This window comes from Bos taurus, chromosome 16 (genome assembly GCF_002263795.3).
Source record: "Bos taurus isolate L1 Dominette 01449 registration number 42190680 breed Hereford chromosome 16, ARS-UCD2.0, whole genome shotgun sequence".
In the NCBI taxonomy this organism is placed as follows: Eukaryota; Metazoa; Chordata; class Mammalia; order Artiodactyla; family Bovidae; genus Bos; species Bos taurus.
In genome coordinates this window covers 51,346,064-51,483,845 of record NC_037343.1, presented here as the reverse complement: position 1 = coordinate 51,483,845, position 137,782 = coordinate 51,346,064, and the positions used below count along the sequence as shown (strand labels likewise).

General features: G+C 55.4%; 6 protein-coding genes and 1 long non-coding RNA gene across 31 annotated transcripts; 3 read left to right on the top strand and 4 right to left on the bottom strand.

Moving 5' to 3' along the window:
• Nucleotides 1-3,268: 3,268 nt before the first annotated feature.
• HES4 (hes family bHLH transcription factor 4) lies at nt 3,269-9,689 on the bottom strand. The gene is made up of 5 exons (XM_015475198.3): nt 9,494-9,689; nt 9,288-9,383; nt 9,114-9,201; nt 6,816-9,031; nt 3,269-6,269 (listed from the first exon to the last, which is right to left on the bottom strand). Exons 1-4 carry the CDS (start codon nt 9,599-9,601, stop codon nt 8,655-8,657), a joined length of 669 nt encoding a protein of 222 aa, XP_015330684.1. The 5' UTR covers nt 9,602-9,689; the 3' UTR covers nt 3,269-6,269; nt 6,816-8,654.
• A 9,060-nt stretch (nt 9,690-18,749) lies between these two features.
• ISG15 (ISG15 ubiquitin like modifier) lies at nt 18,750-19,777 on the top strand. The gene is made up of 2 exons (NM_174366.1): nt 18,750-18,811; nt 19,249-19,777. The coding sequence occupies exons 1-2, from the start codon at nt 18,809-18,811 to the stop codon at nt 19,708-19,710; spliced, it is 465 nt and encodes a 154-aa protein (NP_776791.1). The 5' UTR covers nt 18,750-18,808; the 3' UTR covers nt 19,711-19,777.
• Nucleotides 19,778-21,964: 2,187 nt separating this feature from the next.
• On the top strand, nt 21,965-61,216 carry AGRN (agrin). Of its 4 annotated transcripts, XM_005217205.5 has the most exons (39): nt 21,965-22,241; nt 24,389-24,650; nt 42,885-42,932; nt 46,435-46,650; nt 46,976-47,200; nt 47,289-47,513; nt 47,699-47,905; nt 48,966-49,184; nt 49,259-49,453; nt 49,545-49,745; nt 49,828-49,976; nt 50,063-50,168; nt 50,876-50,992; nt 51,079-51,243; nt 51,399-51,542; nt 51,649-51,773; nt 51,849-51,954; nt 52,044-52,376; nt 52,456-52,593; nt 53,050-53,177; nt 53,314-53,428; nt 53,508-53,627; nt 53,816-54,163; nt 54,281-54,473; nt 54,582-54,797; nt 55,273-55,502; nt 55,591-55,725; nt 55,823-55,919; nt 56,022-56,186; nt 56,302-56,413; nt 56,616-56,627; nt 56,859-56,975; nt 57,141-57,333; nt 57,413-57,500; nt 57,665-57,688; nt 58,343-58,375; nt 58,661-58,885; nt 59,350-59,453; nt 59,806-61,216. In XM_005217205.5, exons 1-39 carry the CDS (start codon nt 22,035-22,037, stop codon nt 59,961-59,963), a joined length of 6,201 nt encoding a protein of 2,066 aa, XP_005217262.1. In that variant the 5' UTR covers nt 21,965-22,034; the 3' UTR covers nt 59,964-61,216. The 4 variants fall into 4 exon arrangements, with proteins under 4 accessions (XP_005217262.1, XP_002694239.1, XP_005217263.1 ...); XM_005217206.5 differs by lacking the exons at nt 21,965-22,241; nt 24,389-24,650 and adding an exon at nt 35,323-42,308; XM_002694193.6 differs by lacking the exons at nt 56,616-56,627; nt 57,665-57,688; nt 58,343-58,375.
• Nucleotides 30,554-41,853, bottom strand: LOC104974468 (uncharacterized). 3 transcript variants are annotated; one of them, XR_009490873.1, is made up of 4 exons: nt 41,540-41,853; nt 38,775-38,871; nt 38,018-38,097; nt 30,554-37,654 (listed from the first exon to the last, which is right to left on the bottom strand). It is a non-coding gene; the product is annotated as an uncharacterized lncRNA (long non-coding RNA). The 3 variants fall into 3 exon arrangements; XR_009490874.1 differs by having other exon boundaries at nt 38,775-38,868; XR_009490872.1 differs by lacking the exon at nt 41,540-41,853 and having other exon boundaries at nt 30,554-32,426; nt 34,957-37,654; nt 38,775-38,851.
• Nucleotides 61,217-61,295: 79 nt separating the features above from the next.
• Nucleotides 61,296-75,218, top strand: LOC526769 (tyrosine-protein phosphatase non-receptor type 11). Of its 11 annotated transcripts, XM_015475232.3 has the most exons (14): nt 61,296-62,896; nt 68,715-68,837; nt 69,849-70,046; nt 70,732-70,918; nt 70,993-71,112; nt 71,284-71,397; nt 71,539-71,635; nt 71,848-71,927; nt 72,257-72,412; nt 72,622-72,753; nt 73,455-73,609; nt 73,716-73,783; nt 73,914-74,232; nt 74,404-75,218. In XM_015475232.3, exons 1-14 carry the CDS (start codon nt 62,883-62,885, stop codon nt 74,456-74,458), a joined length of 1,818 nt encoding a protein of 605 aa, XP_015330718.2. In that variant the 5' UTR covers nt 61,296-62,882; the 3' UTR covers nt 74,459-75,218. The 11 variants fall into 11 exon arrangements, with proteins under 11 accessions (XP_015330718.2, XP_024832583.1, XP_059731759.1 ...); XM_024976815.2 differs by having other exon boundaries at nt 71,284-71,635; nt 72,233-72,412; XM_059875776.1 differs by having other exon boundaries at nt 71,284-71,635; nt 72,233-72,412; nt 73,716-74,025; nt 74,135-74,232.
• An 812-nt stretch (nt 75,219-76,030) lies between these two features.
• Nucleotides 76,031-82,883, bottom strand: RNF223 (ring finger protein 223). Of its 2 annotated transcripts, none has more exons than XM_015475197.3 (2): nt 78,670-82,883; nt 76,031-77,270 (listed from the first exon to the last, which is right to left on the bottom strand). In XM_015475197.3, the coding sequence occupies exon 2, from the start codon at nt 77,259-77,261 to the stop codon at nt 76,512-76,514; it is 750 nt and encodes a 249-aa protein (XP_015330683.1). In that variant the 5' UTR covers nt 77,262-77,270; nt 78,670-82,883; the 3' UTR covers nt 76,031-76,511. The 2 variants fall into 2 exon arrangements, with proteins under 2 accessions (XP_015330683.1, XP_059731766.1); XM_059875783.1 differs by lacking the exon at nt 78,670-82,883 and adding an exon at nt 78,227-78,663.
• An 89-nt stretch (nt 82,884-82,972) lies between these two features.
• On the bottom strand, nt 82,973-108,518 carry C16H1orf159 (chromosome 16 C1orf159 homolog). Of its 9 annotated transcripts, NM_001031755.1 has the most exon segments (10): nt 82,973-84,160; nt 85,251-85,281; nt 85,395-85,420; nt 86,066-86,200; nt 87,626-87,691; nt 87,999-88,085; nt 90,202-90,277; nt 91,432-91,565; nt 91,774-91,862; nt 91,955-92,052. In NM_001031755.1, coding segments are annotated over 8 exon segments (630 nt in total). In that variant the 5' UTR covers nt 91,543-91,565; nt 91,774-91,862; nt 91,955-92,052; the 3' UTR covers nt 82,973-84,062.
• Between the last annotated feature and the right edge of the window lie 29,264 nt (nt 108,519-137,782).

The window sequence follows — 137,782 nt, the reverse complement described above, 5'->3', positions numbered from 1 at the left end:
CTGAACTCTCAATTCTTTTTGTTTTTCTGGCTACTTTATTTTTTTTTAATTGAAGGATATTTGCTTTACAAAATTTTGTGGTTTTCTGTCATACGTCAAGAATCAACCATAGGTACACCCATGTCCCCTCCCTCCCAAACCTCCTTCCGTCCCCTCCCCATTCCACCCTTCTTAGATCGTCACAGAGTGAACTCTCAATTTTATTCCATCAAATCAATATGTTCAACCTCGTGCTAATACCGAATTGTCTTGGTTATTGTAGCTGTGTAGTAACCTTCGGAATAAGCAAGTTTGAGTCCTACAACTTTGTTCTTTTTCAAGATTGTTTTGGATATTCTGGGTCCCTTGGATTTCCATATAAATTTTAGGAGCACCTTGTCAATTTCTATGTTAACTGAAACTTTGAAGAGATTGTATTGAATCTAGCTCAATTTGGGAAATACTGTCATCTTAACAATGTTAAATATTCCAATCCATGAATGTGGAATGTCTTTTTGTTTATTTAGGTTTTTTAAAATTTTTTCTAAATGAGTTTAGAATTTCTAAATAATTAATTTCTGTCAACAATGTTGTATAGTTTTCAAAATATGTTTTATTCTTTTATTAAATTTATTCATAAGATTTCTATTCTTTCTGATGGTATTATAAATTGAATAGATTTCTTATTTCATTTTCAGATTGTTAACAGTGCATGGAAATAGAATTGATTTTAAAATATTGATCTTGTACCCAGGAAACTTGCTTAACTCATTTATTAATTTTAATGGTTTTTCTTAGTGCATTCCATGGAATTTTCTACCTATAAGATCATATCATTTGAAAATAAAGAGTTCTACTTCTGTTCTTCAATATAGATGCATTTTATTTCATTTTCTTGCCTAACTGGCCTGGCTAGAACTTCCCACACCTTTTGGAATTTTTTGTCTGTTTCATTTTTGTTTTGGCAGTTCTCTAACTTTACAGGACAAGCAGCAGTTAGTGCTTATCCACATTAACTGTCTGTAGATTTTTTAAAGTGGTGGCATGTACATAGGTAACCAACATATAGAGCTTGTTTGGTGAATCTTCATCTTCACTACACTTACATCTTGGAATAGAACTGGTGAGAGCAGAAATCAGTTTTATTGCTGGGTTTCAGCTATTTGATTATGATGTTTTTAAATGTAGTTTTCTTCAAACTTCTTGTGCTTGGATCTGTGGGCTTATCGTTCATGTCAAGATTGTAAAGCTTCGAGTCATTATTTCTTCAAATGTTTCTCACCTTCCCCTACCCCAGAAGCCAATGACACGTATGTCAAGCCCTTGATGTTGACCACAGCTCACTAATGCTCTTTTCTCCACTCCTAGTTTAAAACTCTGTTTTATGTTCAATAGTTTTTATTATTATATTTGCAGTTTACTAATAGTTTCCTCTTCTGCATTTAATCTCTAATTTGCATTACTCCCACCCAGTGTGTTCCTTACGTCAGACATCATAATTTTCTTTTATCTCTTTGGCTATGCTGAGTCAGTTGCAGCATGCTGGATCTTCAGCTACAGCATGTGAACTCTTAGTTACAGCATTTGGGATCCAGTTCCCTGACCAGGGATCAAACCCAGAACCCCTGCATTGGGAGCGCGGAGTCTTAGCCACTGGACCACCGAGGAAGTCCCCCATCATAATTTTCTAAACGTTCATTTGGGGTTTTTTATATCTTCAATGTCTCCAACACATTCAGTCTTTCCTCCAGCTTCTCAAACATGTGACATGCAGCTCTAACTACTGTTTCAGTGTCCTTGTTTATCATCTGTGACATTTCTAGGGTGCTTTCAATTGATTGAACTGTCTCCTTATCATAAGTCAGATTTTCCTGATTCCCTGTGTGCCCAGTAATTTTTTATTACTGAACGCCAGGCATTAATTTCAATGTGTTGGGTTCTAGATATTAATTTTTTTTCTGCTATGAACAATCTTGAGCTGTTCTGTGTGCAGCGTTACTTGGAAACAGCTTGAGCCTTTCAGATCTTGTTTGTAAACTCCGTTGGGCAGGCCTGGAACAGTGCTTCACCTGTGCTGAGCGTTCCTCACTGCTGGACAAGACCCTGTTGGTCACTCTGCCACCCGCCCTGCAGTTGCAGGGTTTCTGTTCTGGCTGGTGAAGACTGGAACTCTGTGAACTCAGGGGTTGCTGTCTAACCCTCTGGGGGTCCTTTCCCTGGCCTGGAAGAGTTTCCTCACAAGGGTATTCTAATCAGGTCTGAGGGTCCCCTGCAGCTCTCTGGAGTTCTGTCCTGTTATCTCTCTTCTTTCTGACCCCTGTGCTATGAACTCCAGCTGCATCTGTCCCTCAGGACTATCAGCTCCATCTCCTCGACTCAGGGAGTCTGCCTGGCTTCGGGCCCTGCACCAGGGCCTGAAAATTGTTTCCAAGTCGTCAGCTGGGGCTGTGTAGGGCCCACTCCACTTCTTTTCCATTTCCCAAGGACCAGTCTTTCATTTTCAGTCTATGTTTTGGGAACTTCATGGTTGTTCAGTGGTTAGGACTGAGTGCTTTCACTGCTGTGGGCCCGGGCGATGCACAGTGGGCACCGGCATCACACAAGAACCAGAGCTCCTCAAACAGGCACCTGCTCCGCAGAGAAGATCAATTTGTTTTCTTCAGATGTCAGCAATGAAACTTCTTAAAGAAGAGTTCTTCTCCAGCTCTGCAGGGGGTCACGGTGAGCGACCTGCTGCTCCCGTGTGAATCTTACCTGGACAACGCATCCTTGGTGCCCGCTATGTAAAATATGTCATTTTGATATAAGATGCTTTGTCTCAAAAATGTCTATGAGGGGAGTTCCCTGGTTGCCTAGTGGTTAGTATGCTGGGTTTTTCACTGCCGTGGCCCAGGTTCAAGTCCTAATCAGGGAATTAATATTCCATGAGCTGTGCAGTGTGGCCAAAAAAAAGGGTAAGACTATCTTTGATGTCATTGGAAAAGACCCAATGCTGGGAAAGATTGAGGGCAAGAGAAAGGGGCAACAGAGGATGAGATGGTTGGATGGCATCATCGACTCAACGGGCATGAGTTTGGAGCAAACTCTGGGAAATGGTAAAGGACGGGGAAGCCTGGCGTGCTATAGGCCATGGGGTTGCAAACACTCAGACACGACTGAGCAACCGAACAACAACAAGGGTGAAACAGTCCTCAGAACTCGCTGAGAATCTGCTTCTCAGGTTATAATCCTCAGTTTGGCTCAAATAAAATTCCCTTTTTTTTTTTTTGTTTTTGATAGTTAAATGAAATTTCATTGGCACATTACAGGCTTTATTTCATTCACTCCACACAATACTCCCCAGCTCCAGGCTGGGGCGGCTCCAACTTTCCCTAGGACCCTGGGGTTCAGGCTGGAACTCCTCCCGACCCAGGAAGACATCGATCGCTGGGTTTGCACAGGAGTCAAATCTGTGTGGCAGGGAAGGACCTGGGCACAAGACGCACCAACCCAAATACCCAGAACTCCTGTTCCTGTCCTGGGAGGGGCAGTCAGCAGCCACCTCCAGCCTCCTGTCTGTGTAGTAACATCAAGCCCAGGGGTCCTGGTCAGCAGGGCTGCCCTAAGAGCACAAATCAATAATAGGAACCCAGAGGCAAATGCCAGCATGGGTGTGCGTTCCATGAGGACCTCTTTCCAGGGAAAGCCTGCCTTCCGGTCGTGTCCTGAGCATGAGCTCTCCCTTCTCGTCCCTTTTGAAAAGGAAAGGCACTAACCATGACCGAATTTCCTTCCAGAGGCCCCACTTCCTAAAGCCACCACCTTGGGGGGTAGTATTCAACATATGAATTAGCAGGGCAAGGGACAGTTTGCAGACAAATATTCAGTCCATAGGACCTGGGCTCTGCTCTGGAAAAGTCTAACCAAAAAGTTTGGGCTCCAAGTGGGCAGACTGGTCAGCTCAGTCCTGGGATGTTACCCTCACCTCTTAATTCAACAAAAGAAACTTCAGGGGACACAGAGAGAAGAAAATCCCATGTATACACAGCCAGATGATGCCCTGTCCCACCTGGGGTTTGGTCCAGAACCAGCCTCCTGATCCAGGTAGAGGAAGAAGCTCGGCCAGGTCTTCCCTAATACTTTACTGATCCTGGGCTGGCAGGGAAAGTCCAAGCCTAGGGCCCCAGAGGCCTGCGCTTTGAAAGGCCATGTGAAGGGAGGGTCAGGAGCTGAAGGGCCCTGGCTGGAGCCCAGCCCCTGGATATCGTGTATGGCCCAGGTCATGGTCAGCTCATATGTCAGGGGATGGAAATGGCGGCCAGGAGAGGACCATGGAGCCTCCCCACACCTGGAGCTGCTGAGCCCTATCCCACGTGCTAGACAGAGTAAGGGGTGCTGGGGGATCCTAGCGAAGGGAAGTCCTCCTCTTCACCAGCCTCTGGCCCACTTGTGGGTAAAGACGGGAAGGCAGGAATTGGCCCCCACGTCCCCACACAGACATGCAGACTTTTTGTTTGAAGCAGGAGCCCAGGAGGTGAGCCCAAAGTCACCAGGTGGGTGTCAGGGTCAGGCAGGACACCAAGAAGAGACCTCTGAAGCAGCATCAGCCAGTTGCCTCTTGGTCACCATGGACACCAGGCTGCAAAGAAGGTTGATGTGCCCACTGGGGACAGGTCAGTGTGGCCCTGGGGGCAGGTTGCAGGGTTTGTGCTGGGAATGGCAGGGCTGATGGGAACAGGCCTCTCTGGGCAGGGCAGTCAGCTCTGTGGTTCCCAGCACGGAGCATTGCCCATGCCTGTTTTTGTTTGAAATCTGGGGCCCCAGAACCCCCAACACCATGTTCTGATACAGTGTGCCCCCTCAGTTACTGAAACAGAAATGGCCCTAAGCCCTGCCCACAAGCCACAGGGATGGGGCCTGGGCTGTGGCTGGTCAGCCCAGGATGGGAATGGAAGGGGACAGGGGGCTGGCCTGTCCCTGCACCCGCAGCTGGCACTCACAGGGGAACTGCTTCCCAATGGACATGAGTCCAGTCTGCTCTGCTCATCACCACCACTGCAAGGGCTGTTTCTGGGCCTTGCTCCACCCATCCTCTTCCACAACCCCATCATCAAGTGGGCACGTGATGCTGGAGGCCCTGGGTGACCATGGGCACATTAGTTGTATATTGCTATTGTTACTTACAATAACTTTAATTTTACATAAAACATTGTTAATTATAGCTGTACAACAAATTAACCTACAATTTATCCGTTTAAAACAACAAACACATTATCTCACACAATTTCTGAGGGATAGGAGTCCTGGAACTGCTCAGCTGGGTGGTCCCGGCTCTCAGTCTCTTCGGATTGCTACTGAGATGTCGGCAGCAGCTGGGGTCCCAGCTGAAGGCTGGAGACCAGCTTATAAACCCCACACTCTGTTGGCCGCTCCATAGCAAAGGACAGCTGGCCTCCTCCAAGTGGAGGATGTTAGAGACAGAGAGAGACAGGCCAGGATGCCCCTGCGACCTCATCTTCTACAGGACCTTACTGCTGATGCAGGTCAACCTCAGTACATTCAGAGGTAGAGTACCAGGTCGGGGCTCTTGGGGGGGCTGCCTCCTGGGAGGCTGTCAACCCCAGGGCCTGTTTCCTTGCCCAGTGGTGCCTCCCAGGATAGGTATGGCCCCTAGAGCTTCAAGGGGCAGAGAGCAGCCAGACACGGCTCCAGAACCCTCTGGGCTCAGCTTCTTTCTTGGGGGAAAGGGGAGCAGGTCCTGGAGCCTAGAGGAGGCTGTTGGGGCCTGGAGATAATCAGGTGATCACAGGAGCTCTGGTTGGGAAGCTAAGGGCTCACCTTTCAAAAGTCAAGGCTCCCAGGAGCCCCAGGTCCTACCCCATTTCAAACTCCCAAGTACCTGGAGTTTTCTGGGCCTGGCGAGGCCGACTGCTGTCACCGTTAGGACCAACTCTTTCTCCAGATTTCAAACACCTATGATTTGCTGTCATTGTTAGTCCCCAAGCCCTGACCTCACAGGCAAGAAAGAGGGACCCAGAGTCACAGGGTTCCACAGGGCGAGACACCCACAGAGGCAGGCAGAGCACCTGACTACACACAGGAATTCAGCAAACACTCATTGACCCTTGGTCCCCACCAGGAACTGGGCGGATGGAGGCCACAGAGGAACGCAGCTCCACCTGCCAGTGCGGGGTAGGGGGAGGGGGAAGGGGCCACACCCTCCCCCAGAAGGAGGAAGTTCTGGTTCTTTCCCCACCCACTCCGCACATTTGTCCAGAGAGGGTGCTTCTTCTATTATCCACCGAGAAAGTCTGCAAGACAAAAGCCAAAACACAAATACTTGGGGGGGGGGGGATTGCGGTGCAGAGGAATTCCCCAGAGCCCCTCTGAGGCAGGGGAGGGACAGGCAATGGGTGGAAGAGTGGGGAGGGTGGGAGGAAGAAGAGTCCACCCCAGCTCTCCACAGACCAGGCAGGGGTCCAGGCTGAGTGTGGAAAGGGCCATGGCTCCACCCCCAGCAGACGCCAGGATACTGCCCTCAGCTGCCCAGGGGCAGCCTGGGGAGGGGCCCAGCCTCAGCTGTGCTTCCTCAGACTCCCCTAATCTAATCAAGGGTGACACTCCTTTCACCCAAGCTAATTAATGAGGCCTGTATGGCCTGAGCGTCTTTCTGTTCCAAGCAGGTACTGGGGATAGGAGTGAGTGACACAGACAGGGCCCTGGCTTCCAGAGCCCTTGGAGCCTGGGGTGGCTATCTCAGGTGGGAAAGTGGGGAGAGAACCTCGGGGGGCAGGGAGGGGGCTGAGTAGGGAAGGGCCAAAGGGGGCAGGGAAGGGACAGAGACACGAGGAACTTGCCTGTCTGAGGAACAGTGTGGTTCCCTCAGAGCCGGAGAGGTCCCTGGAGGGCTGACAGGGGCCTCAGCACAAACACCTCTTTGGCGACAGCGTCTTGAGGACAGATGACCAGGAACAGGAAGTAAGGAAGTAAAGGGAAGCACAGCCCAGGAACAGGGGGATCTGGTTTGACACTGTGATTGCCCCCTCCCTGAGGAGTGATGACCCGAGCTCCATGTGACCTTCCTGGGCAGCCCTCCTCCCTCTGGCCACCAGGTGGGGAGATCCCTCTTATTCTTTCAGGCCACGTGGAACCCAGCTCTGAGGAGGCCTTGTCCACCCCTCTACCCACCCAACCACCTGGCTTCATATCCCAAAGTCCCTTGCCTTCCCCTCCTGCACTGAGCCTCCACCCCAAACAGCTCCCCTTTCCCAAAAAAGCTGAACTTCTGGCTCCTGAAATGGACCCTCTGCAACTCTTCTGCTGGGAGGGCTCCCAGGCTGGTCAGCAGTAATGCCCCCACAGTCCTGCTGGTGACCCAGCTCTCTGAGCCTCCCCAGGGCCTGGACCAGTGAGTGTGTGCAGGTCCCAGGGTGTGGCTCCCGGCCCACATGGCTGCCACTGCCCCAAACCACTGGCCCAGACCCTGGACACCCAGGGAGATGGGCCAGGCAGCCAGAGAGCAGGAGGGGACTGGCTTGGTGGGACTTGGAGGGCCCTGCTTGGTGTGCACGGCTGAGTCCTGGAGGGCAGATGAACCTTGGTCAGGAACTGTTGGGGTCATTGGAGGAGGAGATAAGCCTCTAGCAGTGACTAACCCTCCTCCTCCCTGATGCTCCCTGGCCAGGCAGGTAGCTGGCAACCATCTGATGAAATTGGCTGTGGGTGGGAAACCCATCTTGCCTTGACCTCAGAGGGCTCAGGATGAGACACTGCAGTGTCAGCCACATGACTCAACCACCTCCTCACTGCCCCTGGAGCACAGCGTCCAGCAGCAGCCTGAGGAGACCTAGGACCACAGGACAGTGGCTCCCCGGCCAATGCCCCACGCTGGCTAGGATCACTGTATTGTGGGGTCAGCATAAAGCCAGTGTTCAAGACAGGAGCATAGGCCTGCCAATGAACCCCCAATTCCTTCCTACTGTCGGGGGACTCCCTCTCAGGGGAGGACTGGGCTCTGGCGGGAGGTGAGCCCCAGTACAAAGTGCCCTTTGTCAGGCCGGTTGGGGGCCCTGCCTCTAGGACTCAGATGCCCTCTTCTGCTGGCCCCCATCTGCTGGGCAGAGACTGGCTTGGGGCAGGCTTGACCCACAGGTGCCAAGAGTAGTTCTGTGCTCCCCCGGGAGAAGGCAGGCGGTGCACCAGGCCAGAACCCAAGCTTCAGCCCACCTCAGCCCCAGAGACAACAGCGTGCACACGTCTCTGCCTTCCAGGGGCCTCAGGAGGGGTTGCGGGGAGAGAACTGTGCCCCAGGAGGATGCACGACCTCTTCTCAGCACTGGGAGACGCTCTGGGAAAGTGGTAACTGTTCCAGTCCTGCCTGAGCCCCCCAGGGACATCTCACACACACCCTCCTCCCTCGAGGCGGTCGGCTTCAGCGCAGAGGGACACAGCCAAACTCAAGGCCGGGCGAACCCCTGCGCGGCGCACCGGCCGGCCCAGGTGGGAGCTGAATAAATCCCCACGGCCCGGCCCGGCCCGGCCCGCCCCGCCCGTTCATGAGAAGACATCAACCGACCCCGGCGCTGGGCCTCGGCCAAACTGGACCCTTCACGAAGACGACAAAACAAAATTCCCTACCCGATCTCTGGAAATAACCATTTTCTGGCACAGTCTCAGTCGGTTGTAGGGCCGCGGTCTCACCGCAGCCACGGCCTCCAGGGCGCGCCCTGGCCCTGAGCCCCGGCCCCGGGGGCGGCGAGGGCCAGCCCGGGCAGGAAGATGGGTGCCAAGGCCGCCCCGGGGCGCGGCAAGGGGCAAGGGCCGTCAAAGGCTGGCGGCGGCGGGCGGCCTGCGTAGATCTCGGGCTCCTGGGCTTCAGTGGCTGGGGCCAGTGGAAGCGGGCGGCGCGCGGGCCCCAGCCGGGCCAGGCAGGCTGCCAGATGGCAGAGCAGACGAGACCGCACGTCCGCAGGGACGCCCTCGCAGCCAGCCAGGAAGCGATTCACTTCGGCCAGACACTCATGGAAGCCGGCGCGATACTTGCCCAGGATAGCGGGGTCCGAGCGGAGGGCAGCTGCGGGGGTGGCAGGGACAGGCGGTCGGCGCCCGCGGCCTCAGCCCCGGCCCCTGAGCCCTCGCCGCCGCCCTCGCCTCACCTGTCACCTGCACGCGCCGCAGGCTCTGCAGGTGCCTCACGGTCAGCTCCAGGATGTCCGCCTTCTCCAGCTTCGAGCGGCGGGAGCTCTGCGGGCGGGGCCGGTGAGGGCGGCGGGCCGCCCAGGAAGGCCGGGATTCCAGACTCCCCAGTCTTGTCCCTACCCCCAACTCACCTCTTTCCTGAGGGCGTCCAGGAGGAGGCTCTGCAGCTGAGCCAGACTCTCGTTGATGCGCGCTCGGCGCCGCTTCTCCATGACCGGCTTGGAGGACTGTGGAGCCGGCAGCCACTGAGTCCTGCAGGCATCATCTCCCCTCTCCCCTTCGCGCCCCCCCCCCCCCCGCCCCGCTCCTGCCAACCCACGCCCGGCCAGGTCCCCACCTTCCGGTGCTCGGCCACGCTCCGGGGCTGGTCTGGGGTCCGGCTGGCGCCGGCCGCCGCTCCCGCCCGCGGCGAGGCCCTCGGCTTCCCCGGGATGTCCGCAGGCATGGTGCGCCCCTTCGCCACCCCCAGCCGAGGGCAGGCTGGGCGCGCGGTTTCCCAGGCACTTCTCCCGCGGGTCCCAGGCTCAGCTACCAAGCGCGTGTCTGCAGCAGCCCGGCTATTTAAGGCAGCGCGGCTGCGGGGCGTGGGAATCCCTCTCCGCGTTCTTTCCCACACTCGAGCCAGCCAATGAGCCGCCGGCGCCGGGCAGCCCGCCCCCGGCCGCTGCCCCCGCCGGCTGTCAGTCACGAGTCAGCTCCCGGCCCACAGACCCCGCTGGCAACAAAGGCTAGCCGGGGCACCCCGCCCGCGCCTGCCTCGGACCACGCCGGCCAGGCGGGAAAATCGCCGCGCCCCGGTCCCCAGTTCCGAGCGATGCGCCGGGAGGGGGCCTCTCCGGGAGGGCGGAGGCGCGAGGCTCACCTTCAGGCCGAGCGGAGACCGCGAGAAGTCTGAAAGGAAAATTCGCGAGGGGCCCTTATGCGCTCACGAAGAACCGGCGAGCCTCCGCCTTCCGCGGATCCCGCGGGGGCCTTGGACCTCCGCGCAGCCTGCGCATCTGACCCTCGCCGCCAGCAGCACCTGCACGATGCCGGGGACACAGTGAACATGGAACACCAGCCGCTGGACAGGAGAGAAGCTGACTGGCCAAGGTCGTGAGGGAAGCAGGGTGGCATCACAGGGCCAAAGAAAGTAATGCCGCAGAGCAGATAGTGACGTCATCACAGGCAGGATGTTGTCATGGTATGGAATGTAAGGATGTTACTGGTCAGGCTGGTGATGTCTCCAAGCAATCATAGGTGATATCTCAGGGTTAAGGTAGATGATGACACAAGCCAGATGTAATGATGTATGGTCACTGGTGATGTCACTCTCTTCTGGATTACCCAAAAGTGATGAGCCAAGCAGCAGCCAAGAAAGTAGAACTCACAAAAAATGAAGGATAATTGTTACATTTCTGTTTGTTATTTCAAAGAAGCACGTGGAGGAAAGAGGGCTAAGCTTATTTTCGTGTTTGATGTTGTTTTCACTTTGAATTCCCTTGTGGGGCACAATCATGTTTTGAGTTTTGGGGATGCCAGCCCATGGTGGCCTGGGCAGTCTTGTCTGCATCCCACAAACCTCTCTGGAGGCTCACTGTAGGCCTGACTGTTCTTGGGGCTGGGGAGGCCTCTCCTGAACTCTGAACTGATGTGGGAGGAAAAGGCAAATGAGCAAAATAAATAATGACATGGTTTCCAGAGACAGAAAGAAATGTGTAGGTTTTGGGGGGAGCCGAAAGCCTTCTTTCCACTGAGTGGTCTGGATGGTATTTTTGCAGTGAGCTCTGCTGGAGAAGGCAATGGCAACCCACTCCAGTACACTCGCCTGGAAAATCCCATGGATGGAGGAACCTGGTAGGCTGCAGTCCATGGGGTCATTGAGAGTTGGACAAGACTGAGCGACTTCACTTTCACTTTTCACTTTCATCCATTGGAGAAGGAAATGGCAACCCACTCCAGTGTTCTTGCCTGGAGAATCCTAGGGACGGGGGAACCTAGCAGGCGGCCATTTATGGAGTCGCACAGAGTCGGACATGACTGAATCGACTTAGCAGCAGCTAGTTGCAAGTCCAGAGGAGGAAGTGGCATTCCCAGAATGGAAAGGAACCACAGGGCCAAGGGAGGAGGGGCCGGGACAGGTGGGAACCAGGCTCTAGTGGCTTCAGGTCCCCAGAGGGGTCTAAGAGAGTCATGCTTGGCTTTTCTGAGCAGCAGAGTGGCCCAACTGGCAGCTCGGAAGGGCCACCTCCCACACTACATTCTACCTGGTGGGTGGCGATGCTGGCTGGCCCCCACCTCAATACCCTTTCCCAGGGGTCCAGTCTGGGGCCCAGTGCAGACGCCTGTGATGCAGGTTTGATCACTGGGTGGGGGAAGACACCCTGCCCCCTCCCCGGAGGAGGAAATGGCAACCCACTCCAGTATTCTTGCCTGGGAAATCTTATGGACAGCCTGGAGGGCTACAGCCAAAAGGGTCACAAAGAGTCAGACACAACTGAGCAACTGAAGGAAGGACCCTCCTGTACCTGTTTCCTCACCTGTAAAATGGGCTACCTTTTCATTTAGCCCTGGACTATAGTCCATGGGGTCGCAAAGAGTCGAACATGACTGAGCAACTAACACTTTCACACTTTGACTGAGAAGATAAATGAGATCTGATTTTGAAAGCACCCAGCACATGCAAGCGGGACAGAGTCACCTGGATTCACCTCTGCCACAAGCCCCACTGTATCCTCTACCCTCTGAGACACCCTCTCCCTACCTGGGGTCTTCAGAAGCCTGTTTCTTGGCCCTTCCAGCCCCAACAAGGAGCCTTCTCTCACCCAGAGCAGAGTGAGTCCCAGGGGTGTCATCTACATCCCTGTGTCCTTCCCACTGGGCTGCACCCCCACTCTCTCTCTGGGCCCTCCTACCTCTGGCTGTCCCCTCCCTGCCTTTTACATCTGGATTTGATCTCTGGTAGGACCTGGGACTCCTGGGGACCGTAGGGGCTCCCTTGCTCTGAGTAGAGAGGGAGAGTCCTAGGCTGCAGGGGGGAAACTGTGCTGAGAAATACTGACGTGGAACACTGCATTTTCCAAAGATGGCTACAATACATCCACCCCAAATACTCTACCTGTGTGTCCTTGGTGAGATTTTGTGATGACATTAACCAGCAAAGACAGGGGCAGTGGTGATCTATGAATTCTGAGGCTTGACTTGAAAAACGTGCACCTTGCTGTCCTGGGAAACTCACTCCTGGAAACCACTGACCCCTCTGTGAGGAAACCCGAACTGGTCTCATGGAAAGGCCTCATGGAGAGGCCTTGTATAAGTGTTGAGCTAGGAACCTAGAAATCTCAGCTTCCAGACAGGTGATCCCAACCTGCCGCTTCAGAGCCCCCACTCACACTTTCCCAGCCAGCTCTGTGTGCTCTGTTCCACTCTTGATTCACATGACTGGTGTTACTGTGACACTTTGGGGTCATTCGTTACGAAACAATAGTAACTGGAACAGCTAAGATGGCCCAAGCCCTGGACCCACCCCCCTCCCCAGCCCCACCCCCCAAACCTTGTTCCTTCCTTTCTCTGGCATTCACAGAGTCACAGGAGCTTCCCGCACTGGCTGTCCATCTGACGAGGTGACTTTTGCAGCTATCCAAGGCCAACTATCTGTCCTCCTAGATCCAGGCTTGAGTTGGCCAAGTCCCAGTAGGCTGATGGTCCCAGGGGCATCTCTAGGGACCACTGTTGGCCACTGGGCAGGAAAAGTAGTGGGGGAGTCTGTGTGGGAAGATAAGTGTATTTTCCAGTCCAGACACTGGGCTGCAGCCTTGGTGGGGGGTGGGGGGATGGTCTTTCTCACGTCTGGCTCCCATGACAGCATTCCACAACATTCAGACAGTGTCCCTCCGGGGCCTGCCAGGTGCTGTCTGTGCACAGGCCCCTCCCAACCTCTGACAGGGGGGTGGCACCTGCACTTGCACCCTGCCCCTCAGCATTCCACAGGCACATGGGTCCCTGAATATCAGAGACACCATAGACCATGACCAGCAACCCCATCCTCCTGTTCCCTCCTCTTCTGCCAAGGGACAACAGGCTGTGGACTCAGGCAGCCAGGACCAGAGTTGCCATGTGACCAGGCTAGAGTCATTGCAGGGTCTCTCCTGGAGCATGGGAGTTGGGTCCTGAGATGATAAAGTGGCAGAGGCTAGGGCTGGAGGAACCCAGGATTCAGTATAGAGAAGAAGGAAGCAGATGACCAGGACCCTAATCTTAACCCTGAGGGGGCATCTTTCATTTTTACAGGCCAGCGGACCAAGACACCTTCCTTCGGCTCTTGGTGCTGGGCAGTTGGAGCATCCCCCCAACACCTGATGCATGACAGCACCTCCCCCGAGGTCTGGGCATTGTCAACATCTTTCTCCATTATTGAATGTTGACACCTCTCCACGCTGGGGAAGCCATGTCTCCCCAATTCTGTGTGGTAACAGAGCTTCCCACCCTGTCTGCCTGTGATGCCACCTCCCTGTGGGCTTCCATGGGTGCTTCTCTCTCCAGTCTCCTTGGACCACTACTCTCTGGAGAGGTATGCTTTGCTCTCCTGCTGGTCACATCCAGACTAGTTTCTTCTTCACCAAAAAAAGTCCCAGCTTTGAACCTCATCTTATTAACAGATCTCATCTTGTGAAGTCCACTGCAACCCTGCGGGGGGGGGGCCTCCCCATACCTTCTGAAGGTTCACTCCTGATTCCCTGTCACTTTCTCCAGCGGCTCCTGTCACAGTCCTTGTTGACTTCCAAATTCACACGGTTGATCTTCTGGACTTCCTGGCCTCCATGGGGCATCCTAGTGTAGAGTTGGCAACTAAGCTTCCAATCCTAAGTGCTGGGTGTAGACTGTAGCCGTAATATTCCCATCCACCCTGGAGGACACGCCCACCAGGAAGCCCCGCCCACAGGGCACAGGTCAGCATCTGCAGTACAATATCCTGCTGCTTTCCCAGTGTAACCTGGGGTCCTGCCTCCTCCCTCCACACTCTCAGCCTCTTGTCTCAGGTTCTGCCTCCCGCTTCTCCTTGTGCCTTTCAGTCCTGTGGAACTTGGGGAACAAGTCTTCACTCTAATCTTTCTATCCACACAACTGGAGCACTCTCTGCCCAGTGGTGGAGCCTGACTGAGGCACCAGCCTCCTCTGAATCTGACTATTCTCAGTTCTCAGACCAGATTCTGCCATCGTCCTCGACCCTCAGAGTTCACTCCCAGTGCTGCTCTGGCAGGTCCTACAGTGGCTCTATCTCCCTGATGTATACAAACACCTACTTCTGACCTATTGCTTTTCCACCACTGGCTGCAAGCCGCCACCAGCTTCGGCCTGGAATTTTGTAGTTCTTTGCCATGGCAAGGCAGCCAGTCTTGGAGCCGAGTGCTCAATGGGGGCAGGTGGACAGGAGAGGAGATTAGAGGGTCAGCAGAGTGGTCAGAAGAACAAGCCTAAGCTCCTATCTTCTCTCGGAAGCTTATGGGAAGCCATGGGAGAGAAGGTTGTGTGTAGATCACTCTGGCCCTTGGCTCCACCACAGATTATGGGGTCAGGATAGAAGCACAGCCACTCGGCTGTATCCATAGCAGCCTCAGTGGACGAGGGCGCATAGATATAAGTGAGGTCATGGATATTCTTGGGAGTTTTTTGTTGTTGCTACTGCTGTTAGATGGCTGAAGGGCTTAAAAATAAAAGCAAGTGTATTAAACGATATAGATACTGTTTTAAAAGTTTTAGGAAGTTTAAGTTAGTTTGTAAATGAAACCAAATATTAACCAAAGACCCCTTTATAAGTAGCCATTGTAACTTCATAAATAGGATATTCAGGTTTTTGTCTAGAACATATGTATTTTGTGATCATGTTGTTAGGTGCATACAAATTAAAAATAATTTCATTTTATCAGTGAGCTCAACCTTTTATTGTTATGCAACCTTCTGTATCTAGTAATGCTTTGACTATAAGGTTTCTTTGTTAATCTGTTAGTGAAACTGTTAATACGGTCACATCTGCTTCCCTTTAGTTAACATTACGCAGTAGGTTTCTTTTCTCCTTTTACTTTCAGTTTCCTGTACCTTTATATTTCATATTATTTATGTCTTCTGTAAGCTGTGTAAAATCAGATTATTTTTAATCAGGCTGACAATCCTGGTCATTTAGTCCCCCTGGATTTCAGACCTCTGCTCTTTAGAACTGTGAGGGAATACATTTCTGTTGTTTTAAGCCACCCAGTTTGTGGTGGCTTAAAAGCCTCCAAGACACAGAGACATGCTTCCAGGGCTATCGTTTTGCCTGCCGAAAGCCTTTGCATCTAGTTCCTCTTGTCCAAAGCAGGTGATATTCAATAAAGTAATAAAAGAAAATAAAGGTTCTATTACTATATATACCATATTTTTGTTATCTTTTTAAAATTTTTTATTACTTAAAATTTTTTTGAATTGTTGTTTCATTCCCTTATCTTTGTGCCATATTTAATAATGGTCACCTAGGGACTTTCCTGGTGGTCCAGTGGTTAAGACTTAGTGCTTCCAATGCAAGGGGCATGGGTTTGACCCCTAATCAGGGAACTAAGATCCTGCTGGCTGCATGCCATGCCCGAAAAAAACAAAACAAAACAAAACAAAAAACAGAATCAAAATAATGGTTTTTTGAAGAAGACAGGGATTTTCACATTCTGTAATATTTGTTTTGTTTGTGGCTTTCTTTTTATAATACTAATATTATTTATGCAAGGAATGAGTCAAGTTAGAAATTTAGAATAATATAAACAATATTTAAACTGTTTTATGCATGTTAACAACTTTGGTGCCTTATGATTATTTGGGGGGAATTGATGGAATGATTAATTCATATGAAAACAATTTGGTTTTCCCCATTCCTTTTATTTATTTAAAATTTGTTTATTTAGTTTAAAATTTATTTTTAAAATATTTAATTATTTTTAGGTATTTATTTTTATTTTATTTATTTATTTTGGCTCCATCTTGTGGGATCTTAGTTTCCCAACCAGGGATGGAACCTGTGCTCCTGAAGTGAAAGTATGAAGTCCTAACCACTGGACTGCCAGGGAATTCCCTAAGTATTTATTTTTATTTTTAGCTAACATATGCCTGAGATGTGCTGTTTGTAATAGTAAAAATGTGGGAACAACCAATATTTATTTAAAAATATGAGACTGGTTAACTAAATTACACTTTATTCTATAATGGACTTTGTTGCTATGGGCAACAAATGCACATATGCAGCCATTAAAACAACTTGCATAAAAATATGAGGGCTTACAAATAGCTGAGAAAAGAAGAGAAGCTAAAGGCAAAGGAGAAAAGGAAAGATATACCCATCTGAATGCAGAGTTCCAGCGACTATCAAGGAGAGATAAGAAAGCCTTCCTCAGTGATCAATGCAAAGAAAACAATAGAATAAGAAAGACTAGAGATCTCTTCAAGAAAATTAGAGATATCAAGGGAATATGTCATGCAAAGATGGGCACAATAAAGGGCAGAAATGGTATGGATCTAACAGAAGCAGCAAAAGAGGTGGCAAGAATACAGAGAAGAACTATATAAAAAAGATCTTCATGACCCAGATAACCACGATGATGGTGTGATCACTCACTTAGAGCCAGAGATCCTGGAATGCAAAGTCAAGTGGGCCTTAGGAAGCATCACTATGAACAAAGCTAGTGTAGGCGATGGAATTCCAGTTCAGCTATTTCAAATCCTAAGACATGATGCTGTGAAAGTGCTGCACTCAATATGCCAGCAAATTTGGAAAACTCAGTAGTGGCCACAAAACTGGAAAAGGTCAGTTTTCATTCCAATCCCAAAGAAAGGCAATGCCAAAGAACGCTCAAACTACCACACATTTGCACTCATTTTCTCACACACTAGCAAAGGAATGGTCAAAATTCTCCAAGCCAGGCATCAACAGTACAGGAATCAAGAACTTCCAGATGTTCCAGGAGTTGGTGATGGACAGGGAGGCCTGGCGTGGTGCAGTCTTTGAGTCATGGGGTCTCAAAGAGTCCAACACGACTGAGCGACTGAACTGAACTGTGAATGAAGCAGGGTACAAAATGTTGAGAGTAGCAGGAGGATTTTTTTTTTCAATTTTCTTTTTTATTGAGGTGAAGCTCATGTAACATAAACTTAACCATTTTATAGTATATAATCCAGTGGCATTTAGTATATTTAGTCCAACCATCACCTCTATCTAGTTATGAAACATTTTTATTATTCCCAAAGGAGGCCTTAGCTCCATGAAGTGTCTCTCCTCATGCCTCCTCCCCGCAGCTCTTGGCAATTACTAAGGTATTTTCAGTCTCTATGGACTTGCCTCTTGTGGACATTTCATATCAGTCGAATCACATGCTTTGTGTCCTGTGTCTGTTATTTGTCACTGAGCTCCATTCACACCGCAGCCTGTGTCAGTGCTCCATCCTTGGTTATGGCTGAGGAGCATTCTACTATAAGGAGGCACCACACTTTGTGCCTCCAGCTGCTGATGGGTTTGGTTCCACCCCCCATTTCAACCATTCTATGACTAGAGCTGCTGTTAACATTTGGGTGTGAGCATTTGTTTGAACACCTGTTGTCAGTTCTGTGGGCATACCCTAGTTGTGGAATTGCTGGGTCATATGAAAATTCTATTTAACCTTTTGAGGAATGACTAGACTGTTTTCCGCAGTGGCTACATCATTTCACAATCCCATCAGCAATGTATGAAGATTCCATTTTTTTGACATCTTCACCAACACTTATTATTCACTTTTTAATTATTATTATATTCATGCTAGGGGGTGTGACACAGTACATCTGGTTTTGATTTGCATTTCCCTGGTTCCCATCATTTCCAAAGATGTTGAACATCTTTTCATGTGGCTCTTGGCCATTTATGTATTTTCTATTTTAAAATGTCTATTTAAGTCATTTGCCCAACTTTTAATTGAGTTGCTTATCTTTTAGTTGTTAAGTTGTAAAAGTTCCTTATATGTTGCAGATACTAGACTCTTATCTGACACATGGATTGCAAATATTTTCCCCCATTTTGTGTAGTATTTTCACTTTCTCAAGAGTGTCCATGAGTTCATTTTTATAGAAAAGATACATTCTTTTTCATTAAAACAATCTGAACATATATTGTCATAAACACAAAGTGATTATCTCTGAATAGATTGTCAATGTTTTGTTATTTTGGAATTAACCCTGGCAATATTTTTCAAGGTTAGTAATTTCACAAATTGGTAAATGGAAAGTGAAAGTTTCTAATTCTTAGCTCATGTTATTATGATGTGTGTGCATCTTGGAAAGGACCCAAGGTGTGGAACATGCAGGGATTTCTGAACACTCAATCCTAGAGGTGGGAGTGCTATCACAGTCCCAGACCCAGCTGGTCAGGTGGAAAGCCCCCCTGCCCAGCCCACCTCAGTTCCTCGGGTCATCATCATCGGCATTGTTTTGTTTCTGTTTCTCACTCTGGGGCTGTCCTGGGAAAAGGAAACCGAAACTGAAGCTGAATTAGCCTATGTAACTCTGACGTGGTTTGCTCAGGCTATTAAAGGGCTGAGCTGCCAGGGCTGAAGAGAGCCGAGAGCAGAGAGGCAGCCGCAGCCAACCAGTGTCTGCAGAGAGCCTGGCACCAGAACCCACGGCCATGGTGAGTGGTGAGGCGGGTTTGACAGGTGGGGCTCTGTATTCCCCTGCCTGGTGGCATCTCCCAGGGGAAGAATGCCTACTATGCACAGGCAGGTAGAGCTACTCAAAGCATCCGGTTCCCTAAGTGTGAGGGGAGGGACAGGGCTCTTTCTAAAATCAGGGTCTGGGTCCTGAAAGGTGGCTTCTGCCCAGCCGCCAACTCTGAGATCCCTTGGGATCAGCACAGGGCAGGGGGGTATTTTATTGGAGAGTTGACATGAAGATTGTGGGTAGTAGCTCTTCTGCTCCCTTGCACTCTCCAGTGCCTGGGGTCCCCATCTCCGTGGGTGGGAAGGGTGGAGAGGAGGGAGCTGCATCCCCGGGGTCTGACACTCGTCCCACTGCCAGTGCTACACGTGCAGTAGTCCCAGGACTTCTGAATCTGTGTGATGCCCACAGGGCGGGGACCTGACGGTGAAGATGCTAGGGGGCCAGGAGATCCTGGTGCCTCTGAGGGACTCCATGACGGTATCCGAGCTGAAGCAGTTCATCGCCCAGAAGATCAATGTGCCTGCTTTCCAGCAGCGCCTGGCCCACCTTGACAGCAGGGAGGTGCTGCAGGAAGGGGTGCCCCTTGTCCTCCAGGGCCTGAGAGCTGGCAGCACCGTCCTGCTGGTGGTGCAGAACTGCATCTCCATCCTGGTGAGGAACGACAAGGGTCGCAGCAGCCCCTATGAGGTCCAGCTGAAGCAGACTGTGGCTGAGCTCAAGCAGCAGGTGTGCCAAAAGGAGCGTGTACAAGCAGACCAGTTCTGGCTGTCTTTTGAAGGGAGGCCCATGGATGATGAGCACCCGCTGGAGGAATACGGCCTCATGAAGGGGTGCACCGTGTTCATGAATCTACGTCTTCGGGGTGGGTAGGGAAGGGCCAGGAGGGCCTTAGGGAGGGCTCCCCATGCAGCGCAGTGAATAAAGTTGTAGCAAAGCCAAATGTGAAGTGTTCATTCCACCCTGGCCAGCACCCCATGTCATCAGCCCTCCATTCGGCACCCTTCTGGTGAGATTGGGGGAAGGGTGGAGGAGGGAGTGGGTGAGGGGACTCAGGGTCACTGAGTGGTCACCAGGCTAGGGTGGCCAAGTTAAGGGACAAACCCTGTGGGATCAAAATGGTGACCCTCTGGAGAAACTGAAGATGTGTCCCCACCTCTTTGGGAAATTAACTTCTAGAGAAATAAAAAGAGGCAGGTCTGTTGAAGCCCATCCCTGTCTTCCGGTTGAGCCTCAGTCAGCCCTGCACAACTGGTCTCCACCTTCACAGCTGGGTCAGCAGATAGCAGAGGGAGGGAAAAGGCCTGGCTGGGTCCCAAAGGCCACACAGTGAGTGTCCCTGGAAGCGGTGAGGGGCTGAGTCCCTAGGGCCTGCCTTGGCCAGTGGTAAGGGAGGTTCCCCCACACCAGCTGGAGGCTGAGGGCCTCCAGGACCCATCAGAATACACTGTCCAGCCTTCATTGGTCTGGAGGGAATTGGGGACTGGGCCTTGGGCACACACATCACCATTAGGGTGAGCTGCTCCTTCAGAGTTCACATCATGGAAGGGCCATAGCCAGCAGGTGAGGGGGCACCCAGGATGGGGGTTCCTGTTGTTCACATGGATGGGAGGGGAACAAACTACACCTGCTTCCACACTAGATGCTTCTTTCTGTGCCAGTTTCCCAAGTGAGTCAGCCTTGGACAGAATGCGGTGGGCAGGGAGGGGGACACAGAACCTATACCTCTTGGGCCAAAGTCCATGACTCTGGGGACACTCAGATCTCAGCTTTCGGACTCTTCAGGGGCATTTGGCTGGAGACCCAGACCCCTTCTTTCTGATCTGTGGGAGTTTGCATCTGAGCTGGGGGACCCCCAGGTCTGGCTTGCCTGTGACACTTATGTAGACACGCAGGTGTGTGTGTGTGTGTGTGTGTGTGTGTGTGTGTGTGTGTGTAGGGGGACTCCTGGCTCTAGCCTCATTTCCTGGGCCCCCACCCTCACCTCTTTGTCATACTGTAACTTAACAAGTGTGAGCACGCCCTCTCGGTGACACCCTCCTTTCTTGAATCCCCTCAGCAGGGTCTGGGCGAGGTAGGGTCCTTCTCCAAGATGCCTCTGGGCTGCTCACCCTTCATGGCCTCTGGCTCAGAGATCTGTGGTTGGCTTGGATGAGGGGGTGTGCAGCAGACTCAGCCCTGGAGGAACAGAAGGGATCTCCTCTCCTCCCATTCCCACCATCTTCAGCTAAGTCGGGCTCTAATTTGCACACTCTGGATCTCAGTTTACCCCCTGGACCCAGCGGGAATGGTTGGAGAAGTAGCGGGAATGGTTGGAGAAGAGCCTTGGGGGAGCTGGGAAGGGGGCGTGGCTGGCCGTCCATCGCTGCTGCTATTCCCACCTCAGTCAACAGGGGGAGCCCGCAGCCCTGCAGAGGGCCGGGAGCCGACCCGGGATCGCGAGGTGGGCGGGGCTGCGCTTCGCTGCGACCAATCGCCGCAGCTCCCAGCCCGCATTGGTCCCCGGTGGCCGGTGGTCCCGGGCGGCCGAGCTTCCGTCCCCAGTTCCTGTGAGGGGCTAGGATCCCCCGTCAGGTTCCTCTCGCCGGGGGAGGGGCGCAGCCCTTTAGGGCGCGAGGGGCCGCAGGGCCTCGGATCTGGCAGCCCCTTCTTGCGGCCAGGGAGCCCCCGCCGCCCCAGCCCTGGCGCAGCCTGGAGCCCCTTGGAAGTCCCGTCACGTCGTCTCCAGATTATGCATTAACCCGATTTCAGCCGCATTTCCTGGCGGGGGGGCGGGGGGGTGGAACGTCCGCGCGAACGGGGGAGGGGCGTCCGTGGGAGTGCGCCACAGCAGGGAGAGCACCCTCGAGCCCGCCCCAACCCCGCCCCTCGGCCTGGCCAGGCCCACCACCCACCTTGGCCAAACCTAGACCGGCCCCCTCCCTCCCCCAGCCAGGCCTCCGCCCGGCGCCGCTTTCCCGGCGCTTTGTTCGCGGCTGCCGCGGGTCGCAGGACGCCGGGAGGGCCGGGGGCGGGCGGGCCGGGGGGGTGGGGGGTGGGGGCTGGAAGGGGGTGGTGCTGCCCCAAGGCCCGCCCCCGCACCGCCCGCGCTCCCGCCACCTCCCCCGAGCTGCGTCCCGTCCTGTCCAGTCCAGTCCCCGGCGCGGCCCGGTCCGTGCGCTTGCTCCGGCCGCCTTCCGCCGTCCTCTGCCCGCGCCATGGCCAGCTTTCGGCCGTTCAGCCGGGCCCTGCTGCAGCCTTTGCTGCTGCTCCTGGTGGTGGCCGTGCGCGCCCTGCCCAGCGCCGACGGGACGTGCCCCGAACGCGCGCTGGAGCGGCGCGAGGAGGAGGCGAACGTGGTGCTCACCGGCACCGTGGAGGAGATCCTCAACGTGGACCCGGTGCAGCACACATACTCGTGCAAGGTGGGCCCCCTGGGGACCCCCGGGACCCTGAGCCCCTTCAGACCCTTCTAGAAGCCCTGGTTGGGGGCCCTTCCCCCGCGATCCCGGACCCCTAGCCCGGAGGTCTTCCCGTCGCGATGCCGGCCGCGCGCTGAGACCCCCGTCCCGGGACGTGGGAACGAGCCCCAGACGTTCCGCAGCACCAGCTCCGGCTCCTGCTCCCTTAGCGACCGCCGACCCCCGGTGGGAGGGGTGGGGGGCGGGTGCGGGTCTGAGAAAACTCGCGAGCGCCGGAGGGAAAGTTCCTGCGGTGCCGCTGCAGTCCCGCTCGCGGTGCCCGGGCCCTGGAGACCCGATAGTGTCTGCTCCTTCACCCCAAACCCACTCCCTTACTGGAAACAAGTGCGCCCCGCCCCCCGGAGAATGTTCGGCTACCGCGCCCCCTCCCCACCGGCCAAAGGAAAGGGGACGAGGGGAGGTGACGCTTTCTGCTTGGGATGGAGGTGGTGATTTGGCCTGTGGTCAGTGCTGTCGCCCTCTCCGCAGAGGTGAGAATGGGTGGTCCGGAGAGAGAGGAGGGGTGCACACCTAATCTCCCAACCGCGGGGGTCCTGGTGGGGCTTGCTGCAGTGATGGGTGTGGGGCCAGAGCAGAGAAGTGGGCGGGGCCGTTGCTGAGCCTCAAGTGCGGGGGGTGCAGGGCAGGTGCCCCATCCGCTCCTGGGAGAGCTGTATCTCCCCTGGCCTTAGGGAGAGGGGCCTTGCCTGGCCTCTCCTTCAGTTGAATCTGGGAGCTCCCGGGGTAGGTCTGGTGGTTTTTTTCCCACAATCTGTTCCTAGGGAGGACTGAAGGGACCCAGGCCCCTGCCCCTCTCTGGCCCCTAAAACCACCTCCCTGACCAGAAATCGGATCATTCCTCTTCCTTGGAGATGGGGAGGGGTGGCAGCTCCTTTCAGACTGGCCTGTGCTGACTACAGCTGGGATCCCCCGCCAGGCCCCCTCCCCTCCACCACAGCCAGGGCACTTTGCCAAGTCCCTGCAGGATTTTCCCGACTTCCTCCCCGCTGCTCCTGGGTGTGGCTGGGGTGGGGGGAGGCGATGAAAGCCGCCCAGCTCTCCCCTGCTGGTTATTGGCCTTCCAGAGCCTACTCTGTATCTAGGCATGGGGGGCGGGGGAAGAGCTGGCAGCCCCACCATCCCTGGGCCACTGGAGGGTGGAGGGAGTCCCTGTAGATTTTGCAGACCCAAGGCTCCCAGCAGGGGTGGCCAGGTGGACGGGCCACTGTTGTCTTTCACTCCTCTTTCCAGAAGTCCCGGCCCCCATAGATCCTGAAGAAAGGGGTGTTTTTTCTCAGGGACAGCATTCCCGGGCAGTCCCCATGGGCCTATTCCTTTAGGGCAGCTCATTCTGCCTGCAGTGCCTGTGGCCCTCCTGCCCCCACTGCCAGTAGTCTGTGGGCACCCCAGGGCTTGGTTTGTCTGAGCAGGTGCCCTCAGGGCCCCAAGAGCAGAGTGTGGAGGGTGGGGCTGCCCTGTGCTGCCCAAACTTGATTTTGTGGTTCACAGGCTGCCTTGGCAGCACTCACTGTAGGAGCCTTGCAGGAGGAGGGGTCTTTCACCTCCTGGCTGGACCGTGTCTTAGCCCACCCACAGGGCTGCATGGAGCCAAGCTGGACAGGAGCCTTGAGCTCAGAGCCCGTCACCTTGAAACTTCATCATCCATGTTAGTTGCTCCTGACTCTTTCCAGAGGTGGGCCCAAGTACTGGGTGGGTTGACAGGGAGAGTAAGGTGTGGAAGGCTGTGAGGTGTGACATTTAGAACTGGGGTGGCTGGGGTCATCTAAACCTGAGGGTTAGGGAGCTGCTTCTTGAGGGAAGGGGTGTGTTCTCAGGCCAGGTATCCTGGAGTATAACAAGGGCAGTGGCGTCTGTCATGTGTGTGTGCTTCCCTGCAGCTTCCTCCTGGGGGGTTGGGGCACTGACTCCACATATCTGCCCAGGGTTTGGGTATACTCCGGACATCTGGCCTGAGCAAATGAGGTGGGAAAAGAAGGAAAAGTCCAGGCACCAGTCTGGTGTCTGCCTCTGGCCTCTGTGGCCATCTCCCCCGCTCCACCCAGTTAGAAGAGAACCGCCGACAATTGAACACCCCCTCATGTCCACCCTAGGTTCGGGTCTGGCGGTACCTGAAGGGCAAAGATGTGGTGGCCCAGGAAAGCCTGCTGGACGGAGGCAACAAAGTGGTGATTGGCGGCTTCGGAGACCCCCTCATCTGTGACAACCAGGTGTCCACTGGAGACACCAGGATCTTCTTTGTGAACCCTGCCCCGCCATACCTGTGGCCCGCCCACAAGAATGAGCTGATGCTAAACTCCAGCCTCATGCGCATCACCCTGCGGAACCTGGAGGAGGTCGAGCACTGTGTGGAAGGTGTGTGTGGGGCCGAGCAGAGCAGGTGCCTTGGGGGCAGAAGGGAGCTTGTCCTAGGCTAGGGCACATGGCATCTTGTGGTCCGACCTCCTTTTCTGGGTCCTGGCTCCCTGGTTTCCTGGCCACCTCAGCTCCAGACTCTTAACATAAGCAGCACTCCCCACCCTGGCCCTAGTGTTGCCACTATCTGTCATCTTGGAGTCTCAGACCTGCAAAGGGATAGGCCTCCCATTCTTCCCTCCGCCTCCCCAGCTCTGCACGCCCCTTCCTGGAGTTCCCTGTTCTAGGAAAGAGGCTGGAACCAGGTGAACGAACACCAGTTGTTTGTGTTCTGCAGAAGCCCGAACACATGTCTAGACGGGGCCCAGATGTTGAGCCTTTGGGGTGGGGCTTAAAGATTGTGCTGGAGGGGAGGCTACCCTGTTATGTGTTCCCAGAGGCCTGCCATTTCTGGGAAGGGACAGTTATGTGGAGTGAGCTGCTTCTAGGAGTTTGAGGGGTTGTGGGATCCCCTGACAGAGGTGGAGCATCTTTCCTTGTCTGCTGTCCCCATGTGTCTATTCTGAATGGCTCAAGAGCAACCCTCCCTCACATGATGGCTCACCCATCCCCTTCACCCCAGGAGAATCCCAGTTGGGGGCTGAGATCCTTGGCTGAGGAATGTAGCAGGGAGAAGTAGGAACTGCCTGTCGCCCTCACATCCTGTCTGTCCCCTCATGGCTGCCTGGGGAGGGATGTATGGGAGGAGGTGGAGAGATCGCTTCCTCCCAGGGCAGCAGGAAGGGTCCCTGACTTCCTGTCCTGGGAAGGCGACCCTGTCCCTGTGACTTGCTCTGTTGGCCGGTAGGGAAGTTCCATCTTCTACCCAACTTAACTCCTGTGGTGCTGGCTTGCTTTTGTGGGATCCTGGATGGTGGACTCATCTGGCCTGGGGCAGACTGTGTGTGTGTGTGGCGAGGTGTGGAACCTGAAGTGGAGAGCCCTGTAGCATCCTGCTCGGCCTGCAGTCATTTGCTCCTGGGATTGCATCTATGGTCCTGATGCAACATCGCACAGAGATGCCAGCAGGGCTGTGTCCCTGGTCCCTTCCCAGCACTAGCATAGCTGAGGGGTCCCAGCATAGCCCTCCCACCAGGTGAGGACTGGAGACCCTGACTGTGCTTTGGAAGCTTTACTCTAGGGGAAATATGGGAGAGTGGCATGGAGAGGAGGCAGGTTGTAGGGTGTGATCCCCAGTTTTGGAGGATGAGTTGGAGACTAATGAGAGGTGGGAAGAGGGGTCAGGCTGCAGAAAATCTGTTTCTGCAAGATCAAGAAGACAAGTCATTAACTCCATAGCTGGAAGGGTCTAGTTCGAGGGTCTGTGGGGTCAGAGGGCATGTGGCAGGGGGGCCACCCTAGGCAGAAGAGGGTCTGCCATCTTGCCAGGTCCTATTCTACCCAGGCCAGGCCCTGGCTCTGGATATGTCAGCCTGGGCACAGGACCCCTGGAAAGGAGGGTCTGCAGAGAGAGCCCCCAGTGAGACTTCATCTGCTGTCTGCTGGCTACCCCGGATAGGGACCAGTCTAGGCCCCCAGCTCCAGCTGGGCCAGTGTGGGCATGGTGGTGGAGGGGAGGCCCCCAGGGAGGGAGGGACCCAGAATGAGAAGCTTGGGGTCCACTGTAAGGCTCTGGGGAGCCCTGGAAGTTTTGAGCCAGTGACACGGATCCCTTCTTTGGAAGGAAAGCAGTGCCATAAGGGGCAGGGGGCCAGGGAGAGGGTAGATTAGATGGGGTGCCTCCCTCTAAGGATCCCCAAAGCCTGAAGGACAAGGCTCCCAGGAGTTGGTGCCAGGCTTGAGGAAGACACAGCCCTCTTCCCACCTCCCACAGCAGGGAGCAGGCAGGAGAAGGGCCTGCCTCCCATTCTGTAAGCGATACCTCCCATTCTGTAAGAGATAAAGACCTCTGACCCCACCCCAGGCTCTCCAGGGAGCCAAGCCTCACCTTAGCATGGGGGGTAGGGTTAGGGATGGGCCGAGCTTGAGCTACAATGACCTCTCATCTGACCCTGACCCTTTTCTCTTCCTTGGGGCCCCATAGCTGCCCCCGTCCCTCAGGGCCCCGAGTGAAGGCTGTGAAGCTACTGATTGTGGAGGTCACCCCAAGACCTGTGTCTCTATCACAAATGTCCCCTGCCCCTAAAAGGCCCACAGGAGCCAAGGTCAGGGGACACATCCTGGAGGCCCACCCCCCTAGATGCCCCCACCTCATCCCCACCTGGACCCTGCTTCCTGCAGGGGTACCTGTTGCTGGGAGGCATACCTGGTCCCCAGCTCCACTGGGCTCGCCTTCCTCAGTTTCTCCCTTAGGGCCTGCAGGGTCTTCCTGGCTCTGGGCCCCTTCCCCAACCTCCAGTCCCCAGGAAGCTCCTCCCCAATCCTCTGCCTGGGGAGCCACATTCCGAGCATAACTGAGACAGGTATGTGTCCCTCCCTCTGCACCACTTGTGGGTGAAGGAGACTGCGGGTTTGCTCCAGGAAGGAAGGAGACCCTCACGCCCTGCTTTGTCAGGGAAGTGGCCTGGCCTCTTCCAGTGCCAGCTGCCCACGCATCATGAGCTGCCCAGGCTGGCAGCTGAGCGGGCATCTCCTCCAGCCTTTGGCCACTATACCCTGGTCTGGACTTGTACACTTGTACACTCCCACCACCCTCCTCTCCCCCACCTAATAAAGACTGGTCCTTGGGCCCCCCTGAATTCCCTAGGAGGGATGCAGGCTTGGGGTCCTTCCCCAGGCCTTTCCCTCCCGAACTCCGAGCCAAGAGCAGAGAAAGGAAGTGTTGTCTGCCCTCTCCGGGCCTGGCACAGGAACAGGGTCGGAGAGTCTGGCATTAGTCCAGCCCAGCCCTGCCCAGTCCTGAAGCCGGGGGTCCTGGTGGCCACAGCCTAGACTGGCCTGCCTGATTCCAGTGAGCACCCTCCCTTCCTCCCTGCCACGCTAGCCTTTGGGCCTTCACGCCAGTCTTGGGCCTTTGGGGAAGGTAGTCCTAGGCTATATCTCAGGCTAGAGAGATGCTGGGTCCCGGGCCGCCGGCCTTGGCCTTGGTGCAGGCCCTGTGGCCTGGGAGCCGGATGTGGACACAGACACCCCCAGACAGGGACTGGCTCCGCAGAGCAAAGCGGGGCAGGTAGGAGCCCAGGGCAGGTTCCAGGGCTGGCTTCCTCAGGGCTAGAGCTGGCTCCCTCTGCTGTCTGGCATTTAGCTTCTGTACCCCCAAGTCCTGAGCCCGCCCTACTCCCCCACATTCCTCCCTGCCGAGGGGGGAGGTGGCTTCTTCCTGTCCCTGTTTCCCTCTTCCAGACGTAAGTTCTCACCCCACCCCCTCCAGACCCGCCCCAGTGCCGTCCTCAGCCCCTCCCCCAGGCAGGTCCTTGGAGCTGGGGCAGGCCCAGGCTGGAGGCTGCGCGCCTGGGCTTTCTCCTTCCTTCCAGCCACTGGGGGCGGGGCATCTGCTCAGGTGGAGCGTGGCCTGCTCCTGCACTGTCCTCTCTCACCTAGGGTCCCCGGTAGGAAGTCTCCGAGAGCATGGGCTTGTGGGACCACAGCGGGCTGGCTGATACCCTCACTGGGGCGGCCCCAGGAGCTTGGGGCGTGGTGGGGGGTGGGGAGGGGGTTGCTGCTGAAATCAAAGGGCATTGGATCCATCACTTCAAGGCAGTGCGCTCCTTTCCCGCAGGCCTGAGCTGGTGGAAACAGCTCCTGACTTTTTCCAGACCCCACCCCATCACCCTGCTCCCCACCCAGAGAAGAGCCCCCGCCTCCATACTCCCCAGCAGATTGGAAATGGAAAAAAAAAAAAGTTGTTTTGAAACTGTCCTCTCCCCTGCTGTCTGTACCTGCCTTCCGCAGGGCTCTGGACAGAGTAGATTCCAGTGGGGCCTGCCTGTGGAAGGAAGGCAGAGCCATGGAGGTGCTCGCAGCCTCTCTGGGGTGCTGGGAAGAACTGGATCGCCTGGTCAGGGCTAGCTGGTCTGGATCTGGGGCTCTAGCCCCCTGCCCCACCAATCCTTTCAGACTGAGGTAGGGAGAGTGCAGAGGGTGGGATGGGGCTGCCCCAGGTAAGGTTAGCAGGGGCGTGAGCCCAGACTTCAGGGTTGTAGATCTAGCCAACTGTTGCTTGCCCTGCACAGCCTCCTCCAGCCTGTTTTGCTTCCTTCTTAAAGGGTTAATCCCCCAATCCCCTGAGAATCAAAGCCTGCCCCCACCCCATCACCACAGTGGGGTGGAAGACAGCTGCTGAAATTGACCTCTCTCCTGCCCCTGCCCCCCAAGTCCTTTGCCTTCACCAGAAGGCCCAGGCCAGCTGCCCTCCCTCCCAGCCCAGAGGCCTGAACTGCTCTGCTGGCCCCAGCAACCCCCTCAGCATTGGGATAGGGGAACTGTGGCTCCCCACACAGGCCCCTGAGGCCCAGCCCAGCAAGCTGGGGGCTGCAGGCACAATCCCTGAAGTAGCCCCAATAGCACTTAACACTCCAGAGTCCCAGGAAGCGCCCACCTCTCACAAAGAGAAAAAGGGATCTCAGAAATGAGAGTTAGTGACAGCTACCCTGATGAGATTGACCCAGCTCATCAGAGAGTACTGTGTCCCCATAGGCTACAGGGGGCTCAGGAGGGATCTGGGCCCTATTCTAGGCTGTGGCTGGGAACCGGGGAGGGGTGACCTGGCCTCTGGTGGAGCTTCCAATGGGGAGGGAAGCTCCCCTCAAAGGGGCCTCTCCCTCCAGAGCAGATCCTGAGAACTTCCTCTGAGGAAGGCCCCCTGCTAGGGGCTGCTTACAGCTGGACCTGGGAAGGGGAAGATGGTCCCTCCCACCTCCCCTCCCACTGAGGCATGGGAGGGGCAAGCTCTCTTTCCTCACAGGCAGCCGGCTGTTTCCAGCTGTGTGGCCTGCACATGTGTGTGTGTGTACATTTGTATGCACGTGTGCCTGCAACCTCAGGTGTACCAACCACCACACAACAGTTCTGGTTGAAACTCCAGCTGGTGGCCTGTGGTTCCTGCCACCCTTGTATCGCAGGACTCAGCCTGGGGAGGGGACCCTGCAGATGCTCTGCCAATGGGATGGTAGCCGGCAACCTTGGCTTGTGTCCCAGAGTTCTGGGAACAGGGCTGTGGGCCCTCTGTGGGTGCCGTCTCCTGCCTGCTGCCCCAGTGTCCAGCTGTGCTCCCCTCCCACCACCCCATCCCCGGCAGAGAGCTGGGCCCCTGCTCCTGTGGGCTCTGCCGCTGGGTTTCTCAATGCCAGAGATGGAAGGGCTGCATTGAACAGGAAGAGTCCCTGGGATCACTTGGGTTCCCTGTCCCCTCACGCCTGCTGGACCCTGTGTCTGGCTAAGTTAGGGAGCAGGGCAGGTCAGGAGAGGTGGGTCTGCCTTTGATGTGAGGTGGGCCTGAAGCTCCCTACCTCTCCTCTTAGCAACTTCCTCTGCACTGCCCCCTCTGCATACCAGGCCCAGAAGCAGGCAACCTGTTGTGGCTCCCTGAGGCACCTGTCCCTCTGGCAACAGGTACATGATTTCTATGTACATTGGGGAGAAATAAAGGCACAACATCTGGGCCAGATTATGGCCTGTCCTGACCCACAAGTGGGGAAAGGATGTATGTCCACCCCTGTTCCTAGAGGGGGGGAAGTGAAGCTTGCTAGAGTCCACTCGTGAATCCAGCCATCAGTTCCTTCCTCACCCACCCGTCCACGCAGGACCTAGCAGCAGGCCCTCACAGGACCACTAGAAGGGCTGCTGCAGCTACCCACGCGGCTCTCTCCTGTCTGGTCGGTCTTTCTGTCCCTTTGTTCCCAGCTTCTCTTGGTTCCAATGTTGTAGCCATGCGTTCTGGGAAACACACTCACTCAGAAGCACAATGCAAATAACGGAGTGCAGTTTATTACACCGGCGGGCCCAAGGCAGAGTCTCCTCTTAGCCAAGGACCCCGACCAGTTTTTCTGAAAACCTTATATACCCTAAGTGTACGTGCCCAAACCCACCTCCCCAAATTCCCTGAAACTAGTCTGAACAGAGGAAAAGAAAGATACAGTCAAAGTTAACCTGTGATTCATATGCCTTAAGCCTAGGTAGTTAACAGTGGACCATTATTAATAGGCCTGTGATCATACCCCAATAAGCATAATAGAATTTATGATTCTATGCGGTTACACAGATAATTAGGGTATTCTTTAGGTAACAGAGAGTCTAGGAACGAGCCCTGGGGCTCTTCCATCCGGAGGGGTCTGGTTTTCCAGTTGGTGTGTCGTTTCCATAGATACTGGGCATATAGCTCAAAGTCCACAGTCCGGCCCAAGATGGAGTCCTGCTTTCAAGATGGAGCCTGGTCTGTCTGTTTCCTCCTTCATCCCTCCTCTTCATGCTCTTAACTCATAGTATGAGCATCATTCATAGGGATTTATTGCACCCTGACTCTCCGACCTCCAATTTGGGAGAACGACATCAACCTTTGGGTTACAGAGTTCATAATACATTGTAAAATAAAGGGTCCACAAAGCAGAACTATGAAGGCAACTATAACAATGGTAAATATAGTTTTCCACCAATCACCCTTCACCCAACATAGGACCGAAGTCCAAAAAGGAAGATGTATCAGACATAACTTTTACCTGACCTTTCATGTCATCTAGGGTAGCTGATCTATAGCCAGATAAATCAGGAATATACACACAACATTCAACTTTAATTATAGCACAGGTCCCTCTTTGTACTGAAACTGTGGTCAATCTCAAGATGATAGCAGCAAGTCCTTGTAGCAGCAGTTGATTGTAGAGCTTCATCTCTGTTTCTTCTTTAAGATGATCTTGGTTTCATGGGGATCAGAGGGGTCCCTCTGCACAGTCCACTCGGCGTCCTCCGGGTCTGCATGGTATGCTCTCTTCAGCCTCATGTGGAGGATCCAGGGAGTGACACCTGCAACTTTAACTGCAGTAGGGCTGGTTAGAACAACAGCATATGGACCCTTCCAATGTGGGGCCAAGGAGTCGTGTTTCCAGTCCTTGACCACACCCGATCCCTGGGCACAAATTCGTGAATCTGTTCCCCAAGGGGGAACGGCACCTTTTCTTGTACAAACTTAGTTACCTGATTTATTACCTTACCCAGTTGTTCCATCTGCTGTGAAATCTCATCTCCCCTTACCTGAGGCAAATTTGTTGACACCTGTTTTATTATGGGAGGGGGCCTCCCATACACAATTTTGTACAGAGACGATTCATGGGACTGTGGGGTCATCCTGAGTCTGAGCAGACCCGTCAGAAACAAGTCCACCCAGGAACCGTCAGTCTCCAAGATCCACTTGGAGAGTGTCTCTAAGTGTCCGGCTGGTTCCTTCCACCATCCCAGAACTCTGGGGCCTATATGCTGTATGTAATTTCCACTTGATGTTTAAAGTTTTGCTTACTTGGTTATACTAAAACAGCTACAAAAGCCGGGCCATTGTCCGATCCAATGCTGGTAGGAAATCCAAATCTGGGAACTATCTCCCTAAGCAGGCACCGGGCTACTTTTGATGCTCTTTCAGTGAGGGTAGGAAAAGCTTCTACCCATCCTGAGAACGTACATACTGTGACCAGCAGGTAATGGTAGTGTCCGTGAGGTTTCATTTCAGGGAAGTCCACTTCCAGGTGTTCAAAGGGCAGCGTGCCTTTTACCTGAATCCCTGCAGGTTTCTGTCTGTGCCAACAGGCAGCATTGGCCTGTAAGCAGGCAGTGCAGTTCTGAGATTTTGTCCTGCATGGGGAAGAGAGGAGGGGAACAAAGAAATAGTTTCAAATTATCTCTTCCAGTTTATCATGGCATAGATGGGTCGCTTGGTGTGTTTGGCTTACCAGAGTGGGTGCCAGCTCCTCCGGTACCCATAATTTGCCACTTGGCAATTCCCACTATCCCTTTTCAGTCTTGATGGCCCCTTCTGCTTTGGCTAGTTGGTTTTGAGCTTCAGTGTATTTTGGAGAGTCTAGTGTTAGCTCAGGTAGCTCCGCCAATATGAAAGCTTTAACAGGGGCTTCACTTGTCACCCCCAAGCCCTTGGCTGCTTGTTTAGCGGTCTTATCTGCCAGTCTGTTCCCTGAGCCCGGGGAGTATCCTCTTTTTGACGTTCTCAGCAGTGTATGACTGCAATCCTTTCTGGTTCCCAGGCAGCATCTAATAGGGTCTTAATTTCTTCCTTATTTTTTATCTTTTTCACTAGCTGTCAAAGGCCTCTCTCCTTATACAGAGCCCTGTAGTGTGGCAAAAGCATACCTGGAGTCTGTGTCAAGGTTTGTCTTCTTACCTTTTGACAGCTGGAGGGCCTGGATTAGAGCATATAGTTCAGCCTGTTGAATGGAGCAGTGTGGTGGCAGAGAGGGAGCCTCAACAATGGTTTCTTCTGTGACCACTGCATATCCTGACAGTCATTGTCCTTGTTTCACCAGGCTGGTGCTATTGGTGTACACGACCGAATCTGGGTCCGGGATTGGCTGGTCTCTCAAGTCAGGTCTGCTGGCATATTTCCTTGCGATCATGTGAGGGCCCACCTTCTCCCACAGGAAGGAGAGTGGCCAGATTCAGGGCCTGACAAGGCTCAGTAGTAACATGGGGGTTCTCACATAACAGTCCCTGGTACTGAGTAATCTGGGATGTTGACAGCCATTTATGGAGGTCCCCTTGCAGGAGAGTGTTGACCTCATGTGGGACTTTTACAAACAAATCTTGGCCCAAAGTCAGCTTGGTTGCATCCTGGACCAGTAAGGCAACTGCCTGTAAGCATCCCAGCCACCCAGTAGCAACACTGTCCAGCTGATTAGAGGTAAGTCACAGGTCTGTCCCATGTCCCCATAGTCTGGGACAACACTCCTATAGCCACCTTGTCCTTTTCAGTCATGTAAAGAGTAAATGGCTTAGCAAGGTCTGGCAGGCCCAAGGCGGGTGCTGATGTAACTGTACTGGGTTTGAGTTTTATTACCACTGGGACTTGTTTTGCAAGCCTGGGGGGGTTGTCTTCTGCCCAGACCTCAGGGAATTGTTGAGTTAACTCTCTCTCTTGACCATTGAGCCTGTCCGGTTTCCCTTCTGGGAGATCGTGCAATCTCCCTTCATCTTGAGGGGTTACTGAGAGGAAGAGTAAATAGGTGGTTAAGCCCACTCGAACAGTGGGTCTTTCTTGGGGAGACAGTGACTTGTTCCCCCAATTTAGACAGCAAGTCTCTTCCTAACAAAGGTACTGGGCATTCAGGGATGTATAAAAACTCATGAGTCACTTGGTGTCCCCCCATCTGACATTTTCAGGGTAGGCTAGAGACACAAGGCTGCATTTATCACCATCTGAGACCCAGCAGCCTCTGGCTGGGTCTATTGGCGTATAAAGTCTATAGGCCTCGCATAGTCTTTCGCAGAACTCAGGGTGATTCGCTTTCCCTTTGAATCACTTCAGAGGGTTTTGTGATACTTATAGCTTTTCGGGCCCCCCTCTTGAGACCTTGTAAAATAGCCACCCGATAACTCTCCAGGTGGCCCCTCCCTTCCTCTGTGTTACAGTCCCAGTTGGGCCTCTCATCCGGGGTGGCTAGTTCTGCCCACCGCTGCGGGTTTGCGGTACCCTCAGGTGCCATTTCGGAGAAGGCAATGGCACCCCACTCCAGTACTCTTGCCTGGAAAATCCCATGGACGGAGGAGCCTGGTGGGCTACAGTCCATGGGGTCGCTAAGAGTCGGACACGACTGAGCGACTTCACTTTCACTTTTCACTTTCATGCATTGGAGAAGGAAATGGCAACCCACTCCAGTGTTCTTGCCTGCAGAATCCCAGGGACGGGGGAGCCTGGTGGGCTGCCGTCTCTGGGGTCGCACAGAGTTGGACACGACTGAAGCGACTTAGCAGCAGTAGCAGCAGCAGCAGGTGCTATTTTTCTTAACCATTTTCTGGCCTCAGTTAGGATCCTGTGTCTTTCCTCAGTGCTGAAAAGGGAGACTAGTAGTTGGATTATGTCATCCTATGTAGGGCGGTGGGTTCGAAAAATAGTCTCTAATAGCCTAATCACGGCTTGTGCTCCCCGGAGTATGGTGGAGTGTGTCTCTGCCAGTTTAATATATTCGTAGAGGAAAATGGCTAGTAATAATAGGCTACAGGGGCTGATGGTAGTGCCCCATGTGTCCTGAACTGGAGGCTGTTGTAGCTTTCTAAGGGGCATCTGTAGTGGGGTTCTTTCCCCCTGTTCCTTGGTGGAGTGCAGCCTCTGTCTAATTGCTGTGTTTTGTTCCCCCTTCCCATCAGTACTCACCGGGAGAGGTGGATACAATCTAGGAGGTCCAGCTGAGGTGGAATTCTGGGGACATTGACCAGAGGTCTCCATTGCTGGGATTGGAGCCTGCCGAAACGGCAGCTCTACGAACTCCGGGAGAGCTGGTGGAAGAGCAGTGGCTGCTGCAGGAACTTCACCTGGCCCTGGATGGGGCAGTAAGGTGGCCTCCGGTCCTGGTGGAGCACTGGGAGGCAGGCGTGTCATTATCCAGTATGGGGGAGGGGTCAGGTCATTTCCGTCCAAATCCTGTAAAATTTCCTTTTTTATCATCAGTCAATTTTTGTGCCATTAATATTTTCCCCTTTCCCTTCTGGATACAGAACCTTGTCCAAGTAGGAGGGTCTTGAGCTAACCCTAGCCATGAGTCAATATATGGATATTGATCCAGGTGTCCGGGCTCTCCTGTGATTACTGTATAGACGGCTTCCACTATTTTTAAGTTCATGGTGTTCTCTGGTGGCCATCCTACTCCCATAGGGGGCCATTCGACCTCACAGAGTATGTGGAGGCGGTTAGGCTTCATCTTCACCCCGTTCAGTTCAGTTCAGTTGCTCAGTCGTGTCCAACTCTTTGCGACCCCATGAATTGCAGCATGCCAGGCCTCCCTGTCCATCACCAACTCCTGGAGTTCACTCAAACTCACCTCCATCAAGTTGGTGATGCCATCCAGCCATCTCATCCTCTGTCATCCCCTTCTCCTCCTGCCCCCAGTCCCTCCCAGCATCAGAGTCTTTTCCAGTGAGTGAACTCTTTGCATGAGGTGGCCAGTCTCCTCCAAATCCCTTCTTTAAATTTTTAATCATGCACTCCAATACAGTTGCCTTAGATTCACTTCCCCTCATCTTGCTTACCTTCTCGGACCTTCTACTTTTCCTTTCGTTCTGTCTACGAAGTTCTCAGTACCCTATGTACTTCTGATATTTCCACTCAATGACACTTAAATTGCCATTCTGCCACCTTCCTAATAGGGGTGAGAAAAGCCTTACCTGCCAGATCCCAGAGGGAGAAGGGGGATTGGCATGTCTTCACCTGCCGGTCAGCACAACCAAACCAGACCACCACGTGATCCAAGATTGTTTCTCCCTTAACTTTTAAAGTCCATTCTGCCTCGGTGGGCTTGATCAGGTGCGGATGAAAATACAGATGGGTTAAATATCCCATGTCCCAGGCCATCTCTGGAAAAGCCAATTCGTACTCACTTATGTATCCCCCTCCTATCCTGAGAATTCCGAGGGGGTCAAGAATTTCATAGCAGATGGGACATCTCCTTGGGGAGGGCAGAATACGAGCACACAGAAACCAAGTTTCTTCTCCTAAAAATCCCCTGGCAATTGCTTGGTAATAATTTTCCCCAAGATGGCATGGACACCACCTCCTAAATGACCTTCACAAGTTTCCTTCCTAAGCCCTAACACACTCATCAACCTGTGTACCAAGCAATCGTTGCCACCTGCCTATTCCAGGCTCCTGTGGGTCTGTGCCCCTTCTAGTCCCTCCCAGGGCGGTGATCAGGCCCCCTCTTCCACCTTGCTGGGTGGGTTCCTCCTCACCTGAGCACTCAGTTCCCCTGCTGCCATCCACTACCTGCTAACATGAAAGGTCCGGGCATTGAGAAGCAGAATCCTTCCAGAAGGGCGAGGTGCCTTCCCCCCTCTAGAAGATTTGAGCCACAAGGCCTCAGAGTAGTCCCAAATGGGACTTGTCTCCTCAAAGTGAGGAGTTTCCCGGCCAACGCACCAAATGTTGTAGCCACACGTTCTGGGAAACAAACTCACTCAGAAGGACAATGCAGATAGTGGAGTGCAGTTTATTACACCAGCGGGCCCAAGGCAGAGTCTCCTCTTAGCCAAGGACCCCGACCAGTTTTTCTGAAAACCTTATATACCCTGGGTCGGGAAGATCCCCTGGAGAAGGAAATGGCAACCCACTCCAGTACTCTTGCCTGGAGAATTCCATGGAGGGAGGATCCTGGTAGGCTACAGTCCATAGGGTCGCAAAGAGTCAGACACAACTGAGCGACTTCACTATATACCCTAAGTGTATGTGCCCAAACCCACCTCCTCAAATTCCCTGAAACTAGTCTGAACAAAGGAAAAGAAAGATACAATCAAAGTTAACCCTTGATTCATATGCCTTAAGCCTAGGTAGTTAACAGTGGACAATTATCAATAGCCCTGTGGCATACCCCAATAAGCATAATAGAATTTATGATTTTATTTGGTTACACAGATAATTAGGGTATTTTAGGTAACAGAGAGTCTAGGAACGAGCCCTGGGACTCTTCCATCCGGGGGGTCTGGTTTTCCAGTTGGTGTGTCGTTTCCATAGATACTGGGCATATAGCTCAGAGTCCACAGTCCAGCCCAAGATGGAGTCCTGCTTTCAAGATGGAGCCTGGTCTGTCTGTTTCCTCCTTCACCAATAGGTGTCTGTCTGCCACTCCTCTTCATCTTGACATCCAGCTGGTCAATACCTCCAAGAAGCACCGCCCCCCAACTCAGACCTTTGTGCTGGACTGTGCATCTCTCTTGGCCTGGCCATGGCCCTCAGCAGGAATACAGGGTCTCCTGACTCACCGGCACTGACCACACCTGGTTGCCACCCTGGCTCCTCCAGCTTTCTGTTTCCTCCTAGACATGGGCAGGACCTGGCCGAAAGAGATGGATTTGGGGCTGTCCTAGAGGGGAGGGACAGAAGGTATGGATCAGCTAGCTCCACCCCATCCCCTACCTCAGGGGTCCCCAACCCTGAGGCCATGGACCGCTACTGGTCAGTGGCCTGTTAGGATTCAGACCACACAGCAAGAGGTGAGGGGTCGGAGTGCTGGTGAACAAGCGAAATTTCATCTGTGTTTACAGCTGCTCCCCATTTTGGCATTACCAGCTGAGCTTTGCCTCCTGTGAGATCAGTGGCGGCATAATGAACGTAATGCGTCTGAATCATCCCCAAGCCTCTCCCCACCCAACTCCAAATTCGTGGAAAAACTGTCTTCCACAAAACTGGTCTCTGGTACCAAAAAGGTTGGGGACAGCTGCCCTACCTTTGATTTCCCTGGTGGCTCAGACGTATCTGCCTACAATGTGGCAGTCCTGGGTTCGATCCCTGGGTCGGGAAGATCCCCTGGAGAAGGAAATGGCAACCCATTCCAGTACCCTTGCCTGGAGAATCCCATGGATGGAGGAGCCTGGTGGGCTCTACCTTTTCTCCAGGTGTCTACTACCCCCTCCTCTGTTCGGCTGGCGCCCCCTGGTGGCTGAAGCCTGTCTTGGCAGGCGTCCCGGCCCTGGGTTCCCCAGGCCTGCGGGTCTGGCCTTGGCCCTTGTTTCCCTGAGACCTCACCAGGCTGGCTTCTCCTGGTCTCGTGCAGTCTCCTGAGCTTGTTTTTACTGGGCCTCTGTAGTTGGCTCTGCCTGGATGTGCAAATCCCTCGACCCCATCCTTCGGGTCTCTGTACAGTCATCCCCCACGTAGATGCTGCGATCTAGGGCAATCTCTGCTACAGGGTAACCTTCCAGGGGCAAAGAGCTCACCCGACTCGGCACCTGCCTCCTGCACTGAGCCCACCCCCGGAGGAGTTTGGCCGGGGCCGGGCAGGATGAATGCTGAGTAATGAAGGAGGAGGGGTGCCGGGGTCAGCGGCCGCTGCCCTGCGACCCAGCCCCAATTCTTCCACAAGCTCTCACTTAATGCCACCTCCCGACAGCGCGGGCTAACCAGCAGTGTGGGCCCTGCCCGGGGCTCGTGGGTGGGCATACAGCCCGCGGACTCAAGTGGGCCCCTCCCGGCCTTAGCCTCACCTGAGGGGGCGATCGGGGCCGGGCTGCACGCCGCCTCCTTCCCAGCGGTTGGCCCCAGTCCAACAGCGACGTCCCGCTGTGAAACGCCCATTGTCTGCTGAGGCCGAGGGGGAGGGGATGGCCCTGAGACCCGACTCTAGGAGGCTGGGGGAGGGGGCCGCCCTGCCCCATCCTCTTCCCCTCCCCCGCCAGGGCGGCCAGACACCTGTGGCTGGAGGCCGCCTGGCACTCGACTGTTGGATACACTTTACACACTAGCGGGGTACCCTCGAGGGCCCAGGAGTGGAGACTGGCGGAGGTCCCCACAGCAAAGGTGTGTGCGCATGCGTAGAGTGTGTCTGCTGCCGGGAGGGCGGTGCCACCCCACTCCCACCCCATCCTTTTGGAGCGCGCCGGCCCCTCCCCTACAGAGCGAAAGGGATCAGAGGGAGGCCAGTAGGTGGGACTTCATATTCTCTGTGGACTTCGTTCCCGGTCTTCCTCGCAGGGCAAGGGAAGCGTCTGGAGGGGCCCAACCACACGCGTGTATGTGGGGGTACACCCGATGTGTGCTGTGTGGATGAGGGGCAAATTTTGCATTGCATGAAGGTGTGCAGTGTGTATGCACACAGGTGTGTGTGTGACTGCACAGTGCCTGTGCAGACTTGAGTGAGTGGTTGTACGTATGTCCGCATATGGGAGACCTGGAACATGGAGTGTGTGTGTACACGTGAGCAGTAGCATGTTGCTGTGTTTAAGCCTGGAGAGGGTCTGATTCTTGGCTTGGTTTATCCTCTCTTCCCGGGACCTAGCCTGCGTGGGCCGGTCAAGGCTGAATGACTTTGAGTCTGGAGATCCCAAAATAGCCGGAGTAGCCTGAGCCCCCCTCCCCCTCGACTGGATCTGAGGCCTCAATGGCCCTTTGTCTCTCTGAAGGCATCCAACCCCTGTAGGGGCTCAGACTGGAGCTGAAAGGGACCAGGCTGCATGTGGTTGCCTTTACCCCAGGCCAAGCCCGACAGGGCACCCAGCACCACCACCATGGGAGCATCTAAGGCCAGCCCATTTGCGGGCAGATTCCAGGATCTCTGCCTGGGGGAGGCTTCCCCGCTCCCGCCCCCCCATCCCAGGCCTTACCCCTCCCACATTCTGGTTCCCTCCCATGGCCCACCCATGATGCTCCACAGCTGCAGTGGCAGCAGCAAATAGGGCTCCTGTACAGGCATGTGTTCAGTGGGCAAGTCCATGGTTTAACTCGTAGCACTGACTGTGGACCCCTCCCCAAATCAAGGGATCAGATTGCAGTCCTAGGGGGGCTGCAGTGAAAAGTAAACGGGAAATGTGTCACTGCCTGAACTCACCACACCATGTTCTGGGCTCTGGGCCAAGCCCTGCCTGGAGGAGATAAAAAGTCAGACCCTGCCCTGGGTGCTCCCAGTCTGGGGCACCGCCAGTATCAGTGTGGTGTGGGCAGTGCCAGGGTGAGGTGAGAGGGTGGGAGGCCCCTCTGAGGAGAGAGTGAGGACAGCCAAGAGCAGGGTCTCCAAGTAGCCTGACTGATTGCTGCTCTGGGTGCATTGTCGCTCTTTGTGTATTGGCTTTTCCTGCAAGTTTCAGTAGAACCCTAGGTTCCAGGGCTTCTCTGCCGTGGGTGATGGGGGACCCGGACAGGGTGGGCTGACCCCGCTGGGGTTTGGCAGCAGTGTGCCGGGCCGTGGGACGGAAAGGAGTCCAAGGAGATGGACCTGACAGAACTGAGAGCTAGCTGGCAGGTGGTTGTCCCAGCCGAGGATGGTTGGGGGGTGTGAAGACCCCACCTGACGAGGAGGGAGTGAGCGGGGTGTGTGTGGGAGAACTCCAGGGACGTGATCGTGAGGCGACTGGACACGTGGTGGGGAGGACGCGAGTGCCAGGTGGGCTGCGCGCCCTGGCCCGCTGTGACGTCACGGTCCCGACTTTCCTGGACTGCCTCTGGGGGGCGCTCCGGGCCTGGGACCGGGCTTGGAGCCCCGGCTATTTGCATAACGCTTATTTACATGGGACTCATTTGCATGATCCTCTTTCCTTGCGGACTCAAGTTGGGAGTGCGGGGATAATTTGAGGTGCTGATGTCAGTTCCTAGGGTGGGGTGGCCCACCCTCTGAATTGAACCCAGCCCAATTCCCACCTGTGTATATGTACTTGGAGATGCTACCCCCACAGTACCAGGGTGGGGCCAGCAGAAGCAGAGACATTGACACGCACCCGCGGTGACACGCAGCCTGCAGCCCAGAATCGGGTCTTTGGTGCAGGCCGAGCCCCGCTGCGGGGACTCAGACAGACACTCCGCCGCGCCGTCACTCACACGCACAAGACAGCCCAACCGGTTGGGAGCGGGAGGGAACCCGTCCCTGTCCCGCCCCACTCTCGCCCACCTACTCGCACCCTCTCTGCAACCCCCCCACCCCACCCCCACACCTGTGTCTCCAGCTCCAGCCTCCACTCCCTTTCATCTCCCACCCCGACCCCCGGCTCCCCAGCCCGACCCTGCACCCTCCATAGCCTCAGCGCCCCACCTCTGCGCCCTCCCCGGACCCTGCTCCCTTCCAGCTCCGGTCCCCACAGCCGCCCCCCAGCACTCCCAGCCCATGCGTTCCCTTTTGTGCCGCCGCCTTCCAGTCCTCATCCGCCCCATCCTTCTTGCGGCGCAAGCCGCGACTCCCCGCGGACGCTGGGGTCCCCGGAGGCGTCTTCCTTTGTCTCTGCTCCCCGCCCTCGCTCAGCGGTGCCCCTCGCCCCACACTCACCGCCTCAGCCCCGGCCTGGGCGCGGGGAGCGGGCGCGGCCCTCGGCAGCCGGCTCTTTCTTCTCTCCGGACGCGCGCTCGCTCCTCCCGCTCGCTGCCGTCGCCGCTCCCGCCTCTGCTGGGGACTGAGCAGCTGGGACCCGCCGCCCCGCGCCTAGCTGAGTCCTGGGCGAAGGGCCGATCGCCGCTAGTCCCTCTCGGACCAGCCTCTCCCAGGCTGCCGGGCCGGCAGGATCCGGGGCTGTGGGACTACCGAGGCTGGCTCTGGGAAGACTGAGCACAGCTGGAGCCCGGCCGAGAGCTGCCAGAGCCTCTGGCCCAGGCCCTGACCGGTGTGGACAGCAGGGGTGGTGCTGGCCCTTGGTTGTTCCTCCGCCTCCCTCCGAGTCCAATTTTGGGATTCTGCTCCAGGAGAATTCTGCACACCCATTATGAGCCTCAAGGGCTGTGGAGGGGGCTGGTGCTTCCCACTCCCTGGCTGTGACTGGAGCTGAGCTTTGAGAATAGAGCGGCTGTCAACTGCCCCAGGGGTCCAAGAATGGAGAGAGTGGCACGGAAGAGGCCCAAGGGCACCCCGTGAGAAGCCCCACACCTCAAGAGTGGGGGCTGAGGAGCCTGGGTCATGCCTCCACTGCTGCTGGAGCGGGACCGCCGGCAGCGGCACGGGGTCTCCGTCCTGGTGCGGTATTTCATGATCCCGTGTAACGTCTGCTTGATCCTCCTGGCCACGGCCACGCTTGGCTTCGCGGTGCTACTCTTCCTCAACAACTGTATGTGTCTGCGGGTGTGACTGCCTCTTGGACCCAAGTGACCCTGCCTCTGCTGGCTGAGGTCCCCTTCCTCAGCCCAAAGATTAGGGGACAGGCAGGGTTACGGACAGGCCATTAGCTGCATCTTCTTGGAAGACCATGGGTTGTTTTCTGAATGCCTGAGTCCCCAGAAGCCTGTCCATGGGCTAGGGGGATGGGTGGGAGGATGGTGGCCAGCTCTCATCCTGAGCTGCATTGACAACTTTCTTTGGGATCTGGGGAGTTGGGGCAGCTGGTTACACTGGGAATAGGGGCTTTGGAAGGGCTTGGGGCTCATCTAAGGAATAGGTGGCGCCTACACCTCTGCCACTGGGCCTTCCTGACAGGTGTCAGGCCAGGATGATACAGCTGGAGGGGCAGAGAAGAGCCAAGGCCTCTGTCTGTCTACTGCCGGCCTTGGCCAGTCTTCATGACTCTGAGTAGAGCCAGGGGAGGGATGTGTGCAGGCAAAGGTGACAACCACCAGGTTGGACAATGGAACAGGCTAGGGAAGGACTGGCTCAGGGGGAGCTAACTTGAGATTTGTTTTTTTTCCAGACAAACCTGGGACCCACTTCACGCCAGTGCCCCCAACACCTCCGGATGGTGAGTAGGGGTTCACCTAGTGACAGACTGAACTTGGAACTCTGTGCCTGGATGGGCAGTGGCACTCTTGTGTGGGGGAGGGGGGGTCAGGAGCCATCCTTGGAGTATGTACAGCAGATGTGTTAGGAGTATCTGGAGCAGGAGGAGCCTGGAGGAGGAAACCTGAGGAGTCCATAGTAGTGGACAACAAAAGGAACGTGGAGTCTGGAATCCCTGGGCCTGGCTGCATCTTGGCCTCAAAGTTGGGACTGGAGCCCCCAGGTTGTAAGACAAGATGTGTGCAGAGGGGTTAAGGGGCTGGGGGCTCAGGGGCTCAGGGGGAGGGTCTCAGCAGGACCAGTGACAGCTGTTTGAGGAGAGATAGGGGGTTCTGTCCCTGGACTGAGCAGGCTGGGCCTGGCCTTTTTGCCCTGCTTTGTGGGCTGGGTCCCAGCCCACTGGGTGCCTCCTGCTGTGCAGGCTGCTGTAATTAAGCTAATGTGAAAGCAGAGGAGAGGACGCTGTCAGTGCTGCAGAAGGGCAGGGGTGGATGGGGTCCTCTTGGGAGACAGGGGCGTTCCCAAGTTTGCTTTCAGTGCCTGGGAACCCTGCTGGGCAGGCAGCTGCCCAGGTCCACCGAAGTACACACACAGAGAGCCATCCATAATGGGATAATCCATGGGAAGGGGCAGGGCTGCACTGGACAGGGAGTTTGGGCCCAGGACTGTCTCCCATAATCTGTGAGCAAGAGGCCTGGAGCTGGTTGGATTTAAACACCCTCTGTCCCAGTATCCTCAGTCTCCTCTCCTCAAGCTCCAAGGCTTGCCATGTCTCACCTGCCATGTCTCTGCTTTCACACATGCACTGCCCCTCCCCACAGCCTTCTACGTGGGCCCCACACCTGCATTCTGAACTCATTCTGAACTCATCACATGTTTGGGGACAGCTACCCTCCCCCCAACCCCATGACCGTCGTCACTCCTCCTAGGCACACACACTGCACATTCTTGGCCACAGGCAGGGCTCAGGGCATCAGCTTCATCCTCCAACATACCCAAGTGTGGGGAGAGAGTTAAATATACCCGCTCTAACCAGAGGCTATAAAAAGCCACTGCCGCCTCCAGCATTGCATGTTGTGAGGGGGGCCTTGGGCAAGCAGGGAGTGAGGCTCCTGCAGGAGGCCAAGCCCCAGAGGTGACCCTTAAGGGCCACGCCACCTGCAAGTCTCTGGGCACTCCACCTGCCCTAAGAAGGGGCAATTTACATGACGAGGATGAACATTTCGGAGGACGAGGAATCTAGTGGTCATACAGAAGCACGTGTCCTTGGCCCAGGGGCTGGGACCTTGAGCAGTGTCTAGCTGAACCAGGGTGACCAGAGGGAGAGTGAGGCTTGAGCCCAAGGGCACAGACACAGAGCAGTTAAGAAGGGAGCCTGTGGTATAGTGAGGTGACCACGTCCTCAACCATGGGGTCAGGATCCTGGGGGAGACCTTGATCAGCAGGTCTAGTTGAAGCCAAATAAAGCAGCCAGCCAGCCAGAGGAAGTGCCCATGGATTTGGCCTGGGGGACCCCAGGGCCTTGGGCAAGAGAGGGCTGAAGGTAAAAGGAAGTGCTGAGGGGAGAGAGAAGGAGATGGTTGAGATGGAAAGTGAAAAGAGGGGTCAGAGTGGACACAGTATTGAGCCTGGACAGAGGAGTGGCTGATGTGTTGGCAGCTCTTACAGCTGTGGTCCTCCAGAGGTTGACCCCCACAGAGTGGCATCCTGGGCCTCTGTGAGCCTTCGCAGGTATTGGCCTATTTAGCCTCACAACAACCCAGGGCGGGTAGGTTTATTGTCTCCATTCCTGGGAGGAGATGCTGAGGTTTGGCCAGGTGATAACTTGCCTGTAGTCACATGGCCGATGAATCTTGGCTCCAGGATCCGATGAAGGATCTGGGTGGTTGCCCATATGAGGTAGGGTTAGGACAGGGGTGTTGCAGGGACTTCGGGCTGGGATATCCATGCTGACCCCACCCTTGCCTCCAGCCCCTGTTCACTCAGCCTGTGTAGGGTGGGGGCAGGGACTCCCAGACAAATACACAGGAGCCCAGGTGGGCTGTTGCTGTGGTGACAGCTCCAGCTTCCTATGTGGCTCCACCCTCCTTGGAATTGAGGGTACTTCCTCTTGCTCCACTTCCTGAGCCCCCTGGGAAGTGACGAGGGGGTGCACCCCTGCTCTCCATAATTTATTAATGATAACTGGACCCAATTAAACATTTATTAGATCCAGACAGCTGCAATCAGTAATGGGCCTACCCTGCCTGCAGGGTGTCATCCTGGGCAGGGGTCCTGAGGATTTCACCTGCCCCTGCCCTGACACTATGCTCAGGAGGGATTGTCCTGACGGCTTTGTAGCTCAGTGAGAGGATGTGCACTGGCAACACTACAAAGTCAGGAATTAAAATGTTTAAAGAGGGGATTTCCAGGTGGTCCAGTAGTTGACTCTGAGCTCCCAAAGCAGGTGGCAGGGGTTCGATCCCTGGTCAGGGAACTAAGATCCTGCATCCTGCACAGCCAAAAAAAAAAGTGATAAAATGTTTACAGAAGAGAAGGGGTCTGCAAAGCCCTGTGTAGGCTTGGGTCCCTGAGGAGGTCATGCTGAATGTGATGTGGGGCGGCAGGACCTGAGGTGGGGGCTCAGGAGGACAGGTGGGGAAGGATGAGGTGAGTGAGTACAACGGGCCCCAGGGAAAGATTGCAGCTAGGAGGCCTAGGAGGGTAGGCAGGCCAGGAGCCACAGCAGAGCATGCCCCTGGGGAATGCTGGCTGGGGGGCATGGAAGATGGGGAAGTGGGCAGAGAAGGGCTCAAGTGGGGACAGTCCTGAGGAGAGGGGAGGCCTCTAGAGAAGCAGGAGGAGGAAGGAGTGAGAAGAGTTAAGGAGCCCTGGAGCAGGCAGGGCACTGGGTCCTGGGCCAGGGTGGAGCATGCGACCGACCTCAGATACTCCCACCCCCTGTCCTACAGCTGAGTGACCTCAGGCCTGACCCTGAAAGGCAGGGGAGGTGGTCCCTGGGGAAGTGACAGGGGCCAGGTGTGGGGGTGGTCACTGGAGCAGTTCCCAGGGATGGGGTGGGGAGAACCAGGCTCTGAGGAGTAGGTCACAGTTGGATGAGGGGCGTCAATTCTGATGAGAAGGCGCTAATTCCCTGTGACAGAGTTGGCCTGGGGGCCGTCTGCTCTCTGTGTGGGGACTGGGTCAGGAGCAGATGTGATGCCCTTCCACAGTTGAGCAGAGAAGGCTCTGGTGGGAGAGCTCTGCGGGGCGGGGGAGGGGGAATTGATGAGAGGGGGAGGCTTGAGGCCCTGGCCACGATGGGCACACCAGGGTTCCTGTGAGCACTTGCACGAACATGGGTGGGCACGCATATGCAAGGTCTGGGCAGGTGTGCAGACATTGGTCCGTGTGCGTGATGACCGGAAGCCTGGAGGTGGCAGAGGCTCTTACCCACCCCCTTGCATCTTCCACCCCACACGCAGCGTGCCGAGGAATGCTGTGTGGCTTCGGCGCTGTCTGCGAGCCCAGCGCAGACGAGCCGGGCCGAGCCTCCTGCGTGTGCAAGAAGAGCTCCTGCCCCAGCGTGGTGGCGCCCGTGTGCGGCTCGGATGCCTCCACCTACAGCAACGAGTGCGAGCTGCAGCGGGCGCAGTGCAGCCAGCAGAGGCGCATCCGTTTGCTGCGCCGCGGGCCCTGCGGTGAGTGGGCGGGGCCCTGCGGTGGAGGGAACGTAGGGGCGGTTCCTGCGGTGAGGGGAAAGCGGGGGGCGGGGCCTGTGGGGATGGGGGCGGTTCCCGCGGTGAGGGGAATGCGGGGGGCGGGGGCGGGGCCTGTGGGGATGGGGCTAGGGCCTGCGGTGAGGGGGGTTGCAAAGGGCTGGGCAGGGGCGGGGCCTGTGTGGATGGGGGTGGGGCCTGCGGTGAAGGGTTGCGATAGGCTGGACGGGGCCTGTGATGAGCGGGTATGCAGAGGGCCGCTGGCCAATGTACGGAGGGCCGCTGGCCCACCTTGCTCTGCCCACAGGGACCCGGGACCCCTGCTCCAATGTCACCTGCAGCTTTGGCAGCACCTGTGTGCCTTCTGCGGATGGACTGACAGCCACGTGCCTGTGCCCTGCCACGTGCCTGGGGGCCCCGGAAGGCCCTGTGTGCGGCAGCGACGGCAGTGACTACCCCAGCGAGTGCCAGCTCTTACGCCACGCCTGTGCCCACCAAGAGAACATCTTCAAGAAGTTCGACGGTCCTTGCGGTGAGCGCTGCCCTGCGCGTGTAGCCCGACCTCCCTCAGTGTGTGCACACAACCGGCAGTGCCCTGACCTCCATCTTCCTGCCCCCAGACCCCTGCCAGGGCTTCCTCAGTGACCTGAGCCGTACCTGCCGTGTGAACCCACGCACGCGGCGGCCGGAGATGCTCCTGCGACCAGAGAGCTGCCCTCCCCGTGGGACACCTGTGTGTGGGGACGACGGGGTTACTTACGATAATGACTGCGTCATGGGCCGAACAGGGGCTGCTCAAGGCATCCTCCTGCAGAAAGTGCGCTCTGGCCAGTGCCAGCCTCGAGGTGGGCGGCTCCTGGGGCAGGGCCCCTTCCTGGGACTCTGCATGACCCAGGGACCTACTTGTCCCCACCTTCCCCTCAGGTCTCCTGGGTCCCCAGTCATCACCCCATGTGCCCATGGAGCCCCTACCCATCCCAGGGAGGTCTGTTGTGGTTCTCTTACTCTTCTGATCTCCCTGGTCCCCCAGACCAGTGCCCGGAGCCGTGCAGATTCAATGCCGTCTGCCTGTCCCGCCGAGGCCGCCCCCGCTGTTCCTGCGACCGCGTCGTCTGTGACGGGGCCTACAGACCTGTGTGTGCCCATGACGGGCACACGTATGACAATGACTGCTGGCGCCAGCAGGCCGAGTGTCAGCAGCAGCGTAGCATTCCCATGAAGCACCAGGGCCCGTGTGGTGAGCATGCAGGCGGGCTCCATGCCGGGAGCAGGCTGGTCCGGCGGTCCACGCTGCCTGTCATCACATGCCATTTCCATGCTGAATCATGCTCCTCCTGGGCTGGGGGCGAGAGCTGGTCACTCTGAGGAGGGCTGGCAGGGCTTTTGTCTGTCGGCGGGCTCTGGGGGTTGGGATCTGTCAGGAAGTTGGCTGCAGCACCTGGGGGGATGTTGGGTCCAAGGCTGGTGTCTGTGGGCAGTCTCCTTGGTACCTGCCTGGCAGCTCTCAGGTCTTCTGGGTCCCACGCTCTTGGGAGACACAGCCACCTTAAAGGCAGAGTCTCAGCGGAGCTTCAATGGGGCAGGAATGGGCAGAGAGCGTGTCCTACGTGCACTGGGGCTCTGCCCGCCTCTCACTCCGTCCCCGTCAGTTGGTCTGTCCATCTTTCTGGTCTCTCTTTCTGCGTCTGTATCCTCTCCTCTGCCCTCCCTTCCCTCTTGGCTCCACCTCTTGTGTCTTCCAGCCTGACCTGCTGGCAGGATGAGGTACCGCGCCTGCCGCCAGGAGCCCACAGCCCGAGGTCTGCCCCCCGCGCGGCAGGGGGGGGGTGGCTCGCTGCTGCCTGGCCTTGTGGTCCTCAGAGCAAGTGGACAGACACCTCCTCCCCCGTGTGGCCCTGGGTGTGGCTCTGGGTTGCAGACTCCTCCACCCACAGAGAGACTCCCCCCTGCACATGCATGGGTCCCAGGGGTGTGTCAAGGGTCAGAGGCCTAAGCGGGCTAGTAAACCTGGCCCTCCTATACCCCACTGAAGTCAGTCAAGAAACTCCTGTGCTAGAGGGCAGCCCCATCCCACACTCATACAGGGGCCCAGGGCCGTTTGGGTCTGTGTCCCTGTCCATGTCTCTCCTGTGTCTGTCCCTTTCTCTGCTGTGTCCTGTGCATCTGGTCCTTCTCCTGGTCCACTCTTCCTCCACCATCCCCACCCTGGGTGGGGGTCTGCTGCCTGGGGCTAGGGGCTTTGTGCATTGCCTAGGAGAGCAGGTGGAGACCTTGCTGAGTGCCCATGTCCTCCCCAGACCAGTCCCCATCCCCATGCCGTGGGGTGCAGTGTCCATTTGGGGCAATGTGTGCTGTGAAGAATGGGGAAGCCGAATGTGCGTGTCCGAAGGCGTGTTCAGGCGTCTATGACCCTGTGTGTGGCAGTGATGGCATCACATATGGCAGTGCGTGTGAACTGGAAGCCACAGCCTGTGCCCTTGGGCGGGAGATCCGAGTGGCTCGCCGAGGACCCTGTGGTCAGTGGTGGATTAGTGGGCCTGGTTGTGGGGAGGCCATCCCTGTCACCATGGTGATGGAGTCTTCTCCCCAGACCGCTGTGGGCAGTGCCGCTTTGGAGCCCTGTGTGAAGCTGAGACCGGGCGCTGTGTGTGCCCCTCCGAATGTGTGGCCTCAGCCCAGCCTGTGTGTGGCTCTGATGGGCGCACGTATGCCAGTGAATGTGAACTACACGTCCACGCCTGCACACACCAGATCAGTCTGCACGTGGCCTCGGCTGGTCCTTGCCGTGAGTGGAGCTGGGTATACCTGGTGGGTTGTGATCCCGTGCGTCCTTCACCCGGTATCCACTGACCCCCTTCTGGCTCTGCCTTCTCTAGAGACCTGTGGAGACACAGTGTGTGCCTTTGGGGCTGTGTGCTCAGCGGGGCAGTGCGTGTGTCCCCGGTGTGAGCGCCCTCCACCCGGCCCCGTGTGTGGCAGCGATGGCGTGACCTACGGCAGTTCATGCGAGCTCCGTGAGGCTGCCTGTCAGCAGCAAACACAGATCGAGGAGGCCTGGGCGGGGCCGTGTGAGCAAGGTATGCTGGTGGGCAGCTGGGGTGGGCTGGTGGGTGCCAGCCTTGGCCGGGACCCCAAGGTGACCTGGCCTCCTCCCTGTAGCTGAGTGTGGCTCCGGAGGCTCGGGCTCGGGAGAGGACGGCGAGTGTGAGCCTGAGCTGTGCCGGCAGCGAGGTGGCATCTGGGATGAGGACTCGGAGGACGGGCCATGCGTCTGCGGCTTCAGCTGCCAGGGCGTCCTGAGGAGCCCGGTGAGCATCCCCCGTAACCCGGCTCTGATTGGGCAGTGAGGCAGGGGCCATGGCTGCCCACACCTGCCCTGATGCCCTTCCTCCAGGTGTGTGGCTCGGATGGAGTCACCTACCGCACCGAATGTGAGCTGAAGAAGGCCAGGTGTGAATCACAGCCAGAGCTGTATGTCGTGGCCCAGGGAGCCTGCCGTGGTGAGTGAGCGTGTGGGTGTGTTCGGCTACAAGTGGGCACATGTGTACATGCTTAAAGGTACATGTGCCTATGGGTATGAGGGAAGTGGGAGTCTGTGTATTGTTCGAAGTTGTTGTGTGTGTGCTGTTGTGGGTGTGTGTGAACATGTGTGTTGTGTTTGAAGTGTGCAGTTTTGGTGCATATCTGCATTCATGCAACTGTGGTGTGTGGATGTGTGTGCCTGCTGCTCAGCAAGTGTTCGCTGAGCACCTACTGTGTGCGAGGGCAGCAGTGAACCAATGAAGTGCACCCATTCAGCACTTTCTCTTATGGGAGGAAACTGATGGTGACAGGCAGTCATATCTTTATGCATGCACAAGTGCTCCTGTGTGTGTCTGCATGCGGGGGATGTGCTGAGTGTGTGTCCTGCCACCTTGCGAAGGCTCACTAATCTGAGTGTGGCTCTGGTTGTACGCATGTACACAGGGCTTCACATCCAGAATCTGTGGTGTCTTGTGTACTGCTGGTCTTTTGCATGTAGATATTCTCTTTCTTGTATGTTGTATGAGGTTCTCACCTGTGACCCAAGCTGCAGTCCAGAGGCTCCAGTGGGAATTGGCATCAGGAGGGCTGAGTGGTGATGGCTGGGGAGGTTGAGGCGGAGTAATCACACCCAGGTTGGGCATCCAGTCCTGCCTGGCACCTAAGCCCCTGCCCCTCCCTGCAGGCCCCACTTTGGCCCCGTTGCCACCTGCGATTCCCCTGCACTGTGCTCAGACCCCCTACGGTTGCTGCCAGGACAACATCACTGTTGCCCAGGGTGTTGGCCTGGCTGGCTGCCCCAGTGAGTACCCGAGCTCAGCCCTGCCCCATTGCCACGCGGAGACATGCGACTGACTGCAGTGACCCTGTCTTGCCCTGGCCTTGCAGGCTCATGCCAGTGTAACCCACACGGCTCCTACGGCGGCACCTGTGACCCTGTCACAGGTCAGTGCTCCTGCCGCCCAGGTGTGGGGGGCCTCAAGTGTGACCGCTGTGAGCCTGGCTTCTGGAACTTCCGTGGTATCGTCACTGACGGCCGGAGCGGCTGTACCCGTGAGTGACAGGGCCCATGGTCAGTCCCTAGCTGAATGCTCCTGCCTGTCCACCCTGTCCCCGTGTCCCTTGTCCCATCTGGCAGGAGCTGGGTCAGGCTCCGGAGCCCATGGAGAAGCCAGCACAGACCTAAGCCTCCTCCCCCTGCCTCCCAGCCTGCAGCTGTGACCCCCGGGGTGCCGTGCGGGACGACTGTGAGCAGATGACTGGGCTATGTTCCTGTAAGCCTGGGGTGGCCGGGCCCAAGTGTGGGCAGTGTCCAGATGGCCGTGCCCTGGGCCCTGCTGGCTGTGAAACAGGTGAGGACCAGATCTGGCACTGCCCCAGGCCCCTCTGCTCGGGGGTAGATCTGTCGTAGGGATGGGGCCTCCTGAGCCAGTGGAGTCTCCTGTGTCTGTGCTCCAGACTCTTCGCCACCCAAGACCTGTGCTGAGATGCTTTGTGAGTTTGGGGCATCCTGTGTGGAGGAGGCTGGCTCTGCCCACTGCGTGTGCCCAACACCCACCTGTCCAGGGGCCGATGCTACCAAGGTGAGGGATGGGGAATGTGGAGGGTGGCAGGAGTGGGGCGGGCCCTACCCTCTGCATCTTTGCCCTGTGCCTCAGGTCTGCGGGTCAGATGGAGTCACTTATGGCAATGAGTGCCAGCTGAGGACCATCGCCTGCCGCCAGGGCTTGGAGATCTCTATCCAAAGCTTCGGCCCCTGCCAGGGTGAGGCCTTACCCACTGCCCCAGACTGACCAGGAAGGCCTGACTGTGCTCTGACCCTGGGCCCTGCCACCTGGGTTCTCTCCTCACAGAAGGCATCACTTCTGGTCCCCGTGTGACATCCGCATCTGTGGCTCCCTCAGCACTTGACCTGAACAAGGCACCATTGCCGCCCCCCAGCGCCTTGCCCCTGGCTCCCAGCAGTACCCGCCACAGCCAGCCCACTTCTCGAGCCTCATCACAACCTTGGACCATGGCCAGCATCCCCAGGACCACTGCAAGGCCAGTGCTGACCATGCCTCCCGTGGCCCCCTCCCCGGCAGCCAGCCTCGTCACCTCTGCCTTCGGCGAATCTGGCAGCGCTGATGGGAGTGGTGACGAGGAGCTGAGTGGTGACTTGGAGGCCAGTGGGGCTGGCTCAGGAGGTGAGCATGGGCTCTGGGACCTGGGGGCAGGGCCCAGGAGGACTGCACCTGCAGCTGGGCTCAGACTGTACCTCCCCAGGACTTGAGTCCCCGGAAAGAGACAGTGCTGGGACCCCTGGGCTACCCATGGAAAGGGCTTCCTGCTACAACTCGCCTATGGGCTGCTGCTCAGATGGCAAGACACCCTCCCTGGACGCAGAGGGCTCTAACTGTCCTGGTGAGTAGGGGTCCGGGGGCCAGGGTGGAGTGTGAGGCGTGGCCTAGCCATGGCTAGAGACGCCATCTCTCCTCCCAGGCCACAGGCCTGCCCAGCAGGTGGGCACCCAGGGTTTGTGGTCTTCTGATTTTATTAATAGCACACATGTGCCAGTGGTCCTGGGGATCCAGCACAAGCACATATGTGTGTGTTCTCGGCCCCTGCACACATGTGGGTGCCCAGGACCCCATGGCTAACGTGTTTTTCCTGTTGCAAGCCGGCCTGGGGCACTGCTCCAAGGAGTCTGCCTGGTAACCAAAGCCAGCCCTGCCCTGGGGTCCCCACTAACCTCATGACCATCTGACTAACCGCCACCTGCCCTGCACCCTGCGTGGCTTGCTGCTGGGGCCTATGCCCATGGCTGGTTCAGAAGCCAGGCAGGTGCCAGGCAGGACCTCACTGGCCCCTCCTCTGCAGCCACCAAGGTGTTCCAGGGTGTGCTGGAGCTTGAGGGGGTCGAGGGGCAAGAACTGTTCTACACGCCGGAGATGGCAGACCCCAAGTCTGAGCTGTTTGGGGAGACTGCCAGGAGCATTGAGAGCGCAGTAAGTGTGGGGCTGGGGTTGCAGCCCTGCCAAGCCACCAGCCTTTCTCTAGGACTGACCAAAAGAAGCACTGGGGGGTGGTCCCCAGCTCCAGCCTGGGCAGCCTCCCAGAGCCTAACTCACTCCCCACCAATAGCTGGATGACCTCTTCCGGAACTCGGACGTTAAGAAGGACTTCCGAAGTGTCCGCCTACGGGACTTGGGGCCAGGCAGCTCGGTCCGGGCCATTGTGGAAGTGCACTTTGATCCCAGTGAGCCCCCACCCTGGTCCCCCTCGGGGGGTGGAGGGGCACCCTAGGCTCCACCACACTCAGGGTTGCTCCTCCCCAGCCACAGCCTTCAGGGCGTCTGACGTGGGCCGGGCCCTGCTCCGGCAGCTCCAGGCGTCCAGGCGCAGGTCCCTGGGCGTGAGGCGGCCTCTGCAAGAACATGTGCGGTTCATGGACTTCGGTGAGTGCCTGGTCCGGCACTGCCGTGGCTTGTTCCCTCCCTGCGCCCTGACTGCCTACAGGGCCCCTGCGCCTGTGGATCGTAATGTGTTCCCTCCCCTCAGAGGGTTCCCACCTTCCTGTCCCCCCATCCCCTCACTGCCCTGGGGACCCTTCTCTTTCTGGGTCCTGATGGCATCCCCTCCCCAGACTGGTTTCCTGCATTCTTCACGGGAGCCACCCCAGCTGCAGCCACGGCCAGAGCCACCACGGTGGCCCGCCTGCCACCTTCAGCTGCAACCCCTCGGGCCCACTTTCCCAGTCACACAAGCCGGCCCGTCAGCAGGACCACACCTCCCGCGACCACGCGCCAGCCCCCCACCACTGCCCCTAGTCGTGTGCCTGGACGCCGTCCCCTGCCCCCAGGCACCCAGCAGCCCCGAAGGCCCTGTGATTCCCAGCCCTGCCTCCATGGGGGGACCTGCCAGGACCAGGGCTCGGGTGCAGACTTCACCTGCAGCTGCCCAGCAGGCACGGGGGGTGCCGTCTGTGAGAAGGGTAAGGTCTTCCATGCCAGAGAGGGACAGGGAAGCAGAGGGGGCCAGGGCGGGGTGAGGGGCGGGTTGGACTTTGTGGCCCCCATGCCCTTCACTGGCCCTTCCCTGTCTCCTGCAGCCCTGCACCCCTCCGTGCCAGCCTTTGGGGGCCACTCCTTCCTGGCCTTTCCCACCCTCCGTGCCTACCACACCCTGCGCCTGGCGCTCGAGTTCCGGGCGCTGGAGCCCCAGGGGCTGCTGCTCTACAACGGCAATGCCCGGGGCAAGGACTTCCTGGGACTGGTGCTGCTGGGAGGCCGTGTGCAGTTCAGGTGGGTGGTGGGTGGTGGGGGTCAGAGGTGGGGGTTAGGGGCGGGGGACAGGGCCAGGCAGTGGTCCTGGCTCCATTTGGCTGTCCTGAGCGCCTGCTCCTGCCCCAGGTTCGACACAGGCTCAGGGCCCGCGGTGCTGACCAGCTCCGTGCCCGTGCAGCCCGGCCGCTGGCATCACCTGGAGCTGTCTCGGCACTGGCGCCAAGGCACTCTCTCCGTGGACGGTGAGACTCCTGTTCTGGGCCAGAGCCCCAGTGGCACTGACGGTCTCAACCTGGACACTGATCTTTTCGTGGGTGGCGTCCCTGAGGATCAGGCTTCCACGTGAGCATGGAGGAGGGTGGGGTGGCCCCAACCAGAGACCCCCCCCAACCTTGGCTCTGATACCCAGCAGGCACCCCAGATGCCTTGAGGGTGGCATCCAGTAGGTCCAGGCTCCCTGTGGGATAACACAGGGGTGGAAGGATGGGCATGGACAATTGCTGTGACCCTGGGCTCAGCCCCAACCCTTGACAGCGACCCTGATTCTGTCCTGATCCTGAGGACCCAGCTGCAGTGTGACCACCAAGGAGGGGCTGGGCTGGCCTTGACCTTTAGTCCCATCACTTGACTCTCAGCCCAGCCCCCTCCTGATTCTGTCCTGTTTGTGGGACTGCCCGTCTTGTGAGCAGGCTGTGGGGTGGGGATGGGGAGCAGCCCAGACTTGCGGTCCCGACTGCATGAGGAACGCAAGTGTCACAGTTGGCCGTGAAAGAGGATGCCTCTGGTCTCTGACCCCTGCCCCTCATCTTGGTGGCAGGGTGCTAGAGCGGACCTCTGTCAGCATCGGTCTTAGGGGTTGTATCCGCTTGCTGGATGTCAACAATCAGCGGCTGGAGCTGAGCAGCTGGCCAGAGTCTGCGACTCGAAGCTCCGGAGTGGGCAAGTGCGGGGACCACCCCTGTCTGCCTAGCCCCTGCCTCGGAGGGGCCCCGTGCCAGGCCCTGGAGGCAGGCAGGTTCCACTGTCAGTGCCCACCTGGCCGCTTTGGTAAGGGCAAGACGGGGCTGGGTGCTGGGGGTCTGTGTGTCTGTGGGCAGGGCTCAGGTCTCCTGGAACCCATCCTGCCTCCATCCAGGCCCAACCTGTGCCGACGAGAAGGACCCTTGTCAGCCGAACCCCTGCCATGGAGCAGCCCCCTGCCGCGTGCTGCCCCAGGGAGAGGCCAAGTGCGAGTGCCCCCATGGCCGGGAGGGCAGCCTCTGCCAGACAGGTGGGGGCAGCGGTGCTCAGGGTGGGGAGGGTGGGAGGTGAGGGGGCTCCAGGAATCAAAGCCTAGAACCCTGTGTGACCCTCTCCTGTCCTCACAGTCTCAGAGCCGGAGGACAACCAGCCGTTCCTGGCTGATTTCAGCAGCTTCTCCTACCTGGAACTGAAAGGCCTGCACACCTTTGAGCGGGACCTGGGGTCAGTGGGCAGACGGGTGGAAGAGGGGAAGCACCCCCCAGCCCCCATCCAGCTGTGAAGTGAGGGGCATCAGGTCACCCGCCTGCCCTCCCGTGGCCCCAGGGAGAAGATGGCACTGGAGGTGGTGTTCCTGGCTCGGAGCCCCAGCGGCCTGCTCCTCTATAATGGACAGAAGACAGATGGCAAGGGCGACTTTGTGTCCCTGGCGCTGCACAATGGCCTCCTGGAGTTCCGCTACGATCTGGGCAAGGGGGCAGCGGTCATCAGGTGGGCGGGGGCGCTGCAGGGGGCTGGACTGGGCCCCACGCTCTCTGTTCCTGGGGCCCCTGGCGGGTAGACCGTCAGAGCCCACCGTCTGTTCACGACATCTGTTTTTCTCCAGGAGCAAGGAGCCAGTGGCCCTGGGTGCCTGGACCAGGGTCTCCCTGGAGCGAAATGGACGCAAAGGAGCCATGCGGGTTGGTGATGGGCCTCGCGTGCTGGGGGAGTCCCCGGTGAGTCAGTGTCTCCTGGGCCACCCCCCTGCTCCCCGCCTCCCTCCTCCTCCTGGGAGGCGTGCAGCCCCCGCCCCACGGCTGGCGCTCACTGGACTGTTTTTTCTCCCCTCTGTCCTGGGCCTCTGTGTTTCCTCTCTGCTCCCACTGCTCTCTGGCCCTTGCTCTGCAACCCCCACCCCGCTCGCTCTTCGGATGTCAGAAATCCCGCAAGGTACCGTCTCTTCTCATCCTGCTCATCCATCTTCTGCCGCCTCCGCCCCTAGAGTAGCTCCTTCCCCACTAAGCCCCCACATCGCAGCCACATCTGTGTGATTAACTGCCTCCACCATGCTGGAGGGTGCGGGGTGGGTCACCACAGGCGGGCGGGCCCTGGTCTGGGGCTAGCATCGTGTTCCTGCTGGTGGGTAGGCTTCACTGCCCCTTACCCTGCACCTCCCCACAGGTGCCACACACCGTTCTCAACCTAAAGGAGCCGCTCTTTGTTGGGGGGGCCCCTGACTTCAGCAAGCTGGCCCGAGCAGCTGCTGTGTCCTCTGGCTTTGATGGAGCCATCCAGCTGGTATGTACGGCAGGGGTGGGGCCCTGGGGAGCCCAGGGTCGGAGGGGGGCGGGTGGCAGCGAAGCCCTGGTACAGTCTCAAGGAAGGGCCCATCCCAGAGGGGGCCTCTGTCCTCTGGGCCGGAGGACACAGGCAGGACAGAAGCTGTCATGCCCCACCTCCCAGGTCTCCCTGAATGGCCGCCAACTGCTGACCCGTGAGAACGTGGTCCGGGCCGTGGACGTCTCGTCCTTTGCAGACCACCCTTGTACCCAGGCTGAGGGTCAGCCTTGCCTCCATGGGGCTTCCTGTCTCCCCCGCGAGGCCTCCTATGAGTGCCTGTGTCCTGCAGGCTTCTCAGGGCTGCACTGTGAGAAGGGTGAGTGCTGCCCATGTGGGCTAAGGCTGGACATGGGAGGGAGCCTGCCAGAGGCTGCGCTCACCTCACTGTCTCTCAGGCTTGATTGAGAAGTCAGCTGGGGACCTGGACGCACTGGCCTTTGATGGACGGACCTACATCGAGTACCTCAACGCTGTGACCGAGAGGTAGTATGTCTCCTGGAGCCGGGCACCCCTCAACCCTCCGTCCCATCTGCCCAGCTGCACCGGACCATATGCGTGACACTCCACACCTGCCCTTACTCTGAGCCCACCTCTGCCCCTCTTCCACCCTCCTTCCTTCTCACTGTCTCTGTCTCTTTGTTTCCAAGCGAACTGACCAATGAGATCCCAGCGTAAGTAGCCACACCTCCACTCTCACCAGTAGTCCATTTCCTGGTCCTCTGCTCCTCTCCCTTCCGGCAGCACATCCCAAGGGCGAGGGTAGAACTTTCCATCCCCAGTGGAGGAGGATGGGGGTTTGTGGGGTGCTGCATGGGGCTCAGTTTCCTAGCTTGGAAGTAGAGAATCACCCTTTCCGAGATGTGTGTTGGATGCCAGTCTACCCCTCCACCCCTGCAGCCAGGCCCCTCACCACAGGGCACCAGCATGGTGTGCAAGCATGTGCACACCCATATCTGTGTGCACACAATGCAAGTGTGTTACAGTGCGCATGTGAGTCCACGCGCCCCCATGTGTGCACACACGCATGTGTGTGGGGGCCCAGCCAGGGCCCTCGGTCACTATTCCATGCCCTCGTGTCGGAGCTCTTCCTCTACACCTGGCCTGGGCCATGCGCACCAGCTCTGTGTCTGCCCATGTGTGTGCACGTGTGTCACTGCCAGGCCTCTGGGGTGGGTGGGACCAATGTTTCTCCACGGATGTTTGCTCCACCGCCTTCCATTGGTGAAGAGGGGTGTGGGGAGGGCTGCTGCTGGGTCCTGCCCCACCCTGCGCTATAGCCTGTCTGCCCCCCTGCTCACCTGCCTCCCTCTCTTCCTGCTTCTAAGCCCTGAAACTCTGGATTCCGGGGCCCATCCCAGGTGAGCAGTGGCCCCTGGCCCCTGCTGTCTGCCCACTGCCTTCCCATCTCTCTGAGCATCTCTGTCGATCTCTCCCTCTGTCTGTCCACCTCACTCCTCTGATCGCTGACCTGGCCCCACCATCTGTCTCTCATCTCACTGGCCGTGTCCACCACCTGCCCACCGAGCTGCTCTGGTGGCATCACTGCCCTTATGGCCTCTGGAGTCATCCCCCTCACCTTCCTCCCTCCCCTGCCCCATCCCCACCACCCTCCCAGAGGTCCTGACCAGCTCTCTGCCCACTAGTGAGAAGGCACTCCAGAGCAACCACTTTGAGCTGAGCCTGCGCACTGAGGCCACACAGGGGCTGGTGCTGTGGAGTGGCAAGGCCACGGAGCGGGCTGACTACATCGCACTGGCCATCGTGGACGGGCGCCTGCAACTGGCTTATGACCTGGGCTCCCAGCCCGTGGTGTTGCGCTCCACCGTACCAGTGAATACCAACCGCTGGTTGCGGGTCAGGGCACACAGGTCAGCAGGGAGCCCGGGGCCACCAAGAATAGCAGCGGGTGGTGTCTGGACTTGCCCGGCCAGGGCATGCCTGGCCACTCGTGGCCAGGGTAGGAGTTTGGTGTGTGTGTCAGGGGGAGATCTCGTGGTAGGGCTGGTGGTGGCCCGACCTGAGGTCACTGCCAATGAGGAGGGAGGGAAAAGAGGGTACAGGAGAAGCACCGATGGCCAAGAAACCCCTGATTTGAAAGGGGAGTCCCTGCTCTGCCCAGATGCTGGTCTGAGTCTGGCTGCCCCTCCAGCAACACTTTTCTCACAGGAGGTCCCCCCCGTCCTTGGCTACTAGGTGCTCTCCTGGGTTGGTGCCGTTCCATCCTGGCCCCCAGGGTGACACTGGGTGACAGTCCCCAGGGTGTGGTGCTGGGACGAAAGGGATGAGGGTCAGGATCTGGAGCCCTGACGGCCTCCCTCCACCCATGCCCCAGGAAACAGAGGGAAGGTTCCCTTCAGGTGGGCAACGAGGCCCCTGTGACTGGCTCCTCCCCACTGGGTGCCACGCAGCTGGACACAGATGGAGCCCTGTGGCTGGGTGAGTGATTTTGGGGGAGGCCAGGGAAGGGGCAGGCAAGGGTCTCCGAGGGATAGGTTCCACCCCCTGGGGCTGGCAGTTAAGAGGGGCACTGTATCAGCCCCATCCAGGACAGTGGGTGGGCTGGCTGGGCTGGGGTTGGGGTGGGGTCCTCCCCTCCTGTCTCAGCCCCTGCTGTAGCCAGGAGAGGGTGGGGCCAGGAGGCTGGGGCACACCTGCTGGCCTCCTGGTCTCCCCAGGGCACTGACAGCCCTCTGGTAACTCACCTAGTCATTTAGCCTTTCTGCCTACCAGTGCCCAAACTGCCCGTCACTGAGTCACGGTCTGGGGCCTTTCCTTTCTCTTCCTGCAGGTGGCCTGGAGAAGCTGCCCACAGGCCAGGCCCTGCCCAAAGCCTATGGCACAGGCTTCGTGGGCTGCCTGCGGGACGTGGTCGTGGGCCAGCGCCCGGTGCACCTGCTGGAGGACGCCATCACCAAGCCAGAGCTTCGGCCCTGCCCTGCCCTGTGAGCCACGCTGCAGCTGCTGCCCGCCCTGTTGTAATTATTTTCTATTTTTGTAAACTTGTTGCTTTTTTGATATGATTTTCTTGCCTATGTGACGGCTGGAGGGACTGCTGGCACGGCCTCCCTCCTAACCAGGCAGGCGAGCTGCAGAGACGGACTTGGTGCCGAGGGACTCTCAGGGTCAGGAGGGTAACTCTGCCCATGGAGGACTTGGCTCACTCAGCAGCCTTGGGATGCGACCCTCTGCCTCAGGACACTGTGTCCTGGCCTCTCAGGCTGTGCCTGCACAGTGTCCACTTGTGCTGGCCCCTGTGTTCGCCAGCCTGTTGGCAGACCTTGCATATACACGTTGCCCACATTCCCTCTGGCGAGGCCTGTCCCTAGAGCAGCAAGGCGCTGTGGGGTTTGGAGGGGCCCTTCCTCTGTGTAGGCTGGGGCCTTTCTGGATTCCAGCTGAGCTGCCCCTCCTCCCTGCCTGTGCTAGGTGGGGCCAGCCTCACCAGGGCCTGCTGAGCCCGGGCCTCATGTACCAATCCTGTGAAACAATGTCATTGTTGGGGCCATGCTAGCCCCTCCCTCCAGCTATGCCCACCCATCCCAGGGCACTGGAGAGCAGAGGCCAAGTCCAGGCCTGTTCAGGGCACCCTGGCCCACGGCTGGCCCTGCCCATCTACCCAGCCACCCTGGACGTGGCTGTGACCCCTTCCCACCGCCCAAGTCCCCATGAGGAGCCCTGAGAAGGAGCAGGGCCACTTGTGACATGTGGACTGCTTGATTCTGGCCAGCATCCCCTCTCAAGGATGCATGTGCAGGCATGGCCACCAACCACAGAGTCTTTATGTATGGATTTTATTTGACACCTGGGGTGGCGGGCCTGTTGTCTTTCCTGTCCTGGCCCGAGGACAGCTGAGGACACCACATAGAAAACATTCTGTCCAGTTTGGGGGTGAGGAGTGGTTGTCCTTATCCCAAAGTGACCAGGAGTAGCCTGGGTGTCTTACCAAGGCCAAGGAGCAGGTGCAGGGGTGGCAGAGATGGCTGTGAAGCCAGAAATGCCTTAAACTGCAATGTTAGGTCTCATCTGGTCCCGTCCCCCCAGCTGCCCACACCTCTCGTGGTGGGGGTGGCAACCCCAACCCTCTCACAGCCAGGCCTGGGCTGTCAGGCTTAGAGGCTGGAGGAGTCTTATATGTCCTGTTACTAACTCCAACCTATGTCTGTGTCAATCACCGTGAAATAAAGTCTGAACACTTTCAACAGGTGCTTGTGTGTATCCACACCAATGCCACCCCCCTCAGCCCTTCCTGGCCCAACGCTCTCCCACTTGGCTGGTTTCTGTCCTGAGAGCGCCATGATGCCCAGCTCCATGGTGGCGTGCAGGCTTCAACCTCCTTTAGGTGGCTCTGGATGGAGGAAGGGTGCTGGGTTGGGGGCTGCTTTTGGCAAGGAGACCCTGCACAGTGAGTGTGCACACTGTTGTGCGTGGAGCTGGCCAGGTGGATCCATGAGGCCTGCACCCCAGGTAGCCTCCTTAGGGATGGCAAGTCCTGCCATGTGTGCATATTTGCACACATATCTGCCTACATCTGTGTGTCTGAGCACAGGGTGGGAAGAGGAGCTATGAGGACAGCAGGTTGGCTATACTAAGGGTAAAGGGGGCCTGTGGGGGAGTCAGGATGGGGTGGGGGGAACCCTGGTGGGTGGGGATGGGGTGGGCCTGTGCTGGGCTGGACATGGGGTGGAGAAGACACTGACTGAGGTGCTGAAGCACCTAGGGGGGCCGTCCTGCAGCATCTGGAGTGGCTAGGTTTGAGGAGCTGAGGCCACCTGAATGGAATCCACAAGGCCAAGGGTTACCAGGCAGAGGGGAGTCTGGGCTGAGGCCAGGCACACTGGGGAGTAGGTGGCTCTGCTTGGTGCTGAATGAGGGGAGAGGAGACCTCCATGCTGGGAGGACCAGGAATGGGTGCTCTGGGAGCTGATGCTTCCAGGAGGGGCTCTCAAGGCAACCAGTGTTGAGGGTGCCGGGCCTTCAAAGTTGTCAGGAGCATGAGGAGGAAGAGCTCAGGGTGGGGATTTGGGATCAGGGTTGCAAGCAGCAGGTCCCAAGCCATGGTGTGGTGTACCACTCCTGAGAAGGGGAGGGGCTGGGGTGCTGGGCAGGCGCTGAGGCTCCTAATGGGGATCCCAAAGTTAGGAGCTCAGGAGCTCAGGCAAGGAAGGGTGGAGCCCCCACGCGATTGGCCAGTGGGCACCGGGGACAATTGGACCTGGCAGGGGCATCTGTAGCAGGAGTAAAGGGCCCACGGAGAGAGGTGTCAGCATTGCCTAGGAAGAGTGGCAGAGGTGGGAGAAGGGAACTTAGAACGGAACTTAGCAGCGCAACATAGGACTGGGTAAGACGAAAGGGCCCAGTTATCAGGTGGGCTCCCACCTCCGCCCCTTTGGGGCCGTCTCTGGGACACAGGTCGGGTGGGGCCTGTTCCGCCCGCTTCTCTCGCTCCCAGCCCCTCCCTCCAGGGTGTGGGGAGTGCAGCCCCTCCTCCCTCAGGACAGAGGCGGAGCCAGAAAGGTTCTTGGAAGGAAAGCACCAAAACGAGCAGGACCCATAATTAATCACTTTCCGTGCAGCTCCGTCCAGGGCCGCCTGGCACCTGCGCCCTCTGAGCCCATAATATGGTGTGAACCCCTTTTCCTGAAGCTCGGAGCGACCTTAGGAACTGGTGCTATTAACCCAACCTGCCAGCAAGGCAGCGAGACCTGAGGGCTCGGCTCCTTTAAGGGAGATACTGGAGGGGCGGGACCTCTCGATGGGCGCGGCTCCTTGGACGGGGCGGGTCCCGGTGGGCGGGGCTCTGATGGGAGGATCCTCTGGGTAGGCGGGGCCCCCTCAGAGCTACCAGAGAGCTGGAGCCCCGCAGACATGACCTCGCGCAGGTGAGCCTGGCCACCCGGTGGCCTGACGCTGAACCCCACCACATGCGCTTCGGGCCAACGGGTGCGGACAGGGGGTGCGGGAGAGATGCGACCCGGGACATCTCCTGCTCCTGACCGGTGGACCCCAGGCCTGACCTTCTGACATGTCATCTCCACATGTGACATGTGACATCTCCACAGCCAGGGCCAGATTCCTGGGTCCTGGGACAGTGAGGCCTAGCCTTACTCTGGCCGGTGGAAAGGACTCTTTCAATCTGGGGCTGGGCCTGGGTGGAGGTCAGAGGTTCCCTGACCCTAGGGAATGGATGGTGCTTTTGCATGGTAGCCACTGGAGCCTAGAGTGGACAGCAGGTGTCAAGTCACTGACAGACCCTCTCTCTCTCACTCTCCTGGACTTCTTGCCTTCTTTTTGGCCACCAGAGATGTTTTCCACCTGGTGGTCTGCCCTTTCCAGTTTCAGGACTGGGAGCATCCTGGAAGCCCCTTGACCTGCAAGGTAGGCTCTTCCCTTCCCAGGCTCTCCTAAGGGCCAGGTTTAGGGGCGAGATCCCTGGAAACGGTGTGTGTGCAACCCAGGACAGGACGCAGCTCTGCCCCCATGAAGAAGAAAGGTTGGGCATGTGCAGGAAGGGGCACTTCCTGCCCTTTCTACCAGGTCCCCACTCCCTGGTTGTGCACACACTCATGTGAGCTCAGACTCTAGCTGGATGTGGATGTCAGTGGGGAGCCACACAGGTGTGAGACGCCTGTCACCACTTCCTAGCACTTGGTACATCCAGAACACCTCTCTCTGGGGCTCGGTGAGGCTGGGGGGTCACAGGAGGGGTTGCCCTAAGACCCCGAATGACTCCCTAGATCAGTGAGGGGCTGGACAAGATCTGCTCTTCGGGTCTAGGGCAGTGCCTCAGTGGTGAGGGCCCCAGAATCCCTACAGGGGGTGTGGTGGGCCTGGCAAGGTGGCCTCTGGCAGGGCCAATGGCCCTGTAAGGCTCAGGAACAGTAGCAGTGAGTTGATCTCCAAGAACCTGTCAGCGTAGAGCCCTGTGGTTCCAAGATGTAACATCCAGCTGGAGATCAGGGAGGAGGGCATTTGGGATCTGTTTGGAATGACTCTCAGGCTCCCCTGAGCCTCATTTCTTGGTTCCCCAGGCAAGTTCTGGTGCTCAGAAAAGGTCATGTCTGTGTCATGTTCATGTGACCCTGGGCCAGCCTGGGAAAGCCCCGGGTGGGGCTCTGCCTGCCCTTGCCAACCCTCCCGCCCCACCCTGTGATGACCATCTGGACTGTCACTCCTCTGACCCCTGGGTCACTGCCCACAGCCCTATCAGGCCTGGGCAGGCCCAACCAAATCCCAAGCGAAACACATCCCCCCTCCTGCTTGCTCTCACCCAGCGGCCCCTTCCCATTGCCCTGTGGTTTGTGGGTCAACGGGCATCACCATTGCCACCACTCACCCCGGGACTCCGGCTGTGGGCAGGGCTGAGCTCAGGTCTTGCCTAGCATTGAGGTTTGATGTGTTGATATTGGTGCTTGGGAGGGGGCTGGGTCCTATGGGGGTCTGCTAAGCCCCTTAGAGTTCTCCCTGTGTTCCATGTTGGAGAGGAAAGCATGTCTCTGGTTAATTCAGTTCTGCACAGACAGGACAGGCCTGCATAAACAGGGACCAGAAGGGGCTAGGGGTAGGGAGCTGGAGACAGACACTAACAGTGCTCTGTGGTCCTCAGCCCTGGAGCTCCAGCCTGGGGCCCTCCCCTCTGTTCTGTGTATCTCCCATCATCCCAACAGTGTCTTTCCTGCAGGTACCATGTATATAGCATGTCCACAAGCCATTCATGGAACTCCCAGGGTCACAGGGTGTCCCATCTATTGATGAGACACCAAGGCCACACAGAAAGCTGGACCAGACACTGGCCAGTGGGTTCAGGCTGGGCTGTTTTTGGGCTCCTGAGCATCGACCAGACTCAGTTGGACCTTAAAGGGCCCAAGCTGTTTGACTCGGTGGGGAGCCCAGTGTATCTTGCCCACCCTACCTGCCCCTCTCCCGGACCTGCCTGACCATGTGACAAGGGCAGAACTGAGTCACTGACCTGCCACAGAGCAGGGAGCTCTTTGGCACAGAAGTGACCCTAGTGTGGAGATTGGAAATGGGACTTGCAGCTTCCCACCTCCTCCCACCCCGCAGCCAGGGCTGTGGCTGCACCAACCTGCTGGACACCTGACTCCACCTCTCAACCTAGTGGGGGGTGTGAAACCTGCCTCAGCCTGGGGTTGCAGGCAGGCAGTGGTATGAGCTGCTGTGACGGCTCAGGATGCCCTCCCTCTGGGGATTTCCACCTGACAGACAGCGGGCAGCTTGTGGGGAGGACAGAGGGACAGAAAGTATGAGCAAGAGTCCCCAAAAGGGCAGTGTGTCCTTCTCCCTGCTCTGTGGCTTGGGTGCCCCTTCTACCCTTACCCCCACATTCTGGGCATCGCCCATCTCGGACTGGATTCGGAGGCTGCTGGGGCCTGGGGGTGGGCATCTGGGATAGGATGCAGTTCAGCAGAGTTGGTGGCCCCAGGATGGGGGTCAGAAACCTTCCTTTGGGTTCCAGTCCCCCACCACCTCCTCACTGCAGTGGCTCTGGCAGCAGGAAGCCTTCACCCTTCTCCTGGTGGCCTGGCCTGCTCTTCTGTGACTGGCCCTAGAACTCATCCTGCAGCAGCTCTTAGCCCAGGAAACCTTCCCTAGCAGCCTCACCTGCTGGACTACTCAACAAAAACTACCCCTCTAGAGCCAGCATGGGAGGGAGCTTGAGACCCCAGGCCCAAAACATGCCCAGGAAGTGACTGGCTGGCAGGATACCTCCCTCCCCCTGGAAGAGCTGAATGGGAGTGCTGGGTGGCCCTGGGCAGGTCACCTGGGCTTCTGGGCCTCTCAGAACCTCTCAGAACATGGACCCTGGGGAGCCATGGAGGTCAGAATGGACCCTGCCCTCCCCGTAGTTCACATCTGATGGTGAAGACATGGCGGGGGGTGGGGGACAGGTAAACTCAGAAGCCTGTACACACCTGTCTGCTTGCTGTTCCAGCTGTCACGCATGGAAGGAGGGGCAGAGATGCAGCTGCAGTGCTGCAGGGTGGGGGCTGGGCTGTGTCTCTCAGAAAATGAACAGAGAGGAAGTGTGAGCCATGGCCTGCAGGACCAGCCGGAGGTGGCCAGATGAGGGGTGAGGTTGGAGAACAGAGAGATGAACAACGGGATGGGAGGGTGCTTTCCAGTGGGGGCAGGGTCCTTGAGGTGTGCAAGCATCCTGAAAGCCACACCGGGCCACTGAGAAGGCTTACGCGGCTCTGATGTATGTTTTCTGAGAACCTGTTTGTCTGCCGTGGCTCAGCTGGGGGTCACGGATGAGGCCTGAAATCAACACTGCAGTCCAGGCAAGAGCCAGTGGGCACTGGTCCCAGGGGAGTGGGAGAAGTGGTTGGGTCTGGTCTGGGGCGTTTGGAAGTCAGGACAGGAGGGTGCAGCGTTGGGAGAGTGCTGGGGAGTTGAGGGCAGGGACCTGGGCAATGTCAGGCAGTGACTCTCTTCACTAAGTGAGGACTGTGTGGGACAGGGCCTCAGGGGCCTTGTCAGGACTTTTAAATCTTGGAAATGTCAAGACAGAGATGCTGTTACCTTTTCAGACAGAGATGCTGGAAAGGGTTGTGTCTGTGAGCTTGAAGCTCAGATCCCAGGTAGGGCTATATCCCTGGTGTGTGGATGTGGCAACACATGGAGGGCAGAGTGGGGAGGTTCCGACACCATAGGGTCAGAAGGAGGGGACCCAGGCCAGGTGAGGTGGGGAACCAGGTCAGAGTGTGGGGAACTCCCAAGTGGAGGTTGTGCTTCTGGAGGAGACCTGACCACCAGCCCCAGAAGGCTGGAGGAGACCCTGAGAGCCCAGGGAAATTGTCCTGTGGGGACTCAGCAGTGTGGACCAGTGCAGGACCATCCTTTCTGTGATGGTGGAGATGATTCTTTCCCACATGCGGTCGACAGCCTCCACTGGCCATACATGGCTTTCAGCAGTGAATTGTGGCCACTGTGACCCAGGAACTGGGATTATGATTGTGCTCAATTTTGACCCATTCACCTGCACGCCCCACACCTGCCCTGGGCTGAGCATCAGACTGTGAGGTATAGACTGAGCACAGATGGCTTGTTGGAGGAGTAAGGAAGCAGCTGAAGGCAGGGGCAAACGGAGCACAGGATGGGGCAGAGGGAGGGGCAGGAGGGCCTGGAAGAGGCGTGAACTGACTCCCATTACAGAAAGATCTCAGTGGAGCAGGATGGTGCGGGGCCATCTGCAAGGACAGGACAGGATAGGGTCTGTCCAGGGCATGTCAGCCCCTGCCTCACTTGTGGCCAGGTTATGACAGCGAACAGCTGGGTGGGGCCTGGAGGTGGCAGGTGGCAGAATTGGAGTCAGGGGCCCTGGTGTCCCACTGGAGGCAGGACAGGGGCAGGACCACCCTGGACACCGTGTATCATCTGTACAGTGAACCAGGGACACACACCTCTGAACCAGACGGCGCAAGACCCTCCTGCAGTGACCTTTGTGCCTCTATGGGAGACTCACTGTTGCCGGTGGAAGTCCAGACACTGTGTTACAGGGTCCCGCTGGGGGGTCAAGCCAGGTCCCTGCCCTGAGATGCTTTGGGGCCACCACACGAGTAGATTTAATCCCTGGCCCAGAAATTCTTGCCCTAACTGGACAAAAGAAGCCACCCAGGTAAAGAAAACAGCAGTTATGATCTCAGCAGTGGGCACCTGTGGAGCCCTGATGATGGCCCCCTGATCTGTCCCCCCATCTCATGGGGATAACTGTGAAGGGTGGTCCCAGGGCAGCAGCAGGGGAGGGCAGAGTTGAGCCCCTCTCAGCCTGGACCCCCAGCAGAATAAATGATGACTCTCTGGCCTTCCTGACCTGCTCCTGCCAGCCACCTGCTCCTCACCCACCACCCACCACCCACCTATCTTAGGTTCATTAATCATTCACTTCTGAATTCATGTCTGTTTGTTAATCCCCAGGCTCTGTTTTATACCCTGGTGTACACCCTGCACAGAATGTTTTCACCCCTTGTGGACCGTAAATCCTCCCGTAGGAGATAGATAAGCCAATAAATATGTATGTCAGGACGGTTTTCAGTGCTATGAAGAACAATGAAGCAGAACACGCATCCAAGAGTGAGGGGAGAGGGTCTCAGTCACGCAATGTGGGCCAGGAGTAGAGAAAGCTGGTACAGGGAGCCCTGCGGTGCATGGCCTTGTGTGGTGAGGGGCGGAGGCTGGTGGGCAGCAGCAGGTGGAGGGTGGACCTGGGCCTGTGGGCTGTGCTCTTCTCCCAGGGGCGTTGCTCAAATGACTGACCAGACCTGCCAGGGTGCCTTGGGAGAGAGTGGAGAAGGTGGGAGGGGCGGGGGCCCCGCGGTCCGCTGCCGGGCTTTGAGGGGAGGAAGGGAGCTCTGGGTGGCCATGGGGGATCCCGAGTGCCTTTGGTCAAGCTGGGACGCCCGGTGGGCAGTGAGTTGGGGAGAGACGGCAGAGGGCTGAGGTTCCTGCTGGTGTTCTGGGAGGGGATGTCTGCCCTGCCCACCTGCCACTGTGGGAAAGGTTCTGCCCATCTATGTCCCTGGTCGCTCCCAGCCTCACCTCCTTCCCCACAGACCCTAGACTCTGTGGTCACAGCCCAAGGATGGGGGTGGGCACAGGGCACCCCAGAGGGCATCGTGGGTGTGGTCAGGATGGCCCAGTATCTCCCAGCTAATCAGCAGCTCTCCCTCTTCATTTCAGGTGGTTTCACCCCAACATCAGTGGAGTTGAGGCTGAGCAGCTACTCATGTCCAGTGGCCAGCACGGAAGCTTCCTGGCAAGACCCAGCAAGAGCTGCCCCGGGGGCTTCACACTGTCTGTCAGGTGGGTGGGTGGTGCAGGGTGGACAGGCCTGAGGCCCCGGGGGACCTCAAGGGGTGAGAATAACCTCAGCTGAGGGCATAGCAGGGGGTCAGGCTCCCTAGTGCTCCCAGAGGGCTGGTGGACAGCATTCTGAGCAGCAGGGACCTCTGCTGGGGGCTAGACATGCAAGATCTGGGGGGTCTGGTGTTCTGGCCAGGTGGCCCCTGGGCAGGAGGGGCCACTTAGACCTTCAGGGATGGCTCAGTGTGGTGGGCCCTGGTCAGCGAGATGCCCTCATCCCTCTGAGGGTCCTCACTGGCCGTAATTGTACCCCCATCTGCTGGGGATGTCACTCACTGGAGATCTGCCCAGAGCCCTACAAGAGCCAATGTGTAGGGAGGATGGGCAGGAGGGGCCATGACCAGCAGAGTGGACAGCCAGACCCATGTCCACCCTGTGTGAGGCAGGTCAGTCTAGAGTCTGGGGAGGGGGGGGTCTTCCAAAAGCACTCCAAGTTTTTCTGGGTTTTCTGCTAAACCTGAGGCAGCAGGTGGGACAAGTCCTCAGGGTGGATTTCCCTCCCCTGAGAGACAGGCATTCTGTTCTTACCTGGGGCTTCCCCAGCCACACTGGGCACCTGGGAGAAGCAGTCCAGCCCCCTGTCCTTCAGAGCCCCTGGAGAGGTGGGCTGGGGTGAGGCAGAGTCTGTCCTGAGAGGCTGCCCCAGCCTCGGCCACCAGGCCAAGGGAGAGTTAAGCCTGTAGTCGCCAAACCTAGTACTGGCTTCCCTGGGGGCAATGGGGGCAGGGTGCCCACCACCCAGGATGAGGCCTGGACACTAACTGGGCAGGAACCTGCAGAAGGGAGGGACCTGACCTTGACTGTGGCTGTTCTGGGCAGAGGGATGGCAGAGGCCAAGAAATCAGGGCAAGAACTCCCCTGGGGCTATTTGGGAAGCTGAGTGCTCATGGGAAGGAGGGTGGTTGGTGAGAACAGTGGCCCTGATGGCAGCTGGTGCACTGGCCCTTTCAGGCGCCATAATGAGGTGACTCACATCAAGATCCAGAACACAGGTGACTACTACGATCTGTATGGAGGGGAGAAGTTCGCGACGCTGGCTGAGCTGGTACAGCACTACACAGGCCAGCATGGGGGGCTGCTCCGAGAGCGTGGCGGGGCCCCCGTGGAGCTCCGGCACCCGCTGGGCTGCCAGGACCCCACGTCGGAACGGTGAGCGGCTGTGTCTACATCTGGCCGACATCTGTGTCCGCACTTGTGTGTGTGCGAGAGTCCGAGGGGCAGGGGTCGATGGACACGGCCTCTGGATTTCTTCTGCCCCCAGGACTCAAGGTCAGGCTTGGGCACCACTGTGGCAGAGTTGAGGGAGTATAAAGCACTCCCTCCTCAGGGGTTTTGGCCTCAGTTCTCCAGGTCTCAGGCACCAGCTACAGAGGGGTGCCTGTGGAAGAGCTGCAGCCGGCCTCCTGTCTGCCTGCCTGCCTGGTGACCTGGGGAGAGTAGGTCTCCCAGCCTCGGTTTCCCTGGCTGCACTGCGGAGGCCTGAGCCAGCTGTGCCGGCTGAGGAAGCCCGGTGGGGCTGGCCTGGCCCACTCCTTGCTGAGGACTAGGCTGCCACCTGGTGGCCACCCTGGGGCCCTGCAGGGCCTGAGGGTCCCGCCTCATGTTGCTTTCTGGGTTGGAGGAGGTTTGGAGGAGGCTTGCAGAAGGGTCCGAGAGGTGGGCAGGGCTGACCCAGGTTGGCTTGGGTGTGGGTGCTGCCCGGGGCCCACGAGGTCTAGGTGGGTGTGTGTCTCTCTTGGTGTCTGTGCCTCAGAGACTTCAGCTACTTGTGGGTCTGTGCCCCTCACCTGGCCAGTCCAGGGCCTCCTTTCTCACGTGTGCTGCCCTGGGCCAGGTGGTATCATGGGCATCTGTCTGGTAAGGAGGCTGAGAAGTTGCTGATGGAGAAAGGGCGTCCAGGCAGCTTCCTGGTTCGGGAGAGTCAGAGCAAACCTGGGGACTTTGTGCTGTCAGTGCTCACACAGCAGCTGGACAGGGTGGACCGCCAGCCGCGTGTCACCCACATCATGATCCACTTCCAGGTAAGAGGCGGGGTGGGGTTTGGGGTGTGGCTTGGGGAGGGGGTAGCCACCAGGCCCTCACTGCCACCCCACAGCCAGATGGGAAGTACGACGTGGGAGGTGGTGAGCAGTTCGACACCCTTGGAGATCTGGTGGAGCGCTACAGGAAGAACCCCATGGTGGAGAGGTCAGGGGTTGTGGTGCATCTTCGGCAGGTATGTCCCCAGGCACCTGAACCTTGGGGTCTGAGTGAGCTTCTCCCTCTGGAGGACAAGGGACTCTGGCATAGCCCCTGGGGCAGGGTGGCTGAAGGCAAGGGTGGGGGCCAGGGCGCTCTGGGGTCCACTGGGCCTTGCTAAGCTTGGACTCGAGCCTCTACCTGCCAGCCCCTCAAGGCCACGAGAATCAGCGCTGCAAGCATTGAGAGCCGTGTGCAGGAGCTCAGCGAGGCCACGGATGCCAGCGAGAAGGCCAAGCAGGGCTTCTGGGAGGAGTTCGAGGTGTCGGCCTGCTGCCCACTGCCCCCCTTCAGACTCCCGTCCTCTGGGCTGTGGCAAGGGCCAGCAGAGGGGTGTGGGTCAGGGCGTGTATGGCGGGTGTTGAGGGCTCTGGGGCCACAGGCTAAAGCCCCACTCCTCCAGATGCTGCAGCAGCAGGAATGCCGGCTCCTGTACCCCCGGAAGGAAGGCCAGCGGCCGGAGAACAAGCCCAAGAATCGATACAAGAACATCCTTCCCTGTGAGGCTGGGGCTGGGGTCACATGGGGACCAGGTCCTCACCCACCAAGTGCAGGGCCTATCTGGCAGAGGGGTCCTGGGGGTGGAGGCAGGGGTCATTCCCCACCACTGGTGCGATGCCCTCTCTTGCCCCTTCGTCCTCTGCCTCTGCTCACCACAGGTCAGCGGGGATCCCTCTTCCCTGGAGACCTGAGCTACATCTTCCCTTCTCAGTTGATACCACTCGTGTCATCCTTCATGATGTGGATGACAGAGTGCCTGGAGCCGACTACATCAATGCCAACTACATCAGGGTGGGTACTTGGCCTGCTGCACCTGTGGCCTACATGAATCAAACCCTGGTCACTCCATTCCCCATAATAATGAGCCTGGAGCTCCTGGAATGGTCTGTGGACTTTGGAAAGACAACAGATACTCAGGAAGGGTGCAGTAGTCTGCACTGGGTCCTCAGAGGGGCCAATCCAGAAACTGCTGGATTAAATATTGGTCCTAAGCCCCTTCCACCCTCCATGGTCTGTGTGTGAGCCACTTTGGCTACTTTGCATATCATTTGCATCAACTTGAATTGGTCCTCTGGCACTTTAATTCCTGGAAACAGCAGGCAGCTGACCCCACCTTTCAGAGTGACCCAGAGGAGAAGCCAGGCCATGGACTGGGCAAGGTGTACATCGCCACCCAGGGCTGTCTGCCGACTACAGTGGCTGCTTTCTGGGCCATGGTGCACCAGGAGAACACACATGTCATCGTCATGACCACCAGGGAGGTGGAGCGAGGCCGGGTAGGAGCTCCAGCTCATGTTCCTCCCCTCCTCCTGCCATGTGCCCCACTGGATCTGTGTTGGAGCTGGCCCAGCTTTGCTTCTTCAGTCTTAGAGATGCTGGGGCACGGCGAGGGCCCTAGAGAGACCCTATGTGTGCCCCGCAGGGAGGAGGGGCATGGGTGCTGGTGGTCTTCCAGCATGGCTAATGCCATGCCCCCACCCCCCAGAACAAGTGTTTCCGATACTGGCCAGAGCTGCACGGCAGCCAAGAGTACGGCCACCTTCACGTGTGCAACATGGCTGAGCACTGGGCCCAGGGCTATTGTGTGCGGGAGCTGCAGGTGTGGAGGCCAGACCAGGTGAGCCTGAAGAGCCTCGGGAGCCTCAGGGCTAGGGTGATGTGCTCAGGAAGTCTCCAGGTCTGTGCTGGGCTGGCCCAGCCTCCACCCAAAGCCACTAGCTTTGGTGGCTTCCACATGGCTCAACCCACTGGGCAAAGTCCTGGCCTGGGCCATGCTGGGCAGTGATCCCAGTCAGGCAAGTTCTCAACCCAGCTGTCTGGCTCCAGGGTGGCCTCACACCCATATAGGCCTCTTCTTCCAGTTCCTCCCTGGGCATCTCAGTACCTTCGGCCTTCTTTGTATGCCATTGGTGCCTGTTTCTCTCCCAGGCACATTTCCCTCCTGGCCAGTTCCCCTCCCAGGCACATTTCCCTCCTGGCCAGTTTCCTTTGATAACCACCGGGGCTCCTGCAAGCCTCTGTGTTTAGCCCTTCTTAAATAGAATTCACTTCCTGGAAGCTGCTCCTCCCCAGGACCGTCTTTCTTCCTTTCCCCGGGCAGCGCAGGTCCTCCAAACCCTGAATCCCATCTTTTCCTCCCACTCCCTCCAGCTCTGTCTGGGCCCTGCTGGTCACTCCTTCTGGCAAACCCCGCTGGGCCTCGCCCTGTCTCTCCCCAGTTCAGTCCCTGTGCCCCTCCCAACCAAGGGTCACAGCAGCCCGAGGTGCTTGGGACAGCCCAGACCTCCCAGCTGGCACTCACCAGCCCACCCTGCCTAGGAGGAGTCGCCACACACAGTGAAACACTACCAGTACTTCAGTTGGCCGGACCACGGCGTCCCGGCCGAGCCCACCGGCGTCCTTAGCTTCCTGGAAGAGGTGAACCGGACCCACAGCAGCATGCCGGGGGCCGGACCCATGGTAGTCCATTGCAGGTGCGACAGGGGATGGGGCGGGGCCAGCGGTACAGGTGCGACAGGGAAAGGGGCCACGGCTCTGTCCTGTCAACTAGCCACAGGCCTCCTTGGTCCGTCCCAACAGCGCTGGCATCGGACGCACTGGCACCATCATTGTGATTGACATCCTGGTGGACGTCATTCGCAGGCAGGGTGAGCCGCCCCAGGCAGGCCCCGCCCCACGTAGCCCCACCCCCTGCGCTTGCCGGTACCGCTCGTTGCATCTAGCCATCCCACCTTCTCCCTGCCGGCCCCTCTCCGCCCTGAGCACGCTCCTCCCCAGGGTTAGACTGCGACATCGACGTCCCCAAGACGATCCAACTGGTGCGGCGGCAGCGCTCGGGGATGGTGCAGACCGAGGCGCAGTACAAGTTCGTGTACCTAGCGCTGCAGCGGTACATCCAGGGCGAACAGCTGCGCCTCCGCAAGCCTGTGGGGGCGGGGCCGGGCCGGGGCGGAGCCTGCGCTGGCGTCACCATGGTGACCAGGGGCCCCTCCCCTCAGCGCGAGCGGCAGGAGGAGCGCGGCTCGCTGAACCTGGGCGTCTCGCCCGTCGACCCCGGCTGTAGCCCCGGACCCGCACCGTCCCGGGCGCCGGCGGCGTGAGTGGAGCATCAGGGACTGTGGAGGGCAGAGTCCCGGCCGGGGGCGGCGGCGGGGCAGGGGAGGGGAACAGGAAGGCCTCGGGGGCGTGGCCCGGGCTCGGGGGCGTGACCGGGGCGAGGGGGCGGGATCGCAGGTGGGCCCCAGTCGAACTCTGTCTCTGCCTGCAGGACCCGGGAGGCCCCCCGCCACGAATATGAGAACCTGCAGGGCCTAGAGCCGTGAGAGCCCCTCGTGCACGTGCCCCGAGTGGGGCTGGAGCCGTGCAAGAAGGCGGGAGCCCAGCAAGCCCGGCCTCCGCGTTCCTCCAAAGGACTGTTTAGGATTGTGCAGACAGGCGCCCAGCCCTGAGCGCCGCGGAGTCGGGGTGGGGATGGGGGTGGGGTCCCTGGTCTGCCCCTCAGACCCTCCCTAACCAGGTCTGCACGCCCAGAAATGGTGAGGGGCGGGCAGATCCCGTGGCCCTGGCACTCCTGGAGGAGGGGAGGCAGAGCTGCAGGGCTGCTGTTTGACTCAGTTTGGGAGGCCGCCAGTGACCAACTGCACGTTGCGGTGAAGACATGTGTGCTACATGTCTGAGGGTCACTCTAAATGTGGGACACGAGACCAGCTAGTGAGTGCCAGTTTGTTCACCAGCATTTGTGACCCTCTCCCTGCTTTCTGAGTGCCCCCGCCCCTTCAGAGTTACTTCTCAGCCCTGCCTACAGCCGTGGTCTAGGCTGTGGCCTGGCAGTGGCTCAGTCCTGCCACGTCCAGACCTAACCCAGACTGTCACATTGCAGTCATGCGTAGATAAATGCTTGTTAAATGAGGGAATATGTGACATGCTCATCTGACCACAGTGAGGAGGGCGAGACTCCATGAGAGCATGACTTGTTTGTGACGATGCGATATCACTGGCTTGTGGTCCACACTGGCACCCTCCCATTATGGATGGCCCTGTGACTTTCTGGTCTCCTCAGTAAAATGCCTTCTCAGTTCTGCATCTTTGCTGGGGCTTGGAGAAAGGGTACCTGTGGGTCCCCATGACTGGGCCCAATTCCCCAGGGTCTTTCTGAGCCACAGGCACAGCTGGTTGGAGCAGGAAGTCCTGGGTTTTGGGGTGAGGAATGAGGAGGCTGAGACCTATGCAAGCCAGAACCGGCTTGGCTTCTCTTCGTCATGCCAGCCTGGCGGTGCAGGATTCCTGGACTGATAGCAGTATTGGGTGGGGGAAGGGTGGGGTGGCAGGACTCCCGCCCATCCCCCAGGATGCTCGCTTCACCAGCCAGGTCTGGCCCTCCTCTGCTGGAGGAACCCGAGGCCTGTAGATCGTCAGGATACGCTGGTTGTCGCCACCTCCGCTTCTGTGCACCCTTGAGCCTCGGTTCCCAGGGGTCGTGAGGTCCTGTAGCCCTCCACTCAGGGCTCTGGGCAGGGCTGTGGGATCATGACTTCTGGGGGTTGTAGCCTGTTGTGAGCACAGTGGGGGTGGGAAGGAGGACTCTGGACCAGACCAAGGCCCCATCCCGGCACCCCCTGCCCCAGGTGCTCCCGGCCCTCACTGTCTCCCTCAGGCAGCCTCCCAGCCCCAGGAGGCAGCCAAGCCCAGAACTGCTCCAGCCCATCCACAGCCCAGGCAGGACCGGAGTTGGACCCCCTAGAACTTGGGCCACACACGCTAGGGGCTGCTGGGAGTCCAATCCAGGAGGTGTCCTTTGGATTCAGAGCCTTTGTGGAAGGGGCAGACTGGGCTTTTCTGGAAAAAGTGGCTTAATGGTACAGGAAAGAACACAGAGGGTGAGGACCCCTTATCAATTGTGGGTACAAAATAGTTTATTTAAAAATGTACAATTCAGGAGGGCAGGATGGGCACTGGGGAGCTGGGCTCCCTGCCACTGCCCTCTGTCCCCATGGCCACCCAAGGGAAGGGGCCAGCCCTGCCTGGGGAAGCGAGGAGCCATGGTGAAATGTGAAAATAAGATGAGGGTGGCAAGCCCCCTCCCTTTTCAGCAAGGGGTAGGTCCTACAGGTGATTCACAGTGTGGACAGGGAGGGGCCTTGCCAAGCTGTCTCTTCTGGGCCTCAGTTTCCCCATCTGCAAGATGGGGGTTAGGGAGGTGGTCTCTGGAGCCCATAGCAATCTGATTCTTGGATGCTCCAGGGACCATTTTGTCCACCCCATAGGACCCAGCCCCAGAGAGCGGGGGGTTGTGTGTGCTGAATGGGGTGGGGTTCCTCAGAGATGTGGGGGCTCCTCTGGGATCCTGGAGGGGTGGGGTGGGTGGAAGTGGTGACACTAATTGTACGCCAGGGACCCGAGCGAGGAGGTGGTGGCGGCGGTGGAGGGTGGCCGGGGGAGGCAGCGCAGGCTCCCAGTCTTGAGTGCGCACTGCACGGGCCAGAGGACCACACAGAAGAGCACCAGCAGCAGGGCTGTGATGAGCGCCACGCGCCTCCAGTCCCTGCAGCGCGCCCAGCAGCGGGCCAGGGGCCCCCGACGGTGGGCGGGGTCTGGGGTGGGCACAGGCACAGCAGGCTCAGGGGGCTTGCTTGGGCCTATGTCCACACACATGAAGCCGGGCTCCACCGGGCCAGGCACAGAGGGCGATGGGTAATAGCACAGCTTGGTACCCTCTAACCACACAGGCTCCTCCTGCTGCAGGTGAGCTGGCATCCGGGCCTGTAGCTGGCGGCTGGTGCGCAGTGCAGGGGCTCCAGCAGCGGGTACAGCTGTGGGTTGCCGGCAGAATGGGCAGGGCACAGCCTCGCTACCTGGCTGGCCTGTGGGCTGGGCGGCCGCCAGCCGTGCCAGGCACTCCAGGCAGAAGACATGGGTGCAGGAGAGCTCCTTGGGTGTCTTGAAGATGTTGTCATAGCCCGAGAAGCAGATGGAGCACTCCAGAGGGGAGGCCACTTTCTCTGAGCCTGGGGTGCCCGGAGACCTGGGGCTGCTGGCTGAGCTGGGGGACCTGGGCACTGTGGCTGTGGGGCTGCTCCTGCTGGTAAGCGGCATGGTCGTGTGCCACACCTGTGGGCCTGACGACATGGTTCTGGGCTGTGGGACAATGGAGACCACTGTGAGTGACCTTGACTGCTCCTTTCCTGCAAGGTCAGTCAGTCACTCTCTCCCCATCCCTCTTCATTGCATCATCTCAGAGATGCCTGTGGGCACCTCTCTGAAGTCCCCCCACCTGCTCCCCAGCTCCTCACGTGCTTTATCAGGGGTCAGTACCCTGGGGTGCCCCAGCCTGGCTGGGCCCTGTGGGCCACTGCTCAGTGAACCCCTCCCACCAGCCCTGGCCTACCTGACCGTGCCATTGGGCAGAAATAAAAGTGATGATGACAACAGCCCACGACAGTTACTATTTACATCAGGGCTCTGCCAGGCTGGACCCTGGTCATCTGATACCAAGAGCCACGGTGCAGAAGAGGCATCTCAGAGGGGCCCCTGGCTGTCACAGGAAGAGTGTGGCTCTGGGCCAGGTGAGGTTGGTTTAAACACAGATTCCAGTGTGGGTGGCTTATTTGGTGGGCGCACAATAACTGGCAGGCAGTTGTGTGAGGTGGGCGCCAGGCCTGGCTGGACAGGCTGCGGGAGACCAGGGGGCCTAAGCAAGGGTGGTGGCCATGGCCTGAGGAGGGGCTTTGTCTCCCCACCGTGGCCTCAACCTGTAGGGCCAGCTCGTCTGGTTGGTGACAAGAGCCTGATGCTGGCCCTCAGGGCCTGGAAATGCTCGTCACCCTTTGGCCAGTGGAGCGGGGAGGGTGGATGAGCCAGGCATCCTCTTTGGGCTGGCCCGCCACCCAGGAGGGTCACACCAGCCACAGCCGCCATCCAGGAGGCAGTGGGATGTTCCACTCCTCACCTACTACCCTCTCCATGGGAGGCCCAACCTGTCTCCCTGATGAGGCTCAGGTAACCTGCCTGCTGCTCCTTCTTGGGCCTAGGTCTCTACCCCAGGCAGCCACATGGGTCCTGCTTGGAGGAGGGCAGGTAAGGGGGTGACTCACCCATCACCTTTATGATGGACAGAGGAGGCCGGGGCCTTGGGAAGGCCTGACCACATGACCCCATAGAGCCCATGAGCCCCCCAGAGGTGACCTGAGCCTGACTGGCTGGTCAGTACAGGAGGGCTGGTGGAATGACTTTGCAGTGACGTGCCACAAAGGCTCAGGTATTGCTGCCACCTGACAGTGACCACTGTGAGTCACGGTGGTATCACTGTGATGTCACGAGTGCTCTGGCATCGAGGTGTGAGATGTCAATGTATTTTGGTGACAGCAGCTGCCACAGGCCAGGTACAGCTTCAGCAGGGTCTGGGGTACTGCAGCCGTCCTCCCCCAGCTGTTCCCCACATGACTGGTTCCTTGGCACTGGGCCCCACCCTTCTGAGGAGGTGCTCCACCCTGAACCTGTACTGGTGAGACGGGAGTGCCAGCTGAGCCGGACTTACCTGGTAGCCAGGGTTAGAGGGGCCCGGGCATGACCCTCTTGGCTGATTCGGCCAGGCTGAGGCCCCAAGCTCACTTGTCCTGGAAGCGCTGGCTTCGTCTCCTCTGGTCCAGGCTGGCTTGTGTTCCCCGACTAGTGTTCCTCTCCAGAGCTGTCGTCCACAGCTGTGCCGGGCAGGTGGGGTGTGGGATGTGTGCGCTCCTTCAGGTGTGGAGCGCTGTCCGAGACAGGTGTGAGTTCTATGGGCGTGGGCTCCTGGCAGGTGTATTTATATGCTCGCTTGGGATCACGCTGGCCAGGGCGTGGCCCAGGGCCTCCAGGATTGGCTGGCCTCCCATCCTCTCCCTGGCAGGCTGGGCAGTAGAGGGCGGGGAGTCAGAAGTGAGAGGTCAGAACCTGGGGTGGGGCTGGGGGTCAGTAGGCCTCTGCAGTCTGGGCAGGTCTCAGCGGGTGACTGGGTGCCTGGTAAAACCTCTCCCTACTCTGCAGCTCCTGAGATGCTGGAGCAGCCACTCCAGAAACAGACCTACCTGCTCACTGGCCTTGTTCAAGGTGGGGGCACCTGAGCTCCTTGGGTGGGCCCCCAGAGGGTCCTTGCAAGGAGGCCCCCCACTCAGTCAGTTCACTGACACCCTCCCCCAACAGCCCCTGTTCCTGCCCCTCCCCGCCAATACCCACCTCATCCATGTGGCTGCCACTCAAAAGCACAGCGGGCCCCAAATGGGCTTCTGCTGTGCTCATCCCTTCCCACCTGCAGCCTTTGGGGGCTGGGAGAAAACTCCTTGCTCTGGGTCCGGGGAGTGGGGTGAGAGGTCAGGCTGGGAGTGCCCGCAGGGTGAGTGAGGGGTGAGTCAGGGGTGAAGGTGTGTCAGGCAGCAAGCTGGCCACAGGACTTGTTTCAGGGGAGCATCTTCTGGGGGGACCTTAGTTTCGTAGGTAGGGAAGGGACTCAAGGAAGTGCCCACCCAGGCAGGGGATCCGGAAGTCTCCCTGGGAAACAGGGAACGGTTTCAGCAGGTTAATACCGAGTCCCAGCACACCACAGGGCCAGCCTGCGCCCAGGCCTGTCTGGGGCCAGGATGGAGAGAGTGAGGGCTGTGCCGGAGGGGCCTTAATAGCCAGTGGCATGGGCTGTGACCACCCACAGTCAGCCTGCCTGATCCTCCTGGCCACAGGGTCACAGGAGGCTCTCTTCTCCACCCTGTGGCTTCGCTGCCCACCCCCCACCCCAGCTTCACATACCACACTTCAGTGTGCACCTGATCTGACCTTGGGGGCCAGGACCTGATATGGAACCCCAATCATGAGCCTTTTGGGAGTGAGTGTTGGGCTTGGTGAGGCTGGGAGAGGGGTCCACCCTGGTGGGGAACGACCCTGACCCTTCAGCGGATGGTTCAGGACCCCCAGAGGCTGCTCAGCCCCAAGAGCACTAGGAGAAGCACTGACAGCCTTGGAGCAGGCTGCCTGGGCCCAGACCCCAGGAGGAACCGGAGTGAGAGGAAAGGGGCAGCCAGGACTGCAGCCGCAGGAGGTTGAGGTGTGGGGCGACTACAGGAGAGGAAGAGAGGACCAGGGCTTCCTTGTGTGCTCCAGGAGCAGGAAGAGCTTCGGTGAGGGGCTTGGCGAGGGTTCAGGGCCAGCGGGGTTGGTGAGGGCCCAGAGGATGGGGAGTCTCTGTGAGGGCGGGGCCTGCCTGAGCAGGACGGGGCTCTGGTTCCCACGGGTATCGTGACTCAGGGTCTGATGCTCCTCCAGGAAGTGTCCTGGTCCTCTGAGCACACCTCCCCAAGGGCTTCTGGGAATATCTGAGCTCTGAGATCACCCCGAGCTCCTCAGTGGACAGTCAGTGCCCGAGGCGAGGGGACAGGAATGCCCGAGGGATGTGCCATCGGGGTGGGGCCAGGTCTCACCACACGGGACCATGGCGCTCAGGGATCCCCTGGCCCCACACACCTGCTCACTCTCATCATGACGAGGGAAGAATATCTACATCTCGTGAGCGTGAGGGCCTCATGTGAGCAGGTGAGCTGCTTACCAGCTTACTCCGGCTGGCTGTGTGTGCACCTGTGTGTGTGTGTGCACGTGTATGCACGTGTGAGGGGAGCCTGGCTGCTGGCAGGTGACCATGAAGCTGGGGCTTACTTGCCAGACTGGGCAGAGAGCAAGGCCTGCAGTGACCACCCCTGTCCAATCATGGCTCTCAGATGGTAGGGGTCCCCAAGACCTCAGGACACCTGGGAGTCCTAGGCTGGAGGCACAAGCTACTTTTGGCCAAATGAGCAGGGGACAGGCCTGCCCCACAGGGCCCACCCTGGCCATGGCTCCCCAGCCCCAGTACTTGTTCGAGGACTGGCTTCAAGACTCTGAGGTCTTGCAGGGGGCACAGAGAACAGCCAGTTTGGGGAAAGGTCTCAACATGGGTGTAAACTCTGGTGTGCCCCACAGGCCAGAGCCTGGGAGACAGAGGCTGGGCTGCAGCAGGGGCTCTAGGGGGTGCACTTGGGCTTGGCCTCCACCCCACCCTCTGCACTCTGGCTCCTGAAAAGCTCGGAGTTGCCCTCTGGCCACAAGGTGACTCCTCCGGTCCTGTCCCTCCCACACCCAGCAGTGAGCCGAGTTCCCAGTTGGCCTGGCCTTGGGGGCCAGCTCTTTCTGGGGCCCGGTGCCCAGGCCCCACCAGGGCCTCTGTTCTCATGTCCCATCCTCAGGCCCTGCTCATTCTGCTCTGTGCTCCCACCTCCCAACTCTACAGCTGGTCCTGCCTCTTGCTGACCTCTGATGGCTCTGGGTGCTTCTTTGGCACCAGGTGAACAGATGAGATGAATGAATGGACGAGCTGCAGCTATGACCCCAGGGCCATGCCCACTGCCCAGCCCCACACCAAGCTCGCCTCCTAGGACGTGGGGCTCCTTGTGGTGGTTGACATGGTGGAGCACTAGGAGGGGACAGGTGCCCCACCTGCCTGCTTTGCCCAGAAAAGACCCCACAAATTGGCCTTATCTGGGCTTTTTACATGAATGCATGGAGTCCAGGTGAGGAACAGGTGACAAACTGAGGGGACTGTGCAGGGTCCCCACACAGACACCCTGTCCCTGCCAGCTGCCCCACCCCCCACCTGCTTTCTGGCCTGGATACCCATCAGAGTCATGTGCCCAAGAGTCCAGGAATGTCCCTGAAACTATTTGGGGGGCCTGAGACAGTCACACCCAAGGCCCAGAGTGTCCAGCGGCAGAGGGGAAGCCAGCGTGGCTGAGGGCCTAAGAGGCCAGGCTACAAGAGGCCTGGAAGGTCAGGGGCAGCATCTCAAGTGTGGGGGCAGAGGGCTGCAGGGTCAAATTCAGAGTTGAGTGTTGCTGCCAGGGGTGGCGAGAAGGCAATGGCAACCCACTCCAGTGTTCTTGCCTGGAGAATCCCAGGGACAGGGGAGCCTGGTGGGCTGCCGTCTATGGGGTCACACAGAGTCAGACACGACTTAAGCGACTTAGTAGCAGCAGCAGCAGCAGCAGCAGCAGCAGCAGCCAGGGGTGGAGCAAAGCTGAGGCTGGGGGCTGCAGGGCTGGGAAAATTAGAGAAGAGGCGGCTCTGAGGTTCCCAGGGGAAGCCAAGGGTCATCTTGCATCCACAGGACCTCCATGGGAACCCCACAGCCCTTCAAGGCTGTCGGCTGCGGAGGCAGGTGGTTCCAGGCCGCTGTCCCCAGAAGAGAGGGCGGAGCCTCCCCCAAGCCCTAGTATGCTGATGTACTCCCACGTGCCCAGGCCCAGGGCCACACAGACACCCTCCGGGGGGGTGTGCAATGGCTGCAAACCTCAGACCAGGCAGTCCAGGCTCTGCCCTGCCCCCGCTCTGTCCTGAGGACGGGCTGGGATGCCTGGGATGAAGCCACCAGTCGGCAAACATCCCCGTGCTCGCCAGCCCCTCCAAGGGTCACTCACCCATTCTCGCCTCCCAAAGGTGACAGCTGATGCTGGCCTGCACTCTGTGCCCATGTGTACCTTCCTCCTTGGGCTGTGAGCCAGGCACCATGGGTGCCCCATGGTTGTCGTGTCTGCACAGGCACGGTCTCTTCACAGAAAAACTTCCCTAAGAGGCACCCACACGCTTCCCTATCTCCGTCCTGACAACTGGGGGCCACTGGGATCTCCTACTTACACGAGGTCACTTGGGACAAGCCCCCTTCTCCCATAACATCCTCAGGACTGGGGGCTGCCTGCAGGGTGGGGGTCTGGGTCCTCGTCAGGAGCTCCCCATCTCCCGTGAGAGGCTTCCTCCTTGCTGAGGAACAGGGAACCCTGGAGCAGTAAGAAAGGCCTGAGTGGTTTATTGACGCTAATTTCAGGTGGTTGCCCCTCATGACCACCAGCTAGTCATCCATTCATGTCCTGGTGACCGAGCTCATGTCCAGAAACTGCAAAGGCTCCAGTGGGAATCACGGTGCAGAAGCTGGGAGGCTGGCCACACAGGCCCTGCCTTGGGCGGCACGGACTCGGACCAGATCCTGAAGGAGGAGACAGCAGTCCCAGTAGAGATTCTGGGGAGGCCAGGCCACACTCCACCCGCATGCAGCGGGTGCCCCAACACTCCAGTCTCCACGGGAACCTTGGCTGGTGCCTCAGGGTGGGGGCAGCCAGACAGGACTGCCAGCCAGCGAGGTCCTTGGGAGGCTGGCGTGATGAGCCAGTCCAGGCTTCCAGGCAGCAGTCACAGGTAAATGTGGCCCTGGGTGGACACATCCCTGGGGGACCTTGACCTCCAGCAGTTTCAGGCCAGTTTCCATCCCCAGGTGGATGAGGACCTGTAGCGCCTGGGGCCCAGGCACGGCTCAGATGAGGGCAGCGTGCCTCTTGGACTTCTGTACAAAATGCGTTTCTGCTTGAACACAGACAGGAGTCAGCAGGAAGCCAAGCAGCTCAGTCCTGCAGCTCCTGGGACTGGGCAGCAACGCAGCACAGCCTGTGGTGCCTGAGCCTGGGGTGGGCAGGTAGTCCCCAGGTCCCACCTCCATGTGGACGCAGCTGGAACCTCAAAGGCCTGGGCCTCACTGCTCTCAGAAAGGATGCAACGTATCTGCTCACCATGGGCTCCAGGGCGGAGGAGCACCCGGGGTCCTGCAGGCTGTCTCTCTCATGGGGCCCAGACCCCATGTGCCTGGCTCCCCACCTGGGCTCAGGGGCAGAGGCTGGAGTGATGCTCCAGGTTGGTCACACTGAGTGCCACGTTTGGTGAGGAAGCCCTGCAGGTGGGTGGCTCTCCCTTTGCATATGTGGCTGTAATCAGACGAGCCAAGCCAAGGCCATGTCTGGGCCCATCCTGAGGCCTCGCTGGGCAGCACCCAGCCTTTGTGCATGGGGGCCCCTCCTCTGCGGTGCGTGGAGCTGTGGGTGGACCTTGGGGTCAGACGTTGCTCACCCGGGCCTCCACAGAGGAGACAGTGGTGGGGCCCACATCCCTGTCCAAGGGCCGCTCACGCCGGACGTAGCGCGGCTTCCGCACTGAAATAGAGTCAGAGACAAGCGGGGTCAGAGCAGGGCCTGACATGGCAGGAGGGCAGCAGACTTCCCTGGGGCTCACGGGAGTGGGGGTGGGCAGCCACAGGGGAATGGGGGTGGAAGCCCACTGAGCTCCACCTCCTGGAAACCTGAAGCCCCTTGGCCAGGGCAAGGGTCTGGCTCTCCTGAAACACAAAGGCACAGGTCGTGATGTGCTAGAGGGTGGACGGTGGCCCCCTGCAGTGTACCCGTCCTAAGGTCCAGAAGCTGGGGATGTGACCTCACTTGGAGAAATGGTCTTGGCAGATCTGATTATCTGATGGGCCCTAAATCCAGTGTCCAATGTCCTCATGAGAGGGAGGCAGAGAGCAGGAGACCCAGAGGGGAGAAGCCAGTGGAAGGTGGGGCAATGGCCAGAGGGATGTGGCCACAAGCCCAGGGACACCTGCAATCCCAGAGGTCAGAAGAGGCAGGAGGGACCCGCCCCAGAGCCTCTGGAAGGAGCGGCTCTGCCCACACCTGGACTTCTGACTTCTGGCCTCCAGGACTGTGAGAGAAGACACTTCTGTCCTCTCGAGCCCCCATTTGCAGACTTTGTTATGGCCATTGCGGGAGACAATGCAGGCACCTGTGCTTGGACACGGCGCCACTCGGAAGAAATGAGATGTGTTTCACCGGACAGAGCAGATCTAGCCTTGACAGAGTAACTTCTCTGTCCCCCAAAGGAGGACGTCCCCACCTGTCCCCACTCCAGATCTCTGCATGGTGGCAGGAACAGTCTGGGGAGGAGGCGGGTGACGCCTGCTCTGTGGCTTGTGGCTGCGACCTCCCTACTCACGGCATCAACCGTGACACAGATGACACGGTCAAACTAAAGTGCCCGTCACCCTGGAGGGGCCGTAGGAGAGCCGGTGCGAGCCACCAGCTCCTGGCTCGGGCAGAGCGGGGTCCTGGAGAAGGGCAGAGGGTGGCAGAGGTGACTCTGGACCCATGTTGGGAACCCTTGACACACTGAGCATCTGAGGAATAAAAGGGAAATTCTCACCAGAGACAAGGCACCCGATAGGATGTGGGGTAGGAGGAGCTGACGTACCTGAGGACTGAGGTGGGGGAATCATCACGGCCTTGAAAAGAGAAAAGGCACAGTGAGAACGGTGGGCAGGACGACCACCAGTCCAGACGGACAGACACCCAGATGTACAGACACAGGGCCTCCGCCTGCCCATTGGGTACTTACGGCTTCGCCAGGCTGCAGGGCGGGAGCTGCAGGGAGAGCACAGGTGTCACCTGGAGGCCACAGAGCTCCCTCAGCCTGAGCGGGGGGGTGGCACGTAGCCTAAGGGAGCCTCACTTGGGGAGCCCTCAGCCTGTGGGGGTCCCTCAGCCTGAGGGGGCATAGCCTGGGGGAGCCTCAGCTTAGGAAGGGTCCCCTCAGCCTAAACAGGTATTGAGGGGCCATCAGCCTGCGGAGGGGTCCTCTCAGCCTAGGCAGGTGTCCGTGTATCCCTTAGCCTGGGGGTCCACAAGCCTGCAGAGGGTCCCTGGATCCAGGCTCACTCCAGTCCCTACTCCTGTGTCTGTGGATGCCCTCAGCCTACCCCTGCACTTGGGATGGTGTCCCCTTATCGCCTTGAATCAAGCCACCCACCACCCTCCCCAGCATCCTGCCATCTCCATGGAGCAGACAAGCCAGTCTGCAGAGTGTCTGCCACCGTCACCTTCACAGTGAGACCCCATGACATCCACACAGACCATTCCTAGGATGTGACCACCCCCCCATCCTGACACGAGAGCCATGTGACAACCCAGCCCCCTCTAGGCTGCCTGAGATGAAGCTTTGCCCCCAGACACCAGCATCTCAGCCCGGCCCCATGCTGTTCCCCTGGGACCCCTGGAAGGAGGGGGTACCTCTGTTTCTTCCATAGAAGACCTTGGGCAGCTTGCTGGCTCGCTTGAGGTAGAAGAATGCAGCCACGGAGAGGATGAGGCCCGAGCTGATGAGAAACGTCCCCAGGAAGAGGGAGGCGGCCACCTGAGGGCCCCCTGCAAGCAAGGTGAGGGCTGGTGGTGTGCACACTTGGGCTCCCGCAGGGCCGAGGGTCCTGCATGCAGAGGTCCCCTGCACTCAGCTGACTCCCCAGGCGTCAGCTGGGGAGTTCTCAGGGGGTGGGCTGTCGAGAGGTCCAGGGTCCCCAGCTCAAGCTCTCCATCCCCTCCTCATTACTTGGCACCCACTCAGGGCCCCACAGCTCTGGCACAAGGATGACCCTGGCTTGCCTGTCGACTGTCACCCGGGTGGCCTTCCCAGCACGAGGACACCAGCCATCTCCACTTCCACAGGATCAGGACAGCCGGCAGACTGATGCCGAGCAGGGGGACTCTGCGTTCAGAAGCCTGTGGCAAGCGCCCTTCTGACCCTGCCATGTAGACAGGAGGCCAGCTATGGCCACACTGGAGCCTCAGGAGGGACGACTTCCAGCTAAACTGGCCTAGATTTGCCACAAAGGAAATGGGCTCAACACTGGACTGCATGGGCCTTACCTACCCCCCTCCGCTGCAGGGCCCAGCCCCATATCGCAAGAGGCAGGGGCTGTCTGTGCCCAACTGCCCTAACGCTGCTGTTCAGCCCACAGCAGCACAAGGCTACTTGCTTCCAGTTCTGAGACTCGCAGGGAAGGCCTGAACCATTGGTCCAGGTCAACATGTCCTCTGCTGAAGGACCAGGGTCTGGACAATCATAACCCCCAACACCTCAGAAGAGGAGGTGGCCTCACTCATCCTCTTGAATCAACCCCAGGCCCAGGGCAAGTCCTGCCCCCTGACTGCAGTGGCCTCGGGTGGCCTGAGTACCATACCCCCATGGCCTGGCCACTCTGTGGCTCCGCAGGTGTCTCAGGTACGATGGGACTCCTGGCAGCAGGAGCAGGCTGGGGCCCAGAGTGCCCAGGAGGTGGCTCCTGTGTCTGCCCTGAGGACCAGGTGGCGTAGTGGGCCCTTTTCTCTGCCTACAGTGTCTGTAGTCTCTTCAGAGACCTACGTCCTAGAGGAGCCCCCAGGGACAGGGCTGGGGTTCCTCAGGATGTCTTCCCATCATGGAAAACCATACGTCTTGGGCTCCCAGGGACTGGGGGGCTTGGGCAGGGTGGTGGCTATGAGCAAGGCAAAAGGTTAAGACGTATGGCCTGTTCAGAGGCATGTGGGGGCCCATGCCAAGTGACCCCAGCCACACCCACCCTTTTGAATCAACCCCAGACCCTGACTTCAAAGCTGATAAAGCCTCCAGACCACAGGCTCTGCTCTGTGAGCAGGGCGGGGTCCTGTGCAGAGCTCTTGGCTGGGGTGGAGTGTGCCCTTGACTGTGGACATGGCCCTGCTGTGGCCAGCACGGGTGACTGTGTCTGCACTGGAAACGGCTCTGATGGTGCCCTGCATCTCCCCAGAACTGGCGTGGTGAGCTGAGACACTTACCAACACTCTGCCACCCAGGCATCCCTGCGCTCTTGTTCACAGGGAACTGTGCACCTCGGCCGGCAACTGTGGGGGAGCACAGCAGTCAGTGCTGCTGGAGGACCCCGGGGAGCCAGAGATGCAGCCCAAATGCAACTGTGGCCCAGAAAGGAGAAAGGGAGGTGGCCATGGAGGCAGAGCAGCCCCTGCCCCACAGCTGCTCTGAGGGACATGAGGACTCGGGGAGGGGACTCTGGGGACCACGGGGGGACAGTGTCCCAGGACGGGGGACAACACCCCGGATCCCCACCCTTTCCTCCAGCACTCGGAGGTGTGGCCCCCTGGGGAGAAGCAGGCCGGAGGACGGGGTGGGGAGGGGGGCGGAAGGACGTACGGCCTCTGCACTCGGAGCTGTTGTGGGTTCCGTTCCTGCACTGGACGCAGCTGACGCTCCCATCCTCGGCCGGGCGCCCGTAGCAGCCTGTGCCAGGGGACAGGAGAGGCAGCTCGAAGCACAGCCACGCCAGCTGGCTGCCTTCAGGGAGCACTATGCTTTGCGTTTGTAAAACTATGTTTATTCCAGAACACTAGTTCACCCATTCTGGAAGTTAGGATGGACTTCAGAAAAAGAAGCCCCTCCAAAGGAACCACAGCCTGCCTTTTCTTGCCTGGGGATCCCCATGGGCCCCTTACTGGACGTCTTGGAAATGGCTTCTACAAGAATGGAATCTACAAGTATTAGGAATAGGCCTTCATTTCTTGTAAGAACCGGGCTTCTCTTCTGAAGCAGGTGGACTCTTTTTCCTTCACTTGGCATTTCTTGGGAGGGGCAGACGTCAGGGCATCTCAAGGAGGCCCAGGAATGTGGGGTCCTGGGCACAGACCTGTCACCAAGGCAGCAATACCCTCGAGGGCTCCCTCAGCCAGCCCTAAGGTAACTGGGCTCCTTGGCAAAACTGCCAGGGTGGCTGACCACGAGGAGGCCCTGGGCTGTGTGTGCAGGGCAGGACTAGCGACCAGACTTAAGGAGCAAAGGTTGACTTTATGGAGCCTTACAGCACCTGGAAAAGAGCCCAGGGCCTGGCTCACTGGCTCTCCACCTTTCCCAGTGAGTAAGGAAGGTCACCGCCCAGAAAGGCCGGGAACCTTGGCACATGGGGACTCAGGAAGGGGGAATTCACCCCAACCTAAAGCTACTAAGGTGAGGTCTGGAGGTGAGTCCTTGGCTAGGCTTCCTGGATTCGAGAGGCCTTCAGAAGTCCCATCTGAGAGTCCTTGTGAAGAGGCCAGCAAAGTAGACTTCAAAAGAGCCTATGTGGTCAATCACGGCTTTGGCTAAATTTCTTAAACAATCAGGCCAAATTTAAAGAGCATAGACTTATTTTTAAGTCACTTTGTGTCACTGTGATTTTCTCTGGTGGAAAGGGGTGGCTGTAGAGAGAAGTGATCTTTCAGTAGCAGACTGGTCTGGCTGGTGGACAGCAGACTCCAGTCCTGCTCTTCAACCTTGAGGTCCAGCCCCCATAAACTGGACTGGATCCTGAAATCCCCAGCTCCTCCAGAGTCTGGCTCTGACTCTCTAAACTAACGTTTCTGCCTCTCGTCCACCTGCTGACTTGGAATCACCAAGAACCAAAACTGCCTTTTCCCAAAGCCCTGCAAACGGATGTGACCTTCAGGGCAGTCAACTCAACAGGTCACGGCAACCTGCTGCCATGCGGGCCTTCTGGAAAGTTCCAGAGAAAATCGGGTTGTATCAAGGATTTCCATGCTGCCGCCACCTGCTGCCCACATGCAGAGGCCTCACTGTGGATGGAGCCCACCCGCAACCCTCTTTCTGACGTGGTCTATGGGATGGCCTGTCCCAGGACTGAGGGTCAGCACAACGTGGGAGCCGGTGATTGCCTGGTTCCATCTGCTTTCTTTCCCTTTTGCTGATTTCCTGTCCCACAACTTCTAACCCAAATCTCTCCATGGCTACCAACTTGGTTTTCAATATGTGACACTATCTGAAGGTAAAGTCTCAAGTGGGGACTGAAGGAAACCAGAATATGTCACCACTTCAGCGCAGAGATTGTTTTGAGGTGAGGCAATGAGAAAACAGCAGGTGCCAGAAGGGTGCTCTGACCTCCCTTTTCTTCCCAGAAGCAGGAAACAAACCCCATGAGAGCTGCCCCTTTCCCCCAACCAGGAGGAGACAGGACTCAGGGGCCTTGTCACCATCCCCCTCGATCCCCTTCAGCTGCCCCAGTGTCTCAGTCACTTGCCCACAGTCACCTCCTCATTCAATCTGATGTGTTAGCACTGAGGTTCTGCCACTCGTTTGGGGCTTCATTTCCTCCTGAGTCACATAAAACTTCACACGTTTTGTGTACTTTGCTGCTCCTATCTTACGTCAGCTTGTCTCAACCCAGCTGAAACTCGCTGCGGGGAACAGGCAGTCTTGCCTGCCCCTACCTCCCAGGACGAGGCCACCGTGTCCTCCTGGGGTTCTGCCCTCAACTCCCATCATGAGGCCCCATCAACCCTGCTGCCTCTGCCCACACCCCAGCCCCTCCTTCCCTAGGCCGCCTAGGCTGGTTCACACCAAAGCTCACCTGGGCCACACAGGCTAGTGCCTGGGCAGGTGGCGTTGATGTTCCCCGCATCCACACAGCACTCAGGCTGCTGACCCTAGAGGGGAGACAGCAGTGAGTTTCTGTGGCCAGGTGGTGTGTGTGGGCCAGGCCCAGGGTGGTATCCACAGAGGGGCTCCCAGAGAGCTCACCCCTACGCCCAGGGCCCAGCCTCTTATAGTCAGCATCTGGGGACTGCACCTGCTGACCTAGAGCGAGGTCAGGACACACGACTACACCGCACAGACCCTCCCTGGGACAGCACTTGCTCTCTGGCAAGCGTTTGGAGATTGAATCACAACTGAGGTGTCCGGTTGGGACCTGCTGGGGCACTCTCCCCAGCACCCAGACTCCCAAGAGCAGGAAGGAGACTCCCTCGGGCTGACCCAGAGAGCCCGTCAGGGATGTGCTGGAGCAGCCTAGTGGGCAGGGATAGACCTCTCCTCCACTGCCCGCTGCCCTCCCTCGGGGCCTCCCTGCCACCCTTTCTCAGGGGTCTCTTGGATCAGGGGCAGAGCTGCCACCTCTCGCCTTGTGAGCTACAGGCAAGCACAGGGCAGGCATTTCAAACATGAAGTTATTAGTCGCCACTTGCAGCTGGTGGCTTTGAAAATCAAAAAATGAGGCTGCTAAGAAAACAGGCACATGTGTTTCTGGACTGTGGTGACTCAGGAAGATAAACCCAGGCTCCCGTGGCCTCCCTGGTGAGAGGCCTGGGTGGGCTCTCATGATGTGTCTGCCCCTCCCTCCCGACCAAACAGCTCACAGGCCTGGACGCCTCAGTGATGCTCCTGCAATAGACACCTCCTGGGGGGATTCCAGCTCGGCCCCCACAGAGGAAAAGTTTGCCCCAGGCAGCACTTCAGGGGCAAACACGCTGGCCAGGCCCACATGCAGGAGTGGGTGGTGTGGGTGCTTCATTCACAGACCAGATGGTTAGAGGTGCCTCGAGAGCGTGTTCCAGGCAGCTCTGCTCTGTGTTCACCCAGGTTTCCCAAGACCTGGCCCAGGACTGGCAAGGAGCGCCTAAGGGTGGCCAAGAAATGGAGGGCGCCATGGGGGCCAGGCCAAGCCTGAGAAGGGAGGCTCAGCTGTCCTGTCCCACCCAACCCAGCTGAGGCAGAGTGGCCGGAAGGCCCACCATCCTGGAGACGGGCAGCCGGGTGTGTGTAGACGTGGCCAGGCACCTCCAGGAACCACTGCTCAGCACACCTGTGTCACTGACTTGGTAGTCGTCACCTGGCCAAGTTGAGCCTGGAGCGGGCATCTGTCCATCCCACTAGCTCTGGCCAGTGCCAGTGGGCAGCTGTGTGGAGACCCCATTTCAGCTCCAAGAAGAGGTCCAGCTGGGCAGAGGGAAAGGAGGGTCTAGCAGGCAGAGAGGAGCAGGGGCCAGGGGTAGGCCCGTGCGTCAGCTGCCCACCCAGAGTCACAGGCCCCAATCCTACAGGGTGTACAGTCAGTGTCTCTGGGGCTGGGACAAGGGTGGCGCCCACAGGTAGAAGGGCGAGACCCCCTGGTGAAGGGCCCACGTGCCACATGACAGGTGCTTACCGCAGTTCCTGAGGCTCTGCTAGCAACTTCCACCAGGAGGCCAGCCAGGAAGACGGCACGCCGGAGCGCCATGTCCTGGAGTGCAGGCTCTGTGAGAGAGAGGGGTGCTGTGTGGCCGCAGGTGCCACCTGCCAGCGCAGGGCATGGTTGAGGGAGGTGGGCTGGGGCAGAGGACACTTACCTGGCCCTCTTGGATGAGGGCCGCAGACATTCAGGCCCTCGCCACCCTCGATCAGCAGTCAGGGGGTTGGTCGCTGGCTCCAGAGTGTCACAACCCTGGAGCCCAGCCTGCAAATCCAGGTGGACAGGTGAGGCCCCGCTGCTGGTCAAGCACAGCCAAAAACGTCTGGGCCTTGGCCTTGGGGCTCAGGGTCTGACCAGACTTCCCTTCAGGAGCCCCCAGGGCTCAGCCTGCCCGGATCGGGATCCGACAGACTCACTCCCTCCCACTGGCTTTCCGCCACCCGTGCACTGGGGCTGCCCAGAAGGGAGGCTGAACCTGAGCGGAGGGGTCAGGGGAGCTGGCCATTCTACCCGCCACTTCATCCTGTCCTCGTAAGACCTGCATTCATTTTCCAGCATTTTCACCCAGAGACAGAACTGTCCGGCAGTGGGGTGTGCCTCTGAAGGGCCAGGCCGGTCAGAGGAACACAAGCTGCCCACCTGCTGTCATCACAGAAGGGCGTGTGAGCAACCTCTAGCTGGGGCGACGGCACAGGGAGTCCCAGGCAAGAGCTTCTGGTGGCCGGTGGGTCCAGAGAGCAAACAGACAAAATAGGACCACCAGCCTCAAGTAAACTTCCTAACACGGAAACCACTTGAAACGAGACAGCCCAGGTGATTTAGTGCTCATGCTGCCACATCTCTAGAGTAACCAGGGAAACACACTAGCCTGCACGATCCTGGAAGTAAACGTTAGTTGGATTTTTAATCAATTTCTGCCAGGTGGGAACCACAATTATAATCTGTCCCAAACACACAAAAGTCACTTCTAAAAAGACTTTTCTCTTATTAAAAACAGCTGTAGGAGGAAGCTGTGCATGAGGAAGATGAGCTCAGTTTCAAGGGAGGGTGTGTCCCAAAGAGCGCACTTGGGCCTGGGGGATGATGAGCGGCTCCGTCCACTGGCCCAGGGCCCAGGGGTCCCAGGCAGGGGTGTGTCCTGTTGCTCGCTCTGTCCTGGGTTCAGTCCAGGCTGATGGAGCAGATGGTGCTCCCCTAGTCTGGAGTCAAGTACCCTCATTAAAAACACCAGCTCTTCCCTGGGGCACCGGCCCCTTTCTAGGATGTGAAGTCCCCTCGGTGGCAACTACTGGTGTCACACACACACTGCCACCTTTGATTCAGGAATCAGCTCAGCCGACACCTCCATCTGCTTCTTAACAGACACCACTGATAGTGTGCACACCACACTGCCCCTTCTCAGACCCCACCACTACACGTGGACTGTGTCTCCTGGAATTTCAGGGGAAAAGACCGCACCATCCACGCACCTTGGGTTGGGCTCCTGCCCATCAGCATGGCCACGGGGATCTTTGAATTCCTCTGTACTTTGCCCTCTTGTGACTCAGTGGCATCCACTGTAAGGACGCTTCCCCTGCCCACTCCCTGCCAATGGCCACATGGGTGTTTCCGCATTTTGGCTAACGCTGCCGGGGACATTCTTGGGCCTGTTCCTGCATGGTCACTTGTCTTCCTTCTTGGGTCAACATCTGGAAGCACTGGGCCAAGGTAACTCTGAGAAGCTAATGCCCAGCTGTTCTCCGGCCATGGCTCCACATGCAGCCTCTGCAGCTCCGAGCGCCTCACCTGCTCCGGCCACACCAGGTCGTGATCACACACTGGCAGGTGGGTGGCGGTTCTCCTCTGTTCCCATCTGTTTCTGCAACTAGATATGGTCAGCACCTCTGTCCTGCTTGTGGGCCACTCACACTCCTTACATCTCTTGTGATGAGTCTACTCACATCTCTGGGCCACCGTGTTCGGCTGAGCTGTCTTTCTGTTATTACGTGCTAGCTCTTCACATGTCCTTTGCCGGGTATGTGTACTGCAGACATTTCTCCCATTCTGTGACTTGTCTTTTCATTTTCTTATGGGTCTCTTTAGAAGAACAAATGTTTCATTTTCATAAAATTAACTGCACCCATTTTTTCTCTAATGGTTCTTGCTTTTTTCCATCCTAAGCACTTTTTCAGATTTCTTAGCATCTTCTATGTAAATAATCATGTCCTAGGCAAATAAGTGCAGCTTTACTTCTTTACTTTTCCTGGAAGCTTGTTTCAGGGCACAGCATTTGGTCTACGTTAGAGAACATGCACTTGAAGGAATCTGTGTTCTGCTTCTGATGGGTGTGGCTCTACAAACACCACTCAGGTCAAGACTCCAGGAGTACCGTTCAGACCCTCTATGTCTTCACTGATTTCTTTAGGTCTTTTGTTCTAACAACTGGTGAGAGAAAGATGTTAAAATTGCCTATGATTGTGTAATTGCTTATTATTCCCTTTATTGGGTGTATTTGTAACTGATATGTTTTTCTGACGAAACAACCTCTTTATCACTAGAATTTTCCGGTTCTCTTTGGTAATGCTCCCTATCTTGAACCTACTTTACCTGATATTAGTATAGCCACTCCAGCCTTCTTGTGCAATTTGTAAACATACACATTTTGCATCCACTTATTTTCAGCTTGTGATTTTTATGTTTAAAGTGAATCTCCCATAGACAGCATGTCATAGGGTCTTGCTTATTATCCATTCTTATCATTTCTAACTTTTAACTGGAGAGTTTAGTCCACTAATATTTAATGTAAATATCACTGTGGTTAGACTCAGGCCTACCATTTTATTATTTGTTTTCTACTTGTTCCTTTGTCTTAATACACAAAAGATTATTTTTTTAGAACAGTTTTGGCTCATCGCTAAACTACGCAGGAAGTGAGAGAGTTTCATACACCTGCTGCCCCCACACAAGCAGAGCCTCTTCCATTATTAACATCCTGCCCCAGGGAAGCACTCTGATGAACCTACATGGGCACATCACTCTTGCCTCAAGTCCATGTTTAGAACAGGATCACTTTTGATGCTGGGCTTTGGCAAGTGTATAATGACACTGTGGTTGGGTTTAAGGCTACTGTTTTGTTTTCTGCTTGTCTCTCCAGTGTTTTACTTCTCTCTTTCCTGCTTTCTTTTACATTATTTGAATTTTTTTAAGTTCCCTTTCAATTTACCTTCTAGTTCTTTAGTTATGGTTCTCCGCATTATTTCATGGTTGTTGCCCTGACCCCGTTTTACAGCCTGCTTAGAACACTGCAGCACGACACGCCAAGGCAGAACCTGCAGGTCTGTGGACCCCTCACTGCGCTCATGTGATGGCCATCATGCATATTTCACCTGCATGCATTACAAACTCAAGACACGTTCTGATTTTTTTCTTTAAATACATATTTCACGTTTTTTGGTGGGGAGCGGGGTGAGTCACGTGGCATGCAGGATCTTAGTTATCCGATCTGGCATTGAGCTAGTGCTCCCTACATAGGCAGTGTGGAATCTTAATCACTGGACTGCCAGGGAAGTCCCTAAATACATACTTTAAAGAAGACGTTCCCCCAAGTATTTACTCTTTCTGATGCTCATCACTCGCATAAAGATCTGAGTTTCACTCTCATATCATTTACCTTCAGCCAGGAAAAACTTCCTTTAGCATTTCTGACAGTACACAGATGATGGCAACAAATTCTACCAGCTTTCCTTTTTCTGAAAATATCTGTATTTAGCACATGCTGCTGGGAGGTTGACTGTCTTTCTTCCAGCACTCCACTGGCCCTCTGATGGTAAGTTTCTAGTGTTCGCAGCACTGTGTGTATGTAATCTGTTGTTTTTCTCTGGCTGCTTTCAAGATTTTTAAAGCGAATCTTAAAGTGTTCAGTAACTTAAAAATGATGTGTCCAGGTGTGGTTTTAGTCATATTCACCCGGTTTGAGACTCCTTGAGCTTCTTCAATCTATAAGTCTATGTTTTTCGCCACACTGGGAGAGTCTGTTCTTCAAGCGCTTCTCCGGCCCCACCGCGCCTCTCGCCTCCTCTCCGGGCCCCACAGTCACTGTGCACTTCACACTCGTCGATGCCCTCTGAGTCCCTAAGGCTCCTCTTGCTTTCCCCCATCTGAATACTTCTTGTCCTTTCCAGTCTATTATGCCCATTCAGTGAATGTTTTATTTCAAGTGTTATATTTTTCAATTCTAAAATTTCCATTTGACTGGTTTTAAAAAACATTTTCTATCCCTCTGCTGAGATTTCCTATGTTTTTGTTCACTAGGAGTGTATTTTCCTTTACGTCACTGAACACAGTTACTCCATTGGCTTTGAAGTGCTTGTCTGATCACCTAACACCCGAGTCATTACATGATGACAGTCTGTTGATTGATTTTCCCTTGAGGATGGTTCACAGCACCCCAGCTCTTTGTATGTGGAGTAACTTTGGATTGCAAAGACTCTGCAACCTGTTATGTTGCAGAGACTCTGAATTCAATTATATTCCTCTGAAGAGAGGAATGGTTTTGATTTGGTGGTAGTGGTTTAGTCGCTAAGTCGTGTCTGACTCTTGTGACCCCATGGACTGTAGCCTGCCAAGCTCCTCTGTTCATGGGATTCTCCAGGCAAGAATACTGGAGTGGGTTGCCATTTCCTTCTCCAGGGGATCTTCCTGACCAAGGAATCAAGCCCAGGTCTCCTGCAGTGCAGGCTGATTCTTTACAGAGCTACAAGGGAAGCAAGGGAAGAGAGTTTATGGTTATGATTTAGTAGGTAATTAATTTCATTAGATTCAAAAAGGAAACTGTCACCATCAATGTTGTGATAAGCGGTGGCCTCACTCTTGGTCGAGGTGGCTTCCCACCTGCCCTGTGTATGCTTGGTTCAGGGCTTGGCCAGAAATTGGAGTAGAATTTATTTGCAGAATTCATTTTTCTGGGAATTCTCTTACTCTGAAGCAGCTGCATCATGCCCAGCTCCTCGCCCTGTCTAACAAGGAAGGGCGTGGTCTTTCCACCAGAGTTCTAACCACCCCACACCACCGCTGCAACTACACTGCCCTCAAAGTTACGACATACAAACAGGAAACACACTCTGGGCCTGCCACTTCCTCTAAGTTTAAGCTGCCCTCAGAACCTGCCTGCCGTGTCCCTTCTCAGGTGTCCTCAGGCAGCTGCTTCCTGTAGCTTGTTCTTGGTTAATAACTGCCACCTGAGGGAGAGTCGCTTTGTTGGAGCTAATTCTTCTACCCTGGGAACAACTAACTGCACTGCATGGTTTTTTTATTCAAAAACCCAATGGTGGGCACAGAGGCTGTTTCCAACATCCTGCCCCTGGTCAGCAGCAGGGCACATGGAGAGAACTGCTTGGCCATGACGGTCTTGTCTCCACTGGGCAAGAATCAGCCCCAGGGCAACAAACAGGGGATGGATGCCCAAACACTATTCTCGTTTAAGAATGTGACTCCAGTCACAAAAAGATTAATTTAAAATAGTAAGTTACACTGAACATTACTTTAGTAGCCCCTTTCATCTCTAAAGCATTCCCTGAAGGATGATCAAATCAATCACCTGAGGTTTATTCTCCTATGATATGTATTTTCACAACTTGGAGATCATACAGCACCCGTTGTGCGCCAAGCACCACTCTGAGTTCTTCACTCATATTAACCCATTCGACCCTTTCAACAATGCCTGCAATAGACTCCTTTTAAAGAGGGGAAAACGGGCTTCCACAAGACCACATGGCGAGTACATGGCAGGGTGAGGACCAGCCAGGCCTGGTGCCAGAGCACCTATCTACCCACCACACTGAATTGGGGTCCAAATGTTTCTCCTGAAGCCAGTGGGCACTGCTTGTTTTACAGTGTTCAACTAATACATTTAGCATGTCTGGCCAAGTATGGTGCAGTTCTACAGAAGTTCTCTTTTTTATTTTGGCTGCACAGAGAGACTTGTAGAATTTTAATTCCCTGACCAGGGATCGATCCCAGGCCCTTGGCAGGGGGAGCACAGTCTTAGCCACTGGACTCAGAAATTCTCAATGTAGTAAACAAAGACATCTGAGACTTTAAAAATTAAATATAGTACACCTCTATTTTTAAAGAATATTAGCTAAAGACAAAAATTGTGTGGTAGGATTTTCTAGCACAAGAAGTAAAACATCCCTCCAAGAGTACAAGAAGTAGAAGGTGGTCACTGGGACCCTCTGTATACAGATCTCACATTGTTTGTGAAGTATAGGATTAATTTTTAAGGTAGACCATGACAAATTAAACCTCTACAGGAACCCCTAAAAAAGTAACAAAAGGGCAGAACTAAAATGTCGATAAATATCAAACAAAATTTTTAAAAACTTGGATTCACCAAATAAAAGGCAGGAAAGGAGGAATAGAGAAACAGATGGAAAAACAGAAATCACACATGAAGGTGGTAGACTTAAACCCAAACACTCTAATAATCGTACTAAATACTCCATCAAAAAGTAGAGATTAACACTACTAACCACTAGGGAAATGCAGCAAATATACTACTCCACAACCGTGAGGATGGCTGCTATCCAAAAAAGCCAGAAAAAACGAACGTGGAGAAATTTCCACCACCTTTTCTGTTGCTGGGGGAAATGTTAAGTGGTGCAGCTGCTGTAGAAAAGGGCAGGGCACTTTCTCAAATAAAACACAGAATTACCATATGATCCAGCAATTACACTTGTGATTATACACTCAAAAGAATAAAAAACAGGGTCTTTAAGAGACATTTGTACACTGGTGTCCACAGCAGCATTATTCACAATAGCCACACAAACACACAAAGGGTAGAAACAACCCAGATATCCATCAGTGAATGAATAAACAAAATGTGGCCCATCCATACAATGGAAGATCATTCAGCCTTATACAGGAGGAAATTCTGACACATGCTACAACATGGGTGACGTAATAAAAGGTGACATAAGCCAGTCACGAGAGGACAAATAATGTGTGATTCCACTTATATGAGGTCACCAGGGGCAGCAAATCCATAGAGACAAAAAGTAGGAGGGTGGGTGCCAGGGGCTGGGCAGGAGGAATGGGAGTTAGTGTTTAATGGGGATAGAGTTTCAGTTTGGAAAGATGGAAAGTTCTAGAGGCAGATGGTGGTAAGTATTGTACAATATCATAAAAATTCTTAATGTTACAGGCTATAGACTTAAAAATGGTTAAAATGGTAAATTTCATATTATGTATATTTTACTGCAATAAAATATCCGGAAAAAATGAAAGTACATAATACATATAAAGTGCCTCATAAATGATAGTTATTAAAGTTATTTTTTTAAAATAGAGATTGTCAGATTGAATAAAAAAGCAAGACCAAATGATATGTGCTTTATAAGAAACAAGTTTAACTCTTGTATAGATATATATAAATAATATGCATAATATACATATTTTAGAAAACTTATGAATTTTTGCCTAACTAAAAAAAATTATGACAGTTTGATTCTACTTGTTTAACTTAGTATGAATAGATTGCTAGGTTTCTAATTTTAAAAATAGATATGAGACAAGCAACAAAGGTTTGCTGTACAGCATGGGGAACTACTGTCAATATCTTGTAATAACCTACAACGGAAAATATAAAAAATAATATGTTTATGTATAACTGAAACACACAAGAAAAGAATTCTACATTTTGAAATTTAGTAATATTTATCTTTTTGCCAGTTTTTCTAAATGTCCTATGGACATCTAATAATGTATAATATACAAAATTTTAAACATTTTATGTAGGATATAAGATTAATATAAATTAATATAAGTAGAAATCTATTATATTTAAATTATTAATGACATCATTCAAGATGCTCCTATTCTTATTTTTTCTGCACTTGATAAAATATTCTCAGAGAAATGTTAATATGTCTCACTATGATTATATTTTTTTCCCTTATATTTCTTCTGATTTTTGCTTTATGTATCTTTGTTCCTTTGTTGTTTCATGTTAAATGGCTTTATGATGTCTATCTTCTTTGTGAACTGTACTTTTTATCATTAAAAATATTCATCTTTGTTTCATTTAAAAATAAATAAAAATTTAAAAGAAGCAAATATTTTAAAAAAAGAAACAAGCTTGAAACATAAAGACACAGAATATTGAAAGCACAAGATGGAAAAGATAGTCTATACAATTACTGAGCGTAAGACACTCATGCCAATATATTGATACCAGACAAAGCAGACTTCAAGAAGATAACTGCCTTAGAGAGGGACCTTTCACAACAATAACACAGTAAATTCATCAAGAAGATAATCAATCTTCTTATATTGATTTGTATGCACTCAATAAAACCTTCCAAATACATGAAGTTGACAGAACTAAAAGGAAAAAGACAGATTCACAACTGTGATTGGAAACTTTAATATCCCTCTTTCAGTAACTGACTGGACGAGTAGAGAAAAAGAGAAAAAGGATATATCAACTGACTCAACTCACAAGTATAGAATATGACACTCAACAAAAGTATAAGACACATTCTTAAGTGCAAACAAAATATTCACTAACAGACCATATGCTAGACCATAAGACAAGTGTCAACAAATTCAAAGGGTAAAAATCATACAGAATATATTCTCTAATATATTCAGAATATAAATCAATAACTAAAGATACTCAGAAAATCTCCAAATATTTGTAAAGGAAACAATAGACTTCTAAATTACTCATGGATCAAACACAAGAAAATTTCAAGTATTTTTAACAAAAAGATAAAGTGCAACCTATCAGATTTTGTGTAGGAAACTAAGCAGTGCTTAGAAAGAAATTTGTGGTTTTTAATGCCTGTATAAGAAAAGACAAGTGTAAAATCATCGATCTATGCTTCCATCTAAGAAGACAGAAAAAGAAGAGTGAATTAAACCATGTTAGGCAGATGAAGGGAAATAACAAGAGTAGAAATGAATGAAACAAAAAATGAACAAAAGTTAGAGAAAGTAAGCCAAGTCAAAAGGTGGTTCTTTGAAAAGATTAATAAAATTGATAAACCTCTAGCAAGAATAATAAAAAAAAAAATCAATGTGAATTATCTACATAGAAATTAAAAAGCAGACAGGCATTACTGCAAACACTACAAACCTGGTGGGACCATTAGTCAATATTATAAACAACTTTACGCCAATATATTCAACAACCTACTGCTGCTGCTGCTAAGTCGCTTCAGTCGTGTCCAACTCTGTGCGACCCCATGGACGGCAGCCCACCAGGCTCTCCCGTCCCTGGGATTCTCCAGGCAAGAATACTGGAGTGGGTTGCCATTTCCCTCTCCAATGCATGAAAGTGAAAAGTGAAAGTGAAGTCGCTCAGTCGTATCCGACTCCCAGCGACCCCACGGACTGCAGCCTACCAGGCTCCTCCGTCCATGGGATTTTCCAGGCAAGAGTACTGGAGTGGGGTGCCATTGCCTTCTCCAAATGAGCAAATTTATTTAAATACACAAATTAACAAAAATGACACAGATGAGGAAGAAAAATCTGAACAATTTTATATACATTAAAGAAATTGGGAGCTTTTCTGGTGGTCCGGTGGTTAAGAATTCACCTTGCAATGCAAGGGACACTGGTCCGATCCCTGGCTGGGAAGAGCCCACATGCCGAGGAGCAGTTGAGCCCGTGCACTGCAACTAGAGCCCATGCTCTCCAACAGGAGAAGCCACCGCACTGAGAAGCCCTTGCTCTGCAACGACACAGCAGCCACCGCTTGCCACAACTAGAGAAAGCCCATGACCAGCAACAAAGACCGAGCATAGCCAAAAATAAATATATTTTTTAAAAAAGAAACTGAATTAATAACATTAAAACTTCCCACAAGAAAAGGCAATGAACCCAGATGGCTTTAATGGTGAAGTCTATCAAAAAATTAAGGAGGAATCAATGCCTATACTACACAAAGCCCTTCAGAAAGCAGAGGGGAAGCCATATGTTCCAACTCAGTTATAAGCCCAGCAGGCAGGACTCAGACCCAGACCAGCAAAACCAGACAAAAACATCACAAGGGGAAAAAAGCAGACTAACATCCCTCATGAACACAGACCCCCAAACTCTTAACAAAACATTAGCAAACTGCATGCCTGCATTCAGCAAATACTGAAAGGTGACAAAACACGACCGAACAAGTTTCTTCCAGGAACTTAAGACTGACTTTACATCAAAACCAGTCATCAACCACTTTAACAGAATAAAAGGGTTCTACTAAATATAACCATTTGAGCAGATGCAAAACAAGCCTTTGACAAAATTTCAGCCCCATTCATAATAACACTCAATAAACTGAAAACAGAAGGAGATACCCTCAGCGTGAAGAAAGACATCCCCAAACAACCCACAGCTCATGACAGGCTAACCGAGACAAGGCCAGGACACTCAGCCTCTGCAGGTCTTGTCAACACCGCCCTGTGGCTCAAGCCAGAGCAGTAACGACAGAAAACAAAGCAAAAGCCACAAGGATTAGAAACAGGAGTGATCCTGCCTCTGTGCTCACAGCATGACTGTTCATATGGGAGATCCTAGGAAATTTTAAAAACCTACTATGATTTGTAGGTGAATTCAGCAATGTTCCAAGAATATAAAGTGAAAATGCAAAATCAATTGTTATTTCTATACACTGGCAACAAGTGATTGGAAAATAAAACTTAAATAAATATTAATGTCATTCACAATAGCATCCAAAAACAATCTATTGGTGGGAATAAATTTAATAAAAAAACGTGTAATTGCTGTACACAGAAAACTACAAAATACTGCTGAGAGAAGTTCAAGATCCAAATAATGGAAAGATATACTATAATGGTATATATATATATTGGCACAAACACACACACATATATATGTGTGATATCTCCATTAATCCATGTGAATGAACTAGAAGACTCAATATTATTAACTTCTCCCTAAATTGATCCAATATTTTATATAATCCCAAGCAAAATTACAGCAGAACTGTCACAAGACAGTGTGGACTGATGAACAGAGATTAGTGTAACAGAAACTGACCCTCACAAAAACAGTCAAATGATTTGTGACAAGGTGCCAAAGCAATTCAATGGGGAAAGGAAAATTCTTTCAACAAGTGGTGCTGGACAGCTGGTTACTCGCATGGGATAAAAAGTGAGCCTAGGACTTCCTTGGTGGTCCTGTGGCTAAAGATCCGCCTGCCAATGCAGAAGACACAGGTTCAACCTCTGGTCCCAGTACCACACTACGGAGCCTGCACTCTAGAGCCCACAAGCCACAACTACTGAAGCCTGCAGCCCCTAGGGCCTGCGCTCCGCCACTGCAGTGAGAAGCTCGCGCATCCCGCTCGCCACAACTAGGAAAGCCTGCCCCAAAACGAAAACCTGCTGCTGCTGCTGCTAAGTCGCTTCAGTCATGTCCGACTCTGTGCGACCCCATGGACGGCAGCCCACCAGGCTCCCCCACCCCTGGGATTCTCCAGGCAAGAATACTGGAGTGGGTTGCCATTTCCTTCTCCAATGCATGAAAGTGAAAAGTGAAAGTGAAGTCGCTTAGTCGTGTCCAACTCTTAATGACCCCATGGACTGCAGCCCACCAGGCTCCTCCATCCATGGGATTCTCCAGGCAAGAGGACTGGAGTGGGGTGCCACTGCCTTCTCCAAACGAAAACCTACTGCAGCCAAAAAAAGTGAAACTAGGCTCACAGCATATGAAAAATCAATTAGAGATGGCTCACAGACCACCTGATGTGAAGAGCCAACTCACTGGAAAAGACCCTGATGCTGGGAAAGATTGAAGGCAGGAGGAGAAGGGGACCACAGAGGACGAGATGGTTGGATGCATCACCGACTCAATGAACGTAAGTTTGAGCAAGCTCTGGGAGATGGTGAAGGACAGGAAGGCCTGGTTTTTGGCCTTCAGTCCAAACTGGTTTTTGCAGTCGCAAAGAGTCGGACACAACTGAGCAACTGAACAACACAGACCTAAGCACAAAACTGAATCTATTAACTTTCTACAAGGAATTACAGGAGACTATCTTTTTGACTTTTGGTTGTGTGCGTGCATGCTCAGTCGCTTCAGTTGTGTCTGACTCTGCATGACCCTATGGACTACAGCCTGCCAGGCTCCTTTGTCCATGGGATTCTCCAGGCAAGAATACTGGAGTGGGTTGCCATGCTCTCCTCCAGGGGATCTTCCCAACCCAGGGATCGCACGCATGTCTCTTCAGTCTACCTATATCGGCAGGCAGGTTCTTTACCATGAGCACCACCTAGGAAGCCCATGATTTTTGGTTAGGCAAAGACTTTTAAATAGAACACCGAAAGTGTGAACCAAAAAAGAAAAACTGATAAAATGAACTTCAACAATATTAAACACTTTTGCTCATTAAAATACACTGTTATGGTGGATATACACTCTATGCATTTGCCAAAACCCACAGAAAGTTATATCATAGAGTATACTTTAATATACGCAAAAAAATCAACAACACCCACCAGGGATGTCAGGATGGAAAGCAGACTGTGACCACCGAATCCAACTGTATCACAACGGATGACACTAACACACAGGAGGGGACAGGATGAGAGTGTTTAGAAAATACTCTTTGGAAATTGTTAAGCCCAATGATAAGAAGAAACAGAATATAAAACATTGTACTCAAGTTGATAATTTTGTTTTTCAAGGTGGGGAGGTATATCAGGTGAACAATTCTGAAACTGCTTTCTAAATACACTGGGGTGAGACAAATAAGAAAATGACGGCAATGGTGGTGAGAAGGTTACACATAAGCACTTTCGTTACAGATTACAGGTTACAGACACACAGGTGAACAGGCATATACTTACCTATCTGCTAAGAGGACTACAAGCAATGACCCCAGCAGCAGTGCCCACACCCACTGCCTGGTTCCTGGTCTCTAAATCCCACTCTCCAATGAAATGAACTAGTGCTCCTTGGAGAACTGTGGCAGGAACGCTACAAGAGGAAGAGAAGCTGGAGTGGCCGGCAGCGTGAGAAAGGGAAGAAGTTCTTAAAAGTAGGAGCTGGAGGTTGATGATGTCCTGGTGGTTAAGGCTGGAACAGATGAGCAGCCAGCCAAACAGCACAGAGCTGGGTCCCCTCCAGAGTGCAGACACACACCCACAAGTCCGTCCTCCTCATGGAATTCCAGAAGACGGTGGGTCTTCCCTGAGCTTAGCTCCCACCCCCAGCAGGGTGGGCTGCCTCTCCCTGAGTGGCTGCCAAAGAGACTGGAGAACAGGACAAGGAGCAACTCTCCTTGGCAGACACCACCTGAGCCAGGTGACCAGGCCGACGGCCCCCAAGATGTCGTTCAAACGTCAGCTGCCCTGATGTGATGTGACAAGAGGGCCACCTCACTTCTGGGGTCTTCTTTCCAAAAACCCACAACCCCTGTCCAACTAGAAGAAAACACAGCAGACAAACCCCAAATCAGGGATGTGCTACAAACACCTGAGGAGTTCTCCTCATAGCTGTCATGGGATCCAGGGCAGAAAGAGGACCCTGGGGCAGCATGTGACCTGAAGCCTGGAGTGCCGGGAACAGTAACAGAGCACTGTCGTGCTTCAGCTTTCACAAATGTGCCTCGGTTTGCAACTTTTCTGTAAATCTAAAACTACTCCAAAAGATTTTAAGTTAATTTTAAAGACACCATTAATAATGTGAATAGGCAAGTTCAAACAATGGATGGTAATTATCTATCTATCTGCATTAAACCCCAGTCTCCTCCATTATAGACAGATTCTTTATTGACTGAGCCAGGGCTTCCCCAGAGAAGGCAATGGCAACCCACTCCAGTACTCTTGCCTGGAAAATCCCATGGACGGAGGAGCCTGGTAGGCTGCAGTCCATGGGGTCACCAAGAGTCGGGCATGACTGAGCGACTTCACTTTCACTTTTTACTTTCATGCATTCGAGAAGGAAATGGCAACCCACTCCAGTGTTCTTGCCTGGAGAATCTCAGGGACAGAGGAGCCTAGTGGGCTGCCGTCTATGGGGTCGCACAGAGTCGGACACGACTGAAGCGACTTAGCAGCAGCAGCAGCAGCAGAGCTTCCCAGGTGACAGTAGTGGTAAACAATCTGCCTGCCAATGCAGGAAACATAAGAACTGTGGGTTAAATCCCTGGGTTGGGAAGATCCCCTGGAGTAGGAAATGGCAAGCTGCTCCAGTATTCTTGCCTGGGAAATCCCATGGATGGAGGAGCCTGGCAGACTACAGTCCATGAGATCATAAAGAGTTGGACATGACTGAGCATATATATACACACACACACACGCACACACACACACGCACACACACACACACCTGTCTCAGCTTGTATCCAGAGACCTAAAGGACCTGCTTAGATGCCTTGAGTGGGCGCCACAGGTCCAGCATCAATATTCAAGCACATGCAAATGGAAGACACAAGCAAACACCTCTCTGCCCACCAAGCCCACACAGCAGTCTCATGCCCACAGAACACACATGGAAGAATGTGCACAATTCTGTCACCCAAGGCAATGCCAGGAACCCACACAAGTGCCCTCCAGGGACGGGTATCATGCTGAGGACAACCAAGGCCGCTCCACAGACTACAAGGTCTAACATGGCACCACAAAGGAATGAGGCAGAAGTCAGAACTGTGCCTGCTTCTGGGAGGCGGGCCTGGAAAGGCTTAGGAAGTCTCGGTCAGCCCAGGGCAGCGTAGACAAGGTGCTGCTCCTCACAGAACTGGGTCTGGGAGGCCCAAGATCCAGGTGCTGGCAGATCTGGGTTTGGTGAGGCCCTTTCTGGACTGCAGAAGGCTTCCTTCGAAAGATCCTCCAGGCCCTTCCTTGGTGTATGAGCAACTGTGTTCCTCCTATTGTTAGGGTATTGATCCCCTCATGGGCCCCACCTTACCCTGAGCACCCCCAAGGGCCCAGCTGTAGACACCATCACATGGGGATCAGGGCTTCCACCTGACAATCCAGAGGACCCGACACGAGGGAAGCTTTAGGGATGACAGAAGTGCCCTCTATCACCACAATGTGCTGGCTACACAGCTGTATACATTTGTCAAAATTGGTCAAATGAATCTATGCACCTCACTTATGTGAATTATACTTAATCATGAACTGAATAATTGCAATTCATTTTCAATTTTGAAAATCTTAGCCAAAAAGCTAAGGAATTGGGTACAAAAACTTGTTCAAGGTAATTAAAAATTCGGTGAGAATTTAAATTGTACCACGTCTTCTTTCACAACTCATTTTTCCTTAGAGGAACTGGTTTCAAGGAAGAAGTCACTGTGATTTCTGAACAAGTAACACTTCAGGTATCCAGGGGAATTATTCTGGCTCATCAATTTCCTGATGCTGGGAAAAGCTGAGGGCAAGAGAAGGGGGCAACAGAGGATGAGATGGTTGGATGGCCATCACTGACTTAATGGAAATGTGTTTGAGCAAACTCAGGGAGATAGTGATGGACAAAGAAGCCTGGTGTGCTGCAGTTCATGGGATTACAAACAGTCGGCTATGACTGAGCTACTGAACAACAACAATCAACTGGGGTTGGGTGCTGGCCAGAAAACCTCAGGAACGCCTTTCCAACAGGAGGCCCTGCCCGGGGAATCACGGTGGGAATGCACGCTTCGCCAACCTTCCCCGCGGCTGTGGCTGGAGAGCGGAGAGGGGCAGGGGGCCAACCGCTTCAAAGTTCACGTTGCTGATCTTTGCTTTTGCTTCTCCCACTGGATCTCCAGCTCCTCAGTGAGGCCACCGCTCATCAGCGTCTCAGCAAGCAAAGGGCGCCGAGGCGGAACATGGCTCTCGGGACAGAATGAGAACACAGACTCCTCGTTCACATGCTGCCCGTTCCGAAAATCCCCCCGCGCTCATGGAGGATCATCAGCGCAGTTACCGATCTGACAGCTGTACAGAAAACATTCCAGGCTGCTGACACGCTCTGTGGCCTCAGCAGCGCCGAGACAGTGCTGCCGGAGGACCCCTGGAGACTCGCTGGAGGGGGTCCTTGATCTTGGGGACGCAGGAGTCTCAGTGATGCGGTGACCAGAGGGCGTTCTTCAAGTGAATTACCGGACAAATCACAGCTTACCTCGCGGAACTGGGCAATACAGGAGAGGCGGCAGCGCCCTCGGGGTGCCGGTGACCCCTAGAGGCGCGGCCGCTCCGCCTTTGGGAGGAGCGCCCACGGCGGGGTGGGGCGCGCATGTGCCAGGAGAAACTTTCCGGAAAACCCGGGTTTTATTTCCTCCGAGGAGCTGGTGAGATCACTGTGGCGGTTCAGATTCCGGCTAACACAGACTGCTGTGGGGGTACTGGGAGGAGCGGAGAAGGACGGGACCCAGCTCTACCCCCGGAGCCACAGGGACCCCGGAACAGGACAAAAGGGCCACCTGGGCTCTCGGGAACCTCCGAGGAGCGCGTTAACCCGAACGCTAACGCTGCGCCTTGAAACGCTGTGAGACGCGCGTCCGAAACCCGGTATCAAATAAACGGAAACTAAGCGTCAATTAAATCGTCCTGATGACAACGCACACAGACCCCGCTGAGCCACAGTGGACACACTAGGGGCGATAAACCCACTCGCTGGCCCTCCCGCGCGGCGGAGGCGTCCGGAGCCGGTGACGGGGGCGCGGACCGCGGAGGAGCAAAGCGGACGGACCTCGCGCCACCGCCCCACCCCGCCACTGCAGCCTTGCCGGGGGGCCGCACCCTGAGGGCCGCCCCAGCCCCTGGCCCGCCCCCGCGCCCGCCCCCCCCCGCCCCCGGCCCCTCACTCACCCCCGCGCCCTTCGAGTTCCTCTTTCGTACCCCCCGCCCTCCAGGCGGTCTCGTTGTGCCCCCTGGGACTTGTAGTCTCTCCGCCACCAGAGCCAGAGCGCCAGGGAGCGTGGCTCCCAGCCCAAAACTACACCTCCCAGCGGTCCACGGTATAACCGCCCGGTCAAGTGGGTGACAGCCCAGAGTTCTCGCGAGATCTAAAGGTGCACGCAGAGCGACCTGGGAAGTGTAGTCTAGGGCCCTGATCAGTTCTGTTCAGTTCGGTTCGGTCGCTCAGTCGTGTCCGACTCTTTACGACCCCATGGACTGCATCACGCCAGGCTTCTCTGTCCATCACCAACTCCTGGAGCTTACTCAAACTCATGTCCATCAAGTCGGTGATGCCATCGAACCATCTCATTCTCTGTCGTCCCCTTCTCCTGCCTTCAATCTTTCCCAGCATCAGGGTCTTTTCCAATGAGTCAGTTCACATCAGGTGGCCCTAAAGGATTGGAGTTTCAGCTTCAGCATCAGTTCTTCCAATGAATATTCAGGACTGATTTCCTTTTAGAATGGACTGTTTGGATCTCCTTGCAGTCCAAGGGACTCTCAAGGGCCTTCTCCAACACCACAGTTCAAAAGCATCAACCTTCTTCGGCGCTCAGCTTTCTTTATAGTCCAACTCTCACATCCATACATGACTACTGGAAAAACCATAGCTTTGACTAGACGGACCTTAATTGGCAAAGTAATGTCTCTGCTTTTTAATATGCTGTCTAGGTTGGTCATAGCTTTTCTTCCAAGGAGCAAGCATATTTTAATTTCATGGCTGCAGTCACCATCTGCAATGATTTTGGAGCCTGAAAAAATAAAGTTTCTGTTTCCATTGTTTCTCCATCTATTTGCCATGAAGTGATGGGACGAGATGCCATGATCTTAGTTTTCTGAATGTTGAGTTTTAAGCCAGCTTTTTCACTCTCCTCTTTCACTTTCATCAAGAGGCTCTTTAGTTCCTCTTCCTTTCTGCCATAAGGGTGGAATCATCTGCATATCTGAGGTTATTGCTATTTCCCCTGGCAATCTTGATTCCAGCCTGTGCTTTATCTAGACCTGCATTTCACATGATGTACTCTGCATATAAGTTAAATAAGCAGGGTGACAATATATAGCCTTGACATACTCCTTTCCTGATTTGGAACCAGTCTGTTGTTCCATGTTTGGTTCTAACTGTTCCTTCTTGACCTGCATACATATTTCTCAGGAGGCAGGTAAGGTGGTCTGCTATTCCCATCTCTTTAAGTATTTTCCATAGTTTGTTGTGATCCACACAGTCAAAGGCTTTGGCATAGTCAATAAAGCATAAGTAGATGTTTTTCTGGAATTCTCTTGCTTTTTTGATGATCCAGCGGATGTTGGCAATTTGATCCCTGGTTACTCTGCCTTTTCTAAATCCAGCTTGAACATCTGAGAATTCTCGGTTCATGTACTATTGAAGCCTGGCTTGGAGAATTTTGAGCAGTACTTTGCTAGAGTGTGAGATGAGTGCAATTGTGCAGTAGTTTGAACATTCTTTGGCCTTGCCTTTCTTTGGGATTGGAATGAAAACTGACCTTTTCCAGTCCTGTGGCCACTGCTGAGTTTTCCAAATTTGCTGGCATATTGAGTGCAGCACTTTCACAGCATCATCTTTTAGGATTTGAAATAGCTCAACTGGAATTCCTCCACCTCTCCACTATCTTTGTTGGTAGTGATGCTTCCTAAGGCTCACTTGACTTCGCATTCCAGGGTGTCTGGCTCTAGGTAAGTTATCATACCATCATGGTTATCTGGGTCATGAAGATCTTTTTTGTATAGTTATGTGTATTCTTGCCATGACTTCTAATATCTTCAGGGCCCCGATAGAGTAGCGGAAGCAAGAGGAGGCCCACGCTGCCCAGGATCTCTCGCACGCAGCGTTGCCAGGAGACGGGGAAGCCAGGCTGTCGGTGCCAGGGTATCTGGCTCCTGGAGTTGGGGGCCCGAAACCCCTCTGTGGACGCTCAGCAAGGCTGCTTGTCGGTGTCCACCGGGGTAGCGATTCCCGAGACAGCAGGGGGTTACACAGACGTGTCCCAGAGGATGACACCAGACTGCGAGCAGGGTCCCCACAGCGTCTCTCGACTCTACCTGGGGGCTGCTCCCTGCGCTCGGGCATGGTGGACGGCTGGGCCTGGAAAAGGCCTGTGTGGGGTTTGTGTCCTCTGTGCGTGACTCCCCAGGAAGGCAGCTGTTGCTGGGCTGCCCTGCTCTGCCCCCCACCCCACCCCTGCGCCAGCTTTGCCACTTTCAGGGTCTCAGGCAGAGCCTCTGGGGTTAGGGTTCGTGGGGCTCCCTGGGCCTGGTCCGCATAAGGCTGTCCCTGGGGAAGGCTGTGAAGAGGAGCTTGGAGAAAAGAGAGGACGATCGATCATCGCCTTTTCGTGCTTTCTGTGCTGTTGGATGGGGGCCGAGTTTCCTCAAGGGCGGCAACTTGGAGAGGAGTGTCTGGGCCAGTGGGTCTGAATTGAGAGGCCTGGACCAAGACGGGCTCCCACGCTGCAGACTGCAGTCCACAGGGACACATAAAACATGGGCTTTTCAGGTCTCTCTCGAACTTCCTTATTCAATATGAATAGGGGTGGATGGGATAGACGGTGATCTCTGGTTTCTCTGAACTGGTGAAGCTGGTCCAGCTGGTTACTCTTTCCATGAAAACTCCACTCTGTGGCCTTGTGGTACCTCCCAGGCACTGGGAATGCTCCCCACAGTCTGTCCCTAAGACCATGGGGGTCTAGGTGACAGGATGGTTGGCATCCCAAATTGGTTTGTTCCAACAGGATGACACCTGGAGGAATGTCTGCCTGTGTGATCTCAGGCTCTGCCTGTGCATATGTCCTGCAGTCCTTACTTCTCAGCACACGGGATCACAGGTGTGCCGATGAAAGGATGGGGGTCCTGTGGGCGTCCCTGGGAGTGTCTAGTGAGAATGGGGTGCAGGTTAGGATCAGGATCTACAGGTGTATGGGGTGCTGCAGGACAGCTAGCATAAGCCTACACCTGACCCTGGGGCTCCCAGACTCCAAGGCTGACACCATCCCCACCCTCAGCTGGCTTCTGCCCCAACTGGCCATCTGGCCCAAATCCTGTGGGTTCTCTTCCCCATGGGGTGCTGCCTCAGGACACTCATCCGAAGTTTGAATGTCCAGAGTTGAATGTCAACAGAATGTCTATTTTGTGATGTGAGGCTACTGCTCTCCTAGGAAGAGTACTGAGGACTGGAGGCCGAGTCACATTTGTGTCTTCTCTTCTAGAGGACAGTGGTCACTGAGTTTCTTTAGTTAGAGCCGGGCACTCCTTCTCAGGATGGCCCTTGGGGGCCTCCGAGGCAGGAGCTGATGTAGACTCCAAGCATGACCTCATGGCACCTCATTGCCACATAGCAGAACTGGGGAGTCACTGACTACAGGTTTTCAGGATGATGCGACTCTTGATGGTGACGGTAAAGTCTCTCAGGATGAAATCGTGCCTAGGAATGTGACAGCTCCGTGGGCCCATGCAGTCAGGAGGAACCTGGCCTCGTGTTACTGGGACGTCTGAGGAACATCGTGGGGTGGCACAGCAGTGTCTCTGCCGCCTGTGGCTGCTCTGTGGCCCCACAGCTGCCCTGCCTGTGACAGAATCACTGCTCCCTTCCATTTCATCCAGTTCCACTTTCTCGATGGTTTTCTGAACTCCAGTGGAAACAGCGTTCTTCCAGGATCTGTTACTTATCCCCAAGCCTGCCTGCTTCAGCCCCACGTGCCCCTAACATCAGGCTGTCCCTTAATAACAAATCATCTAGTATCAGAGGGTGGTCGTTTCACTCTAGTGATTCTTAGGTCAAATGTGGGCTCCCTGAAAATGCTGCCAAAGAAGCCTGCAATGAGCCAAAGAAAGTATATTCTCAACTGAGTCTCTGCGGAGTCCCCATCGGGAGGCTGGGGTCTGGGTCAAGCTGGGCCTTCAGTGGGAAGGAGGCTTGGTCCAGATTGGGTAAAGGTCTCCAGGCTGGTGGACATAGCAAGGCAAAGGGGTCTGAGGAGTCTTTTCATGGGATCTATTGAAAGCCTAGGGTTTGCATTTTTTCCCATAAAGTTTCTGAAATGAACAACAAAATTATCTGCAACTTTTTCTGTGTAGTAGTTTCTTTTTTTCTCTTTAATCTGTTTATTAATAAATCTGTAAATCCACTGAATCCCTGTTAAGACACTAAGAGGATTTCACTTTCACAATTTGACAAAAGCATTCAAAAGTCACCTGTGGGAAAAATGTAGAAAAATAGGACAATTCTGTAAAAACCAGTAATAAAGTGAGAACAGATCTCAATGTTTAGGAGTTTCTTGAAGTCTCCTGTGACAAGTTGCCTTCTTGACACCTCTGCCTGGAAGTCTTATCTGTCCTTCAAACTCATGGCCCACAGGGAACCCCCATCTCACTTCTGCTTGTTGTTTTTTTGTTTGCTTGTTTGTTTTGTTTTAAACCAGGAATGGATGTTGGGTTTTGTCGAATGCTTTTTTAAAAAAATAACTATTGAGAAAAGTCTGTGTGGTGAATTACATTCTCTAACATTAAACATCAGGGCTTCCCTAATGGTTCAGCTGGTAAGGAATCCGCCTGAAATCTTCCCTGGGTTGGGAAGATCCCCTGGAGAAGGGAACAGAGACCCACTCCAGCATTCTGGCCTGGAGAATTCCACGGACTGTATAGTCCAGGGGGTCACAAAGAGTCGGACACAACTGAATGACTTTCACTTTCAATGTTAAACTAACCTTATATTCCTGAGGAAAAGCCCATCTGGTCATATGTTACCCTTTGTATATATTGCTGTTTGCTAAAATTCTCTGAGAATTAATTGGCTAAGATTTGTGCATCTGTGTTGCAAGGGATGTGGTTTTCCTGTAAGGCCTTTGTTTGTCATCAGGGTCACACTGGCCGCACAGAGGGTTAGAAGGTTTGCCCTGCTCTTCAGTTTTCCAGAGCAGGAAGCAGAGAATTGCTCTTGACTCTTCCTTAAACACTTGGTAGAATTTTTACCAGTGAAGCCATCTAGGCCTGGATTTCTCTTTATGAGAAGGTTTTTAACTATGAGTTCAACTTCTTGAGTAAAGTTATCTATTTTCTTTTGAGCATGCTTTGGCAGTCTTTGGCTGGTTGCTAGATGTGAATTTGACCTTGGTGTTGGACAATTTTGTATTCCGTCAGTACTCCTGAGCTCTATTTTGGGATGCACAAAAGTCTCTTGGAAACAGTTTGACCCTCTTGGACCTTTCTCTAGCTTTGTGAGGAGGTCCTGGGCACTCCAGCCATACTGGGTCCTCTGAAGTGTCAGCCCCATCTCCTGACTCCAAGGGCCCTGCGCCCTGCATCTGGGAGTCACTGTCCTTGGCTGCCTGATGTCCAGTGCCTTGAGGGCAGTCATCTGAATCTTGTCTGAGTGTTAGCTGGTTGGGGGAGAGGTGATTGGTCCCTGTGACGCCCTCTGGCCAGGAGTGGAAGTCTGTCTCTATTTTTGTTTTTAATCTTGATTACACCTTTTCCTTCCAAACTCTCGAAATTCCCATTCCTTAGGGAAAACAGCCCCCTGAACGTGTGTTGCGGTCCCCCTTGTCACCCCCTTCCTTCAACAATACATGTGAAAGTTATGCTGACTTTTGGGGTCAGCCTCCAGTGAAGGCTGTCAGATGTTTGCTCTGTGTAGCTCCGTGCTGGACGCACCCCCAGCAGCCCCCACATAGGCCTGTCTCCTGGCAGCTGTGTCCAGCGCCACACCATCAGGGGCGTGGAGTGCCACTCCCTGCTCAAGAAGGCAGGCAGGCAGGGGCTCACCTGGCCCCCTCCCAGGGCAGGGAGGGGCCCAGCAAGGCCTGGGGAGTGGTGCTGGGGGTGGGGGCACATCCTGAACAAGGCAGGTGGGTGTCTGCGGGCGGTGGTCCCATGTGGCCCAGATGACCCCGAGAAAGATGTTCTGGAACTTTCTGAGGAGCCCCGTGAGCTGCACGGTCCTAGTCCTGTTAGGCTGGTGGGAATACGAGGACATCTCTGAGGAGCCCATCAGGTTGAAGGATAATTTCCAGGACAAAATAGAAAAATATGTTTACTGTCTTAAGGGCCACAAAAATATGAAATCCCCTACAGCAGTCATGTGGGGGAGGCTCCATGAAGGCCACAGGGAGCAGTGTGGGATGCCAGGGTCAGTGATGGATCTAGCCAGCATCCCCCAGAAATCTCTGGGGTCAAGGTTACTGCCTGGGCCACGAGCAGACTTCCCATGAGTGAAGGCCTCCCCACTGCAGGGTTTTCATTCAGTGTAGGGACGGATACAAGAAGCAAAGACTCAGGCACTGTTCTTTATTTGTGTTGAAGGGAAATCAGTGAACATTTTGTGTTTGTCATGCAGAGATGTTTTCCTGTTGAGATGGTCAGCTTTGTGACTGAATCGTCCTTCAGGTGGAGAAGGCAATGGCACCCCACTCCAGTACTCTTGCCTGGAAAATGCCATGGACTGAGGAGCCTGGCAGGCTGCAGTCCACGGGGTTGCTAAGAGTCGGACACGACTGAGCGACTTCACTTTCACTTTTCACTTTCATGCATTGGAGAAGGAAATGGCAACTCACTCCAGTGCTCTTGCCTGGAGAATCCTAGGGACGGGGAGCCTCCTAGGCTGCCATCTATGGGGTTGTACATAGTCAGACATGACTGAAGTGACTTAGCAGCAGCAGCAGCATCCTTCAAGAGAGGAAATTATTTACATTTGTTTCTTTAAGATGAAATCCTACAATCCTACTAAACTTACGTTAAGTGTTGAAAATTTAAGAGAGTTTTTGGAATAACCTACATATACGTTTAATTAAAATAGGTATCTCTCAATTATTTAATTGGGAGGATTTTGTTAATTCAGATGAAAAGGAAATAGAATGTCGGGAATTGCCTGGCAGTCCAGTAGTTAGGACTCAGTGCTTTCACTGCTGGGGCCCGAGTTCAAGCTCTGGTCAAGGAACTAAGAGCCCACAAGCCGTGCTGCACAGCCAGAAAAAAGAATAGGGGAGAGAGAGAGAGAGAGAAGGAAATAGAATATATTACATTTGCAAATAGTTTAAAATATTAGGAGGTGGGTGAGAGACATGAGACATTTCACTGAAAAGGAGTACAGGTGGCAGAAAAGCACTCGTGAAGATGGTCAGCACCATTAGCCATCAGAGAAATGCAAGCTAAAACCACAGAAGCTACCACCACTCACCCATCAGAATGGCTAAGATTGAACATAGTGCCAACACTGATGCTGTCAAGGCTCCAGAGACCTGGATCACTCTTGCAGTGCTGGGAACGTGTAAAGGGGCAGGCCCTGAAAGACTGACTGACAATTTCTCATCAACCGAACATTACCGCGGCAACCGGCAATGGCACTCCTGGGCATTTATCCCAGATAAACGAAGACTGATGTCTACATAAAAAAAACTGTACAGACTGTTCACAGCAGCTTTGTCTGTAAAAGCCAAACCTGGCAACCACCCAGGTGTCCCAGGTGGGAGAGCAGCCCAGGCAGCTATGGGGCTGCCGCACGGGGGAGCTGCAGGCGAAGAAAAGCTAGTCTCAAAGGCTCACGCGAAAAGACAGAATTATGGAGGAGTCGGAGAATCGACAACAGTGGGCGGGGTAGGGGGGGCGCGGTTTGCGGCTGGAAGGTTCCTTGTGGGGACTGCTCTGTGCCTGATGACAGAGTGCTCCCAGGATTACATGTGAGACAAGATGGCAACTAAGCAGGCAGCCAGCAATGCTGCAGTTTGGGGAAGATGTTCCTGGCGGGGAATAGGGTGGCCTCATTATCTGCCTCCATCTGGCCTTGACCATCCCAGGGGTTTTTGTTTCTGTCTCCTGAAACCCAGTGGCCTTTCTCGTGCTTTGCTTTTCCTGTAAGATGGCTGCTCAGACAAAGGACTCCCAGCCCCTCCACTCATCCTGCTGCTGCAGAGAGGGAGGGCCCTCAGGCTGGGCCAGGGTTGCCCAGAGGAACCCGAGGCACAAACAGCCCGGATTCCCCCCGCCCCCCGGGCTCCCGGAGTGCCTGTGGGGCCTTTCTGTTGCATCAGCCCAGGAAGGCAGGTCCCTGGGCGCCCAAGGAGCAGGCCTGCCCAGGCTCGCCTCCTCCCCCTGCTTCCCGCTCCTGGATGTGGGAACAGCAATTATCCGCTCTGCTCTGGGTTCCCCTGGGGGCTGCTCTCCCCTCCTCCTCCCCATTAAGAGAGTGTTTTCCGCAGGTACTTGGAACCTGAGCAGGCATAGGCAGACTCAGGACCCCCCGCCCAGTGCCTAGTGGCCCCCAGGATCCAACCCCCAGAACCCCTTGGGCCTGTCCTCCCCCTTCCCACCCCTACCCGGCCTCTGTGAAGCCCTTGAGACTGTCTCCCTTTCCCACCCACCCCACCCTCCTGCACCTTTGCAGCCCAAGGAGGAGCAGGTGAAGGTCCTTAGCTCTTTCCAAACAGCCCCTACGCAGGGGGAGGCTCAATCATCAGCTAATTAATCGCCTGCAATTAGAAGGAGGCCTTAATTGCTGTTTACAACCCTCCACCACTACCCAGCCCTCCCCAACCTGGTCCACTTCCCTGGGTTGTGGGCTTTGTGTGCAAGTATCTGTGCAGACTGGTGGGTGGAGCTGTCCTCTGAAGACCAGCAGGAAGCCTGCTGGGCCAGGTGCAGGAAGCACAGGCTCCACCTTGAGCTTGCCTTCTGGAATCCTCACTGCGCGCAGACCAGACCGTGTGGTCACCGGTCACCTGGTGAAGGGCTGGGTGGGGACAGCACCTGGAGGGTGCCAGCCTCATGGACCCTGTGCTGAGGTCAGCCAGGCTGACCTCTGGGCTCTGTGTGCTCCCCACTCATGGCTGAAAGCCCAAGAACACATTTGACCTTTGCTGGAAGCTTCTCAGAGCTCCAGACACCAGCCCAGCAGGGAAGCTGGTCTCCTGCTTGTCCTTATCAAACCTCCTGCCGGACCACCCTGGACTGGAGTCCCAGGGATCGCACGTTCCTGAGTAGGCCTGTAGGTGGCGCCCTTGTCCAGCGGGCAATGGCCTGGACTCAGCCTACGCCTCCACTGTCCAAGGCCCTCTGACAGTGGAGAGGGGCAGACCTCGGTCTGGACCCTTCCCCAAGATGCAGAAATTGATGTGTTGATGCTCCAGGACTGGCAGTGAGGCCCCCTTCCCTGGGGAGGAGAAAGGGACCCTGCCTCAATCTGTGACCCCAGTGCCTCCCTATACCTGGTGCCCAAAACTCCCCACCATGGCTGCCTGGGGTGCCCAAAACCCTGAGACGCGCTAGGGGTAGCCCTGGCCAACTCGAGGCATTGAGCCTGCTGCCCACACAGGGCCCCGCGCTGGTCCCCTGCGTCCTCCCCAGGCGTCCAGGTGCTGCTCCTTCCCTGCAGCCGCGCTCCTGCCCCTTGTCTCAGACCCGCTTCCCCGTGGATCACACAGCCCCTCGCTCTCACCCGCGGGAGGGTCCTGGCCAGTTCCTGGGCCTGGACGCTGGGGCCTCCAGTGGCTCACATCCTCCCTGACCCAAGCCCAGGCCTCCCCCTACCAGCTGAGCCCTGTGCGGCCACAGACACCCATCCACCCGGATATAAGAGTCACGGTCTCCAGAAACACAGACCAGCAGGAGGCACATGGACAGACAGAGATTCATTACGAGGACTTGGCAGTCATGTAGGCCAAGACCCTTGGGAAGTGCAGTCAGCCCACTGAAGGCCTAGAGAGGACGGGTCACTCCTGTCTAGAGCCAGGAACAGCCCCCCCACCCCAACCCCACCCTTAGTGGGGAGGGCTGGCCTTCTTGTTCCATTCAGGCCCTCCACAGATTGGACAAGGCCCACTCTCATGGGAGGGACATCTCCTTTCCTCTGTCCACCAATTTAAATGCTAATCTCATGGGAAATTGCCTGGGACAGGATCTGGCCATATCCCTGGGCTCCCCATGGCCCAGCCAAGCTGGCACAAAATCAGCCCAGACTCTGACTCACCGTGGGGACTTGAGGCCGCGTCAGAGAGGCTGCAAACAGGGACAAACACACAGGATGAGTGCACATGTGTACCCGTGAAAACTAGGTTGGGAAGCCTGATGATGAACACGTCCCCATGATTCTGTGTGCAAGAAGCTGTGGAACAGCAGTGGCAGGAACCCCCATGTGGGAACAGGTGCGCCTAGCCTGGCATTCATAGGAGTTAGGTTGACAACAAATGGGCATCTTTTCAAAACTCCTCTCACTTTACAGTCTTACTTAACCAACCAACTGCCAGTCCATCAGCAAAAGCAAACAAATGCCCACCAGTGGGATGAGCGGCTTCCAGGAAACAAACCAAAAGTGCTGATCCCGACCAGTGCCTCCCCTCCACCTTCCAGTTTACTTCTCCATGGACACGGTGTGAGGAAGGGAGAGGTGGCACGTCCAGGGCTGGTCACCAGCTGGCTGTGGCCACCCCGTGGGCAGCCTCATGCCACATCAGTTGCTCTGAGGTCCCCTGCTGTTTTCAGGCACTGTGTTGGAGTTGTCTCATGCCTAGCAGCACATGACTGACTCAGTCGGCCTTGACGTGCCTTTTCCTGCCTTGTCCCCTGTTGTTCAGGACAGGCCATGTCCTGGAGGACCTCTGAGGCAGACAGTGCCCCTCCTCGCCCCTGTGCACCTCGTGTTCCCAGGATTTCTGCTGCCTTGGTCCTCCTTGGTCCCTGGGCTGGCCTTTGCTCCGGGCTGGGGTCAGCTCTGCCTCCCGTTTGGATGGTGAATGGGAATATAGCCGGGTCAGCATCCCCATGCCACCCGGGTCTTTGAGGATGGCCGCGGGGTCCTCCGGCTTTCAGCCCATTTAATACTTAACCCTGAGCACCAAGCCCCACCCTGGGCAAATATTTATTTGGCAATTAAGGGCTCACCAGAACGAAGGCCACGGAAGGTTCTCACAGCCAGGGAGGCAGCAGAGCAAACCGCCGTGGCTGACTGTCCAGGAAGGGTTGTCAATATGGGCCTTGGGAGGGGAGCTGGCTGCACCTTGGGGCTTTCGGGCTGCATGGTGATGACGGCCCACTTAGCAGGAGGCCACGCTTGAGGGGCTTTGGACATCCGTCCTGGTGCAGAGGCACAGGATATGTTCTGGTGCCTAACCTCCATGTACTGATGCCGAGATAGCAAGCCTGGGAGCGTCTGTACTCTGTGTGGGAGGAGGCCTGGAGAGACGCCCGAGGGCAGCGCCTCAGCTGGTGTTCACCTGCCCTGGGGGCAGCATGGCGCCCTTGCCCTGGAGTCGGGGACAGCAGTGGGAACTGCAGGCCCTCCTGATGGCAGTGCCCCAGGTCTTGCTCACTGTGGAGGGGCTGTGGTGGGGCCGTGGTGGCTGCAGCGTGTCCTGCAGGGACCTCAACTAGACAGACTCAAACACCAGGAAAGAGCTGCCCCAGGGCCACAGCTGACCCCTGCCTCTGCTGACCACAGTGGCAAAGTGGCTGGGACGGGCAGGGACAGACCCAGAGCTGGCTTCCGCCTGGATTTCAGCCAGGACGCCTCTTGCCCAGGCCCTGGAGCAAGAAGCTAGGCAGGGGTTGTGTCCCCATTCTGGCCTCTGTCGTCTCAGGCCCCCAGGAATCTTCTGGGCAGATGCAGGTGCCACCAGGCAGACACTGTTCCCCTCTGCCCTCTGGGCACTGGCCTGCACTCAGATGCACAGAGGGGTCACACTGCAGACCCTGACCCACACTCTGGGTCAGGGAGAGCTGAACCATCCAGGGAGTGATGAGCCTGGTCCCAGTCAATGGTCCAGAGAGCCCCAGAGTCCCAGGAAGAAATGAGAAGCACCACCAGTTGCAGACCTTGGCAGAGCCCCTTGGCACCTAGGGTGCAAGCACATATGCTGTGGCTGGTGAGCATGCCTTGCAAGAGGGCAGTGGGAGGGCGCAGGCCAGGGGGGCCCTGGGGCCCCCACAATTCTCACTGGGAGCAGCCCCCACCCCACCACCCTGGGGCACTGGCCTGGGGGGTGGTTCTAGTATCCCCCGGGAGCAACACCAAAGGGGCTAGGGTGTCCACCCCTCCGTGGGGTCCAGGATGCGGCTAGCCCGCAGAGCCTGGGGGCCAGTGCTCTGCCCACGCTAACCACACCTGGGAGGAACCAGGAGGCCTCCGTGTGGCTCATCTGTAAAGTGGACAGAAGCTGGGGACACCGGTGGGGCAGTCACCTGCCAGGGAGCTGGCTCTGAGCTCATTCCTGGAATTCTGACCAGAAAAGGAGGTGAGGTGCTCACCCAATACCCAGGAACCAACTTGTTATGCACACATAATACAGGCAGACCTCGGAGACCCTGCGTGTTCTGTTCCAGACCCCCTGACACAGAGAACATCACAACAAACGAGTCATGCATCGGCTTTCCCAGCGCATGTAAACCGTATTTACACTGCACTGTAGTTTATTAAGTGTGCGATAGCATTATGTCTAAAACCCAATGTGCACACCTTGATTTTAAAGTACTTTATGGCTAAAATCTGCTAACAGTTATTCGACACTGCAGGGTTGGCACACACCTTTGGTTTGTGAAGCACACAATACCCATGACATGCAGTGAAGACCATGGCGTGCCCGCTTCGATATGACAGCTACCATGTCCCATCAGGGAGGTATCATAACACCAAGTGAGAAGATACAGCGTGGCCTGGGATGGAACGAGTGAAATTGGGTTTTAACCCAGAATTTATTTGCTTAGATTTACATCAGTGCATAGAAAAACATTTGTAAGGAAATGCACAGAGATGCCAGTAGGATCATGTGGGGCTGGGCTGCCGGCGGTTCCTCCTCACAGTCCCAGGGATCTCCCCTGTGAGTACCGGCTTCAGCACCAGGGATAACCCGGCCATGTGCTGGCCGGTGAGCTCCTGCCGGCAGTGCAGCACCTCTGCTCTGTCTGCTGAGTGGTGACCCCTGGGTGCCCCGTGGTCACTTCCCACTGCCTACTCACTGTGAAGGGCCCCTTTGTTAAACATGGGAATTGCTGACCACTTTTAAGAGCTGCTTCTTCCCAGGGCCAGGCCACTCAGCCCCGATGCAGTCCATGGAGAACCGTGCGTGTTGTGCCCATTTCTGAAGGCAGTGAAGTGCTGGGAGCAGCTGGTTCCCTTCTTGGCTTCCATGGCCTCGGCTGCATCCTATATCCCCAGGGCCCTGGCTGCCTGGCTGCTGTGCTGCCTAGAGTCTACCCAAGCCTGGGGCCCGGGCACCTCGCTGTGCATCAGATAGAGCTGGGGGTGGTTTCGGATTCCAGCCCGTGGGCTCCTAGAGGTCACATCTCACCCAGAAGGAAACCCTGATGAGCCGAGACTGCATCATCAAATGCCCCTCATCCGAGGGGGTCTGCAGAAGCTCAGCTCATGGCCCATGGGAAAGGCCTTCTCCACCTCCAGGGTCACCACTGATCTGCGGCCTCGCAGGCACCCTGCCCGGCCCGGGACTCGAGGAGGGCTGGTGCTGGTGGAAGGGGTGCCCACGGGCTGACCTGGGCCTGGGAAATGCTCAGCCTTTGGATTCTGAGGGATCTGACCCTGGGCAGACCCCAGGCCCCCCCGAAATTCTGGCAGCCTGGATCTGGGCACGCCTCTCCGGACACACTTTACCAGCAGGGAGCTGGACTGTCCTCAGTGGTCACAGACCGGGGCTAGACCTGGTCCTCAGTCACTCCTCATGGTGTGTGTGGTGGTGCATGCACATGCACATACATGTGCACACACGCATGCACACATGTGCACACCTTCCAAGGAGGTCCTGCCAGCCACCGGTCAGTGCCCTGCCACCACACACATTGGAGGACATGGGAAGCTGCCTCCCCCTCACAGTTGGTGCTGCTCTTTTCTACTCTGGGCATCTGAGACATCCCTGCAAGCAGAGAGAATGGTCCCGGAGGCACAGGACGGACAGTTGGGAGCCTGTCACCATGTGGAGACTCCAACTTTAGCCCTGGTGCCAGGGCAGATCCTTGTCCCTGACCCAGTGCCTTCTCCAGGGAACACACTACGCCTCTGACCCCCAGGCTGTCAGGGGCCATGGCCATGGTTCCCACCCTCCCTGGCCTGGACCTGCTGGTCACTCCATCCTCAGACTTGCTCCCAGACAGTGTGGCACCTCCTGGCCTTTGTTTGCTGCCTTAACTTGTCACTCCTGTCAGGTGGGGGTGTCTCATCTTTTGCTGACTCCCATACGTGTGTGATTTCCCCGCAGACCTTCATGCTTCGGCACTGCCCCCCTCCCGACGTAAGTTGCCCTAAACTGGGTGACAGGGGCAAGCACACACCCCGAGATCCCACAGCTGCACTCCTTGGGTTTCTTCCCTGGTGCCCTGGCACCCCCAGCAACGTTAACGAGTCTGAACGCACTTTACTTTCAGATGCTTTTTCTTGTGTTTCTCTGAATCTTGGTGCTGGATACTTGTCCAAGCGTAGCTTCCTAGGGGTACTTCCCTTGTGAAAAGATGTTATCTCAAGGCCAGAGGATTTCAGTGTATCAGTTCTTCAAATATCTTTTTTTTTTTTTTTTTTTTGGCCAAGCCTCGCAGGGGGCAGGATCTTAGTTTTCGGATCAGGGATTGAACCCATGCCCCCTGCAGAGGAGGCGTGAAGCCCTAAGCACTGGACCACCAGGAAAGTCCCTCGAACACCTTATATGTCAGACAGTAAGCTCTTTTACTGATCTGTTTTCCCTTGAAAACGATGAGCTGTGTTCCCTGTTCCCTGCATAGGATGACTTTTTTTCTAAAATGCTTTTTCTACTCTCTGCCCAGATTAACTGTCTAAGAACTGCATGAGCATCTTAAATGCCAGTGGAATTCACATCCTACAACAGCCTAACACCTGAGTCCCTTTGAGGACTCTCCACCATAGTCCCTCCAGTTTCAAAGGGACTTCATTAAGCCCCTGGGTGTCAGGGAAGGAACCTACCCACCGTGTCCACTGCTGGACCCTGGTGCCCAGCACAGAGCATGGGGAGTCAGGCAATCTTCCTTGTGTTAGGAAGTTCGATATTCAGTGTGCTGTGTCTTGGGCCACTCCTGATTCCTCTCCCTTGCACACCTTCTCATAGACGGGCAAAGGCCAAAAAGGTCAGGGCTGAAGAAGATCAAACAGCACCCTGGGAAGGTGGGCCCTGCTGTGTGTCCCTGCAGTGAAGGGCATCTACAGTTTGCCTCTTATCATCCAGATCTTCTCGGTAACTAATGAAATTCAGGGGTATTAAAAATAATACACCATGATCAATGGGCATTGTACGGTTTCCCTGATGGCTCAGTGGTAAAGAATCCACTTGCCAATGCAGGAAACATAGGTTCAGTCCCTGATCCAGGAGGATTTCACATGCTGTGGAGCAACTAAGCCCATGTGCCACAATTATTGAGCCCGTGCTCTAGAGCCCGGGAGTGGCAGCTGCTGAGCCACGAGCCACGACTACTGAAGCCCACGTGGCCTAGTGTCTGTGCTCTGCAACAAGAGAAGCCACTGCAGTGAGAAGCCTACACACAGCAACTAGAGAGTGGACTCCACTTACTGCAACTGGAGGAAGCCCATGCAGCAGTGAAGAGCCAGCACAGAATTAACCAGAGAACAGAAATAAAATAACTAAACAAAAACTGTTAAAAATTGGGGTTTGTTATAGGAAAGCAAAGATAGTTCAATAGAATAAAAAAGAAAATGTGGTTATCTTAACTGATTCAGGAAAAGTTTTACATAAATTTCAAAACCTATTTATAACTTTTAAAATACCTTTTAATAAACTGACATTAAAAATGAAGTTCAGTAACATGACAAATTTCACACATGAAAACCTCATAGCAAATTTTCCATTAACTGGAGAAACTTCCAATGTGTTCTCTTTAAGATCTGGATGGGACCAAGAGTGCTCCCATATCATGGCTATTGCCCAACATAGGACTGGAGATCATAGCCAACATAATAAAGAAAGAAAAGTAGATGATGTGCATGATTATGAAAGGAGATAAAAATCAGTATAATTTTCAAAGGTACAATCATCTATCTAAAAAAGCCAGTAGAATAGATGGAAACCTTTAGAATAAGAGTCCAATACAATTGCTGAGTAAAAGACCAATGAATAAAAATCAGTAGTATTGGCTAGGACATTCAGTTCAGTTCAGTTCAGTTGCTCAGTCGAGTCCAGCTCTTTGCGACCCCATGGACTGCAGCACACCAAGCTTCCCTGTCCATTACCACCTCCCGGAGCTTGCTTAAACTCATGTCCATCAAGTCGGTGATGCCATCCAACCATCTCATCCTCTGTCATCCCCTTCTCCTCCCGCCTTCAATCTTTCCCTACATCAGGGTCTTTTCCAATTAGTCCATTCTTCCCATCAGGTAGCCAAAGTATTCGAGTTCAGCTTTCAGCATCAGTCCTTCCAATGAATATTCAGGACTGATCTCCTTTAGGATGGACTGGTTGGATCTCCTTACAGTCTAAGGAGCTCTCAAGACCCTTCTCCAACACCACAGTTCAAAAGCATCAATTCTTCGGTGCTCAGCTTTCTTCACAGTCCAACTCTCACATCCATACATGACCACTGGAAAAACCATAGCTTTGACTATACAGACCTTTGTTGGCAAAGTAATGTCTCTGCTTTTTAATATGCTGTCTAGGTTGTTCTAGGTTGTCACAGTTTTTCTTCCAAGGAGCAAGAGTCTTTTAATTTCATGGCTGCAGTCACCATCTGTAGTGATTTTGAAGCCTGAAAAGATAAAGTCTATCGCTGTTTCCATTGTTTCCCATCTATTTGCCATGAAGTGATGGGACTGGATGTCATGATCTTAGTTTTTTGAATGTTGAGTTTTAAGCCAACTTTTTCACTCTCCTCTTTCACTTTCATCAAGAGGCTCTTTAGTTCCTGTTTGCTTTCTGCCATAAGGGTGATGTCATCTGTGTATCTGAGGTTATTGCTATTTTCCCCAGCAATCTTGATTCCAGCCTGTGCTTCATCCAGACAGGCATTTCAGATGATGTAGTCTGCATATAAGTTAAATAAGCAGGGTGACAATATATAGCCTTGACATACTCCTTTCCTGATTTCGAACCAGTCTGTTGTTCCATGTCCAGTTCTAACTGTTGCTTCTTGACCTGCATACAAGATTTCTCAGGAGGCAGGTAAGGTGGTCTGCTGTTCCCATCTCTTTAAGAAATTTCCAAAAAAAAGAAGTTTCCACAGTTTGTTGTGGTGCACACAGTCAAAGGCATTGGTGTAGTCAATAAAGCATCAGATCAGATCAGTCGTTCAGTCATGTCCGACTCTTTGCAACCCCATGAATCGCAGCACACCAGGCCTCCCTGTCCATCACCAACTCCCGGAGTTCACTCAGACTCATGTCCATTGGGTCAGTGATGCCATCCAGCCATCTCATCCTCTGTCGTCCCCTTCTCCTCTTGCCCCCAATCCCTCCCAGCATCAGAGTTTTTTCCAATGAGTCAACTCTTCGCATGAGGTGGCCAAAGTACTGGAGTTTCAGCTTTAGCATCATTCCTTCCAAAGAAATCCCAGGGCTGATCTCCTTCAGAATGGACTGGTTGGATCTCCTTACAGTCCAAGGGACTCTCAAGAGTCTTCTCCAACACCATAAGTAGATGTTTTTCTGGAGTATTCTTGCTTTTCCTATGATCCAATGGATGTTGGCAATTTGATCTCTGGTTCCTCTGTCTTTTCTAAATCCAGCTTGAACATCTGGAATTTCATGGTTCATGTACTGTTGAAGCTTGGCTTGGAGAATTTTGAGCATTACTTTGCTAGAGTATGAGATGAGTGCAATTGTGCAGTAGTTTGAACATTCTTTGGCCTTGCCTTTCTTTGGGATTGGAATGAAAACTGACCTTTTCCAGTCCTGTGGCCACTGCTGAGTTTTCCAAATTTGCTGGCATATTGAGTGCAGCACATTCACAGCATCATCTTTTAGGATTTGAAATAGCTCAACTAGAATTCCATCACCTCCACCATTTTTGCTGTTAGTGATGCTTCCTAAGACCCACTTGACTTCGCATTCCAGGATGTCTGGCTCTAGGTGAGTGATCACACCATCATGGTTATCTGGGTCATGAATATCTTTTTTGTATAGTTCTTCTGTGTATTCTTGCCACCCCTTCTTAATCTCTTCTGCTTCTGTTAGTTCCATATCATTTCTGTCCTTTATCATGCCCATCTTTGCATGAAATGTTTCCTCGGTATCTCAGATTTTCTTGAAGAGATCTCTAGTCTTTCCCATTCTATTGTTTTCCTCTATTTCTTTTCATTGATCACTGAGGAAGGCTTTCTTATTGCTCCTTGTTTTTCTTTGGAACTCTGCATCTAGAAGGGTATATCTTTTCTTTTCTCCTTTGCCTTTAGCTTCTCTTCTTTTCTTAGGTATTTTTAAGGCCTCCTCAGACAACCATTTTGCCTTTTTGCATTTCTTTTTCTTGGGGATGGTCTTGATCACTGCCTCCTGTACAATGTCACAAACCTCCATCCATAGTTCTTCAGGTACTCTGGCTATCAGATCTAATCCCTAGAATCTATTTGTCATGTCCACTGTATAATTATAAGGGATTTTATTTAGGTCATACAGGAATGGTCTAGTGGTTTTCCCTACTTTCTTCCATTTAAGTCTGAATTTTGCAATAAGGAATTCATGATCTGAGCCACAATCAGCTCCCAGTCTTGTTTTTGCTGACTGTACAGAGCATAGCATAGATTAGGACATTAGGCTGAGTGAGATAAGCCAGTCACAAAAGGAGAAATAATTATGATTCCACTCATATGAGGTCCCTGGAGGAGTGAAACTCAAAGACTGAAAGTAAGGAGGATGGGTGCTAGGGGCGTTTAATGGGGACAGAGTAGCTTTTTAAAAAAAATATTTATTTATTTATGGCCTTCTCCAGTTTTGGTGGGCAGGGGCTACTCTCTAGCTGCGGTGCATGAGTTTTTCATTGCAATGGTTTCTCTCTTGTTGCAGAGCACAGGCTGTAGGGTGCCTTGCAGTACAGGCTGTAGGATTTTAGTAGTTGTGGTGCATGGGCTAAGTCGTCCCGCAGCATGTGGGATCTTCCCAGACCAGGGATTGAGCCCAGGTGCCCTGCACTGGCAGACAGAGTCTATACCACTTCACCACCAGGGAAGTCCCAGGGACAGAGTTTTAATCTGGGAAGATGAAAAGGTCCTGGGGTGGATGGTGGTGATGGTTGTATAACAATACGAATGTGCTTAATGTCACTGAGCTGTGCACTTAAGAAATGGTTAAGTAGTAAATTTTACATTAGGTCTATTTTATAAAAATAAAAAAACAATAATATAGGAAAGAAGCCAGATAAGTCGCAGAAGTCACATATTGTATGTGTGAGTGTGAGCCCATTTTTAAGAAATATCCAGAAGAGGTAAATCCATAGAAACAGAAAGCAGACTGGAGGCTGTGGGGAGAATGGGAAATCACTGTATAATTCGTTTCAGGGGCCCTTGCGTGGTGACATTTGAGGGGGCTGCAGTCACACAACATTGTGAATGTATTAACTGCCACTGGAACAACCTACACTTTAAGATGGTTAATTTTATGTTATGTAAATTTCACCTCAATTTTTTAAAATGAAAAAACAATAATATTGCTCTATACCAGCAATAACAAATTAGGAAAAAAGAATTCACAATAGCAAGAGAGAAAATATAGCATCTAGGAATTAACTTCAGCGAAAATACAGACAACCTCTATGGAGAGAGCTGTAAACTGAGATGAAGGCTGAAGTGCTGATTTGAGTCAGTAAGGGGTCCTTTGCCTTCTCGGGGGCGAGAGCAACATGGCACAGATGTCAGTTCTTCCTAATTAATCTGTATGGTCCATTCAATCCTAGTCAAAACTACAGTTGGAGTTTTGCAGGAACTAGAAAAGCTTACTTTGAAATTTATGACAGAAAAAGGTACGAATAATGGAGTAAACATTTTAAAAAGGGGAAGAGGAGAGCTTGCTCTCCCAGATGTTGGGGCACATGACAGGGGTTAGTCACACACCATGGCAGGGTGACAGTCACACATCCAGGCAGGAAGGACACACGGGTCAAGGGATGGGAAAGTTGTGTCGGTGTGAGTTGGCAGAGCTGGCATGGGGGGCGTGGAGCATGCTTTCTCACTTTTGGGGTAGGATTCCTCTCGTTCCTGTCAAATTGCAGATATCCCTCGGCCACCTGGAAGACCCCTCCGGGAATGCCTGGTGGCCTGGGAGGGACAGGGAAGGGGCCTCAGATACCGCCCCAAGCACCTGAGCCCTCAGGCAAACAGTGGATGCATTTGTTTATAACTGTCAGGATTTCTGACCAATGAATGGGCAGAAGTGGAGAAGTTTGTGACTGTGCCTATCTGTAGGGACTGTTATCTAGGATACACAAGGAATTCTTCAATTTAACATGAAGGAGAGGAACCCTACCCAAAAAGTGAAAAAATGGTCATGTTTCAGAAGACCTCATGTGGGGACACCTTCAAGCCCATTAGAGAAATGCACATGAGTGGCCACCTCCCCATCAGACAGTCTGCCAGGAAAGACTGGAGCATATGCGGCCGTGAGACCCTGGGAGAGTGGATGGGGTGGCCAGGTGTGGACGTGGCAAGCAGCTGCAGCCAGGGTGGCTGGATATGATTGGGGTGGCCAGGTATGGACAAAGCAGCCCAGCTGGGGATGTGACCAGCTGGGTGATGACTTCCCCAAAGAGCTGTGTGGGCTGCAGGCATCCCCAAGTCTGGATGGGCAGTCTGAAGGGGGCACCTCACAGGGCCGGGAGCATGTCTGAATGCTCAGGGCTCTGCAGATGTGTCCTGAAATCCAAGGCTGAGTGAATGATGGTGGGAGGAGGAATGTGGGGTCGGCAGTGCCAGCACCCCAAACAGCCAGTGCAGCCTGGAGGGAGCAGGATGAGCGGGAGTGGCAGGGTGACTGGCATCCCTTGGCCCCCAGTCAGAAGGACTGGGGCCCTTTTTATTTACTTATTTATAGTTTTGGCTACACTGGGTCTTCGCACAGGCTTTCTCTAGTTATGGTGAGCAGGGGTCTACTGTTTGTCGTGGTGCACAGGCTTCTCATTGAGGTAGCTTCTCTTATTGCGGAGCACAGGCTCTGCACAGGCTCAACAGCTGTGGGGCACAAGCTTAGTTGCTCCAAGGCACATGGAATCTTCCAGACCAGGGATTGAACCCATGTCCCCTGCATTGGCATGTGGATTCTTATCCACTATGCCACCAAGGAAGTCAGGACTAGGGCCCTTTTGCCCAAGGATCCCTAGCCATGCACACTCAACAGGCTGTTCTGGCCATCAGGGGTCCTGGCCTTGCAGGCTTGCCTGGGTTCTCTCTTCACTGCTCTCTGGGTGACCATCTTGCTGGCAGGCAGGCCCTGAAGGCCCCCCCCCCCGCCACAAGCTTGCATGGGGCTTATTCCCAGCGTGGGTCTGAATCAGTGTCCCACTCCTTGGCAGAGAGCCTGTGGCCACCCAATCCATCGCCCAATCCACCTGCTGTCCCCAAGCAGAGCCTGGGTGTGTGGGAGTCACACGCGCTACGGGAGGAGTGTGGGGAGCCCAGGACAGGCGGTTGGTGGGAGCAGCCTCTCCTGTATCCCCCTGCCCAGGATCTCATGTCGGCCTCTCTGGCTGGCTTCTTTGGCTGCTACACAAGACCCCCTCACCCCCTAACCCCCACTAAGCTCAGCTTCTAAGGCACAAGGCTCTCCAAGGCAGGTCCTGGGGAGACCTGCAGAACAGAGCTGCAGTCCCCTATCCTTTGGGTGTCCCCATGTCCTGGGGGGCCAGTGCCCTCCCTCACAGGGTCTGCGGGCCTCGCCTGGGCACCTTATGCATTGATCACTCCTGTCCCACTGCTGGAGAAACTCGGGGTCTTTTTAAAGGAAAATTCTGGTTCTCAGCTCCCTGTGTAGCCATTCTGAGGGGGGCCGGCCAGGCTATCCCCTCCCCCGTTGTGCCCACAGGGCTCATGGGAGCTCTGAGAGGATTGCCACTGCAGCTGCAAGGTCACAGGCCCAACCCTGGATGAACACAGAACTAACCCCAGTGTGGAAGGTGGACACGCAGGGTGCAGGGGTGGCGCCAGCTTGGCTCTGGCAGTTTGAAATATGAGGCTGTTGGAAGAAATCGCAGAACTGGGTGTGGGGTTAGAGGCTGGGGAGGTGGGGGCGGTCACCAACGCAGCTTCATGTCCAAAGAGCAAGATGGGACCAGCCTGCTGCTGCTGCTGATGGCTAGCTGGGTCCCCAGACATTTTCTTCTTCTGTTCTTCCTCTTCTTGTGATGAGGTGGGTTTTTTTTTTTTTTATTACCGAGGACTCTGCTCCTGAGTGGAAGGCCCTGGCATTCCATGTAGACAGACAGGCACACAACCTTAGTTTTCTCTCGAGCAGAAGTTAAAGATTATTCAAGGCAGAATTCCTGGGCTGTGCTGCAGAAGCGGGTTGTACCAGGCAAAGGCTTCCACCGCATCCCCCAGCCAGGCCGCGATAAGGCAGCGGGAGCTGCACCTTGGTGACACTGCCTGCCGCCTCTACGGGGACCAGGTAGGATTGAGGCCCACAGCTGGTGCTGGGGAAAGCTTGTCTTGTGGGGGTCCGAGGTCACTCCGTGGTCTCTGCACAGAGCTGGCTCGAGAACTCCCCTCCCCCGACTTTGAAACTTTGCTGCCGTCCAGTCCGTGGTCACTGGGTGCCGCCTGGGGCCAAGGGGGCCATTGCAGCTGCGAGCTCAGGGTCCAAGCACTGGGCCAGCATAGATAGAGTCGCCTTCAGGGAAAGTAGGGGTCTTTGGAAGAGCCTGTTTTGGCCGGAGGGTTTTCTCTCTGCTCTTTGTTGGGCGAGGGGGTGGGGATTAGGTCAGCGGCACACCCTGGGGCCTGTGTGGAAAGAGCGGAGAGGGCTGGGCTCTCCAGGGGACAGAGGGGCACGCCACCCTTGCGAGGGGGTTTACAGGCCTCCCTCAGGGACATTGGTGGGTGTTTTCGAGCCTCTGGTGGGCAAGCATGACTGTTAAGGGCCAAGACTGTTAAGGGCCAAAACTTTTTACGGAGCGTGCCTGTGACATGCCACCTTTGAGGATGACAGCCAGAATGCAGGCCCCTTGGGAAGGGAGCAGGCCTGAGACACGTGAGCTTCCATGACAGCGGCCACAAGGCTCTTGCAAGGAAACCAAATTCACTCCACGTATAAAGTCACGTGTATCTGTGAGTTCCCCCAGAGGTGTGGAATTCGGGATCGGCTAGAGCAGGACCAGCTTCCTTCACTAAAGCTGAAGTTCTATCCTGCCCAGGATGCCCCAGTAAGAGGAGGTTACAAAAGAAGTAAGACGTGGGCCTAAGACTTGGGACGGCTCTGCCGCAGCGTTCACTCTGCGTGGCCTCGTGGGAAGATGGGCAGGGTGCAGGGAGGCCACGCCTAACCAGGGAGGTGGACGCTGGTTGGGGTGCTGGACCCCACGTGGCCTTGTGATGGGAAAACCCAGAGAAATGGGCACTGTCCTGGCAGAATCTCAACTGTCAGAGAAGAGGGGGAAGGCGTGGCAGAAGCATTAGGCTAGGTGATCAGAGGCATATCCTGAGAGACAGCGACAGCAGATGGGTCCTCGGCCCAGTTTGCTTACAGGTCATTCCAGGGTCGTGGACACTGTTCCCAGACCTCAGAGGGTGGGAGGGCACTGACTCAGTTTTAATTTTGTTTTTATCAGAGTTACACTTGTATGTGGTTTAAGATTCAAACATTACTACAAGGCTCAGACAAATACGGCCCTGCCAGCCAGCCATGTCGGCCCCAGAGGCAACTAATTCCCTCTCCCGCATAATTCCTAGGCCCTTTACCAGCATCTGGGCTACAACACGATTGAATAACAGCTTCTCATTGTTTCAGGTTTAGGTATTGTCTATTGAATTCACCCCAGGGAAGCTGGTGTTTATTTCTTCCGCCTTTCCCCTTCCCCCACACACTCAGGTCCCCCTGTTTTTGCAAAAGAATGATGTTCTAATTTTAATTAGCTCTGAATTCAGTGGCAAGGTCTGTCTGCGTTCACACCAGGCCTGGGGCAGGCCATGGTTACTGTTCCAATCCGAACATGTGCAGTTTTCCCCAGAGTTAATCATCGCCTTCCTTTTTTCATGCTTGCTGAGTTTCCTCTGAACTCATGACTAATTCGTCCTCAGACTCTTGCTGTAGCTTCAGTTCAAACACACGGGCATTTCTGAGGCAGCGCCTCTGGGAGCCTCCGCCCTGGCCCCTTGGGGGCTGGTCCTCCCAGGTCTACAGGAGGGCTGGCACCCCGAGATCTCTCCTGGCCCTCACCTGGAAGATTTCCTTTGCTTCTCCCTTGGGTTGGATTTTCCTGGATCCCACACCCTCCTCTTTCTGGGTTCACCCAGGTCCTGGTGAAGCACATCCTTCCTGAGAAAGGGCACCCACAAACATGGGGCTTTCAATGCCTGTCCCTCCCCAACACGGAGGCCTGTCGTTAGGGTTGGCCCTCCAGCTCAGAACCTTGTCCCCCAAACTGGGACCCCAGCCTCTGATGCTGCTGCGGGTGAATTCCATGTCACTTTAACTCCTGATCAGGAGGTCAACTGGCTTGTCAGTTCTTACTGGAAGTTTCAGGGCTCCTTTTTGTCTCCAGTGTTCTGACGGTTCATGAAAATGGCCTTCGTGTGGGTTCCTTCTCACCCTCTACCACAAGCTCTGTGCCTCAGTGAGTCTGGAAATTCTTGCTCATTTCCAGGATATTTTCTTTAATCATTAATTTTAAATTGTTTACCGGCTCCTGTTTTCTCTATTCCCTCTTTCATGGTAAATATCACTGGGACCTGGGAGCTCATAGACGGGAGCGAGTGACCTGATCTCCTTTTCTGGGTCTTTCAGCTTTGGTCTCCTTTGTTGAGGTTTGTGCTTGGTCTCTGAACATTTATTTCTAAAGCACTCTGATCTTTTTCTGTGGTCACTCTATTTTCTCTTCTCTCTTTGAAGAGATCAATAATAGTTGTTTGTTTTTAAATTTTTTTCCCGTTGTACAGGCTCCGTCTGCAGAAATGCAATAAACAAATTTTTCCCATAATCACACTTACTATATCAAACTTAAAACTTAAACATAACAAGATAATCCATAAGTAAAGTCTGCAGACAAATCATCAATTTGAGAAAATATTTTAAAGCAGACAAGTGATTACAAGATAAATATTGTATTAAGAACTTATAAATTGTCAAGAAAAAGACAAGAAACTCCATGGAAAGATGGGTGAGGGCTGTGACTGGCAACCCACTGAGAAATCTGGGAGCTGTCGAATGAGAATGCCTGATTTGCTGGCAACCAGGAAGCGAAAATCCCAGACATTGGATCAGTGTCCAAGGAGCGGAGCCTGGGACAGGGTCCTAGTGTGAGAGAGGACCTGGGAGCACCAACTGGCCCACCTCAGTGTGGGTCACCGTCCCAAGGATGACTTCCCAGGAGGCCACTGAGAGCCCTGGGCTGGGGTGCCATGCAGCTGCCAGAAGGGAGCCTGAATTGGGGCACCTGGCTTCTTTGGAGGTGAGCTGTCACCCAGAATGTGTCACTCGGGGAAAATGAAAAAGCAGAAGCACAGATTGCCAGAGGGGCCAGAGGGAGGGGAGCTCGCTCTCGCATGTTGTAGAGGAATTCAGGGCCAGGCCATCTGGTCATATCACACAATTAGAAGCATCTGCAAACCCTGACCACTGGGTGTCTGCAAGGGCGCCAGGCAGGGGTGGTCCTGAAGCATCTCACAGCCCCTCTGGGGTGGTGGTGCAAAGAGAGTGTTGGGTGTGCGGTTGCCCTGGGGAAGCTGTGGCAAAGTGCAGCAGAGCCAGGGCTTAGAGAGTAGAAGTCAGTTTCCTTGGCTCCTGAAGGCAGGGGGTCTGAGCTCAGGGCTCTTGTGAGGCCACTTCCCCAAGTCCTCCCAGGGTCTGTATCCTGATAGCCTCTTTTTTTTATTTTTTCAAGTGTAGTATTTCTTAAAACAATTTTATTTATTTATTTATGGCTGTACTGGGTGTTTGTTGCTGTGAGGGCTTTCTCTAGTTGCGGCAAGCAGGGCTGCTCTCTAGTTTCGATGCACAGACTTCTCACTCTGGGGGCTTCTCTTGTTGTGGAGCACGGGCTCTACAGTGAATGGGCTTTAGTAGTTGTGGCTCCCAGGCTCTAGAGCACAGGCTCAGTAGTTGTGGCACACGGGCTTAGTTGCTCCATGGCATGCGCTGCTGCTGCTGCTGCTAAGTCGCTTCAGTCATGTCCGACTCTGTGTGACCCCATAGACGGCAGCCCACCAGGCTCCCCCGTTCCTGGGATTCTCCAGGCAAGAACACTGGAGTGGGTTGCCATTTCCTTCTCCAATGCATGAAAGTGAAAAGTGAAAAGTGAAAGTGAAGTCGCTCAGTCGTGTCCGACTCTTAGCAACCCCATGGACTGCAGCCTACCAGGCTCCTCCATCCATGGGATTTTCCAGGCAAGAGTACTGGAGTGGGATGCCATTGCCTTTTCCGCCATGGCATGTGGGATCCTCCCAAATCAGGGATTGAACCTGTTGTCTCCTGCACTGGAAGGCAGATTCTTTACCACTGAGCCACCAGGGAAGACCCTGATTGCCTCTCCCTACAAGGACACCAGTCAGATTAGATCAGAGCCCACTGGCCCTGTTTTACCTTAATTCTCTCTGTAAAGGCCCTGTCTCCAAACACGGTCACATTCTGAGTCCTGGGGGCCAGAGTTTCCAACATATGACTCTGGGGAACCCAGTTCAGCACTTCCAAGTAGGGAAGGCATCCAGGTGACTCAGGGGCATTACCACACAGGTGAGGAGTGACACATCATGCTTGCAAAGACTCCAGTAAAACCCATAGTCACAGAAGTGTACCTGCAGATCACATGCACTTGCGTTCTATGTGTGAGCGTCGAGTTTTGTGCATAAGCAGAGCACATGAGAGATGATCCGGGCATGTGTGTCTGTGTGAAGAACAAATAGATCAAAATGCCTCCTACAGGAAGACAGAGGGCAGATGTATGAGCTCTGAGGGGTGATGAGGGGATAGCTACATGGGGTCCCAGTGGTGGCTGGTCTATCCCTGGGGGTCCCAGTGGTGGCTGCGTTGTCCTCAGGGGTCCCAGTGGGGGCTGGTTTGCCCTGGGGTCCCAGTGGTGGCTGGTCTGTCCTGGAGTCCCAGTGGTGGCTGGTCTGTCCCTGGGGGTCCCAGCGGGGGCTGGTCTGTCCTCGGGGGTCCCAGTGTGGGCCTGTTTCCTGGTTTTGGCCCCTGGTGTATCCTTCCCATGTGGGGTCACTGTGAGGGCAACATTCCCACTGGATGATGTCCTTTGCACAGGGAGGCCCATGAGGGGTTTGAGGCTGGCCAGTGAGCTTGTCTTCCCCACCAACCCAGGGCTTTAGCGGACCAAGTACCAAGCCAGCTGTCCCTGGAAGAGGAGGCCTTGTGCCGGACATGGTTTCTGTTCCCAGGCAGTGCGGGCAGCAGCCAGTGGGACCACTCATGACTCTCTCCCGGTAGGATTAACCTCGGACAGGATCTTTAACAAGAAGTCGGCTCCCAGGAGTGGTACTTTCCCTCTGACCCATCAGGTCACACCGGGATTAGCAGGAGCTTCAGGGACTAAAGGGCCACCCAAGGTGTTTGTCCACAAAAAGGTTTAGCAAAGGGCAGATCTGTCCCCAGTCTATTTGGACAAGTGCAGAGTTTCTGGAGCGTGGGCCCCTGGGTGCTGGTCTGGGGAGGGGCCGTGTCCTAGGATGTAGAATTTGTTTTCCTAAAAATGAACAATGTGATAAAGTGCCAGTCTTGGCTACTGGCTCACCTTTGAGAAGCAAGGGGTCAGGAGGGCTGACATCTCTCCTACCTCAGACAGAAGCCTGATGTGATCAACACGGAGACAATGCCTCTCCCTTTCAGGCCGTGGTGCTCCCCTACCCCACTCAGGCCAGCCCCCCTTCCTCTCTGCCCATCCCGCTCTGCCAAAACCTTTTTTCAGTTTCTATTAACGCCAGCAACACCAGAGGGGCCGCTGGGCCCCCCAAGACATTATAGGTCTCCAGCAAGTGAGGTGCCTCGAGGGAGCAAAGGGTTCCCAAGCACGGTACTCCACACAGGTGGGCAGGGTCCGAGCCACAGAGTCTCACCTGGTCCTGTGGACATGCTCACAGGACCCCAGGTCCCCTGCAGGAGGGGTACCAGCCTGTTCCAGCGTCCTGCTGAACAGGTGTCCAGAATGTAGCCTCAGAGAGCTCCGAAGGAGGTGGCTACACCAGAGGCCCACATCAGAACCCACACTCACTGGGGTGGAGATGGCCTCCAGGAAACGGCATTTGGAGCCCACAGAAGGCATGGCCAGGGGAAGGCCTTAGAAACAACAGGCAGGTTCAGTGGCGCAGGCCACTGTCCACCTCTTCAGCTACCAGGCCTAGGGTCACTGTCCGCTGACCACTGAGCCCGGGAAGAGGAAGCGTGGGAGCCACATCGACCTCCTCATCTGGTTTCCTGGAGGCTGAGGAGGTAGGGGCCAGACTGCCTGCCCTTCCTGAGTTATGACTTCCCTCTTGGTCCCCCTACCCCCAACTGGGGTCCCAAGGGCTGCTCCAACCTGGGGCCAAACTGTCCACACCAGTGGATTCCCCAGGTTTTAACCTCCACTCCGTGAAACACTCCATGCCTGAGAGCCCATCCTGTGATTTCACCTCCCAGGGTCAGCAGCATTCTCCCTGCTGCAAAGCTAGGCCCCAGGCCTCTGCTCCAGCCACCAGGCCCGGAGCCATTGTCCACTGCTCCAACCACCAGGCCTGAGGCTGCCCAGAGTCATTCAGGGTGCCCTGTCCTTTGGACCTGCAAGAGCCTGGCAGCCCCACACCTAGTCCTGGGCAGGACTGGAGGGTCTGGAATGGGATGGTCCTGGACCACAGTGGGTTGTATGTTACTAGCGGCCCCATGGGCTGGTTGTGACATTTGCTCATTTCTACAGTGGAGACACCCACCACGGATCTCAAGGCACTGAGGTGCAGCTAGCAGGCTCTGAGCTGGGAAGCAGTGTGGCAAGCTGGGTCGGGGGCTTCCCGGACAGCCTGGGTGAGGAATCCAGGGC

Coding starts and splice junctions, on each gene's coding strand:
- C16H1orf159 (XM_059875334.1), bottom strand. CDS start 91,542: ATGGGGTCTCCACACAGCTGCCCACTGGCACTGGCCAGAGCTAGTGGG. Junction 90,278..91,431: donor CTACCAAGTCAGTGACACAG/GTGTGCTGAGCA, acceptor TCTCCCCTCTAG/GGTCAGCAGCCTGAGTGCTG. Junction 84,161..85,250: donor TCCCCCACCTCAGTCCTCAG/GTACGTCAGCTC, acceptor ACTCTATTTCAG/TGCGGAAGCCGCGCTACGTC.
- LOC526769 (XM_059875774.1), top strand. Junction 70,919..70,992: donor ACATCATGATCCACTTCCAG/GTAAGAGGCGGG, acceptor GCCACCCCACAG/CCAGATGGGAAGTACGACGT. Junction 72,413..72,621: donor GGGAGGTGGAGCGAGGCCGG/GTAGGAGCTCCA, acceptor CCCACCCCCCAG/AACAAGTGTTTCCGATACTG.
- AGRN (XM_005217205.5), top strand. CDS start 22,035: ATGGCCAGCTTTCGGCCGTTCAGCCGGGCCCTGCTGCAGCCTTTGCTG. Junction 52,377..52,455: donor CAGTGGGGCTGGCTCAGGAG/GTGAGCATGGGC, acceptor GTACCTCCCCAG/GACTTGAGTCCCCGGAAAGA. Junction 58,376..58,660: donor GATTCCGGGGCCCATCCCAG/GTGAGCAGTGGC, acceptor TCTGCCCACTAG/TGAGAAGGCACTCCAGAGCA.
- RNF223 (XM_015475197.3), bottom strand. CDS start 77,261: ATGTCGTCAGGCCCACAGGTGTGGCACACGACCATGCCGCTTACCAGC.
- HES4 (XM_015475198.3), bottom strand. CDS start 9,601: ATGCCTGCGGACATCCCGGGGAAGCCGAGGGCCTCGCCGCGGGCGGGA. Junction 9,384..9,493: donor GCGTGGCCGAGCACCGGAAG/GTGGGGACCTGG, acceptor CCGGCTCCACAG/TCCTCCAAGCCGGTCATGGA. Junction 9,202..9,287: donor TGGACGCCCTCAGGAAAGAG/GTGAGTTGGGGG, acceptor CCCCGCCCGCAG/AGCTCCCGCCGCTCGAAGCT.